The sequence below is a fragment of the Pseudophryne corroboree genome, chromosome 3, assembly GCF_028390025.1.
Source record: "Pseudophryne corroboree isolate aPseCor3 chromosome 3, aPseCor3.hap2, whole genome shotgun sequence".
Lineage (NCBI taxonomy): Eukaryota > Metazoa > Chordata > Amphibia > Anura > Myobatrachidae > Pseudophryne > Pseudophryne corroboree.
The window spans coordinates 385,606,862-385,751,040 of NC_086446.1; the positions used below are offsets into that span (position 1 = coordinate 385,606,862).

The following is a 144,179-nucleotide window of genomic DNA, read 5'->3' on the forward strand; positions in this document are numbered from 1 at the left end:
CCTTTGAAGAGCCCCATCGTCTGTAAGAAGGGGGAAAGCCCTGTAATACAAAGACTCCCTCCAATTGCCCCCAGATAGGAGGGGAAGCCCCTGAGAGAGGCATGACGTTGCCTCATGCAAGTGACTGCAGCTGGAGTAACAGAGTCTGCATTTTGAGAAAGAGACCCCTGGCAGAGAACAAATGGGGGGAGTATTTTTGGCTATTATGTGCCTGCAGTGAGAAGTGTGCAGTGGAGAGCACTCCTGTACAGTGTGACCTCCTGCAGCAGACAAGAGAGTGCTGCCTGATGCCACAGTGGAAGACGAGAGATCTCCTGTGAAGAGACAGACAATGCATGAGAGGGTGAGTGTCTATGTGACGTGTAATGCTGGATCCCTGGTTGATAGCCCCTGGAGTAGTCTTTTCACTGCTGTGTCATATGTGTAAAAATTGTGCTGGAGGGGTTCGTTTGGAGTGGAAATTAAACTATAGTTAACCTTTTGTAACCATCAAGCTTAAACTATACAGCAACTACCATCTGCTGAAAGAAAAATGCTGGAGGAGTTTGGCGAAGTAGAGCTTGTAACCATTACGCTTACTGTGCTGGAGGATATGAAGGAGTGTAAATTTCTTGTTCTTGCATTACAAGATGGTCTGGCGCCAATCATTTCTTTCTTGCACTGCACCTGTTGTCCATGTGTGTCCCATCAAGTACTTTGTGCTAAGCACCCGTGTATTCGGGGGCCCTGTTGGTCATGGACGCCATACCAACTGCGTAGTCGGAGCAAAAGACAGCAGTCGCAAAGGGATGAGACACTATATTCAGGCAGAGGTGTAGCTAGGTTCCATGGAGCCCGGAGCAAGGGTATATTTCGGTGCCCCCTCTCCTGTCTTGGATTGGGTGCATGTTACATGCCTAGGGCGTGCAATAAAAGTATAAGGGCGTGGCTTCATGGGAAAGGGGAGTGGCCACAAAATATTACTAATTCCGATTACACCACACAGTATTGTCCATTATTCACATTACACTACACAGTAGTACCCCTTATACACTTTATGCCCTTATACACGTTACACAACACAGTAAAGCTGCTTATACATGTTATGCCACAGTAGAGCCACTTATACGCATTATACCACAGTAGAGCCTTTTATACACGTCACACCACAGTAGTCGCTTATATACGTTATGCCACAGTAAAGCCGCTTATACATGTTACTCTGCAGCTTCTAATGCAGAGAGGTGCTGGAGCAGCAGCTGGGGCAGAGAGAGAGGTTCCGCAGCATCAATGTAGAGAGAGATGTTGTAGCAGCCAGGTCAGAAAGAGGTGTGGGGCAGAGAGGTGCTGCAGCAGTAGCTGGGACAGAAAGAGGTGCTGGAGCAGCTGGGGGCAGAGAGTGGTGTAGCAGGACAGAAGTAATCCCACTGCACAGCTACAAGCAGACTGTGAAACATATAAAGAGGACGGCAGAGCTCCGGTATGTGCTGGCTGTCCGTGTCTCCTGCTGGCGCCTCTGGCCTGCCCTGTTCCCTACCTAGTATCCGAGTTAAGTCAATGTGCACCCCCTTGCTTCTACTCCTCCACCTCCTCTATGGCTGACAGTCCCTCCAACCATGGTATAGCGGGCGGAGAGAGGGGGGGGACAGCAGCGGCGCGCCCTTTAGCTTTTCCGGCACCCGGAGCTCGCGCTCCACCGGAGCCACCCTTGCTACACCCCTGTATTCAGGTACCACAAGTAAGTGTACCGTATTAGCCGGGGGTGTGGTATGTTAGATAGAATAGGCTTATGACAGTGTCTAGGTCACCCACTATTGGTCCATACAGTGACTGGCTTCACTCGCCATGCTTCGGGCAAGGTGCCTCCCTCCGCTACCGCTGCACTTGGCACAGGTTACTGTTCCCAATTGTAGTCCATGTGGATCGTAAAGTATGAAAAAGTAAAAAAAAATGGAAAAAAATGTGAAAACCGCAAACTCATGTCGACCTTTTGTCATGTCGACCTAGTACATGTTGACCTAGAGTCCCCGTCGACATAGAAACCATGTCGACCTACGTACTGTCGACCAATAGTCGTCGACCTAGGCACTGTCGACCTAAGTCTTGTCGACCTAGAGACCGGATCCCATTAGCCGGAAGGGTTTCACAGGAGCAATGTTAAACTTGTTTTTCTGTGGCCACATACTTGCCTACTCTTCAGGAACTTTTGGGAGGCACCCAGTTTTTAAGGTAGTCACCAGCACCTCCAGAAGAGTGGGCACCCTTCCTGCATCCCTCCCACTTCCTATTTTTAAAAGCAAAATGAGACGTCTGGTCAGCATGTCACTGATATTGTGATTTTTAGTTGAACTCCACTGATCTCCCCAGAATCAGCTACATCTAACAACATTAGGCTGCTGGAGCATATCTATAGTCTATACTAGATATAACGTCAATGGGATTGGTGCAAGGTTAATATCATTTTCATTTGCTCTCCTACCTCCCCCCGATCGCATGCCATCCCTGATGGAATGAGGCCCACCCCACTGAATACAGAGGTGCTGAAAATGACAGCGCGAGCCCTGAGAACGCCCATTGTTAAAGATGAAGCTACTGGCCATGAGGGCACCCCACAGAATAATCCCACTCCTCTGAAAGGGTATCACTGCACCGGCATATCCTGCAGAGCCGGCTGTGGCTGTGCCACATCTACAAAGACCTAAACATCTTTGGTGTCGAAATCAATAATCTCCCAACCATGCTGCTTCTGATTGTTGTTACTCCTCTTTTTATATTGTTTGTGTTCCGCCACTCTTACTTTCATTTTTCTTTTGCTTTGCCCTACATATTGAATGCCACAACGGCATTCTAATAGGTAGATTACGGCTTCGCTGTCGCAGGTTATATGGTCTTTAATCTCATATTTCCTGTTCATTTGATTTGATTGGGTATTCTCTCAATCTCTTCATTGATGGAGGCCTCTTTGTATCCTTTCTGTAGGAATTTGTTTTTAAGTTCTTGGCTTCATTCTTTAAATGTTATGTCTTCTGTGCAATTCTGCCTCAGCCTCCTGAGTTGTCCTCCTGGAGTGTTCTTTAACCATCTTTGGTGGTGGTTACTGTCATAGGATAACATATTATTGCTGTTCACTTTCCTGAAGTGTATTCTAGTTCCGAAGTTGATTTTTTTCAATGAAAATTTCAAGATCAAGGAATACCACTATTTCTTTGCTGTATATTGTTGTGAATTCCAGATTCAAGTTGTTGTGATTCATATGTTTAATAATTTCCTCAAGTGTTTGTTCTGTCCCATTCCATATAAAGAAAATGTCGCCGATATAACGATGCCATCTTATGATATGCTCCTTGTAGATGTTGTTTTGCCAGATGGTCATCTTCCCAGTTTGCAACAAACAAGTTTGCATAACTGGGAGCAAATGACATCCCCATTGCAGTTCCGTGTTGCTGTATGAAGAATTCCCCAATGTTCCAAAAGTAATTATGCTTGAGAAAGAAGTCAAAATTGCTAAGGATGAAAGTAATTTGCTTATTGTCCATGTTTAATTTGGACGAGAGATAGTGTCGGTGGCCTTCATGCCATCATCGTGACTGATGCAAGTGTATAGGGATTTTATGTTACTTGAACAAAGGAAATATGCTTCCTTCCATTCAATGTGTTCAAGAATTTTTCAAAATACTCATGGTATCTTTAAAAAGCTTTTCTGTAATTCTACCATAGTTTGTTCATAAAAGTCTATGTATTTCGAAAGATTTAATGTTATAGATCCAATCCCGGATACTATTGGTCTTCCAGGGGGCTCACTGCAAAGTTATGCAATTTGGGGACATAGTAGAACATCAACGTATTTTTCTATCCTCTATAATTAAAAGAATCAGTTTTCTAGAGCAATAATCCAGAATATCGTTCCATTTTTTTGTGGAAGTCCGTTTCCACTGGTAGAAAAGTAAAATTTATTTGAATGGACCCTTTAAATAAGAACCCAAAATACCAGGAACAAATCCTTGACAAAGCAGCACATAGCTACGAAATGCATTGGGGCCGCAAGACAGCACAGCGGGAAGCAGCATCACACCGTCAGGTCACAACCAGCGATCACCACGCTTGCGGTGTCTGACGTCATCATCATCAGCCGCTGCTGCAGCAGCCGGAGATGTCAAAGCCGCTGAGAGCCGGAACCTGAATGCAAGCCCCAAAGCAAGTGGAATCGGTAAGAAGAGCTCCAAGGACACCACAAGCTAGGGTAAGGTCAGGGTTAGAATTGCTGGGACTATGAGAAATCCATCTGTTGCAGAAAAAATACCTGCACACCCTCTCAAAAAAGATCTCAAAAGAGCCGCAAACATTTGCTTATTATTACCCTTTTAAATGTCTGCTTTTGTTGTGCTTTAAATTTCTTTTTTTACAGCGCTCATTATTTCAATACACGAGTGACACATTATGTGCTAACGACCCATCGTTAAACGATCGCTTGTGTGCCTCACAAAAAATAAAGTCCAAGAAATGCCACTCAAAATCGTACGATGTATATGTACATAAAACAAGGTACGATGTGCATACTATAACAATGGATAATATGGGTTGCACGTATGATCTGAGGATGCTACGTTTGACCAGGGAGACGCGCATCACATCGTAATTGTACCCAAAACATGCACAATGTGCACATGATGCATCGAGATCGTACATTTGTACGATCTACAGCAGTGGTCGGAGAACAGGGGTAAATTACCCAAATGGGGTAAAAATGAAATTCCTGGGGGTAATGGACGGTCATGCTGCCGAGACACAGCCCCATCCAGCACCGCCCGGCTCGCGATGTGACGTGCTGACGTCACACTGCGCTCCCTCCTGCCCGCCCTGCGCTGTGCTCCAGGCCGCCCTGTGCTATGTTCCTGGCTGCGGTGTGACGTGCTGACGTCACACCACGCTCCCTTACGCTCCCTCACGCCTGCCCGTCCTGCGCTGTCCTGTCCTCCCGCCCACGGCCCATCAACCCACACACAGAACTTGAAGTGTTCTGTGGCTGACCGCTGACGGAGTTCCGCAGGATCAGACAGTGGCCCACATAACAGTGGGATATTTCCACTGACATTACTGAGGTGAGGATGTGACCATCTGTCTCCTAAAGGTCGTGTGTCCCCCGTCCGTCCCCCTCCCCCCCCCCCCCCTTCCCCCCTCATCCATCTTTCTTACATTCATTCTGGTGTTTTGGGAAGAAAGTGTTAATTAACCCATTAATTGCCAATAATTAATTGGCAAAAAGAAAAAGAAACAAATATCTATCTATCTATCTATCTATCTATCTATCTATCTATCTTCCCATCTCTAGTTATCAGTCAATCAATCAATCAATCAATCAATCAATCAATCATGTTTTGAATATAAGATTTAGGTTAAAATAAGCTTACCTTACACAGGTGATATATTTTCCTATACTTTACTATCTATCTATCTATCTATCTATCTATCTATCTATCTATCTATCTATCTATCTATCGTAACATAGTAACATAGTAATTGTGGATGAATAGAGGCAAAATGCCCATCGTGTTCAACCTGTATTCTGTATTAAGTTGAGTTGATTATAATGTACCTGCTGAAGTAATGTTTTATGACTAGCTAACAACTATCATGTTACACCCAGATTATCAACGTCAATATTTTAAATGTTATAACCTTGGATATCATTTTCAATCAGAAATGTACCCAATCCATTTTTAAATGCATTTACAGAGTTCGCCATTACCACCTTCCCTGGCAGGGAATTCCAAATTCTTATTGCCCTAACAGTGAAGAACCCTTTCCTCTGTTGCGTACAGAATTTTCTCTCCTCCAGCCTCAGCGAGTGCCCACGTGTCCTAAATAGAGTAACATAGTAATTGAGGTTGAATAGAGGCAAAATGCCCATCGTGTTCAACCTGTATTCTGTATTAAGTTGAGTTGATTATATTGTACCTGCTGAAGTAATGTTTTATGACTAGTTAACAACTATAAATCATGTTATGCCCGGATTATCAACGTCAATATTTTAAATGTTATAACCTTGGATATAATTTTCAATCAGAAATGTATCCAATCCATTTTTAAATAAATTTACAGAGTCCGCCATTACCACCTTCCCTGGTAGGGAATTTCAAATCCTTATTGCCCTAACAGTGAAGAACCCTTTCCTCCATTGCTTACGAAATTTTCTCTCCTCCAGCCTCAGCAAGTGCCCACGTGTCCTAAACAGAGTTCTTTTAATAAATAATTCCTCTGATAACTCTTTGTAATGTCCCTTTACATATTTGAAGAAATGAATAATGTCTCCTCTTAGACGCCCCTTTTCCAGTGTATACCTATTCATCTTAGTAAGCCTTTCCTCGTAATCCAGTCCCTCTAGCCCTTTAATCAATTTAGTAGTTCGCCTTTGAACACGTTCGAGTTCACCGATATCTTTTTTATACAATGGTGCCCAAAACTGAACACAATATTCCAGGTGCGGACGTACCAATGATTTGTACAGCGGCAGGATTATATCCGCGTCCCTTGTCTCAATTCCCCGTTTTATGCACGCTAGCACCTTACTTGCCTTCTTTACTGCGCTTTGACATTGTATACGGCTATTAAGCCTATTATAAATGAGTACCCCCAAATCTTTTTCCAATACTGTTACCCCTAGACTTTCCCCATTTAATATGTAGGATGCAAGTTTGTTTTTAGTCCCGAAATGCATAACCTTGCATTTTTCTATATTGAACCTCATTACCCATTTAGACGACCAGATTTCAAGTTTAGATAAATCATTCTGCAGAGACTCCACATCTATTTCCGAATGAATTACCCTACACAGTTTAGTATCAACTGCAAAGATTGACACTGTGCTTTCCAGGCCTATTTCTAGGTCATTGATAAATATGTTGAACAGAGTGGCCCGAGTACAGACCCTTGTGGAATTTCGCTGACTACTGTTGTCCAGCTTGAGGACTTCCCGTTGACCACTACTCGCTGTACCCTGTTATCCAGCCAGTTACTTATCCATGTACAAACAGTTTTTTTCCTAGGCCAAGCTCCTTTAATTTGATGATCAGTCTCCTGTGAGGCACTGTATCGAAGGCTTTTGCAAAATCTAAGTAGACCACATCCACCGCTTTTCCCTGGTCAAGATTATCGTTCACTTCCTCGTAGAAGCTAATTAAGTTAGTCTGACATGATCTGTCCCTCACAAACCCATGCTGGTTCTTGCTAATAATCCTAGCGGTCTGTAGATACTCCTGTATGCTATCCCTTAGAATTCCTTCCAATATTTTCCCCACTATAGACATCAAACTAACCGGTCTGTAGTTACCGGATGATTTTTGGATCCCTTTTTAAATAATGGCAGTACCTCAGCTATCTATCTATCTATCTATCTATCTATCTATCTATCTATACACCCACCCATCAGCAGATACAGTTGATTAGTGAAAGTTCTATAACAAACAGTGACATCAACAATAAAGCAAAGTGATTCACAAAGGCTGTATACTGTATGATGTTAGATACATAATCAGCCTATGGAGAGGAAAAATGTAAATGTGCCTGCATTTCTCCTATCTCCCAATTGTTTGTTTTTCTATCTGTCTGTTTATTATTTTTTGCCTTACACAGTGAGATTTCATATCAGCAGATAGAGCTAATACTGTATGTAGCAGTTCTATACCAAGCAGGAACAAGAAAGCTGAATGACATCACAAAGGCTGTCTATGATGCCAGTTACATACCAATTGTGGTGATAAATATCAATCACTTCATCGCTGCTATCAATCTTTTTGTCTCATATCAGCAGATACAGTTGATCAGGGACAGTTCTATTGCAAGCAGTAACATTAATAATAAAGCTACAGTAAGTGATATCACATAGGCTGTCAATGATGTTAACTAGACACACAACCATCCTATAGATGTGATAAATCTATCTACAGTATCTTTCTATCTATCTATCTAGGCTCGGACTGGCCCACAGGGGAACAGGGGAAACCACCGGAAGGCCCCATTGCCTGTGGGCCCACCTCCTCTGCCTGTGGGCCCACCTCCTCTTGTGATTAGGTTCCAAACTCTATCCTAGTGTACTTTAATTATACATTATACATATATTACATTATACTGCACAGGACTATGGTGTATTTTCTACAGTTCATTGCTGTTATTAATCTGGTACATTGTCATAAAGTTTAGCCAAGCCTCTGTGATGGTTGGCCACACCTCCACTATTGCCTGGCGACACACTTAAGCATGGGCACCTACCACTGCATTTCCCTGGTAGGCCCTTTATGCCCCAGTCCGACACTGTATCTATCTATCTGTCTCAAATTGTTTGCCATGCATATAACATTTAGGTTGAAATAAGGTTACCTTACATGAAGATTTCATACCAGCAGATGCAGCTGCTAAATGATACAGCTGATATGTGACAGCTCTATGCCAAGCAGTAACAAGAAAGCTGAATGACATCACAAAGCCTGGTTATGATCTTAGCCAGTCACATGATCAACCTACTGTGGTGGTAAATCTAAATTTTCTTATACTTCATCACTGTTATCTTTTTGTCTATTTATAATCTTGCTATCCATGTAACATTGTTTGGAAAAGACCTAGGCGCTAATGTTCATATTCACAAACATGTATATACATAGAAATAGTATTATCTACACATACATAAGACAGCCATGATTCTCATTCGCTGTTGAGCATAAACCTCTGGCGATTTATAGGATATAGCAAAGAAAAAGAGAAAAAAACAACTGTGTTTGAGATTCACGGATGTAGTTATAAATTGAAGATGCCGCAATCTAATTAAAGGTTATACATATATTTATTTTTTATATCCAATAATATGTATCATAAAATCATACAAAAACCTAAACATAATAAGATACTGTGCAAAGTATTGATATTATTATAGAAACAAGCAGCTTATCATGATGCTTAAGGTCCATACACACTTGCCGACAAAATGAGCGACGTCGCTCATTTTCCCCCTCCTTGAGCGACATCTCTCATTTTCCCCCTCCTTGAGCGACGTTGCTCATTTTATCGGCAAGTGTGTATGCCACCAGTGACGACCGATGCGCGGCCCTGCGGGTCGGCAACGATCGTCGCTGTCGGTAGAGCATGCATGCAGGATCTGGACTGTCGTCCAGGACCTGCATGCACGGCTGGCGGCGGTGTGACATCACTGAGCAATATGAGCGGTCATATCACTCAGTGTGTACAGTCGGCCGCCGATCGGCCGGCCCAGGAAGGGGAAACATTAGACGACGTCGCTCACAGAGCGACATCATCTAATGTGTATGGACCTTTAGTATCTGCAACAGTTCCTCCCCAAAAAAGACAATGGGGGTAATTCTGAGTTGATCGCAGCAGCAAGTTTGTTAGCAGTTGGGCAAAACCATGTGCACTGCAGGGGGGGGGGGGGGGGGGAGGGGCAGATATAACATGTGCAGAGAAAGAGTTAAATTTGGTTGGGTTATTTTGTTTCTGTGAACACACCACACCCAAATCTAACTCTCTCTGCACATGTTATATCTGCCTCCCCTGCAGTGCACATGGTTTTGCCCAACTGCTAACAAAGTTCCTGCTGCGATCAACTCAGAATTACACCCAATGTATTAAATGGCTATGAGTCTCTACTAGAAATATATAATAATGCAGGTTAGAAATAACACGAATAACTCCATAAATTCATGGAAATAAAAAAGTCTCTGTCTAGTAATGATTATTCTTGTTACTTTTGATAATACTGCCCAGAAACCCCCTCCTCTTAGCCTGCGGCTCAAATTATGACCACAATAGCAATAGTATATAATATGATTACAACAGCTGCTGTTACAACATGCAATTTAAGGGACAAAAATAACAATAAAGTGGGCGCTAGTGTAAAAAATACAATATATTAAATGTTATATGATACAATTAGTAATAATAAAAAAAGTTAAATAAACCAATTTTCGGCTTCCTTCACAACGTGGACCTGGACATCCAACAATTATAAATATTTACAAAAGGGGTATTAGTGAGGGCGCACAATAAAAAGGTGTATGGGCTGCTGGTTTGACAATCAATATAAATATTGTTGTATTAATTATAAAATATCATTAAAAAAGAACATTCACAAACAACAAGTAGAGCTATAAACACTTTTGTGACACTACAGAAAGCTATATCTATTAGCAGGTTGCTAATTTGCTGGTGATTAGTATGCAAAAAAATTAATATGCATGCACATGCAGTCTGTTAGTAATGCCAATAACAGAGAGTGGACAAAGCGGTGCTGCTGCACATGTCTAGGATAGCAGCTTCTTCTACTAAGTTTGCTGTATGTGGCGATCTGAGAGCTCAATCAGTGTATTGGACCAGAGAGTAGTTGCCAGGAAGAAGAGACAGGTGCCTTAGCATGAGGTGGGAGAATGTGTGTTTAGAAATTGCAGTTCTATCTCCTACTGGTTCTATTATGTTTGTTTGTTTGTTTGTTTGTTTCTTTCTTTGTTTATTATGGAAAATGTATCCTTTTCCTGACCACTTATGTTTATATTCATTAAATATGCTGGGCTGTTAGTGTGTCTTGAGGACTGAGGCTTGGAAAGACTGGCCTTTCTTTGTAAAATTTGTTCTGTTGAGCAATAACAGACATCCACGTGAGCGAAGGTGTGAGAAAACGGGATACGGTCGTTAGGTCGACACAGCTTATGTTGACAGTCATTAGGTTGACCACTGAAGGTCGACATGCATTAGGTCGACAAGGTCAATAGGTTGATATGGTCATTTAGGTTGACATGTACTAGGTTGACAGGTCAAAGGGTCGACATGAGTTTTTCACTTTTTCAGATTTTTTTGATTTTTTCATGCTTAAGGAACCACGTGGACTACGATTGGAACGGTAACCTGCCCGAAGCATTGCAAGCGAAGTGAGCCATGCGAGGGGACACGGTGCACTAAATGGGGTTCCCCATCACTTTACGAAGAAAAAATGACAAAAACAGTCAAAAAACCCATGTCGACCTTTTGACCTGTCGACCTAGTACATGTCGACCTAATGACCATGTCGACCTATTGTCCCTGTCGACCTAATGCATGTCAACCTTCCATAGTCGACCTAATGACTGTCAACCTAAATTGTGTCTATCCAACGACCCGAGAAAACACTACTTAATAATTAAGCAAAGTGAAATCACAAAGGTTTTCTATGATGTTAGGCACATAACCAGCCTATGTAGGTGATAAAAGAAAATGTGCCTGCATTTCTCCTATCTCGTCTATCTATCTATCTATCTATCTATCTATCTATCTATCTATCTATCTATCTATATATATTGATATATATTTTCCTATGCTTTTCTACTGATCTGTCTGTCTGTCTGTCTTTCTGTTTATCTATCCATTAGCAAATACAGCTGATTAGTGACAAAAAGTGTCATCAATAATAAAGCAAAGTGAAATCACAAATTCAATTAAGTGCCGTTTTTTTGACTGGTCTAAAAATGGCACTATTTCTACAGCGTGTATTCAATAGCGGGCTTTTTTACCTATTTTATAATACATTGTCGCACATGCCTTTTCACTTTTTTTGGGGGGGGTCAAATCGGCATGGGCGGACACAGACCCAAAAACAGGCTAAAACGCCCACAAATTTGACAAAACACATGTATCAGCGGCGAATTCGCTGATCCACGTGGTTTTCACCAGTGCTGGATTTTTTGACCAGTCGAAAAATCGGCACGGGCATTGAATAACGGGCGAAAAGTGCAGATTTTCCAACTGTCGGAAAATTTGCCACTAATTGAATACCCCCCAAAGGCTAAATACTGTATGATGTTAGCCAGTCACATCATCAACATACTTAGGTGATATATATTTTCCTATACTTTATTACTAATCTCCCTCTCATTATCTATTATTTTTTGCATATATGATTTATGTGGAAAAAAGTTTTCCTTACACAGTGAGATGTCTTATCACCAGATACAGCTGATTCGGGACAGCTCTATGCCAATCAGTGACAAGAAAGCTGAATGACATCACAAAGGCTGTCTATGATGTTAGCCAGTTACATGGTCAACCCATTGTGGTAATAAATCTAAATTATCTTACACTTCATCACTGCTATCAATCATTTGTCTATCTATATATCAAATATGTATCCATGCAACATTACTTGCATATAACATTTAGGTTAAAATAAGCATACCTTACATCATGAAACATCATATCAGCAGATAAACTTGATCAGGGACAATTCTATAGCTAGCAGTGACATTAATAATAAAGCTAAGTGATATCACAAACGCTGTCTATGAAATAAGGTAGACACATGACCAGGCTATGGAGATGATACATTGAAATTTGCAAGTCTGCTTCTCTCCCTCTCTCAATCTTTCTCTGTCAACCTACTGAGGTGGTATATATTTTCCTATACTACTGATCTATCTATCTATCTATCTATCTATCTATCTATCTATCTATCTATCTATCTATCTATTTAGTTTTCATTATTTGCATAAAAAATGTATGTAAAATTCACAAAGGCTGAATATGATGTTGGACAGTTACATCATCAACCTACTGAGGTGAGATGTATCTGTCTATCATTGTGTCTCTCATTGTTTGCATATAATATTTAAGGTGCCCCATACACTAGACGTCCTGTAAATGATGATTTCTCTGTAACGATTTCCCTTGAACTTCCCCGGCAGCTCCCCAGCAATCCTGGGCAAACAATATAGTACAATACACATACAGGTTGAGTATCCCATATCCAAATATTCCGAAATACGGAATATTCCGAAATACGGACTTTTTAGAGTGAGAGTGAGATAGTGAAACCTTTGTTTTTTGATGACTCAATGTACACACACTTATTTTAAAACACAAGTTATTTAAAATATTGTATTAAATGACCTTCAGGCTGTGTGTATAAGGTGTATATGAAACATAAATGAATTGTGTGAATATAGACACACTTTGTTTAATGCACACATTTGTAAAAAATATTGGCTAAAATGACCTTCAGGCTGTGTGGATAAGGTGTATATGAAACATAAATGCCTTCTGTGCTTAGACTTGGGTCCCATCACCATGATATCTCATTATGGTATGCAATTATTACAAAATACGGAAAAATCCGATATCCAAAATACCTCTGGTCCCAAGCATTTTGGATAAGGGAGACTCAACCTGTAATATATGTCTTTAAGATATATCTTAAAATCTGAGAATGGCTATATCCAAGAGCATGCTGTCGTTGATAATAGCGTCAGGCCTGCCCTGCAGCAGGGCAGATCAGAAGCTCCGACCAATGACCAGCGGGACTACACATTGTGATCGTTATCATTCACAGACACTGAACGTTCTGCACTATTATGAACGATTTGTAGTTCCGATCCGTCGAAAACGGGCAAATCGCTCATGATATCATCTAGTGTATGGGCACCTTTGGGTTGAAATAAGCACCTTACAGGGTGATTTCATACCATCAGATGCAGCTGCTAAATGATACTGCTGATAAGTAACAGCTATTTGCCAAGCAGTAACAAGAAAGCTGATTTACATCGCAAAGACTGTTTGTGATCTTAGCCAGTCACATGTGCAACCTACTGTAGTGGTAAATCTAAATTTTTGTACACTTTATCACTATCTTTTTGTCTATCTATAGAAAAACTATGTATCTATGCAGGGCTGGACTGGGACTATAAATAAACCCTGACATTAAAGTACACAGGCCCACCTCAGCTTCAGCATCTGGCTTCTGGAATAGTCAAATCCCCTTACTATTCCTGGCTCCTCCTAATTCTTAATCTATGATCTTACAAGTATAATTAATATTAGAACAACATACAAGTGTCATTCTCTGTAGTAAAATACACACAACATGTGCCATAGTCAGACATTTGGTATTTGGTTGGATCTTTTAGGTAAAGCTGGAACTTCATTGGTGTAGGTCATGAACAAGGAGAAGGGAAGGAATTTTCCCAATTGACCAATCCATAGCTTAGCAGTTGTAGAGGATTAGATAGTATTCCCTGTAGGAAATATTTAGGGCAGGGGTGCTGAACACAGAGGAGGACACATCTGTGCACACCAAGGAAGAGCCATAACTACACATTTTCGTTCACTGTGTATATAAAGAGCATGGTGCCCCTCCACACTTTTAGTAGTGAGAGCCTTCAGCTCGCCCCAAAAGGGGCATTATCTTGTTGGGGAGGGGTGTGACCACACAGTAGTACTCTCAGTTCAAATTACACTGCACAGTAGTACACTTATTCTCATTATATCTCACAGCAGTGCCCTTTATTCAAGTTATGCCACATAGCAGCAGTGCCCCTTACACCACACTGTGCATGCAGTAGCAGTGCCCCTTATTCAAGTTATGCCACACAGTAGCAGTGCCGCTTACACCACATTATGCCATGCAGTAGCAGTGCCACTTACCCCGCAGTATGCCACACACAGTAGTGCCCATTACACTTTATGCCCCACTGTAGTGCACATGGTTTTGCCCAATTGCTAACAAACTTGCTGCTGCGATCAACTAAGAATTACCCCCATTATTTTAGTCAGTAAAAAAATAATAATATTCTTTTAAAAAATATATTAAATAATACTTGTGGCTCCTAATAGACAAACCAAGTGGATAGATAATCCCTTCTAATATAAATAGATATGCTATTAGCAACAAAAAAAACACACAAAAAACATGTTTTTTAAATTTTTTATTAAATGACTGTCAAAAAGCACTGTTGTCGAATCGACATTCTTCAATTGAATATACTTTTGTCGAAAAGCCGCATTTTTACCATTGCAGACATGTCGAATTTGACAACTGTCGAATTTCAAAAAGTTGAATCTGAAACGGCCGTTTTTTTTGTCGAAAAGTACTGAATTGCATTGTCGAATCTTTTTTTTGTGTCGAAAATGCCCCGTTTTTCTACATTTGCGGCAATTCGACCGCAATTGCATATACCCCGTCTCTAAATAAGTTGGCACTCAGGTATGCAGGGAAGCCTCGTCCAACAAACTGATCAGCTCTAAATCATGGGTCAAGGTGACACCATCGTGTAAGCTAGATGTCAGAGATGCTGTCCAGTGTGTCTAGCGCCAAAACTATACCCATTGAGCAGTGGCGGGAAGGCGTGGTGCTTGAGCGGTATAGAAATTTAATATGCAGTACACTCCCCCCTTTTCTTAGTGGGGTCATTGTATAAATGTATGGATGCTGCTTCTGGGTTTGCTATGCTTCCTATTACCACAACTGGTTAATACATATTAAATTCAGAGACACAAAAACAGTTTTTCCACAGTATTATTTTAAAACAAAAGTATCAATTTGTTATAAACGCATGCTGTATAAAAGGCATAAGTTGACATATAAAAAACTACTTGGTATATTTATCAAATTCTATTAGAAGTCCAATAAAAAGTCAGTAAATACTGTAGATAATGAAATGATGGTGACAGTCTCTCCTTTTAAAAGGCTGTAAATTTAGGAGAGTGTTCTGCAGCTGTTTCTGATGCTGGCTGCAGGTTGTTTGTGCAGCCGTATATAAGAAATTAAACATAGACACTCAGAAGCAAACGCAGGATTTCTAAAAGGGGGTTTCCAAATGTTTGAACGAGGCATGGCAGAGAAATTACGAGTGTGACAAACACATAAGTATTGCTCAAACTCTAACACTTTCCATTCCCTTAAATAATACTTGATTACTGCCTGTGGATTACTATTTGTGCTTCATTGCACTGCAGAGCAGCCAAAATGGTTGACAAGCTTCCAACTGACCTTGATGTTTGGACAAAGTCCTGGCAGTGCGGGACTAAGTTTAAACAATACTGACCATTATTTTCTACTCTCCCTCATCAATAATTTTCGGAACGTGTCCATGTGATCTTTAAGAATTTTCATGTTACGACATCTTTGCACTTTTGTTAAGATATCTGTTTTTATATTCAACGGTATGTCATTGCTAAAGTAAATATTACTCACATAAATAACTAGAAGATATTATTGCAGACGAGTGAACTAGAAAACTGTAAAAGTAAAAAATGCATCATTGAATAAAATGAATAATCACTTGATGACGACAGGCATGCAGTGCTAGTATGTGTGTGGGCTGTGTGTGTGTGTGTGTGTGCGTGTTTGTGTGTAAAATATACTATTATGATTTTATTTTACAGTATAAAGCTATTTTTCTCAAAAATGTCCAAATCATGTGAACTAATAGCTATTTAAACATGATGTACTATAATTTCCTTAGGTATTATTTGCATAAATTGATCATAAAAAAATCAACAATTTTGGTAAAATTTTTGAAAAAAATATATTCAGAGGTTAATAAGTGGTTAATAACAAAGCTAAATGGCTATCTATCTATGAAATAAGTTAGGAGTATACCTTAGCTTACACTGTGAATGCCAAATGAGCAGTTACAGCTGATAAGTATCAGCTCTATATCATGCTGAGTGACATCACTTAGGATCTTATAGGCCCTACACACTGGGCGATATTACTGAAAGATATGAACGATCTCATTCATTAATGAACGAGATACCGTTCATATCTTTCAGTGTGGAGGCAGCACCGATGAACGATGCGCGGCCTCGCTGGTGCCCCGTCGCTTGTGCATGCAGGCCAATATGGACGATCTCGTCCATATTTGCCTGCACTGCTATAGAGCCGGGTGACGGAGGGAGTGAAGAAACTTCACTCCCCCCGTCACTGCCCCCCCCCCACCGCCGCATCGCCCGTCGGCCGTATCCGCTGTCGGGCAGCTCGGTGGATCGCATAGTGTGTAGGGCCCTTAAGATGTTAGCCAGTCACTGAGGTGATAAACCTTAATTTTCCTGCACTTCACCACTGATATCTACAATATCTATATATGAACTAAGCTTACTTTAAACTGTGAGCTGTCATATTTGCAGATACAACTGATTTGTGATAGTTGTACAGTATATTAGATAGTGACTAATTACAAACCTGAGCGACATCACAAAGGCTGCTTTGATGTTTGCATATCATATGATCAACATATACTGAGGTGATATATTGCACCTTTACCTGCATATCACCACTTATATCTACAGGCCCGTACACACGGGGAGATGTGTGCTGAGTGATCTAGCACAGATCATTCAGCATACATCTCTTTCCCTGCTCAGCACACAGCGCAATGTATGCTGAGTGAGGGGGGATGACAGGGGGGACGCTCACTTCACACAGCGGTGGAGTGAGTGATCTACTAGATTGTGCCTGTATGCAGGCCAATCTAGCACTGGCGATAGCGATGCGTGGGGCCACGTATTGCTATCGTTATGGGGCATACATACTGAGAGATCTGTGCTTAATTTCTAAGCAATCTAGTCAGATTGCTTAGAAATTAAGCACGGATCTCTCCAAATGTAGCCCCCCTTACAACATCTATCTATAAAATAAGTTCACCTTACACCATGAGATGTCATATCAGCAGATGCAGCCAAGTGCAGGGCCGGTGACAGCGTGGTCAAAGGGGACACTTGTGACGGACCCCGTGATTCCGAGGGGCCTCAGACCCTCAGGAAACTTGTGAGTCCAGTCGGTGCCCTGTAAAAATAAGACACAACTCATCATAGCCAATTAAATTGGTCTAATAAAACTCATTTGGTAATATTGGGTTAATGGGGTGCAGTCCCGCTGGTGATAGAGATGAGGAAATGTTTATATGAGATAAATTTCCAGCTGGCCAGCTTAGGTATAAACATTTCCTCATCCCTATCACCAGCGGACTGCACCTCATTAACCCAATATTGCCAACTGAGTTTTATTAGGCCAATATAATTGGCTATTATGAGTTGTGTCTTATTTTGAATATGTAATAAATGTACAATATATCTATTTTTGTTACTTCTGTATTGCACTCTCTCTGTTCTATTATCAATTAAGTCCGACTGCCCAGTCTCAGTTAATCCTATTAAAGGCCAAGATAAACATGGACCCATCTGTATATGTTCTATGTAATGTGTTTGTGTGTGTGTGTGTGTGTGTGTGTGTGTGTGTGTGTATATATATATATATATATATATATATACTGTATATCCATGAATAGGTCGCACTCACATCTTTAAGATAGTCATCTGCTGGGGTGTCCTCTCAATACATGTGGTATTAAAACATAAAAAGTAATCATAGAGGGGCACTCTCCAGGATTTATATATGTGAAAAAAACATCATTTATTGTATACTCAACAACATCCAGGTTTGTAGCATCTCTCAAGCGCTTTCGGCCCTAGATGGGCCTTCATCAGGAGCACAAGGGAATAACATCAAATATAATCTGGCGGTTCACTCTCCCAGCAATCCAGCAACAAGACTGGCTCTATTTATACCCAAATAGCATACAAATAGCGCCAAAGTCAAATCTATGAGATCATCAACATGTGACCTCACATGCCCACTTAGCATACCCAGTACACCAACAAACTACTCAATACTGTAACAAGAACTACCAGGTGTCACACTGCAGATCCAAAAACCCACCTAGAGTGTCAAAACATACAGCGGCAAAGCACGATCCCGCTATCATGGGTCGCGTCCGCCCGCACATGTAGCTACCGGTCTCTGGAACGCAAGCATCACATGACCGGAAGCACCCGAAGCTCAGCTGGAACGCATGTAGGAAGTCCTGCGCATCTGTGATACTAATACAGGGCCGGTGCAAGGTTTCTCAGCACCCTAGGCAAATCTTCAGCGCCCCCCCCCCACCCCCACCCCCCATGAGGGGGAGGCAGAGACAGGCCCCAGACATAGAGAGTCAGGGAGAGAGCGACAGTGTCAGGGAGAGAGGGAGAGAGATCCAGTGTCAGGGAGAGAGTGACAGTTTCAGGCAGGGAGGGAGAGACAGTGTCACAGAGTGAGATAGAGTGTCATGGAGACAGAGGGGGTCATTCCGAGTTGATCACTAGATAAAAATGTTCGCAGCGCAGCGATTAAGTGAAAAACCGGCACTTCTGACATGAAGTGGGCGTTTCTGGGTGGCAACTGACCGTTTTCAGGGAGTGTTCGGAAAAACGCAGGCGTGCCAGGAAAAACACAGGCGTGGCTGGGAGAAAGCAGGGAGTGTTTGTGACGTCAAATCCGGAACTGAACAGTCTGAAGTGATCGCAAGCGCTGAGTAGGTCTGCAGCTACTCAGAAAATGCACAATATTTTTTTTGTAGCTGCTCTGAGATGCATTCGTTCGCACTTCTGCTAAGCTGAAAAACACTCCCAGAGGGCGGCGGCATAGCGTTTGCACGGCTGCTAAAAACTGCTAGCGAGTGATCAACTCGGAATGACCCCCAGTGTCAGGAAGAGAGCAAGAGAGAGACAGTGGGGGAGGGGGGGGGGGGGGGCAGTGAGACAATGTTAGGGAGCTAGAGAAAACTGGCAGAGAGGAGCAAGAGAGAAAGTGTCAGGGAAAGACAGAAAGAGAGAGGGAGAGCCAGCAGGAGATACAGTACACTACCTGAGTACAGCACAACACAGTAGGGATGGCCATCGACCATCGATGATTCTGAATCATCGATTATTTATCCTTGATGTTGAATATTTTTGCCATCTATGGCAGAGAACCAGATGGGCTTCCGCCAATGGTATTGCACAGTACAGTATACACAGTATATGGCACACATATACCATATATAGTACAGTGTGTGATATGTATACACCACATAATACACACATAATACGCACAGTACATATAGTATAATGTACACTTACAGTTTGCTGGGTAAGATATATATATATATATATATATATATATATGCTCCTATGGGTGCCCGGCACTACTGCAACTGATAGCAACGTCCCCGAGTGCAGGATACTTTCTGGGATAGATATATATATATATATATAAATAATATCTATCCGAGAAATGTACACACACACACACACACACACACACACACACACACACACACACACACACACACACACACTAAATCCAACAATGTGCTGGGGTGCTTCTTACCATGTTCAGAAGATAAACTCCTCATCTCATTCCAGGTGCATAAGTAATATGAGGGGTGCACTCTCAAGGCTCTCATTAGAATCCAAATCACAGTGAGGACCGAAACGTCAGCAATACTGATTGTATCTATGTCTTAATAAAAGATTTGGATTCTAATGAGAGCCTGGAGAGTGCACCCCTTCATATTACTTATATATATAATACACACAGTATATAACACAGCGGACACACAGCGTAATCACACTGCTGTGTATATAATATACACAGTACAGTATATAAGATATAATGCACACATATAGTGCACTGGGTGATATATACATCCTGTATATAGTATAAGTCAGTGGGACACACGGTCACTGTAGAGATGAGCGGATTCGGATTTAACCCCAGAATTAACGCCAGTTCGGTTTTACCCGGATTTTTCCTATTGGCTATCCAAAACACGTGACATCCGTGAGCCAATAAGATGCCGTTTTGAGAACCGAGTAAATCCGAGTAAAACCGAGTAAAACCGGACCCGCTCATCTCTAGAATCACACTGCAGGCCAGGCTGCAGCACATATATAAATAGAGTCTCACAGTCACAGCTGTAAAGGAGGATACCGACCAGAGGGGAACAGGTCTATGATGGGGGCGGGACTTCGCTGCATTAGGCCCCACCCCCTAAATACCCGCAAATTGGGATCCAGCCTGGGCAGAGCAGGCGGGGCCAGGATATGTCCTCCCCTCCCCTCCCATCCTCCGTGGTTGAAAGCTGCAGCGTTACACAGCTTTCACTGTAGCAGCTTCAGCTCCTCCAGACCTCCACACAAAAAAACATGACTCCGGGTGAGCAGGCGCCATACATCCCTCGCGGTGAGCGCAGTGCAGATCCTGTGAGTCTGTGACATCATTGATTTTGTTGCTTCACTCAGCGCCGCCCTCCAAGTGCCGGCGCCCATAGGCAGTTGCCTAAAGCTGCCTAGTGGTGGCGCCGGCCCTGTACTAATACCATATTACAAATAGGAGAGCTTAATCTCTATGAAAAGCACTATGTCTGGAACAAAATCACAAAGATCATTGGCATTCCCGTGACACTGAGCACCGCTTCCGATATTTATAAAGTACCTGAGAAAGGATTGGAATCTACAGTGGGACACCAAAGGGTATTAGAGCCAGTGAGTGCAAGAAAAACAATCCCCCTATATATATTTTTTAATTGCACAGGTCATTGCTGGTGGTTAGCAGACAAGAGATGGTCTATACTGACCAACCATCAAAAGCGCCATATCAGGATTATTCAATAATAGTTATTCTCTCATTCCACAACCACCAAAGCAATGCCCGATGCACATCTATATATAATTTACATTAAAACAAGCAATATACAAAAAACACAAAACACATAAAGAGTGCATTGGTCACCAACAAAAAGGACACAAAAATACTAATCAGTATCCTCCCTCTGCATGAGGAGGGATTCCTCAAGAACGTATTTAGCGTAAAAACACATTGAGAGGATTGGACTCATTGAGTCCATTAGGGGTCACTGAACCCAGCTTGTATATCCATCTCGCCTCTGATCTCTTGAGAAGGAGTGTCCGATCACCACCTCTTTTGGGGACAGGTACCCAATCGATGATCCTACATTTGAGCGCATATGCTTGGTGCCCTGCATCTAAGAAATGTTGGGCAACGGGCTTATCCGTCCTGCCCAATTGTAGTGCTTGATGAATTGAGCTCCGATGGTTCGCCATTCGCATGCAAAAGGTACAAGTGGTCATCCCTACATAGGGCAGACCACATGGACATAGGAGCATGTAGACTACATGGTCAACCATGATTATGCAACCCATCAGGTCTATAGGTGGCTAACTGGGAACTCGGGCAGTACTAGACGCATGAGAACTTCTAGGCCTTTCAGGAATAGAACTCAGTTTGGTGCAGACTCCCCTTCCTCACATTGAGCTTCCGATTTTGAGTCCTTTGCCTCTCGACCACCTAGTGGTTTTTTAGGGAAGGGCTCCAGGTCACCCGCAAGGGGAGGTCTTGGAGATCAAGGAGACCACATCCAAGGAGAGGTGGCTTCAAGAGGAAGGGGACGCAGTAAAAAGGACTGAATAGCATATTTAATTTGTCTGGCCATGTACTTACAGAGGATGAGACCTCCCTATTGTCGCTTGGGTTGTCGTATGTTCCTAGCTATAGGCACGATGAGTTCAACTTAGCAGTGGAACATTATAAATTCGGTAGAAAGTTGAGGTTAAGAGAGTTATTTTGTGACAAACCCACTGACCTAGGTGAGAGCTCAGCTCATGGTACTCTATTCACCAGACCGGGACTGTTTGACCCTCCTTCACATAATGCCAGCATACGAAGTTTTCTCAGAATGATTTTAAATCTGAGGTACCGAGAGGATCTGGGAATCTGACGTTCGACCAGAGACTTGCTCTAACAGCCTTACGTAATAATGATGACATCGTCATCCGGCCCGCCGATAAAGGCGGTGCCGTGGTGATTCAAAATTTTAAGGATTATGATGATGAAGTCAGATGCCAGCTCTTGGATACCTCTACGTACACTAAATGTGATTATAACCCGATGCCTATTATCAAGAGAAGGGTGGATGCTCTAGTGGATAGATCGGTCAGCTATGGTTGGTTAACTGAACAGGTATCAAACTTTTTGAAGTTTGACTTTCCGATTTGTCCAATGTTGTACACTCTCCCCAAGGTTCACAAAACACTGATTAACCCCCCTGTCAGACCAATTATTTCTGCCAGGGGGTCCCTGTTGCAGCCATTGGCCATGTTTGTTGACAGCTTTCTTCAGGAATTATTACCACATATACCTAGTTATTTGAGAGACACTGGGGACTTTTTGGCTAAAATTTTGTCATTGGGTGATGTCATGGATGGGGTGTTACTGTAACACTCGATGTTTCATCCCTTTATACCATCATTCCCCATGATTTGGGCATAGAAGCGGTGAGGAAATTGATGATCTCCACTGGGGCATCCACTGCTCCTATTGAATGTATTCTTAACTGTTTAGAAATGTTGCTGGTGAATAAACATTTTATGTATCAGGGAGATTATTATATGCAACGCTCGGGCACAGCCATGGGCTCTAATGTAGCCCCGGCTTATGCTGGCATCTTTATGCACGAGTATGAGACAACCAACATTCTGCCTATATATGGTACTAAGATCATCTGTTACAAGCGCTTTATAGACAACATTTTTTTGTTGTGGGATGGTACTGAGCTAGAGTTTAGTTTGATGTTGGATCAGTTAAATCATTTGGACTCTACCGTATGGTTCACGGGACACTCTATTGTGACCACCATCAATTTCCTGGATCTAACAATTTATCGAGATGGTAATAAACTTGGCACGACTTTGTATAGGAAGGAGACAAACCAAAACACGATTCTCCATGCTGCGAGTAATCACCCACCGGCTCTCAAGAATAGTCTGCCAATCTCTCAATTTATGCGTGTCATGAGAAACAACACAGATCCAGACACGACTGAGTCACAAATTTTGGAGATGACAACTCGCTTTTTAGAGAGGGGGTACAAAAGGAGCACTATAAATGCCTGCTTGTTTAAGGCTCGCTCCAAGCTTTTTGAGAAAAAAACACCAAAGGAGCAACGTATGATCTTTGTGACGCAATTTGACACTAAGGCGTCGTGTATTAGAAGTTCACTCAGGAAGCACTGGCTGTTACTACAGTCCGAGCCTAAATTTAAGGACGTCTTTCTTTTACGTCCTAGAGGATGCTGCGGTCCACATTAGTACCACGGGGTATAGACGGGTCCACCAGGAGCCATTGGCACTTTAAGAGTTTGAGAGTGTGGGCTGGCTCCTCCCTCTATGCCCCTCCTACCAGACTCAGTTTAGAAAATGTGCCCGGAGGAGCCGGTGGGAGCGAGACTTAGGCATTTCAGTCACGTCTGGGTGTCATCTGGCCTGGACCCCTGGGTGCAAGATATTGTGTCTCAGGGGTACAGGCTTGAAATTCAAAATCTCCTTCCTCACCGATTTTTCAAATCAGGCTTGCCAGCTCTGCTGGTGGACAGGACTGTTCTGCAAGAAGCTGTCCAGAAGTTGGTGGAGGCACAGGTTATTTTGCCAGTACCACCTGATATGTAAAACAAAGGTTACTATTCGAACCTTTTCGTGGTACCGAAACCGGATGGTTCGGTCAGGCCCATTCTGAACTTAAAATCACTCAACCCCTTTCTGAGGGAGTTCAAGTTCAAAATGGAGTCTCTAAGGGCAGTGATATCAGGTCTGGAGGAGGGGGAATTCCTGGTATCCCTGGATATCAAGGATTTGTACCTCCACATTCCGATTTGGCTGCCGCATCAAGCTTTTCTTCGATTCGCACTGTTGGACTGTCATTTTCAGTTCCAGGCCCTGTCATTCGGCATCTCCACAGCACCAAGGGTATTCACCAAGGTGATGGCGGAAATGATGATTTTCCTCTGCAGACAGGGGGTGAACATAGTTCCATATCTGGACGATCTGCTGATAAAAGCATCGTCCAAGGAGAAGCTTTTTTGGTCCATAGCTCTCACGACCCAGCTTCTCAGGGAACATGGCTGGATCCTGAACCTTCCAAAATCACATTTGGAACCAACCAGGAGGTTGTCCTTTCTGGGAATAATCCTCGACATGGAAGTGCAGAGGGTGTTTCTTCCAGAGAAAAAGCGTTGGTGATACAAACAATGGTCCGGGATGTCCTGAAGCCAACCCGGGTGTCGGTTCATCAGTGCATTCGCCTTCTGGAAAAGATGGTGGCCTCTTACGAGGCCCTGCAGTACGGGAGGTTTCACGCTCAGTCCTTCCAACTGGATCTCCTGGACAAGTGGTCAGGATCCCATCTACACATACACCAGAGAATACGCCTGTCACCAAAGGCCAGGATTTCACTCCTCTGGTGGCTGCAACTGCCTCACCTTCTGGAGGGCCGCAGGTTCGGGATTCAGGACTGGATCCTTCTAACCACAGATGCAAGTCTCTGGGGCTGGGGCGCAGTCACTCAAGGGGAAACCTTCCAAGGAAGGTGGTCAAGTCTGGAAGCCATCCTGCCGATAAACATTCTGGAACTAAGATCCGTCTACAGCGGTCTTCTTCAAGCGGCCCATCTTCTGAGAAATCGGGCCATTCAAGTACAGTCGGACAATGTGACAATGGTGGCTTACATAAACCAACAGGGCGGAACGAAGAGCAGAGCTGCAATGGCAGAGGTAAAAAGAATAACCCTCTGGGCAGAAAAACACGCATTGGCGCTGTCAGCAATCTTCATTCAGGGAGCAGACAACTGGGAAGCAGACTTCCTCAGCAGACACGATCTCCATCCAGGGGAGTGGGGTCTCCATCCAGAGGTGTTCAAGGAGGTAACAGATCTTTGGGGCGTACCCCAGATCGACATGATGGCCTCTCGTCTCAACAAGACGCTTCGGCGGTATTGTTCCAGATCGAGGGACCCACAAGCAGTGTCGGTGGACGCCCCAGTGACTCCATGGGTGTTCCAGTCGGTATACATGTTTCCTCCACTTCCACTCATCCCAAGAGTTCTAAAGCTCATAAGGAGAACAAGGGTTCAAGCGATCCTCATTGCTCCAGACTGGCCAAGAAGGGCTTGGTACGCGTATCTTCTGGATCTACTGCAGGAAGAGCCGAGGCCTCTTCCTCTTCGGACGGACCTGCTGCAGCAGGGGCCGTTCTCCTATCAAGACTTACCATGACTACGTTTGATGGCATGGAGGTTGAACGCTTGATACTAGCTCGAAAGGGCATTCCGAACAAGGTTATTCCTACTCTGATACAGGCTAGGAAAGAAGTAACGTCTAAACATTACCATTGAATTTGGAAAAAATATGTATCATGGTATGAGTTTCAGCTGGGACGGTTTCTCCTCTTCCTACAAGCCAGTGTGGATATAGGCCTGAGGTTGGGATCTGTGAAGGTCCAGGTTTTGGCCCTATTCATTTTCTTCCAGAAACAATTGGCTGCCCTCCCTGAGGTTCATACCTTTTAGAAGGGAGTTCTGCACATCCAACCTCCCTTTGTACCGCCTATGGCGCCTTGGGACCTTAACGTGGTGTTGCAGTTCCTCCAATCGGACTGGTTCGAGCCTCTACAGGAGATCAAATTTCTTACATTGAAGGCCGTCACGTTGTTGGCCTTAGCTTCTGCTATACGTGTGTTGGAGTTGGGTGCTTTGTCCTGTAAAAGCCCATACTTGAGCTTCCACAACGATAGAGCTAAGCTCCGGACACGTCAGCAGTTTCTTCCGAAGGTTGTGTCGGCATTTAATATCAACCAACCTATTGTGGTGCCAGTGGCTACTGACTCCTCCATTTCATCAAAGTCCTTGGATGTTGTACGGGCTCTGAAAATCTATGTGAAGAGGACTACTCGTCACAGAAAATCGGACTCTCTGTTTGTCTTGTATGATCCCAAGAAAATTAAGTGTCCTGCTTCTAAGCAGACGATCTCTTGCTGGATCAGTTTCACTATCCAGCATGCGTATTCTACAGCAGGATTGCCGTGTCCTACGTCTGTCAAGGCCCACTCTACTCGTAAGGTGGGGTCTTCCTGGGCGGCTGCCCGGGGTTCTCTCAGCTTTACAACTTTGCCGAGCTGCAACTTGGTCTGGGTTCGAACACGTTTGCAAAGTTCTACAAGTTCGATACTTTGGCCTCTGATGATCTGAAGTTCAGTCAATCAGTTCTGCAGGAGCCTCCACGCTCTCCCTCCCGTTCTGGGAGCTTTGGTACATCCCCATGGTACTAATGTCGACCCCAGCATCCTCTAGGACAGTGTTTTTCAACCACTGTGCCGTGGTACACAAGTGTGCCCTGAGCAGTCTCCAGGTGTGCCGCCATAGAAGCACAGCCATGCCCGTCAGTGTTTTGCCGCTACTGAGGCCCTGGAACGATCAATACTGGTGGGTTTAGTGGTTGCAGAGCCAGTTCTAATTTTGGGCCCGGGCAGTGTTGAGCTCTTCTGGCTGTCTCAGATGAGACTCAGGCGTTACCTATGGAGAAGCTGCGACATTACATTCTGGGACACGCAACCACACCATGCATCACCATTATATTTGAATGTGCCTTGGTAATATTTAAATCTTGTTCAGTGTGCCGCGAGTTGTAAAAGGTTGAAAATCTCTGCTCTAGGACGTAAGCGAAAATAGGATTTTGGTTACCTACCGGTAAATCCTTTTCTCGTAGTCCGTAGAGGATGCTGGGCGCCCGCCCAGCGCTTCGTTTTCCTGCTATCGTTATTTGGTTCAGTACATCTTCGTTTTAGTTGAGTACTGCATTGTTACTTGGTAAGTAATGTTTCAGCGGTTGCTGAGTTTCAAGCTAAGTTAGCTTGATGTGCCTTGTATGTGTGAGCTGGTACGAATCTCTCCACTATCTGTGTTAAATCCTTCTCTCGAAGATGTCTGTCTCCTCGGGCACAGTTTCTAGACTGAGTCTGGTAGAAGGGGCATAGAGGGAGGAGCCAGCCCACACTCTCAAACTCTTAAAGTGCCAATGGCTCCTGGTGGACCCGTCTATATCCCATGGTACTAATGTGGACCCCAGCATCCTCTACGGACTACGAGAAAAGGATTTACCGGTAGGTAACCAAAATCCTATTTTCATCATCCACCAATGATGGCCTTTAGACGGGGACGCAATTTGTAACAACTGTTAATGCACCAACCTCGACAGGCAACCTGTGGTGATAAGACCGGGCTGAACACACAAAGAAAGGGCTGTGTGAAGTGCTTGGGATGTGTAACCTATCGGTCTATGCTGGTTGGGGATAAATTCCTGCATCCCATGAGTGGGAAACGAATAACTATCCGATACCGGTTACACTGCAGACTGGACTATGTAGTCTACATGCTCCTATGTCCGTGTGGTCTGCCCTATGTAGGGATGACCACTTGTACCTTTCACGTGCGAATGGCTAACCATTGGAGCTCAATTCATCAATTACTACAATTGGGAAGGACGGATAAGCCCATTGCCCAACATTTCTTCGATGCAGGGCACCAAGTATCTGTGCTCAAATGTAGAATCATCGATTGGGTACCTGTCCCCAAAAGAGGTGGTGATCGGACACTCCTTTTCAAGAGATAAGAGGTGAGATGGATATATAAGCTGGGTTCAGTGACCCCTAACGGGCTCAATGAGTCCAATCCTCTCAATGTGTTTTTACGCTAAATACGTTCTTGAGGAATCCCTCCTCATGCAGAGGGAGGATACTGATTAGTATTTTTGTGTCCTATTTGTTGGTGACCAATGCACTCTGTATGTGTTTTGTGTTTTTTGTATATTGCTTGTTTTAATGTCAATTACATATAGATGTGTTATGCACACCAGTGCCTGCAGGAATGTACTGGTGTTTGAACTGTTATACACACCAGTGCCTGCAGGAATGTACTGGTGTCTGAACAGAGAGGGATGCAAAACAAATGAACTCACAGACAGACTGGGAAATATGACATAACGTACACAGAAGGTGATAGGGTAACAAAACCAACACAGAGTGAACAGAGAAGCCCAGAGGCTAAGAAACTGGGTGTCTCCCTAGTATTAGAAATGCTCAGATGGAAAAAGCAAGATGTTGTGTTTTAATACGTAGAGAACCCGAAATGCTGTTGCTAAGGGCAACAGCAAAACCCTAAAGGGTTACCAACGGGTGTAGCAGTAAACTCCTTGGTCAGAGATGGAATAATAGACACAAGGAGAGTCTCCACAATCCTAATTCTCACTTGCAGGGCCCAGGTTCAGCTTACTGCCACTAAACTGACACATGGACGCCCTGCACAGTGAGAGAGGATTATGCAGGCAGGTCTGAAAGTACAGCCACAAACCTGCTGGGTTCACAGAATAGCAAAAGAACCTCAGCAGGCTAAACGACTGACTCCAGTCTTACTGCTAGGTCTGGATTGGCAGAGTGTAGTACCAAATCCCCAGGCCTATTTGCAGTAAGCAACAACAAATACAAAGCTACACAGTACTGGCTAACTTTCAGGAACTGACTAACCAACAAAGATTCAGCAGCATCTGCTTAACCTGAGAAGAGGCCTTATAAAGCAGGTGCTGTCCACGCCCCCCTCAGACCTCACAGACTGTGAGCACAAAAACCAGCAACGGATCCCATGCCTGTAACCACTGCACAGCAAAAGACCTGAACCGGAGTATCAGCTGCGCTCAGGTTACTCCGCTAGCACTTGTCTCCCGGTTGCCATGACGACGTGGCAGCACAGGGCAGGAGACCCTAACAGTACCCCCCCTCTGACGAGGGGTCAAAGAACCCCTACCACCGGGTTTATCGGGGAACTGCGAGAAGAAAGAGCGTATCAGTCTGGGGGCATGAAGATCACAACTGCGCACCCACGACCGCTCCTCCGGGCCATGCCCCTTCCAGTGCACCAAAAATGACAGCCGACCCCGAACCATCTTGGAGTCAAGAATCCTTTCAACAACAAACTCCCTCTGGCCACGTATCAGAAGAGGGGAAGGTCTTCCTCCTGAAGAAGGATTACTAATCGCCCGTTTTAAAAGGGAACAATGAAATGTTTTATTGATACCCAAAGAACGGGGCAGATCTAACTGAAATGCCACCGGATTGATAACCCTGGTGAGCTTATAAGGGCCGATGAACCGGGGGCCTAACTTATGAGATGGCTGTTTCAACTTCAAATTCTTGGTAGACAACCAGACGAAGTCTCCTAATTTGAAGCTGCAGGGTCTTTTCCGCTTATCAAAAACCCTTTTGGTCACTAATGACACAGACACAAGGGCTTTCTTCACTTTCCTCCAAATACCTCTAAGGACCGAAACGACAGAGGAACCACCAGGCGTGGAGTCCAGGGGGTCAAAAGAATTGGCCTTAGGATGATGCCCATACACACAAAGGAAGGGAGAGTTCCCTGTAGCAGAGTGAGCCGCGTTGTTATAGGCAAACTCCGCCATTGACAGATGAGCAACCCAGTCAGTCTGACACTTGGAGACATAACACCTGAGGAACTGCTCCAAGGTCTGGTTCACCCTTTCAGTCTGCCCATTAGACTGCGGATGGTAGCCTGACGACAAGCTGACAGAAATCTGGAGATCGGAACAAAATGCCCTCCAGAATTTGGCCACAAACTGGGATCCGCGGTCAGAGACCACATCAAGTGGCAACCCGTGGAGGCGCACAACATGCAGCATAAATAATTCAGACAGGCGTCTGGCCGATGGCAGCCCAACCAGTGGAACGAAGTGCGCCATCTTCGAAAACCTGTCAACGACAACCCAGATGGCTGTCATCCCAGAGGATTTGGGCAAGTCCACAACAAAATCCATTGAAATGTGGGTCCATGGCTTAGATGGAATAGAGAGTGGATGTAATGGGCCAACAGGAACCCCTCTAGGAGTCTTATTTCGGGCACAGATGTCACATGCCCGAACCCACTGATCCACATCCTTAGCCACCGAGGGCCACCACACCGCCCTAGATAGCAACTCCCGAGTTCTGGCAATACCCGGGTGACCTGCCGACTTCTTGGCATGGAATTCCAGGAACACTCGCTGTCTTAACCTAGGAGGCACAAACAAAAGACCTACCGGAAGGTCTGGAGGAGCCTGCTCCTGTGCTCTAAGGACTAATGACAAGAGGTCCTGGGTAATGCCCACTTTAATACATGATGGGGACACAATGGGCAACGGCTCCTCGGTGGTCTCCTGGATTGGAGCAAAACTCCGCGAGAGCGCATCAGCCTTGATGTTTTTTGACCCAGGGCGATATGTTATCAAAAAATTAAAGCGAGCAAAAAACAAAGCCCATCGTGCCTGCCTGGCATTGAGACGCTTCGCTGACTCTAAATATGCCAAATTCTTATGGTCGGTGAGAATTGAGACCACAAACTTAGCCCCCTCAAGCCAGTGTCTCCACTCCTCGAGTGCATCCTTAATAGCCAACAATTCCCGGTTACCCACGTCATAATTCATCTCGGCAGGCGAAAATTTACGGGAAAAGTAAGCACAGGGATGAAGGCGATTATCAGACACTCCCATCTGAGAGAGCACTGCCCCAATACCCATCTCAGAGGCATCCACCTCCACCACAAAAGGACGCTCTGGATCTGGGTGTCGCAGCACCTTGGCCGAGACAAATGCCCTTTTGAGACGGGCAAAAGCCGCTTTGGCCTCACGAGACCAGTGAGCAACATCCGCCCCTTTCTTAGTGAGTGCCACCAAGGGCGCCACTATAGACGAAAATCCAGCGATAAATCGTCTATAAAAATTTGCAAAGCCCAGGAAACGCTGAAGCGCCTTCAAACTAGTGGGCTGCACCCAATCCAGGACTGCCTGTACCTTGGAACCCTCCATTTGGAAACCTTCTGGGGAGATAATATATCCTAGAAATGCGATTTGCTGAACTTCAAATTCGCACTTCTCCAGCTTCGCCCCAAGCCGGTGGTCTCTAAGTTTCTGGAGGACTAAGCGTACATGCTTCTGATGTTCCTCCAGGGAATGGGAGAAGATTAGGATGTCATCTAAGTATACAACTAAGAATCTATCCAAATATTCCCTGAGCACATCGTTCATGAAATACTGGAAGACTGCCGGGGCATTACAGAGCCCAAAAGGCATCACCAAATATTCATAATGCCCTGAGTGGGTATTAAAGGCAGTCTTCCATTCATCCCCCTCTCTTATTCGGATTAGATTGTACGCACCGCGTAGGTCAATCTTAGAAAAAATGGTGGCAGTACGAAGCTGGTCAAACAAGACCGAAATGAGAGGCAGTGGGTATGAGTTTTTAATTGTGATACGGTTCAATTCCCTGAAGTCGATGCAGGGTCGCAATGAACCGTCCTTTTTACCCACGAAGAAGAACCCCGACCCAACTGGAGACTGTGAAGGTCTGATAAATCCTTTAGCCAAGTTCTCCTGAATGTACTCTGCCATAGCCTGAGTCTCAGGACGTGACAGGGAGTACAACCTGCTCTTGGGAAGCTTAGCATTCGGCAACAAATCAATGGCACAGTCATAGGGGCGATGGGGAGGTAGTACCTCTGCAACTTTTTTGGAGAACACGTCCGCAAAATCTGCATAACACCCTGGCAATCCTGGCAAACTTAGCTGCGAGAGCCTGACTGGAAGGCTCAAGCAACTCCTGAAACAATCAGTACCCCAACTAAGAATCTCCCCAGAGACCCAGTCAAATTGAGGATTGTGGGCCCTTAACCAGGGTAACCCCAACACCAATGGGGCAAAAGTACAGACAGTCACATAAAAGGACAATTTTTCAGAGTGTGTGGCTCCAATAAACAAAGAAATCTGGCTAGTGCAAGAGGTAATTTTACCCTGGGATAATGGTTCCCCGTTTAACCCACAAATCTCAATTTCCGACGCCAAGGGTACTAAGGAAACAGAGTGTTTCAGGGCGAATTGGCGGTCCATAAAAACCCCGTCGGCCCCACTGTCCACAAAGGCCTCAGTCTTGACAGTTTGACCGAGGATCTTCAAGGTCACCGGAATGATAAAAGTCTTCTTGGGAAATTCTGACTTCTGGCCTGACAGGATATTTCCCATCACCCTCAGGCCCTGAAGTTTTCCGGCTTTTCTGGGCATGATACTACCACATGACCCTTATTCCCACAGTACAAACACAACCCCTGCTGTCTCCTCCGCGTCTTCTCACGCGAGGAGAGGCGGGTAGCCCCAATCTGCATAGGCTCCTCGGAAAATTCCTCAGAGTCTGAGGTTCCCTTGGGAAAGAAGGAAACCTCGGTCTCCCTTTCAAGCCTACGCTCTCTCAGCCGTCTATCCACCCGGATGGATAACTGCATGAGCTGATCCAAGCTATCAGGCAAGGGATATTGTACCAGTTGGTCTTTTATCTGGTTAGAAAGACCTCTTCGGTACTGGTGTCTCAGGGCTGGGTCATTCCACTGGGTATCATGGGCCAACCTCCGAAACTCCGTACAGTAAACCTCAACTGGCCTTCGCCCTTGCTTAAGGATCGAAATCTGAGCCTCGGCTGAGGCCGTCTTGTCAGGGTCATCATACAACATGCCCAGTGCCGTAAAAAAAGCATCAACACTTTTAAGCGACGGACAGTCAGGCTGCAACCCATATGCCCAGACCTGTGGGTCTCCTTGTAGCAAGGAAATCACTATGCCCACCCGCTGAATCTCTGACCCAGAAGACTGAGGCCTAAGCTGGAAATATAACTTGCAGCTCTCCTTGAAACAAAAGAACTGCGAGCGATCTCCAGAAAAACGATCCGGAAGATTTACTTTCGGCTCCTTAACCCCTGAAGGTGCTGCTGCTGCGGGAGTTCCGCCAGCGGCCTGGGAGGTGTGCATTTTAATGGACAAATCATTAAATTGACGAGTCAGGACCTGCACCTGATCGACCACCTGTTGCAACGTATTTTGAGGGGTATGTTCCATATTCCCACAAAATTTCAACAGGAGTATTGGGCTGCTGAATATGTTATGCACACCAGTGCCTGCAGGAATGTACTGGTGTTTGAACTGTTATACACACCAGTGCCTGCAGGAATGTACTGGTGTCTGAACAGAGAGGGATGCAAAACAAATGAACTCACAGACAGACTGGGAAATATGACATAACGTACACAGAAGGTGATAGGGTAACAAAACCAACACAGAGTGAACAGAGAAGCCCAGAGGCTAAGAAACTGGGTGTCTCCCTAGTATTAGAAATGCTCAGATGGAAAAAGCAAGATGTTGTGTTTTAATACGTAGAGAACCCGAAATGCTGTTGCTAAGGGCAACAGCAAAACCCTAAAGGGTTACCAACGGGTGTGGCAGTAAACTCCTTGGTCAGAGATGGAATAATAGACACAAGGAGAGTCTCCACAATCCTAATTCTCACTTACAGGGCCCAGGTTCAGCTTACTGCCACTAAACTGACACATGGACGCCCTGCACAGTGAGAGAGGATTATGCAGGCAGGTCTGAAAGTACAGCCACAAACCTGCTGGGTTCACAGAATAGCAAAAGAACCTCAGCAGGCTAAACGACTGACTCCAGTCTTACTGCTAGGTCTGGATTGGCAGAGTGTAGTACCAAATCCCCAGGCCTATTTGCAGTAAGCAACAACAAATACAAAGCTACACAGTACTGGCTAACTTTCAGGAACTGACTAACCAACAAAGATTCAGCAGCATCTGCTTAACCTGAGAAGAGGCCTTATAAAGCAGGTGCTGTCCACGCCCCCCTCAGACCTCACAGACTGTGAGCACAAAAACCAGCACCGGATCCCATGCCTGTAACCACTGCACAGCAAAAGACCTGAACCGGAGTATCAGCTGCGCTCAGGTTACTCCGCTAGCACTTGTCTCCCGGTTGCCATGACGACGTGGCAGCACAGGGCAGGAGACCCTAACAAGATGTGCACCGGGCGTTGCTTTGGTGGTTGTGGAATGAGAGAATAACTATTATTGAATAATTCTGATATGGCGCTTTTGATGGTTGGTCAGTATAGACCATCTCTTGTCTGCTAACCACCAGCAATGACCTGTGCAATTAAAAAATATATATAGGGGGATTGTCTTTCTTGCACTCACTGGCTCTAATACCCTTTGATGTCCCACTGTAGATTCCGATCCTTTCTCAGGTACTTTATAAATATCGGAAGCTGTGCTCAGTGTCAAGGGAATGCCAATGATCTTTGTGATTTTGTTCCATAGTGCTTTTCATAGAGATTAAGCTCTCCTATTGTAATATGGTATTAGTATCACGGATGCGCAGGACTTCCTACATGCGTTCCAGCTGAGCTTCGGGTGCTTCTGGTCATGTGACGCTTGCGTCCCAGAGACCGGTAGTTACATGTGCATGCGGACGCGACCCGTGATAGCAGGATCGCACTTTGCCGCTGTATGTTTTGACACTCTATGTGGGTTTTTGGATCTGCAGTGTGACACCTGGTAGTTTTTGTTACAGTATTGAGTAGTTTGTTGGTGTACTGGGTATGCTAAGTGGGCATGTGTGGTCACATGTTGATGATGTCATAGATTTGACTTTGGCGCCATTTGTATGCTATTTGGGTAAAAATAGAGCCAGTGAGGCAGAGCCAGTCTTGTTGCTGGATTGCTGGGAGAGTGAATCGCCAGTTGATATTTGATGTTATTCCCTTGTGGCTCCTGATGAAGGCCCATCTAGGGCCGAAAGCGCTTGAGAGATGCTACAAACCTGGATGTTGTTGAGTATACAATAAATTATGTTTTTTTCAAATATATAAAGCCTGGAGAGTGCCCCCTCTATGATTACTTTACAGAGGGATGAGAGACACAGGGTGATTGGGGCTGAGAGACACAAGGTGTTGAGGGGGCTGAGAGACCCAGGACAATGGGGAGGGTAAGAGACATGGGGATGGGGAGGCTATCTATCTCTGTAACATTGCTTAGAATATTTAAGTTAAAATAAGCTTACCTTACCTTACCCCCTCCCAACCCCCACGGGCTAATAGTACTAGTGGCCCGCATACTTACAATCGGGATGCCGAGTGTCGGGATTCTGCCATCGGCATTTCGTCTGTTGTCGGACTTCTGGCACCGGCATTCTGGGCGCATGTCAGAATTCTGATGTCAGTATTCCAACTGCCAGCATCCCGACTGTATCCCGTTTTGTCAACTGCTGCTGCTCATCTGTGACTCCTATCCTGATGACTTTGAGGCATCTGCCTTACATAACACACAATTACAATTATGAAGCAGTTTGAGTGAGACACTCTGCAAGTCCCCTTATACTGGAACTAGTGCTGCCAGGTATCTGTTCTTATGTGCATTTTGACGTGTAGGGCCCCGTTAACACGGGTGGAGAGCAAACAAAAAGTTTTCTACTCCCAGCTTCTTCTTATGTGACATTATGATGTCACTTCTGCTAAGGCCTAGGGGTGGTGTACGTCGGCCCAGGATGCACAAGTGCCCTTATACAGCACTGATGGCAGTGTCCACACAGTTTGTACAGTATATGGAAAAATTATTAGAAATATAATGCCCTTAGAGCAACTGTGGAAGAACGTTTTTGGAGATAAACGGCTGTTGACATGGCTCCTGCCCAAACTGCCTGTCTAGGCCTGCATTCATCAGCATACACTTCCAGTAGTTTTGAATGGGAGTTTAGGCTATTGATGGTCTCCTGCAATTTTTCTTAAAAATAATTCCACCTCTGTTGATTCTTCACCATTATCAGATTCTGTAACTGGTTAGATTTTCTACAAGTCTCTTATAGCAGTGGTTTCCAAACTTTTTTGAATCACGGCGCCCTAGAATATCATAATTTTTTTCACGGCACCCCTAGGCCAAAAATTTCATATTGAGAAATTTAGAGAGAAATATTACATTAAGTAGATTGCGTTCATATGTCATCCTTAGGGTCAGTTGTGTGGTGAAGGACAAGATTTTGCTTCTGTTTGGCCACATATTTTATGACTGGCAGCCACCAGCACTGGTTTTGCCTATTATATTGACCATGAATAATTTGAATTGGTCCTGGACCAACAACCCAGGGCACCCCTGCAAGTGTCCCGAGGCACCCCAGGGAGCCACGACACACAGTTTGGGAACCTCTGTCTTATAGTCTTTAATCTTCTTTGCTACATTACCTCAAATATTTCTCTGATGAAGTACACGTGTCATTCTTGTGTAGTCATCTTTGAACGTCACAAAGTATCTGTATCCACTTACTGACCTTACACACACACACACACACACACACACACACACACACACACACACACACACACACACACACACACACACACACTCACACATATCTAAATTTAATATGTTAGATCTGCTTACTGACTTGGGAAATGGCTGATGACTTTTCCCTACTATACAGCTCTCACATACGGGTCTCTCTGTGTTAGTCACTGACATTCCTGTGAGCATCCCATTCTCTAGCTTTTGAACACTACTGTATCCAAGATGACCAATTCTTCTATACCAGAGTTCCAATGACTGTAACTCAGTTGTCATTATCGCGTAACAGTGCTGTGTATCAAGGATGTACAATTGTTGACACTTTGTGCCTGTAGCTATGACTGTCTCTTTTCTATTTCACATAATACATTTTCCTTTAGCAAAATTAACTCTGTGGCCTCTCTAGGTTACTTATGGTTATAAGATTTGTTCTCATTTCTGGTATGTATAGATGTGTCCTAATAGATTGTTGCTGCGTATAGCAGAGTGGCGAGGCAATGCCGCGATGCATTGCAGCATGCAAATCCATTTGCCGATCCACGCTATTGGATCATTCTGACCAGATCGCACGCTGCAGTTTAACGCAGCGGTGCGATCGGGTCAGAACTGCGGCGCCGGCGCATGGCAGATGGCCCATTGACAGGCAGAGGCAGTCGCTGGGCGGCTAAAGCTGCGCTGGTCGGGAGCTACTCTTGTTCTGCGCGCAGGGGGGCGGCACTGACATGCGGGACGCGATAGCCCTGTGCTGGGCGTCCCCCCGCATGTCAGTGTGAATGATCATAGCTGTGCTAAATTTAGCACAGCTACGATCATCTCGGGATGACCCCCTATATTCCGCACACTGCACATGCTTCATAGCTGAGAGCACACATTTCCTGGCGATTTTTAAGTTGGGAGGGCACATTGAGGGCCTATAGGCAGAGTTGTGCATATGCAGAGACCGATCTAATTTCAAGCAGATCTTTTACTCTGGGTATACGGAGGGTGCAAGTATATGCTAATAATGATGACAACTGATAGCATATCCAGCATGTGGGTGAATATATGCATTTAGTTTCATCCACGCATTGTAATTGCAGCTGACTTGCGTGGAACTCTGAATCAGCCCCTATTATGTACAGCTACTAAACTGATAATAATTAAGTTTAAAGATCTACATGGAAAACATGGTGTGTCATTGTAGATTCCGTCAGAGAGTTTCTACCAATTAAAAAAAATGGGAGGTACAGTATATAAAAAGAAAAATAGCATCTTACCTGCAGAAAGGTGATGAGCTTCAGTGAAAGAGCAACTCTGCACTTGTGATATGTGATGCTTGGCCTCCCATAATTTAATTTGTGCATCTCTAAATGAATGTTCACTGATGCTCATAGCACTGTACTGTCTGCAGGAAAGGGAAGGGTGAGAGCGGCAGACAGCAGCAGGACAGTCATAGATGTGCACACATAGGGTCCATACTGTGCCCAAACCCACCCTAATGCCATCACCAAAATAAGTGGTGCCTTTGGCACTTCAATGAAATGATATTGTTGCACCATGATTATTTCCACCCTCGGGGAGCTGAAGACAGAGCAGTGCAATGAGATGTACATGTGCAATATAAAATACACTGTTCACGTCTACTTTGCGTGAAAGGAATAGAGGGCACTACTGCATGGCATAATATGGTTATATGTAAGTGAGGTGATGGTGGGTGGCTTGATGAGGGGATATAATAATATGAAAGGAGATTGGGTGCGGCTTGTTTTTATGGGAAAGGATGAGGGGGCATTAATGGCATTGAAACAGTGCATCCCTAGCTGGCACTGGCGTAGCTAGAGGCTTGGAGGCCCCTGGCAAACTCTCAAGATGGGAGAAAAAAACTCAGTGATTTTCTGGAGTTTAGTGCGCTTTTCTTCCTCTCGTTTCCTTTTTCGTTTCTCACTACCACTTGCGTATTTTTTTAGAGGACATTATCACAGCACTTTAAAAATGTTAGCGATTATACTAGGCACCTACACGAGTAGATGGTAATGTTGAAACTGGCGTTATTCATGAGCATCAGTGACTAGCAGCTGGGTAAGCGGAGGTCAACGCTTTGACAATATCTTCCTGCTCCGCCTCAGCGTCTAGCCTGTAAGCAGAGCCTATATGGTTATAAAGGTGTGGCACTCTTACTGCGTACCCTGTAAACAGAAATTAATTGCCAAAACACGTATTAAAGCTACAGTTTCGTGAGTGATTTCAGGGTGCTCCCTTCACCTTGTGGGCCCCTGGATATTTGCCAGTCTAACCACCCTGTTACCCTACTGCTTGGTGGTGCTAGACAGTCCCATCGATACTCCTTTCAAGATTTACCTGGGTGCACAGCCCATAGAAAATGTGATTGTTCTTCCCCTATGAGGAGAATCTGTAGCTGCCTGATCATCCAGAGGAAGAAGGTAAGTACAGTACCGCCATCACTATCCCCTGCCTAAACTTATGATGGTTTCATGATACAGTCCTCCACTAAACGCTATCAGCAGGATGTAATGCTGGACGAGTCCTGTGGCTGTGCGGGAACGGTTTTTTAAAGGGGCAATCACTTACAAGGCATAGTTTTGCCTTGTAAGTGATTGACCCTTTAACAAAAAAAGTTCACGCACAGCCGCCGGACTCGGAGTTCAGTTGGCATCCCGCACAGCCACCGGACTCTGGCGGCATTACATCCCGCCGTATATTGTATGTGTGTTGTATACTGTATATGTTAAGACTAATATTGGCTATGACTATAAATGTATAAATCTATCAGCATGCCAATTCATGGTATGGGATGATAGATCGACAGTGAAAAGGTCGACAAGCAATAGGTCGACATCAAATGGTCAACATGCATATGGTTGACATGGTCAAAATGTCGACATGACAATGATTGCGAAATGTCGACATGACAATGGTCGACACATGAAAAGGTTGACAGTTTTTTGGAATTTTTTTTTTAAATTTTCAGGACTTTTTCATACTACCCTCCACGTAGACTAAGACTAGGAACAGTAATCTGTGCTGAGCGAAGTGAGGAACCTTGCTCAAAGCATGGCGAGAGAACCAAGCCACGCAAAAAGATACGGCACACTAATTGGAGGTCCACGTGCTGGAAGTGAAATTTTGACACCCAAAAAATTAAAAAAGCCATGTTGACCTTTTCATGTGTAGTCAATTTTCATGTCAACCCAGTTGACCTTTTGACCAGATCGACCTTGTGCGCATTGACCTTTTGACTATTGACCCATAACCCCAATTCATCATCGTTAGCATATATGTGCGCCTGCTCGGTAGCAGGTGTAAAATATAACCAAAAACTGTAGTATACGCTCCCCTGTGCCAGGTACAGACAAGTCTACATTGGTAGATGTGCATAGTTTGTCTTTTTGAGCAAGCACAGCACAAATTAATTCAACTCAGCCCTATACCTAGTAAAGAGATATACAAAATAATTTCACTTAATACCAGTAGATGGTGCTATTGCAATCTTTGTACAGTAAACCAATATTGGCACTATATTAAACAGTATTCATTGTTTCAGCAGATAGATGGAAGAATAATAGATTACAGCTAATAGATCTGCAGGGAGTCATCCAAATTATGATATGCACTTAGTGTCCCCAGCAGGATATCACGTAAGACTGTCAACAGTCATAATGTTGACACCAGGATGTTGACATATTCTGATAGTCGACAGTAAGAATGCAGACATGAATGTTAGAGTGACATAAAATGTCAATATTCATAAATAGTATGGTCAAATGTCGACATAATGTCGACATCAGAAAGTTAACGGTACATTTTAGTGTTATTTTTAGGGTTTGGGCTAGGCTAAAATATGCAAAAAAAGGTATGTCACCATTCTGTTGTCTACAATGGCATGTCAGCATTCTGCTGACATGACCATGTCAACATTTGTTAATGTCTGCATTCTATCCGTCGCCCTAATATTTTGGTGTCGTCATTCTGACGGCCAGTATTCTGAATGTAAACTTTTCATGATACACTCCCCCCCCCCCCAAAAGCTATAATCACCTGATGTTCCTTCCTAGGACATATACGCCATCAAATTACATTGAGATTGGAGGGTACAAAACTGATTCACTTTGAAATGGTTTTTAAAATACATGTCGATATTTGAGGTGCTATTTGTGTTTAGAACAAGCAGCTCAGAAAAGTCAGCAGCTAAAATACAAGCTGTCTTTTAATGAAACAGCACTAATTTACGTTTGTACAGAGATTATGATTAATTTCAGTCCCTGCTAAGTGGATTGGAAACCCCAGCAGTTTTGCAATCTGATTTACTAAAGATAAAACTGCAGAGAAAGCACATTTTAGAATAGAATTGAATATCAAACCACCACTGAATTTTTAGATCATTGAAAAACAGAAAAGAATAGAAACTCTGGATTTATGATGTGGCGATTTTGAAAACCACCATGAAACCGGCAAACCCGCCAAAAGAAATGACTAGCCTTAGACAGGGGTGTTTGCTTAAACACTAAGCAAATTAATAACATTTGACATGCAACAATTGATTGACAGGAATGTCATCCAATTCGGCTATGGAGGATTATGATGTCTCTCACCTATTCTTTAACAAAATTAGTCAAACAAAAAAAACATAAAACCCTCCACAAACACACTACACTCACACATCCAAAAACCACACAAAAGACTTAAAAAAAAAAAAAAAAAAAAAAAAGACTATATGGATAATACACCTCAAATAGACGAATACAGTACAAAAAAGGCTCCTATTTCTGGTCACACCCCCGGCTTCGAATTTGTACCAGATTTTCTCACGACTTTCCCTCTGTGGTGCAGGGCCTGAAACTAAAGGGTCCCAGTAGCAGTGATTGCAGAGGAGGTGGGTACATACCTGGGGAGCCAAAAACAACCAGGGAGGGAAGTGTCTGTGTTCCTAGAGCTGGGCTGAGCTATGTTGCTGCAGCCAATCCGTTCCAAGCACATACAGCAGCTAAATGCTGGGAGTTGAGGCAGAACCATCATGGACCTCTCCTGATCTTCAAGGTTTGGCCCCCTCCTCTTCTCCTGACCTGGGAAAACCTAGCAAGCAGCAGCAGTAGTGCCCTGTACCAGAGTACTCCCCTTAAGTAGCATACAGCACCTCCCATTATAGCACGCTGCGTTGCGTAGCCAAGCAGCACATAGTCATTTTTAGGGGATTTTTTTTGGGGGGATGACCACGTCTACCCCCTGGATTTGGCCTTGCCCCCTCCGTTTCGGGGTCTGTCCCAGCTCAACACGGTCCTGGTGGAAGTGCTCAAAATTTTAAAACAGTGGTTCCATTTATATGGGTAATTTGACTCATACAGAGACATACTTTTCTTTGTGACATACCAATGTTAACATAGTGTAACAAATCAAAATTAAATCTTAGATTTGGTTGAAGACCAAAGTGAATGACAGTTAAATTATTTAATTCACGATAAATAAAGTTCAAATATAATCCTCATAGTACAGCTTCAATGTTTTCTTGACACACCATGGTTTATTGTTTAAGCAGCGATTTGGATCACTGCAGGATGAATGCACTTCTATTTAGTGATAGTATGGAGAGTCACTTAAAATAATCTATACAGTATACAATCTATACAATATACTATACAGATTGGGTTCCACTTTGTGTACCAGCAAACATATTGTTCCGATTTTATAAATTAGCTACCAGAATTAGCTCACCTTTGTGTACTAAGTACCATCATATTTGTGTCAGTGTTGTATCATTAGCTGTGGCTCTACATTGTATGACCAGCAAATGGGGCTGTGGTTGGTACTAGCCAGATGTAGTTGCATTTAAATACTAGTTGGAGTCTTTAATGGTCTTTACGGGTATTATACTTGAGACTATTTTATCGTTTCTGTTTGTACTCATCTCTGCACACTGCTCATTTTCCACCTATATATGTATAGTGGCCCTCATTCCGAGTTGTTCGCTCGCTAGCTGCTTTTAGCAGCATTGCACACGCTAGGCCGCCGCCCTCTGGGAGTGTATCTTAGCTTAGCAGAATAGCGAACGAAAGATTAGCAGAACTGCTACTAAATAATTCCTTGCAGTTTCTGAGTAGCTCCAGACCTACTCACAGATTGCATTCACCTCAGTCCGTTTAGTTTCTGGTTTGACGTCACAAACACACCCTGCGTTCGGCCAGCCACTCCCCCGTTTCTCCAGCGTTTTTACCTGGCACGCCTGCGTTTTTTTAGCACACTCCCTGAAACGGCCAGTTTCCGCCCAGAAATACCCACTTCCTGTCAATCACACCACGATCACTCGAGCGATGAAAAAACGTTGCTCGAGCTTGTGTAAATCTACAAAGTTTTGTGTGAAAGTACTTAGCGCATGCACGCTGCGTACCATGCGCATGCGCATTTTTGCTGTTTTTTTCCTTAATCGCTGCGCTGCGAAAATCGTCAGCAAGCTATCAACTCGGAATGACCACCATTTTTTCTGTTTTGTGTTGTGTTGCTTTTATTTATTTATATTTGTTTAGGAGGGGGGTTACTTTGGTTGTATAGTTTTTCTTTTTCGATAAAATACAAAATCTTAATTTTAAGGAATACCTTTATATACATTAGGTAGAGCCTATAGAAACTATGTCATTAGCTTGTGCCAATATGTATTTATATTTGCAGTATGTTCTCACTCTCCTGACTACCTTTGTACGATTGTACTAATTCCCTTTGGTTCTATATGTTATCATGTTTTGTCAATAAAACACTTTATTTAAAAAAAAAATACTAGTTTCAGTTGTATGTGTTATATTAAATAAGAGTATTGATAAGTATAATATTCCAGGTATAATGTTTTGATTACTTAGGGGGACATTTACTAAGCAGTGATAAGATCGGAAAAGTGATCCAGTGGAGAAGTTGCCCATGGAAACCAATCAGCACTGAAGTAACATCTATAATTTGCATACTATAAAATTATACAGAGCTGCTGATTGGTTGATGGGGCAACTTCTCCACTGGCTCACTTCTCTGCTTTTACCACTGCTTAGTAAATGTCCCCCTAAAAGTAATACAATTGTGTTGTGGAGATTAGGATCCAGTCCCATGTTTTAATTTTGTCCTGTATTTGATTTTATTGTTGGGCCACCCCTGTCTTTTTTATTATCATTATTCTTCTTCTTCTTTTTGTTGACAACTGCATAGTTTGTTTTCCATATGCTGGTATAGGGATGCGACACTCTGCAGTCTCTTGTAATGTAGTACAGAGCATTATTGTTTCCCAGTAGACTCCGATTGTTGTGTGCACGCATACAGTATAAGCAATGGTCACTGAAAGTCTGAAAGGAAAACCAGAAATTTGGCTTTGATTTTGATCCATTCCAGCAGCTAGTCACTTACTGTGGGCTATTTTAAGTACCGGTATTTGTTTTTTTTTCCACACAGCTGCAGTGGGAATTTGGAATTTCAGATTTGGAACAAAAATACAGAATTCATTTTTTTTATGCTTTCTTGTCCTTGAAGTTGACGTGTGGGAAGTTTACCATTTATGTCACAGGCCACTTTCTCACAACCGTGGTGGCTTTAATGATCACAAAAGCAGACATACATAAATATACAAGATTTTACTTACAAAAAAATTCATTATTAACAAAGTGACATGATTGCACACAGGCAAAACAAATATAATAATTATATTATACAATAACAGATACAAGCCTGTGTAGTTCATTGGTAAATATATTTGTCTTTTACAGATGAGGACATAAATTAAGGGGCGAATCCTATTCCATGAGACGGGTACAAGTTTCCCATTGCAGTTGTGTGTAAAACCAGCAACGGCACCCAAACTTTCACCCCTCTCGATCCCTCCTAGTACTGGACTTGCACATTTTTCTGGTGTCGGCGGTACCGTAAGTCTGGCATACAGTCGCACTTACTTGCACACGCAAATACATTGTGGGTAATTGGAGTCCCACATAAGATTGCAAAATAATGAACAACATTATTGGGACAAAAAACTAAGGGGTATATTCAATTGGCTTATCTCCTCTGGCTGCCCGCGGCTGTCCCCCGTCTCCCTGCGGCTCTCCCCCCTCTCCTCCTCTGGGTCCACATCTCAGTCCGACATTTTTTTATGTTGGACTGAGATGGTCGAAAAAGGGGCCCCGTTTTCAACACAAGCACGTGGATCGGCAGCTATACCGCCGATCCACGTGCTTTTCGACAAGTCGAATTTCTCAACTTGTCGAAAATATTGAATAGGTCGGAACCCCTTCCGACCTAAAAAAAGTCGTCAGACAGCAGCTTTCGACGTCAAATGACTATACCCCTAAAAGGTAAAGAGGTTTAGAATACTACTGTACAATGATCAGTTTGTTCTACAATAGCTCTACGTGTATAATATCTGGTCATTAGAACCCTTTAATGCCAGTGTAACGTTGATAAACAATTTAAGATTATTTATAGTATTTAAAGTGAAAGAAACCTGCAGCTAGGTGGACTTTATTTAATTGGAAAGTTAGTATGTTTTATAAGACTTCTGGCAGATTATGGGGGGGTATTCAATTAAGTGCCATTTTTTCGACTGTTCGGCACAGGGTATTCAATTGCGTGCGTTTTTTAATCCATTTTCACCCATGCGGTTTAATTTTTTCTTCTTTGTCGAATCGGCATGGGTGAAAAGTGCGCCAAAAACCTGCGAAAAATGCCCTCAAATTCGCCAAAACACGTATAACAGCGTAGAATTTGCCGAAACGTGTGGTTTTTTGCCAGTGTTGGATTTTTCGACCACTCAAAAAAATGTCATGGGCATTGAATAGGTTGAATGTAAATTCGACCTAAAACCGGGCGAAAAGTGCATATAATCTGTTCTCACATTGCCAACATGCATTGTATTGTATGACGCTTGCAGATGATTTGATTTAAACATAATATATAACTGTTATATCACTGCTGTATGATTTTACACTCTGTAGTTTCTTAAACATGAGTGGTTGTCATTTTTGCAGACACTGAAATATTATGCTGTTGGCAGTCATTGTTATTTACACCTACACATACTGAAGACAGCCACTGTATGAGAGTGAACCAATTCATGAGAATGCAACCCATCAAATTACTAGGAACTTGTGCCAGACCATGGCACTATTTTCTGGTAAATGAATAGGCTGTATTCTCATGAATATTCTTACAAAAAAATGTCTTCCTCTACTGTGTATGGACGCCCTTTATTCCATTCCATGTAGAATTACATTCAAAAAGAAATATTTGTTAACAGAAATTTTAAAATAATCACCTTACAACAGTAACTCACATATGTTGGATGAATTGTGAGTCTCAAATGGGTCAATAAACCATGCAGTGATTCCCAGCTCTGAATGCCCGTCCCCCTGTACAACACGCACTATACTGTCCTGTTTTCCTGCCCTTATTTCCTTTCTCCTGGAATGTTGGGAGGAATTCTGTATATACCATGCAAATGTGGTCAGACGCGATTGAGGGGAACATTTACTAAGCAGTGATAGGAGCGGAGAAGTGAGCCAGTGGAGAAATTTCCCCATCAACCAATCAGCAGCTCTGTATCATTTTATAGTATGCAAATTATAGATGTTACTTCAGTGCTGATTGGTTGCCATGGGCAACTTCTCCACTGGCTGACTTCTCCACTCTTATCACTGCTTAGTAAATGTACCTCTAAGTATCTTGCCTTGTACAATGTTGAGCTCCCCTGTCAGATTAGAGCCATTCACATCCACTGATACCCAGTGAAACCCAGTTCTGGAGCAGAAACTCTAAGCTGTGTGTGTGCACATATACTGTGATAAACTATTGAATTATTTATGGCTTCTAATATAAACACTGACCATAGAACAAAGCTTTGCCCTTTAAAGTGGAATTTTATAATTGCCACATAAAACAAAGAAAGGCTTGTTCTGTGGTTGGCACCTGAAAGTACAATATATTGTTTTAGCACATGCAGTAAATGACATTCTTGGTTACCAATATTGTTACCGTCTGGGCAGGCTTTCCTACTAAAGCATGAATACCTGCATGTTACAGAGACTGTAAATCCTTATGTGTCCTTAAAACATATGAAAGTGAAGGGCAAGATAGGAGATGTATGGTTGGATCCTTAACCAAGAACATGCATAGTCCAGGATGCAGATGTTGGGAACTATGTTTAGGTTTCAGTGTTGTCCACAGGTAGTTACAACAAAATGCTGACATAGTTTTCCATTACATATTAAGATAAATGAAAAATGCATGTGAGGGCCTGCTTTAGCTTCCTTTTACACTTAACACACATGAGAGAGGCCAAATATCAGGCTGCATATCCATAGCTAACAAGCCTGCCTATAGAGTAAAGTATCAGGTATTTTCCACAGGCAACAAGGCAGACAAAAAGCTGTAAAGTCTAGACTAAAAAACAGTCAGTAAAACAACTAGGCCAAGCTTCTTGAAGGGACCCGTATCACTGCTTGACAGATAGACACTTAAAAAGTGTATCTCCAAACGAAGCCATGATGAATTGAAGCCGCTTTGGTTTAACCAGTTTGTTTCTCAAGGTTAACACACAACTTCAGGCTGAATTTCTTTCAGTGCTGCAAACTGATTTCTTACACCTTTGAGCTCAGTCTCTATGGTTTCCCGACACGGACAGTGCACAGTGTAGGAGGCCAACAACACAAGTTCTTCTGTAGCCTCTGAGGTCTCTAAATCGCTTTCCTTCTCATCAAATGTCTTGTCCTGCAGCGGCTCAGGCTCTTGGTATGTGGATAGCCATGCATGCTTAAGACACTGATCAGCGTGAGCACGCTTCCTGCACAGAGAGGTTTAGTAAGATTAATGATGTATCTCTACATGTATTCTAAATTACACTTCAAAATTAACCATCATCAAGTTAAAGTGCTAATATTAAGTTATGCAGTACAGGACTTTCATTCAGTGGTTTCCACTATAAATGTTTCTAAAGTAAAAAATAAACCTTTACACATTTTTAAGTTTATCCATTGCCAAATAGCTTTTACCCAGAGCAGAAACCAGTAATGCTGGCCACACACAGGACCAATCTGCTCCTCCACTCTAGCACCGAGTGTTAAGTCCACTTTCCTTTTTACTGAATTACTGTCAGCTTACGCTGGGGCCTGTTAGTGTGGTAAGAATGATGACCTCACACAATAATTTTTACTTAATGAGCCACCTGATGTCATAGTCAGTGTGGCCATCTTTATTGGCTGTGCTTTAACCGGTTTGTTGACACAGATGTAGCCACGCTCATCGTTGCCGCAATGCGTACACACTGGTATACGTACTGCGGCGAGCTGCAGGGTACATCGTGCTGACACTAGTTACAGCCGGCGTTCACTCCACGGAAGTCTATGGCATGCGCGTGCATATACACACGGGCGTCCTAGATGCAGGCACGCTAGTTTCACCATCTGTGCTGCAATGATGGATGAGCGTGGCTACATTTGTATATTGCGAATACTATACTGCTAACCTCTCTTTTGTACAATTATATATGTGAGAAGTGCCTTCAGTTGGCAACAGCTGGTCTTATGGCATGCTCTCTAGTTGCATGCCAGTAGGTGTTATGATCTGCTAAATATGAAATGTCTCCAAATAGACATATCCATAAGTGAAAGTTATCTCCTATCAGACCAACCTTTGAACTTCTTACCTGGGGTTCTTAATGAGCAGAGACTTGATGAAGTCCACAGCCTGATCGGAGATTCCCTCAAACTCTTCCTGGGAGTACTGAATGTCCACTTGAGAGATGTTCAGGAATGTCTCTTGCTTAGTGTCTCCCAAGAATGGTGACACTCCAGTAAGCATGACGTATGTCAGCACACCGATACTCCTGTGGCACAAAACCCATAAAGTCAGTTAAAATAATCTTAAGCCAACAAGCTGCTCTGTTCATACAAGCTACAGCAGTATAATACAGCCATTAAAACTGAGGATCTGAAAATGAGTAATAAGCACATTGTGTTATTCATTTACTAAATAGATATTACTGCAGATTCAAAAGAGAAGAAAAAAAAGTCAATTTCTGATGCATAGAACTACACTGAATTTTACATTTTTTTTATTTTTCGGGATAAAATAATTCCGTATTTCTGAACATTCTTAATAATTTGCTGATGAGAATAAGGCAAAATAAAATCATAGAGTACTAGTGTGAAAAGAAAAGAAAGATCGTGTTTTAAAAAACTTGTTGTCCAGTGTATTTAATTGGTGCACCAATATTTGTATATGTTGTACCCTGCTTATATTCAGCTATATTGGACCAATCTATATACTGCTATTAATCGTAACTTCCTTAGCTGTACAAGTGTTGTAAAAACGTGCTTTAGTATTCCTCCTTTGGTTAGTCCTCAGGAAACAATCCTTATCAGGAGTAATTAGCATGCTAAATAATACTGCAATATTTCCATTGTCCCTTGAAAACTATGGGTCTGATGTATTAAGCAGTGAAGAAAGTGGAGAATTTGCCCCTAGCAAACCAATCAGTTTCTACCTATCCTTTTATAGAATGCACTTGATAAATGTTACCTTAAAGCTGAAGGGTTGCTATGGGCAATTTCACTGTTTAAACTGCTTTATACATCAACCCTTATGTCTCCTGATTCTGATATACATGTAGTGATATTGCTGGTCTAGTTCACAGATATTACATTAAAGATGACTTTTACTGTACACTTACCACATGTCTGTCGCAGTGCTTATTGGTTCATAGTTGAGTACCTCAGGAGCTAAAGTTAATAGAAGGAATTATAGATGATTTTGAAATGTGTAACATAAAGTTGAATTAAGGTAACACATAAAAGCTGTCAATATTTCATTTATCACATTTATTAGGGCTCCCATGTTAAGCGCACACAGATCAGACACTGAAGGAAATGACTCATGCATTGACATCATTAATGAAATTAACTGATTTATATGGTTCAAACAGGTAAACAGTTTATATACCACACTTCTTCATGAAGAGTGCATGGGCCATTTCCCAATACACATGTCTGTACGAATGAATGGAACTTAAGCCAGTCAGGAGCAAAGCAACAATTAGCAAATCTGCACGGAAACACCATGTTGCACTGCAGGGGGGCACATATAAAATGATCGGAGAGATTGATATTTGGTAGGGGCATGTCCAAGTTTAATTCTACATTTCAACATGAAAAAAAAGCTGTCCAGTATTTGTGGGCTATATGCAAAAGCAGCCAGTAGTTTCTCTGCAGGAAAAAAAAAATGAATTTTCACCCTTTGCATTGCAAGATGTTTTGACCAGGAGCAAATCTGCTGTTTCGCTTTGCTCCCAGCTACATAAAAAATGATCCATTTAAATAAGACATTGCAAATATGAAATCAATATTGCCCCTAAAGGTCTCAGATGACACAACTGATAGCAAAATCAGTGTCCCATATGGAAATGTCACTTGGTCGGAAGTAACCTGAAGACACTAGAACTAATGCTGGCTAGGCCATTTGCAACGGTTTTACGCTTACCTACATACTCTGGTGTCCCCAGGATTTCTCGCACCTCCTTAATGCTGTCCACCTGCCTGGACAGACCAAAGTCTACTATACGGATTTCGCCCAGTGGATTACTACTCGTGAGCAGGATATTCTGTGGCTGTAACAGAAATGATTCCAGGATAAGGAAAAAGAGAATCAAATGTGTAAAGACAGACATACGGCATACAGTAGAGCAGATACTCCATTCCTATCAGCACATTATCAACAAGCCCAGAGAAAATGTCTATAGCCGGCCAATAAGGTACAGTAACTAGCTTCCTTTGTCCATCAGTCATACTCAAGTTAAAACAAACAGGCCCCCATGTAATGTTTCTACACTAGCAAAAACCTTCACCTTTAAGTCTAGATGAACTACATTATTCCGGTGCAGGTACAAAACCCCATGCAGGATTTGTTGGATGAGCCGAATAACATCCTTTTCTGTGAAAGCTTCATCTTGATCTGCCACACACTGATTGAAGATTTCTCCACCAGCCGCACTAGAAGAGAAAAAAAATAGGAGTAAAATAACCATATGTAACTTTATTACATAGGTCACCAGGTGATGATGACCACATGTTCTAATTATCACCTTGTACAGGCTGAGGCATCCTGTAGCTGTCCAGCTGTTGTGAAACGACAGTCCTAGAATACCCCGCTACCTCAATCGAGGCACGCTGGGGCCTGCAGTTACACAGCAGTTGGACAACCACAGGGTGCTTTTCACTGGAGTAATATAAATTTATAAAAAGAAAAACACTTTCTAAAAACAGAGTATAATAATACAGCTCTGCCTGTTTATAAAACGGTTAACCAAATTTACATTTACACTATTTTGCCACATTTAATTTGCATAAAACATAAAAATGAAACAAATAACAGAAAAGGTTTTTCGTGGTTATTTTTTGTGGTTGGGAATTGATGTAATATACTGTATATGCTTATAAACCAGATGTAACAAGGCTTGTGAGGAACAAACTGAACTAATGTTAAGGTTACATCATTGTTACGGGAGCAGTTTGTATTTAATGTTAAGCACAGGCTGATTATCGCTTTCTTGAAAACATATAGCCTTTGGCTACTGATACAGGTTGTACACCCTTTTAAATGACAGTATAAACAAATTGTCATTGGGGTGGGTGAGTACAGAACAATCTGTGTCTTTGCAATTCTTAACCAACACAAATATACAAGTTCAATCTTGTCACTCGATTTTGCCATGGGCTGTAATATGTAGTGAACAGTTCTGTGTCATCTGGCAAGTTTATAAACTGCATACTAATCTCTCCATCAATTTATGGAATAATAAATGCATATGAGATGCTAGCCCTGGGCTGTAAACTGTCCCAGGCCTTCCTCTTTCAAACTCAGAGCTGCAGTTCTAACATTAATAAATGATAAAGTGAGCGTGGGGTGAGCAGTTTGCTGTATAAGGAACATGAAGGGATATTGCTGTTCATTGCAAAATTTTGGGAGTTAAGCCAGATAAAAATCTCATGTTCCAGATATAATCTCATGTTTTTCTATGTGACTTATTCTGTTCTGCTTTATACCCTACGTCTCTACCATCACTGTTTGTCCAGGATCCAAATGACACCACATGCCCCGTTTTAGCCCCCTGTTTAAAGAATGTACATAATTAGTAATGAATAAAAAAAAAATCTAGTGTCACCCTGCCCTGTGTACGGCAATGGAAGAGTTTATGTTTTCTCCCCCAGAATCCCAGAAATTACTTTCTGCAGCTGGAGATTATCCCTCATCATTTAACAGATCGGGGGGCGTGCAGGATGCCGGCCAAACGCGGATGTTACTTTTAAAGGGGCAGTTATTTATAAGGCTAAACCATACCTCGTACATGATTCTCCCTTTAAAAAACATCAAAGTTCCACTGGCATTCCCGTACGCCTTGGACTTCATTACATCCCGCCCGTGGCCTTTGGTAAACATTCAATATATATATATATATATATATATATATATATAAAAGGTCCAGCACTCAATATACAGGAATGAATTACCCTGGTGTCCAAATCCAACACGGTGTATTCGCCAGACATAGAAAAATATATGGGACGGCACTCAAGAGGTTTTTTTTAAAGTTGCTAAATATTGTATTAAGTAATGCAGCAAAATATTACATTATCTGTCAACGTTTCGGTGCCAGCATGCACCGTCGTCAGGACATGTAACTGCTCAAAGTGAAAAAAAAGGATAACACACACATGTATGCGTAATCTTTTTTTCACTTTGAGCAGTCACATGTCCTGACGACGGTGCATGCTGGCACCGAAACGTTGACAGATAATGTAATATTTTGCTGCATTACTTATTACTCAATACAATATTTAGCAAAAACCTCTGAGTGCCGTTATATATATATATATATATATATATAATATGTCCCACTGGGTCAATAAATACCCCCCACCTAAGTCTAATTGAGTTACATCTCCCTTTGTGGATTCATTCTCTCTGTGAGCATATGGATTTTGATTCAAAGTATTTTAATGAGCAACTCTGCTTAGAAAATGACATACAGTATATCATAACAAATAATTTGACTGCAGTAATAAATTACAAAGATTTTAACACACTGACAAGCTAACAAACATTAAAAAGACTATAGGATAAATGGAAGTATAAAGTATTTTCATACTTTCCCACAGTCCTGCCAAATATTGCATTACTTCTTTACATCAAGGTCTAGTGGTATTTTATAGACATACACCTACTATGGGGTGTATTCAATAAGTGTTGGAAGCTGCCGTCTTGTCGGAAAGATGGCAGCTTTCGACAGGTTTAGGTCGGAAAAGGGCTCCGACATATTCAATAGGGGCCGTTTTTCCTGACAAGTCGGGAATTCCCGACATGTCGGGAATTCCCGACATGTCGGAATCCCAAAAAGTTGGGATTGCCATTGTCGGGACCGGGACAAACTTGTCGGGTTTGGCCCGGCATTGAATACTGACCTGTCAGATCCTTTCCATCGGAAAGGATCCAACAGGTAGTGAATACACCCCTCTAACCAACTGTAGACTCTCATTAAAACAAATGGGACCAATTCAATTGTTTTGGGAGTCTAAAAATTCCATCTAAACGGGACTGTTTAGACACCCAAACAATTGTCACTACTCAATATTTTGGGCGCACATGCATATCGCGCATGCCGCGCCCAAACAGACCGGGTTTAGCCGCCTATAACGGCTACAGCCATCTAAACTCCCTGCTTTGGGCGTCCAAACGGGAAAAGTGCAGTTTTTACACATTTGTTCTCACACCTCAGAAGGCTGAGAGAAAAATGTGTCCTTCACGGCTGCTGAGTGCCTGAACGGCAGTACAATTGAATTGCTGGATTTTTTTACAATTTTTATTGAATTCAAGAGTACATGTAACAGAGAAAAAGCAAGACAGTAAGTACATCTGCTTTTCCCAAAAAAATATAACAAATAATTTACATATTTACCAAAAAGGAACAGAAAAAATATTAGCAGAAGTGTACATAGAAAAACATCCAAAACAAAAACACTATTATGTAAAAAGTGACCTATGAGCCAATTGAAAACAATAAAGATATCTGAAACTAATCAAATCAGCAGACTCGTATCATTCTTTAAAGGATTATGTGTTCCGAGTAATATCTGTGAATTTTCTTTAATGTATTAAGGGGATGAAGTGGTGGGGAAGAGGAGGGAGAATAGATAGGGAGACTGCCACATAAGCCTGTGTCTTACATTGCTCTGCGGTCTGTTGTGAGTGAAGTGATCGCTAAAGTGATCTTTTCACTTCTCCTCGGTGCACTATTGCTGACCATGAACGCCCGAATGAGTGCACGGGAAGAATCCCATAGGCTACAATGGCTAAATTCATATGGAGATGGCAAAACGAGCATTCCAGAGCATGGTAAGTCCGGCAAATAAGCAGCCCCTATAAGTTCTATGGGGGCTGCTTTTGAAATAAAAAAACTTCTTTGATATTTGCTACGGTCTCCTGTAGATACATTCGGGGGATGCTTAGTATTTGTGAGAACCCCACGAAAATGGATGTTTTCAGGGGATATTCTGCAAATATTAACTGATGAACAGGCCCCACATTGACTTGTATTTCCAGCAGAAAAAGATGGGTTACGCAGACCATCACTCAATTGAAGACTATAGAGCCTTTAACTGTGTATGTCACTGTTATTAGCGTTCCTTAGTCCCAAGGAGAAAATTACATTTGTTAATGTACAATATGACTGTAATTTTAGCTATACAGCTTTCACTTTATCAGGCTTTCCCCAGATAGGGTGTATGGTTAAAGTAAGTAACATTGTGATCACGGAGAGGGGTGTCTCGTAGTTTACAAAAAGGGTTTTGTTTTGTGAATGTGGAGAACAGTGACCGCAGGGCTCTCAGTAGTGTGACTGCTTTAGTATTCACTGCTCCCTCTGTAAGGTTACTGATCAACTAGAATTTTCCACTCAGTCACAAATGTCAAACAAAGGCCTCAATACACCTAGCCTACTGCAATATACCTGGAGGGAAACTTCACATGCCTGTGACACCATGGTACATTAAAATTATTGAACGGTGCAGCAAATACACCTCACAATTTTCTTCAAAGCCTCTGAACTTTTAGAAGTGGGCCTTTGTAGTATTCTTTTTTTTTTTTTGCCTGTAACTTTTCTTCCAGTATTCTTCACACAACAAAGGGCCGAATTCAGACATGATCGTAGCAGCAAATTTGTTAGCAGATGGGCAAAACCATGTGCACTGCAGGTGTGGCAGATATAACAGGTGCCCTCCTGCACTGCACATGGTTTTGCCCATCTGCTAACACATTTGCTGCTACGATCAGGTCTGAATTAGTCCCATAGTACAGATGAGCTGCAGATTCAGGACCCTGAGTTCTGTAGAATTAACTTTGCTACTGGTGTATGGGTCTACATATTAAACGGTGAAAAGTCCCTTCTTTAACAAAAGCCTATCTATCAAGGGGTTAATACCGATGATAGAACTGCATCATAAATAGTATTAAAAGATATATTGTTTTTCCATAATCAGAAGTACATTTTTCTATTTTCTGCCCCCCACTGGAACTGAAAGCACACATGAGAAAATCTCTACTTGCTTGGTCACATATGCGCATAACCCCTGAGATTAGCACGGTGAAGCCACAACTCCAGGTCGGTACCTTTCGCTGCAAAAAACTGTGGTAGAAAACTGTTATTGTTGCGTACTGATGAATATGTTACGTGGTTATTTTTACTTGGTTTACAGTAGAGATGAGCGGGTTCAGATTTACTTGGTTCTAAAACGCCAGAATTAACGCCAGTTCTGTTTTATCCGGATTTTTCTTATTGGCTATCCAAAACACATGACATCCGTGAGCCAATAAGATGCCGTTTTGAGATCTGAGTAAATCGGAGTAAAACCAAACCCGCTCATCTCTAGTTTACAGTTGACCCAAGGAAAATCTGTAACATATCATGCAGTCTAAAATATTATTTCTTTCTTTTTTTTTGGTAAACTGCCAAATATTTTACTCAAAAGGATTACATTTAACCTTGCCCTTCAGGCTGAATTACTTCCTCAGCTTTACTTGCAAAACCCCAGACAGTCTTGTAGTGGAAAAGTTTGTTTATACAGGATATTTGTTTCCTTTTGAGTTACAAAGGCTTTTTAAATAAAACTCCTCTAGCTGTTTTATGTTTTATATTAGTGCATAAATGCATAAATATATCTATCTTTACTATGGCTACAAGTGCAATGAAATTGCTTATTGCACATTTCCCACAAAAGTAACTTATGTGGGATGAGATGTAAATAGTAATTTGCTTATGCAGTCTTTCAAGTGAAAGACCCTGAAACTGCAAGAAATTAATCTGCTTCCTGGCTGCGATAAGATGCATTTATGAGAATTTATTGTCTCAGCGCATTCCATGTTCAGGGGCCTGCAAGTCCCATTTACTATATACACAAACGAGCTCAGAAGACCAAGGCCCACTGACAAATAAATGATTAAAAACATAATTTCCTCACAGTCCCTCTCATCTGTACCACCAGATGCTTTTCATACGTCATGGAAAAAATAATCAAATAATAAACTAGAAATACTCTTTGTAGGTAATCTGCAGTACAATTTACACAGCACCTGGTTTTCCATTTAAAACATCAAGTCAACTGTGCAAGTTACACTAAATATCTACTTTGTGGTTTGTAAAAGGAATTTTATAATACTATTTACCTATAAGTCTAGGTTTTTGTTTCCTGATTGTGTCATTTTTACTGCCTTATCCTTGGCTATACTTTTATTTTTATTGTATACCCTTTTTCAACATGTTTATTGCCAGGTAAATATCAAAGCATGCTACAATGTTATATGGTATCTTGGTCAATTCTGTAGAATGATGCTTCTCAAGAGCACATCAGAACAAACCACATGGATCTATCAGTTAACTGAATACAGGTTGAGTATCCCATATCCAAATATTCCGTAATACAGAATTTTTTGAGTGAGAGTGAGATAGTGAAACCTTTGTTTTCTGATGGCTCAATGTACACAAACTTTGTTTAATGCACAAAGTTATTAAAAATATTGTATTAAATGACCTTCAGGCTGTGTGTATAAGGTGTATATGAAATATAAATGAATTGTGTGAATGTACACACACACACTTTGTTTAATGCACAAATATCTAAAAAATATTGTATTAAATGACCTTCAGGCTGTGTGTATAAGGTGTATATGAAACATAAATGAATTGTGTGAATGTACACACACACACACACACACACACACACACACACACACACACACACACACACACACACTTTGTTTAATGCACAAAGTTATTAAAAATATTGTATTAAATGACCTTCAGGCTGTGTGTATAAAGTGTATATGAAACATAAATGCATTCTGTGCTTAGACTTGGGTCCCATCGCCATAACATACATCTTTGCTATATCCCGCCATGTATGGCTTGTTTTTGCATGCCATAGACTCAGAGATTTAGCCATACCTTGTGATTTTTCTTAACTTGCTTCTTTAATATGTTACTTTATACATATTCTATTATGGCAAACAATTTTTTTTAAATCCATCCACTCACTGCTCGTGAAAAACAGCTTAGCCATGTTTTGCATGTTGCGCCAAATTTAACAAAATAGCAAAGGTGTAAGTGGACACATCTGTATCTCATTATGGTATGCAATTTAAAAATAAAGAAAAATTAATTTTGGATAAGGGATACTCAACCTGCGTGTGTGTATGTATATATATATATATATATATATATATATATATGGAGAAGAGGTAATGCACTGTGGTAACAAGAACAAAAATTACACCTACCTACTACATGGGGTAAAATTAGGGGATTCTGTACTGGAAAAGGACTTGGGTGTCCTCATAGATAGCAAGCTAAGCAGTAGTACCCAAAGTAGGACTGCAGCAAAGAAGGCTAATAAGATATTAGCATGCATAAAACGGGGTATTGATGCTAGGGACGAGAGTATTATACTCCCGTTATATAAATCACTAGTGAGGCCACACCTTGAATACTGTGTACAATTCTGGGCACCGTACTACAAAAAGGATATCCTGGAGCTTGAAAAGGTACAGAGGAGGGCGACCAAACTAATTAACGGCATGGAGACGATGGAATACAAGGAAAGGCTTGAAAGACTAGGCATGTTTACATTGGAAAAGCGGAGACTAAGGGGTATATGCAATTGCGGTCGAATTCCCGAAATTGTCGAATTTCGGGACTTTTTCGCCCAAAAAAAAATAATCGTCAATGCAATTCAGTACTTTCCGTCCAAAAAACGGACTTTCAAAATTCGACTTTTTGAAATTCGACTTTTGTCAAATTCGACTTTTCTGTAATGATACAAGTGCTGCAATTCGACCAAAGTATATTCAATTGAAGTTTGGAAATTCGACAACAGTGCTTTTAGACAGTAAATTCGACATTTTCAATCCGCCACACTTTGGTGGGTGAAACTAATAAAAAAATGTTAAAACATGTTTTTTTTTGTGTTTTTTTTTATTGATAATAGCATATCTATTTATATTAGAAGAGATTAGGTACTTGGTTTGTCTTTTTTGGAGGCACAAGTATTATTTATATATTTTTTAAAATAATATATATATTTTTTATTTTATTTTTTAGATGGAATGGTAAAATTCAGAAAAAAAATGGCGTGGGGTCCCCCCTCCAAAGCATAACCAGCCTCGGGCTCTTCGAGCTGGTCCTGGTTCTAAAAATGCGGGGGGGGAAATTGACAGGGGATCCCCCGTATTTTTAAAACCAGCACCTGGCTCTGCGCCTGGTGCAAAAAATACGGGGGACAAAAAGAGTAGGGGTCCCCCGTATTTTATACACCAGCATCGGGCTCCACTAGCTGGACAGATAATGCCACAGCCGGGGGTCACTTTTATACAGTGCCTTGCGGCCGTGGCATTAAATATCCAACTAGTCACCCCTGGCTGGGGTCCCCTGGGGGAGTGGGGACCCCTTCAATCAAGGGGTCCCCCCCCCAGCCACCCAAGGGCCAGGGGTGAAGCCCGAGGCTGTCCCCCCCATCCAAGGGCTGCGGATGGGAGGCTGATAGCCTTGTCAAAATTGAAAGAATATTGTTTTTTCCAGTAGTACTACAAGTCCCAGCAAGCCTCCCCCGCAAGCTGGTACTTGGAGAACCACAAGTACCAGCATGCGGGAGAAAAACGGGCCCGCTGGTACCTGTAGTACTACTGGGAAAAAAATACCCAAATAAAAACAGGAGACACACACCGTGACAAGTACAACTTTATTACACACTGCCGACACACACATACTTACCTATGTTGACACGAAGCAGTCGGTCCTCTTCTCCAAGTAGAATCCACGGGTACCTGAAAATAAAAGATAATTATACTCACCTCAATCCAGTGTCCAGATATAAATCCTCGTACTTGGCAAAACAAATAAACGAACACCCGTACCATGCCGGACTGAAAGGGGTCCCATGTTGACACATGAGACCCCTTTCCACGAATGCTGTCACAGAAGTGTCTCTTCAGCCAATCAGCGAGTGCAACGTCCTTGCACTCTGCTGATTGGCTATGTGTGCGTCTGACCTCAGACAGCGCATCGCAAAGCCTCTCCATTATATTTAATGGTGGGAACTTTGCGTCAGCGGTGAGGTCACCCGCGGTCAGCCGCTGACCGCGGGTAACCCCACCGCTACCCGCAAAGTTCCCACCATTGAAAGTAATGGAGAGGCTTTGCGATGCGCTGTCTGAGGTCACACGCGCACAGCCAATCAGGTGAGCGCCACGGAAGTAGCGCTTCCTGATTGGCTGAAGGGACCTCAGTGACAGGAGTCACGTGGTGTCCCGGCATTCGGGGAAAGGGGTCTGATGTGTAAACATGGGACCCCTTTCAGTCCGGCATGGTACGGGTGTTCGTTTTCTTTTTTTAACAAGTACGTGGATTATCTCCCGGACACTGGATTGAGGTGAGTCTAATTTTTTTCACAGGTACCCCGGATCGTCGGAGACTGTGGCAGTCGGCGGGTCAACATAGGTAAGTATGTGTGTGTCGGCAGTGTGTAATAAAGTTGTACTTGTCACGGTGTGTGTCTCCTGTTTTTATTTGGGTATTTTTTTTCCAGTAGAACTACAGGTACCAGCGGGACCGTTTTCTCCCGCATGCTGGTACTTGTGGTTCTCCAAGTACCAGCTTGCGGGGGAGGCTTGCTGGGACTTGTAGTACTACTGGAAAAAACAATATTCTTTCAATTTTGACAAGGCTACCAGCCTCCCATCCGCAGCCCTTGGATGGGGGGGACAGCCTCGGGCTTCACCCCTGGCCCTTGGGTGGCTGGGGGGGGGGGAGACCCCTTGATTGAAGGGGTCCCCACTCCCCCAGGGTACCCCGTCCAGGAGTGACTAGTTGGATATTTAATGCCACGGCCGCAGGGCGCTGTATAAAAGTGACCCCCGGCTGTGGCATTATCTGTCCAGCTAGTGGAGCCCGATGCTGGTGTATAAAATACGGGGGACCCCTACTCTTTTTGTCCCCCGTATTTTATGCACCAGGCGCAGAGCCCGGTGCTGGTTTTAAAAATACGGGGGATCCCTGTCAATTTCCCCCCCGGATTTTTAGAACCAGGACCAGCTCGAAGAGCCCGAGGCTGGTTATGCTTTGGAGGGGGACCCCACGCCATTTTTTTTCGTGTTTTTCCCGTTTTTCCCCCGTTTTTTAAAATCGCGGCAAAATCCGGCAAATCGTCCGTTTTTCGCCCGCGGGACTGTCGAATCCGTTTTCCATTGAATATGGTGAATTTCGGCAACCACTAGCCGAAATTGGACGGTCGAATTGTGTCGAATTAAAAAACGGCGATAATTTGCCGCGATTCGCCGCTAATTGCATATACCCCTAAGAGGGGATATGATCAACATCTACAAATATATAAGGGGACAATACACAGAGCTTGCGCGGGACCTGTTTTTGGTTAGATCAACACAGAGGACTCGTGGACACTCGCTCAGGTTAGAGGAGAGGAGATTCCGCACAATACGGCGTAAAGGCTTTTTCACGGTAAGGACAATACGTGTTTGGAATTCCCTGCCCGAGGGAGTTGTAATGGCGGAATCTGTCAACACCTTTAAGAATGGGTTAGATAAATTCCTAATGGATAAGGATATCCAGGGGTATGGTGCATAGTCATGCATTATAGTTACTATAAATAGGGATAAAATGCAACGGCTGACAGCAGCATCAGTCAGAAATTTTAGTCAAATCATCATGCATAGGAGACCACAAATAGGTTGAACTCGATGCACAATTGTCTTTTTTCAACCTCAGATACTATGTTACTATGTTACTAGATGGCGGCACTCACAGTACTTGATTTAAGACGGTAATATCAAGGCAACTAGGCCTATCATTGATCACTGATAGGCCTAGTTGCCGTGATATTACCGTCTTAAATCAAGTCGAGTGCCGCCATCTCTTCTCCATGTACATATTCCACTTCAAGTGGTAAGGAGGGCACCTAGGCAATTGCTCATTTGGTTGACGGAGTGCCAGCCAATGCAGAGACTTTATATATAAAGGTATTCAAATAATGGATTGGGTACAAAATCCCGGCAGTTGGTATCCAGACAGTCAGAATACCGAAGGTAAGATCTTGACAGAATAGAACCCCGACGGATCGCAGTATATATTTTACTTTACCCCTAATCCTAACCTCCCCCTTCCCCTGCATGCTAAACCTAACTGCCCCCCGCCATGTGGCTTACCCTACCCTCACCTACCCCTGCAGCCTAACCCTATACCCAAGGCCAGTACTTCCTTCGGGATCCATTCAGATTCTGACCATCGGGATCCTGCTGTCAGTATTCTGAACGTTTGGATTGTACCGTCTGTTCCACCTCCGCCACTGTGAGTAGGCAACAGAGACACTACGGGATCTATTTACTAAGCCTTGGATGGAGATAAAGTCGACGGAAATAAAGTACCAACCAATCGGCTCCTAACTGACATGCCACAGGCTATTTGAAAAATGGCAGTTAAGAGCTGATTGGCTGGTACTTTATCTCCAACCGCTTATCTCCTTCCGAGGCTTAGATAATAAAACCCTTAGGTGGGTATTTTTTAAAGCAGAAAGAAATAAAATTGTGAGAGATAAAGTACTAGCTAATTAGCTTCTACAGTACCTTACATTTTACAGGCTGTGTTTGAAAAATGACAGAAGCTATTTGGTTGTAACTTTATCTCTCACAGTTTTACCTTTCTCCAAGCTTTGATAAATACCTTCTTAAACCTAATTTCTTGCTGGCAGGTAGAAATCACTGTTGTGATAAAAATGGGGTCAGATGTGTTGATATTTTCTATAAACGTAGTGACACATATGCTTTACAGATATACTTTTATGATCTCCATATAAGGTGCTTAAAATAATTTCATAGACAATGTCTGTGAACTGGCAGGATGTGGTTACCTGTGTACAGATATACATATGTAGGGTTCCCAGAAAGAAGCAATGACAATTTCCTATAGATGTGTTCTGAGGTTGCCTGCAATATGTAGTGACGGCAGTCTGTACACATTGTCTTAATGCACCTGTCTGGATCTCAGGGATAGTTTCCATGAAAGGGATCACATAAAATGTGTGTTGACTCCAATATAAATGGTATTATTTACTATAACTGCTCAGAGGTGAAAATATGCGCTTAAATCATACTAATTGGACTTCCATTGTCCAGCCTGCTCTGGGTAAATAAGCACTGGTGGATGGGGGGACCTTTGAGTTATGTTAGTAAATAATCCTCAAAACATGCAATAACTTGCAAATGTTATAGGTAAAGTTAATCTGAGACAGAAATTATATTACCCAGTGTCCTCTGCCAGAAACAAACATAATTGACCAGGATCAACCTGACACTTACTATTCCATAACAAGGATGATTTCACTATTCGTCTCATAGACCTCATGCAGGTCCACAACATAGGGAGAGTACCGGGCCATTTCCAGGATGGCAATCTCGTTGATGATGTCACTGCGACAGTCTTCCCCCTTTCTGCGTTTTCTCAGAAATTTTGCTGCATATTCTTTTCCAGTCAGTAATTCCACACATTTCTTCACCACTGCAAACTTCCCCCTAGGAAAAAAGGCAATAAATAAACTCATTTTATGTTTGAATTGTATGCTCTTTGTAATTAACTTTTTGTTCTTACAAAGACTTATGCATATCTACTTTGAATTATTGCTATAAAATAATACATTGATCTATACGTGCAAATCTACTCAGCTTCCATGCTAACAAAGCCAACAAAGGTAGTTTTATACTATGAAAAGCAAACATGGAAATTGTGAGTTGTTCAAGCAGTTACCATTTACATCATTTACGTAACGGTTTCTAAAACATACTGCACTAGGCATCTGGACACATTGGAGGCAGTTGCTTTGTGAGATGACCCAATATGTAGGAAAATTAAGTCCGTTCATTAGAAAGCAATGGGCCTCAATTTTGTACCTATTCTAAGCAGTCTGAGGGTTTCTTCCTTAACTTTTAATAGGATGCAACTTGCAATTACTAATTAATTTGGCCATTACTGAGGCTATACCAAGTAGTATTTTAGGAGAAAAGCTGAAAAATGTAATTAGATTAAAGTGGTGATTCTAACGTGGTAGAAGGTCAGATTTTGTTATGAAGTTACACTTTTTCACTGTGTGCTTCATGAGATTTAACATCTCTCCATAAAACTATCTAGACTGTGAGGAGTATCTTGGAGCACTGGTACAAAGGAAAGACATTCACTTGTACTGTTCGTATATTAGCCCCAGTGAGACCACGAGGTTACATTTTTATGTTGGCTCAGCCTCAGCGACTTCACTGTTACCTAATGATTCAGTCAGGTGTATTGCCATGTATACTGGTCCATTCATGATATAGCTGTCCACTGTGTGTACAGTAGGTGACAGCATCACTTAATGGGGCAGATGTATTAACCTGGAGAAGGCATAAGGAAGTGATAAACCAGTGATATGTGCAAGGTGATAAAGGCACCAGCCAATCAGCTCCAATATGTAAATTAACAGTTAAGATCTGATTGGCTGGTGCCTTTATCACCTTGCACATATCACTGGTTTATCACTTCCTTATGCCTTCTCCAGGTTATTACATCTGCCCCAATGTTCTTAAATGATGTTCTATCAAAGATTTAACCAATTTCCCATTTAACATGAGGTCAACTGACATCTGCAGCCAGAATGGATGTTACGAGCTCCTATTATAATAACATTGGTTATTTTAGTACAGTACATTAATCTTCAAGGTTAAAGTACCACTGGAATCCATTATAGGGTGATTCCATGAAAACAGGGACAAAGTACTAAAAAATTTAAAATTACAAATTATTTGTTATTTCAGTTTATTCTGAGGCACAAGATGTTAAAGTAAGTGGCAGCACTAATTTTTTTTAACAAAAACACTTTTTTTCCACTAGATTAGCTGCTTCCATATATCCATGTGTTTCTCAGGCTAGTTGGATATGATTCTTTCACTTTCATTTAGAAGCAATTTTTTTAAAATTTTAACATGTTAGCAGTAAAGCAAAAGCTATGTTGTATTCATTTATATTTTATGTTTAGGAATAATTGAAAACCACATCCCAATACCTTTTTGATTTTGCATAATATTAGGTTTCTTAAGCCTACTGTTAGCATGTAACCTGAGTTACCAAAACATGGAATTTTTTTTTTATAAGGGTAAATAATAATACTGCTAGTTTATAATTGTTTTTGTATACATTTGTCATGCATGTTACTCAACTCTATAAAAAAGAAAAAATTTAATTCACATTTAAGTCATGAAAAATGCAATTAAATTCTGTAACCTGAGTTACCATGTAACCTGTTACCTTGTGTAACCTGAGTTACAAGACAAGCTATTCATTTTATTACCAGTTTTTTAATGCAATATATTTGGAATTTTTTTAGTGTAACATACATATGAATTAACAGGATTAGTATCAACTCTAAAAAAAAGAATTAAGCTATCTTTGTCTGTTTTGTATAAGAATTATACCCCTTTTCCACTACTGAGCACGGGTCGCAGCCGGGAGCTTGACACGGGTGCTACCCGGCTGCGGACCATGCTCAGCCCCATTTCCCACTGCGCTCACCAACCCGGCATATTGCCAGGTTGGTGACGCTGCTAGTGATGCGGCAGGGGCGGCGCTGGGAGATCACATGATCTCCCAGCGCCGCCCTGCCATACAGTGTAAACGGGAGCCGTGTCGCATCGACACGGCTTCCGTTTAGACTACAACCCTACCCGGATCATTCCCTTGTCCTACCCAGGTAGGTACCCGGGTAGGATTCACGGGTCACTTGATCTGGGTTTTTGCGGGGGGACCCTTTTCCGCTAGCAAAAAACACGGGTAAATGTGTACCCCCGTGCATTTACCCGTGTTTTTTGAGCTAGTGGAAAAGGGGTATTACTGTAAGATGGCACTAACACCAGCGGGAAAAAATGAGGAGGAGGAGACAGACATTGAAGGATGAAGGAAAATATGATGAGTACAAAGCAGCTCATAGGCTTGCCGGAAAAAAGAGCAGTCAGAAAAGAAAAGATGCATTAAAAATGCTTCCAGCAAGGAAAAGAGAAGCTATTTTGAAAATAATTAGGGGAAAGAACAAAAACAGAATCAAGGTGGCAAAACACAGGCAGCCAAAAACTGAAAACAGAGCAACTCCTTCTGAAAGAAATGCGGAAATGCATTTGAAGACATTTGATAATGCACCTTCTTTTCCTGGAATTTCTAAAGTCCATTGCCTGCGTTTAGAAGAGTTTGAACCCAAAGGCTACATGTTAACAAAACATGCTAAGTCTGTGAACAAGAGGTCCAGGAATAACTTTTACAAGGAAGTTTACAGGCCTTCTCCATCAGAAGATGAAGCTCAAGTTCATGAACCAAATAGGCCCAGGATTGAAAATGATGTTTTACGCTCTCCATCAAACTTAACAAGAACATACGTTCCAGTATGTTCTTAAGTTTGATGGAGAGCGTAAAACATCATATCGATATGTTGCTGTCTGCCAGAGTGAATTGGAAGATGATGGTGAGGTTAAGATCATGTGCCTGAATCTGGTTGGCAAAAGTGGCATGCGTTTTAAAGTGGATGATTCTGATGTATCATATGTGTCATATGATCATATCCTGTATCTTTTACCAACTCCAAGGCTAGTAATGCAAGGAAATAGAATGGTGTATGATTCTGATACTGAAATTGAGGTGTATCAAAAGACCTAGGACCCAGAGAATGCACATTTTTGCCTCATGTAACCTGGGTTACCATACTCTAACCTGAGTTACCAAGATTTTTTTTTATAAATAATTCATTTCTTATCATAAACATGTGTAATATGTTATATCATCATCTATGATTTAGTGGCTTTTTCATAAATAAATTGTAGCAACTTCACACCTCAATAAGAGCAGAAATATTACATTATGTGATCTTAAAAAAAAGCTGTGTCTTTTTAGTGTAACCTGAGTTACCACACAAAAACAATCTGTATTAATTTATGTGCAATTATTTTTCATTGTTTGAACATTTGGAAATAAAGAAGAATGTATTATTAGTAGGCTAATCATTATTTAGTACTCCCAAGCATAGTTTATGTGGTAACAATATTGAGTTACCATGGAATCACCCTATACAGTTTTCACATAATCAGAGCGGAAGTCAGATTGTCTTCAGTCAAGCGTACGCACAGTGCCAGATTAAGGTCCTCATGGGCCTGGAGCTGTAATTTATGAAGGGCCTATTGTGCGCCGCTGCAGGGGGTGTGACCAGCGTGGTGAGGGTGTGACTACCGATATGGGGGTGTGGTGTGGCTAGCACCATGGAGGGCATAGCTACCCACCTACCTAACTATGGTTTATTTTTATGCTGCGAGCTAACGTACTGGTATATACGGTATTTGGATTGTGGGAGGAAACCCACGCCAGTATGGGGAGAATATACAAACTCCACGCAGTTAGGGACACGGTGGGAATCAAACCCATGACTTTAGTGCTGTAAGGCAGCAAAGCTATCCATCACACCATCCGTAGACCTGTTAGTGGTGGCTGTCCAATCCACATGGAAATTTTTCCCCCAGAACATTTACAAAATACTATCCTATGACTAAACTCATTAATGAGCATGTACTGCTATGGTTTTTCTAATATGCATTTTCAGTTTCTTTTAACATGCCACTACCATGTAAAAAAAAAAATATGCATTAACGAATATGGTAAAAACCAGGATACAAAAAACAAAACAAAAACAGACAGAATACAATTTGAAGTTTCCAATTAGCTTCATTAGTCACACCCGCTCCCCGCACACACTACACTACCCCTAACCCTGCACCCGCTCCCCGTACACACTATACTACCCCTAATCCTGCACCCGCTCCCCGTACACGCTACACTACCCCTAACCCTGCACCCGCTCCCCGTACACACTACACTACCCCTAATCCTGCACCCGCTCCCCGTACACACTATACTACCTCTAACCCTGCACCAGCTCCCCGTACACACTACACTACCCCTAATCCTGCACCCGCTCCCCGCACAAACTACACTACCCCTAACCCTGCACCCGCTCCCCGTACACACTATACTACCCCTAACCCTGCACCCGCTCCCCGTACACGCTACACTACCCCTAACCCTGCACCCGCTCCCCGTACACACTACACTACCCCTAATCCTGCACCCGCTCCCCGTACACGCTACACTACCCCTAACCCTGCACCCGCTCCCCGTACACACTACACTACCCCTAATCCTGCACCCGCTCCCCGTACACACTATACTACCCCTAACCCTGCACCAGCTCCCCGTACACACTACACTACCCCTAATCCTGCACCCGCTCCCCGTACACACTATACTACCCCTAACCCTGCACCCGCTCCCCGCACACACTACACTACCCCTAACCCTGCACCCGCTCCCCGTACACACTATACTACCCCTAACCCTGCACCCGCTCCCCGTACACACCATACTACCCCTAACCCTGCACCCGCACCCCGTACACACTACACTACCCCTAATCCTGCACCCGCTCCCCGTACACACTATACTACCCCTAACCCTGCACCCGCTCCCCGTACACACTACACTACCCCTAATCCTGCACCCGCTCCCCGTACACACTACACTACCCCTAACCCTGCATCCGCTCCCCGTACACACTATACTACCCCTAACCCTGCACCCGCTCCCCGCAGAGCCGGCCTTAGGTATAGGCAAACTAGGCAAATGCCTAGGGCATTTGGTATGCTTAGGGGCACCAGCAGCTTCTGCTGATTAAAATGATATGCGGCATGCCTATATTCTGTGTGTGACTGCGGCTGTATCTGCATGCGAAATGTTACATTGCAGTGTATTCCTGGAAATCACTGTAATGTAACATTTCGTATGCAAATACAGCCGCAGTCGCACACAGAATATAGGCATGCCACATACCATTTTTATCTGCAGAACTTGCTTGTGCATCCTAGCCACATAGTGATGCAAATAAGATGCATTTTCATAAACAAAAGGCGCCCGACGTTAGCAGAGCTGCCAGCTGACTCATGCCAGGCATCTCCTTCAGAACTAGCGGCAGTGCTAGGGGGCACCAGCCAAAATCTTGCCTAGGGCATCATATTCGTTAGGGCCGGCTCTGGCTCCCCGTACACACTATACTACCGCTAACCCTGCACCCGCTCCCCGTACACATTACACTACCCCTAACTCTGCATCCGCTGCCCGTACACACTACACTACCCATAATCCTGCTCCCGCTCCCCGTACACACGACACTACCCCTAACCCTGCACCCGATCCCCGTACACACTACACTACCCCTAACCCTGCACCTGCTCTCCGTACACACTACACTACCCCTAATCCTGCACCAGCTCCCCGTACACACTACACTACCCCTAATCCTGCACCAGCTCCCCGTACACACTACCCCTAACTCTGCACCCGCTACCCGTACACACTACACTACCCCTAACCCTGCACCTGCGCCCCGTACACACTACACCACTCCCTACCCTGCACCTGCTCCCCACACACACTACCCCTAACCCTGCTGGGGGCGTATTAATGAGCAATGGGGGCATGGTCACCTATGTAATCTGTGAAGGGTGGGTCAGGGTGACAAGGCCGCTAGCAGGATGGTGGCTGTGTCACTAATATACTGAGCACAGTCAGTACCTCACTCCTGCTGCCGCCGCCCCCCGCCACTTGCTGTACAGTGCACAGAGCCATAGCAAACAGTCCCCTCGTGTGATATGGCCGCCTATGCACAGCAGCGTACAGCCGTATCACAGATTGCGTATCTTTTAATTGTGTCCTACAGGGCTTCCGTAGCCCTGTAGGACACACAGTAAGAGAGCCCACATGGCTGCCGCCGCGCACACTGGACCACCTGTGCCCTTTTGCAATGGAGTAGACTGCGTCCCGTGGCGATAGCACAGCCCAGGGGGCACCTGGCACTCTACCCCCCTGGCCAGCCCGCCACTGGACTGGACTGAGGGTTGTAGATGGGAGGGTACTGGGATGGGTGCAGTGGGCTGTTTGGGGAGGGAAGGCAGGGAGACACTGGGATGGGGATCAGTAATGGTGGGGACACTGAGCTGGAGAAGGGGCAGACACTGGATGGGTACACTGACCTGCTGCACCTGCGCATTCACGTTCACAACAGCCTCTTGAGCAGCTCTTCCTGCATCATCTGCCATACAGTGTGGGACGGATACAGTGTGGGACCGATACAGTGCGGGACCGATACAGTGTGGGACGGATACAGTGCGGGAGGGATACAGTGCGGGTGGGATACAGTGTGGGACGGATACAGTGCGGGAGGGATACAGTGCGGGTGGGATACAGTGTGGGACGGATACAGTGCGGGTGGGATACAGTATGGGATGGATACAGTGCGGGAGGGATACAGTTCGGGTGGGATACAATGTGGGATGGATACAGTGTGGGATGGATACAGTGCAGGTGGGATACAGTGCGGGCAGGACACAGTGTGGGTGGGATACAGTGCGGGTCAGATACAGATGCTGTGTGGGACAAAGGGAAGCAAGCTCTCCCCCGACGCACACCTGATTTAAATTGTAGAGCGTTATGCTGTGCGTTGGTGGGCAGAGAGGGGAGGACGTTGGTCTCAGGCAGCGATTGGATGAGATCGCTGCCAGCGGTGAGAGACTGACTGCACAGCACGTCCTGCAGGGTACACTCATTTTTAAAAAGAGGGTCAAAAACTGCCTATCACTGAATCTCTGATATCACATGCTTGTCTCCTTTTCTAATCTCTCACAGTATCTTTCTTTAATTTTCTAACACAACTTAATCACCTACCTGTCTATCTCAGGTGCATTACTGTTCCTCAACTGCACTCATTCCTTACATTCCACCTTTCACTTTCCCTCCCGTGTTAATTCTCTCTCTCTCTTACCTTTTCCTGCCTCTGCTCAGTATAGTAGTGTGTGACATGGATCATGGCAGCAGTGTCGAGTCTGGGCCACGCCCCCTGCACGATGTCATGTAGTGGGCGGAGCTTGCAGTATCAGGAAGTGCTGCACAGCCCACTGACTGAGCCCAGCCACCGAGCAACAGCAGAGGCTGCAGCATCAGGGATACTGGCTGCGCGGGGTGCTGTTACTATACGCTGCCTGATCGGGGTTGAGCTCCGATCACGGCAGCCGGACCAGTGGAGGGGTAAGTGCAGGCCTCTGTGGGGACAACGCTATGCAGCCAGTGTTTTTTTTACTGTTAACACTGGCTGCATTGCAGGAGATCCTGTGGGCCTATTTTCAATGGGGGGCCTGGAGCTGCAGCTCCATCCGCCCCATTGTTAATCCGGCCCTGCGTACGCATACCACACACATCTGTTAATACATCTTTCTGAGTCAGCTTTTTTCTAGACTTTTACATTTGCCACTTAATGCAAAAAGTAAACCTTTACCCAGTGACACAGTCCATGGTAGTATTAAAGTGCTACTCACATCAAACAGTGTATAGATTTTATTTAAACAAGTTGTAGGATAGCTAAAGTTTTTAGCTCTTTTGTGGATCACTTGTGTGTTGTAACGTTAGTGGCGTAAGCAGTGCTTTTCATGATGGTACGCAGTGCTGGCACTTTTTTTTTGGTTTTAATTCTAACTAGTTCCAGAAACAGGAAGAATCAGTGAAACCTGCATTAGGGGTGGACATTGAAGATTGATCTTTTGGAGAAAACTGGTCTTTTTATACGATACATTGCAAATGGTGTATCGATAGATGATTGGTCCAAAATCACAATGGTGGCGCTGATGTTCTTACCTTCCTGTCCAGCGTCTCCACTGTAACTATTATATGCATAACCTTTTTTTTCTTTTTTTGTCAACTATGCAAGCATGACATTTCCTCTTTTTTTTAATACACTTTTAAGTGTAATAAATACAAAGAAGCCAATCCTGTCTCAAAACAAAATGCAGGACCTTGGCCATACCGATTCTACACACTTTTCCAGGGTGTGGTAGCTACTATTAATCTTGGATCAACTTGTAATTTACGAGGAGTGTCAGAACTTTTTTTCACAGAACATAAGCACTGGGTTTAAGTAACAGAGCATCACATATTACATCATGAATTTGCCAGTACTTGAGAGCAATTAACCTTGTGGTATGAAGCATTTCACACTAAGACGCTCCCATGTGACAAGAAAGGAAAGTTTCCCATACAAATTAAGTAGTACCAGTTGTTACCATGATACCACTTAATTACATATCAACAAGAAAAAACAATAATCCCCCAATCTAAATTATTATTCTCATTGTTGTTTTCTAAGGTACCACAGTGTTTCACTGCACTGATAGTGGGTACAACAGGATACACATCAATGAGGGACATACAAGGTAGACGCAATACGTGCAGACAGTAAAAGAGGGTAGAAAGGACACTGTACATAAGAGGGCTTACATTCTATGTGATAGAAGGGACAGCTGTGGCTCAGAGTGGAGATTGGGACAGGTGTGAGGGTGCATTAGTATGGGCAGTATAGGTAGGAGTAGGGTAAGCACCAACAGCGGTTACTACCTTTCTCCTGTGGAGGGGCTGCCTCCACAGGAGCCCCTCCCCTAAGCTGCAGTCCATCCCCTAGCCATTACGAATGCGCAAAAAAGAATGGTAAACAAAACCTCACACAATCAAGCATTGAGCATGAAAAAAACAGCTCTGGCTAGTGTTTGCATCAACTGCAGCCCCTAGAATCCAAACAGGGATGCTATAATAAAAGCTGAAGAGGCTTGGCAGTCCCAGGGGGAGAAAAGACCTATCTAAAGTGTGATTACCAGGAAGTGCCAATTCATGTAGTGGGGAACTGAAGGCTCACAGGAGAGTGGTGGTATTTATTGAAAGTGGGGGTGAGACTGGGGGGTTGGGCTAGCCACTAGGTAAAATCCACCACTGATAAGCCACAATAAGAGATGACTACTATTGACTGTAAGAGAGGTAGTGCTTCTGGGAAGAAAGATGTAACACTATGCTGTAGATATGTTTAGCTTTAGGTAGTGTTGGGACATCCCATTGCATCTGACTTGGGAGACTGAGGACTTGCCACAGACTCTAAGGGACCAGTTCAAAATGTAGGAAGTGAACCAGGAAAGAGCTGTGTTACAAATGCTAATGAATTGAACAGTGTGCATTAGAAGAGTGGGGAATGTAACACAAACCTACAGGAGGATGAGTATGGAGAAGCAGAGGCGATTTAGACCTCATGGGGCCCTAAGCAAGGCACCGATTTGGGGTCCCCCTTCCTCATACTATTCATAATACTATATCCTGTTACCTCTGCCCTTGGCTGTGCCTCCCTTCCCTTGCACGTCAATGAGGTGGAAGCAGCAGCAGCAGCGGAGGTCCTACCTGTACTCCTGTAGTGGGGGCAGATTCCAGTGCATCTTCTGCTGCTGGCAGAGGATGTAGATGAGCAGAATCGGTGTGAGCCTCATAGCAACGGCATCCACAAGGAAATCAGGCCACGCCGTTAGCAGCAAACTATGATCAGTAGTGCTAGTTAGTGACTGTGAGCAGGGAGAAAGTGGGACCCGGAGGCTTACCGAAGCGGAGGGACTCTACGCATCCACCCTGATTCATGACCATGTCAGTCAGGGGTGGGGCGGGTACTCCATTCTGTCTGAGCCTCCCACCAGTCCCCCGTCATGGTGGCTCTGAATTAAACCCTGTCAGTGGGCCCCCTGCGAGCTGCCAGGCCCTAAGCGGACACCGATGTTGCCTAGCTGTAAATCCACTACTGTGGAGAAGTAACCTTTAGACTTTGCTGTAAACAGTAAGAGTGGAATGTTGGGGGCAGAAGCAGGGTTGCAAAGTCACTAATGCAGTGAGAGGAAAGAATGAAAGAATGAGAGACAGGCGGGTTGTACGCAATTTGCTCAAGTAGTTTGTAGTTACAGGGGAAGAGAGAAATGGTGCGGTAGTTGGATACATAAGAAGGGCAGATTGATGGTTTCTTCAGGACTGTGAGTTAAGCACATGTGTAAAATAGTATGGAAATGTGTCAGCGGAGACGATACGAGACAAAATGGAAGGTATAGTGTACATAAAAAATGTCAGTAACAACTTACTTTTACCACTTAATTAGCTCAGAAATTGTCGGGTTTGTTTATGAGTGAATTAGGTGAAGAACATGAATTTAACCCTATCCAAAATGATTTTAGTGGAAAAATAAATAAAAATCTTTTTTACATTCCCCCTCCCCCCCCTTAAACATCGGAACATTGGTCGGGAAGATCGGTAACAATGGAACATCGGTAACATTGCAATGTTCCTTTTTACACCTCAGACAGCTACCAGGTATACAGGGGGGTGCTGGGGGTGGCTTGGGTTTTGGTTTCCAGTTTTCCAGCAACTGCTATTGTCTGCAGCCACTGGAGGGGAAGGGGGGGTACTGCCGTGCTGACCGGTCAGCAGTGATCAGCAGCACAGCAAACACTGGGGGAGGGTGTAGGGAGGCAGAGGGACCTTCCGGTCCCTCTGAGAGCAAAAGCGGAGGGAAGTTTCCCTTCCCTGCCACTGCTAACACTCTCTATCTGACTGGTCGCATCCTGTGCGACCAGGTCAGATAAAGCACTTGCTGGTATGGTCGCATCTGATGTGACCATGCCAGGCAAGTGGTTAAAAAAGAATCAACACTAAATTTATAAAGCACGATCAGTATAAAGTGCAATTAACCAGCTTGATTAATACAAAATCACAATTACAGTAGTGATAGGACAAGATACTGTATTCAGTCTTCTAACACATCTGTCAAATTATGTAAGTTCAACACTTACATGACTGAAAAGCAATAAAAAAAAATCACCAATACCTTCATAAACCTTCCAATCCAATTCCACTGAGGAGTCCACACATATCCTCACATATTTTCTCCTTCTACACTTTCCCATCCCCATGACCCCAGGCCAAAATTACTGTGTATCCATACGATACAGCCCAACAAGAACCTTTGCAATCTGGTGAACTTTTATGCAATAGATAACACGTATCCTTGTGTATCAATACCTATTTCCCTCTAGCTTGTAAGCTTGCGAGCAGGTCCTTCCTACCTCTATGTCTGTTGGTTATTACACATGGTGCAATGTAACCTTATGATTTTGACTATATAGTCAAAATCGTAAGGAAAGTTAGTGCAAATCGCACTGTGTGTACACAGCTTGCGATATCGATACACGCTCCCGCGGGGTCAGTATCGCAAGAAAAGATAGACTGTGCAGACAAGTCAATGTTGACTACATTGTGTACAATCTAGTGCATAAATTGGCACTTAGTCATAATCTCACATAGTCAAAATCTCAAGTAAAGATAGTCAGTGTCTGTGGTTCAGGGCTCCGGGGAGTTCAGGGGAAATCACAAAGTCAAAATCGGAGATAGTCAATATCTCACCATGTGTATACACCCTATAGCGCAACGGAATTTGCTGTGCTATATAAGAAACTTAATAAATAAATAAATAACACAGACATCACTGACATTCCAAATAAATACAATAATAATACAGTATAAAGGTATGCATACATTATCACAATAACATAAAAACTAGTGTTATAATGAATTAAAATTCTTTTAACTGAGTTCTGGCTGTGTTTATAAAAACATTACCTATAATTATACTTACAGGATATTTAGAAAATGTGTTTTTTTTTTCTGTGCCATTGTATTTTACTTAAGGCTGAAGAATTTTAAAATAATAGCATATTTGGGCTATTGCTATAATTGTGATATATTCTTGTATTTATTTTTTGTGACAAATATAGAGAATATATTTTGAGTGTTTTTTTTAATACTTTTTTTATTATTTAACTTTTACTAATTAAGCTTTTTTTGTGGTTTTGTTATACTTTTTATACATGTCTTTTTGGCCTACTTCCCAATTTAGGGGGTAATTCAGACCTGATCGCTCACTAGTGTTTTTTTTGTAGTCCTGCGTTCGCATAGTCACCGCCCACCGGGGAGTGTATTTTAGTTGTGCAAGTGTGCGATCGCATGTGCAGCCGAGTGGTAAAAAACAAAAACAAAAAAACTTTGTGCAGTTTCTGAGTTGCCCAGAACGTACTAAACTTCAGCCTGTCAGGGGCCGGAACTGACATCAGACACCCGCCCTGCAAACGCTTGGACACGCCTGCATTTTTCCAACCACTCCCTAAAAATGGTCAGTTCCCACCCACAAACGCCTTCTTCCTGTCAATCTCCTTGCGACGTCGTGGCACTCTCCTGATTGGCTGTGAGCGTCTGAGCTGTCAGGCGGCGCATAGCGCATAGGCGCTCCATTATATTCAATGGTGGGAACTTTGCGGTCAGCGGTTGACTGCGAGTAACCTCAACCGCTGACGCAAAGTTCCCACCATTGGCTACAATGGAGCGCCTATGTGCTACATTGTATCTCGAGTGCGCCGCCTGACAGCTCAGACGCGCACAGCCAATCAGGAGAGTGCCACGACGTGGCGCTCCCTGATTGGCTGAAGGGACCCTCTTTGACAGCAGTCACGGGGGGTCCCGTCAGTTGGGGAAAGGGGTCCCATGTGTAAACATGGGACCCCTTTCAGTGCGTGGATCGGGTTTTGCGTATTATTATTTTGCCAAGTACGTGGATTACAAGCAGAAGAGGACAGATGCTACACAGGATTTTTGTGAGTATAATTTTATTTACAGGTAACCCGTGGATTCTACTGGTGAAGAGGACCGACTCTTCGTGTCAACATAGGTAAGTATGTGTGTGTCGGTGTGCATGTATGTAATAAAGTTATACTATCAAGGTGTGTGTGTACTGTTTTTATTTGGGTATTTTTTTTTTGCAGTAGAACTACAGGTACCAGCGGGCCCGTTTCCCCCCGCATGCTGGTACTTGTGGTTCTCCAAGTACCAGCTTGCGGGGGAGGCTTGCTGGGACTTGTAGTTCTGCTACAAAAAACAATATTCTTTATTTTGACACTTGGCTATCAGCCTCCCATCCGCCGCCCTTGGATGGGGGGGGACAGCCTAGGGCTTCACCCCTGGCCCTTGGGTGGCTGGAGGGGGGTGACCCTTTGATTTAAGGGGTCCCCACTCCTCAAGGGTACCCCGGCCAGGGGTGACTAGTTGGGGATTTAATGCCACGGCCACAGAGACCGATATAAAAGTGTCCCCCGGCTGTGGCATTATCTCTCCAGCTAGTGGAGCCCGGTGCTGGTGTGAAAAATATGGGGGACCCCTACGTCTTTTGTCCCCCGTATTTTTTGCACCGGGACCGGACGCAGAGCCCGGTGCTGGTTGTTAAAATACGGGGGATCCCCTGTAATTCCCCCCCCCCCGTATTTTTACAACCAGGACCGTCTCAAAGAGCCCGAGGCTGGTTATGCTTAGGAGGGGGGACCACACGCATTTTTTTTCTGGGTTTTTTAAACACTTTTGTGCCGTCCATGAAGTCGAATCCAGGACGCACACTATCGTCAATTGGTCCGTTTTTCGACAGCGGGACTGTCAAATCCGTTTTTTATTGAATATGTCGAATTCGGGTCCCGGCGGGAGGGTGTCTGACTGTCGAATTGTGTCGAATTAAAAAACGGTCGAATTCCAGCCGGAATATGACCGCAATTGCACATACCCCCATATTTTATAAAGTGGGGCACTTCTTGATCCTGGCAGTAATCAAGTTAGACCTCCTTACAATCAGTTACATTATAATTCCAGTTTAATCATAATATACACCATTATTTAGGTACAGTAGTAACTCTTTATAGATAATAAGAACAATCCTGGTAATCTGAAAAAAGTTTTGTGCAATTGCCTTCCGTGCTCTTTTCTTAACAACAAGCCAGGATAGAGTGTGGGTGAAATGCATATAAAGGCAACACATGTACAGTACAGTCATACCCCTTTCACACTAGCACAAATTTCCCGGGTTATTGCACGTGAACGTGCATCAACCCGGGATTTTGTTTAGTCTGAAAGGGACCTAAAGCAATATCCCGGGTCGAGTGTCCCAGCATTTCATCCCAGGTCCCGACCTGGGTTGAAGCCAGAATCGACCCGGGATGCGTGCAGTGTGGAAGGGTAAGCCGGGTCAAGGCGACCCGGCACGTTCTTTGCACAGGAGGAGGCGGCGCTTGGAGATTGTCATCTCCAAGCACCGCCTCCTGTAGCGTCGGTGGTGACGTCACAAACCCGACAATATGGCGTGTTGGCCTGCAAGTCTGAAAGGGGTCTTAAGCCGAGTCGCTCCTGGGAAGCACCTGTGTACACATTCCCAGGTGTGACTCAGCTATGTAAGCCTGAAAGGGGTATCAGTGATAGCTGCCATCTAACACGTACAGACTCTTGCTCAAGTGATTTTGGCCTTCCATAAACCTACAAAATAATCATTGGTAAATCAAAGTACAGCCTGTGTGAACTCTGATTATAAAAACAATGGAGGTCATTCCGAGTCGTTCGCTAGGAAAATTTCTTCGCATCGCAGCGTTTTTCCGCTTAGTGCGCATGCGCAATGTCCGCACTGCGACTGCGCCAAGTAAATTTGCTATGAAGTTTGGATTTTTACTCACGGCTTTTTCTTCGCTCAGGCGATCTTAGTGTGATTGACAGGAATGGGTGTTACTGGGCGGAAACAGGCCGTTTTATGGGCGTGTGGGAAAAAACGCTACCGTTTCCAGAAAAAACGCAGGAGTGGCCGGAGAAACGGGGGAGTGTCTGGGCGAACGCTGGGTGTGTTTGTGACGTCAAACCAGGAACGACAAGCACTGAAATGATCGCAGATGCCGAGTAAGTCTGGAGCTACTCAGAAACTGCTACGAGGTGTGTAATCGCAATATTGCGAATACTTCATTCGCAATTTTAAGATGCTAAGATTCACTCCCAGTAGGCGGCGGCTTAGCGTGTGCAATACTGCTAAAATCGCCTTGCGAGCGAACAACTCGGAATGAGGGCCAATATGTAATGATCAACAGTCGGTTACCATAAGGACTGGCTCCATGTGATCTGAATAGACTCGGCAGCAGGGAAGGAAAAGTCACATGGGGGGAAGCTGGTACTTGTGCAAGTTTAACTTATACCCCTTTCACATTGCACAAATAACCTGGTATCGACACGTGTCGAAACGGGTCAGTGTGCGATGTGAAAGCACTTTGGCCGAATTAGCGGGTCGCCTGACCCGGTAATTCAACCCGGTAAAAAAGAAGGGTTATTACCGGGTTGAATACCGTGTCAGGCGCAGTGTGAATGGGAGCCGTTTCAATGCGACACGGCTCCCATTCACAGCATAGGGAGAGGCGGCGCAGGAGATGAGCTTATCTCCCAGCACCGCCTCCACCCCCGCTGCTGCTGTGCCCCCCCCCCCCCGCGCTGCTATGGCAACCGACCCGGTATATTGCCGGGTCGGAAAGCCAGCAAAGCAGAGCAAATGCCGGATTCCACCCGGAAAGGACACGTTTCTCTTACCGGGTAGGATCCGGCATGCGATCTGAAAGCGGTATAAGTTTCTCAGTGGTAAAATAAGAACCAAAACTAATAGTGTGCTTCCTGTTGTATGTACCTTAGTTGTTTGGCCTGCAAACTCCTGGCTTGGACAAAATGGATTTCATCCAGGTTTCACAACAATAACCAACAAGAACACCACCATAAGAAGGTTTCACAAGAACTGGGAGCCAAATAGAAAACAAAGGAATCAGTAATAAAGAGATCAGTAAATTGTAGGTGATCAGAGTTCATCTGTTTGTCTTACTCCACACAAAGTTTTTTGTTTATTTGCCCCCTTTCAATAATGTGGTTTGAGCTTGTGTTAACTGGGCGGTGTGATCCTTTAAAAAGGTGTGACACATGGTATTAGCAATAATAGAGGATGCTCACGAATAATGGTGTTAAAATACCTCTTTATCTGTGACTGAGACAAATACCAGTTTAAACTTGATAAACTGCAATGAACTGTATAACTTAATTTTCCCTTATCACTCCCTATTCCCATCTCACGTCTTATCACATGCTTATCAACCCCCTGATTAAGGTTTCCACAGCAGGCTACCAGTAGTTTCAAAACAGAAATACTTTTACTATCGAGTGTGGGCACATTTCTTTTCTGTACTTTACCATTAGTTCCCTAGTAAAAACTTCAGTAAAGTTTATTAATGTCAATGACATACTGAAAGACAAAGCCAGTCCATCTTCCAACTGTCAGTCTTACTTACCCATTACTATAAACATGGTGTCCTTATCCACACAGATCTTAAGGGTCAACTGTCGGGCTGGTAAGTGGGCGGGATCCCGACGTCGGCATGGTGACCGCCAAGATCCCGAGCGCCAGTCACATGACTGGATCCCGGTTTTATAATATCTAAACTTCACAATGAGCAAAGTTAAAAGCTCTAGCCCCAGATAAAGTAAGGGAGATTCTATGTAATTTTATTAAATAAGCAAATAGGAATGTGGGGAAACAGAAGCTGCTTCAGTAGCCAGGACTCTGCATTTCCAATGTCAAAAGGCCAATCTAGAAACAGATCATCATCATACAAGCAGATAGTAAAGAAAAAGTGTTATATATCAGAATGGAGCTATGGCATGTATGAGTGAAATGTTTGATTTTTTACCATGTTGCTAAGATGAAAGAATGAAGATTGATCATGGCTGACACTTGATATTAAAGAGCAGTGCCACAATCTACAACACAACCACCAAGATTTGACACATGTTCAGAGATTTGCTACTTTGAAACCCCCAGCATAAGCCTACGCTACAGGTGAAACTCAGAAAAAGGCGAGTTATGGTAGACTTACCATGATTAACTCTTTCTGCGAGGTACATTGAGTTCCACAAGGAAACATTGGGGTGTAGAGTGGATCTTGATCCAGAGGCACCAACAGACTAAAGCTTTAGGCTGTCCCAGGATGCATTGGGACCTCCTCTATAACCCCACCTCCAGGCACTGTGAGCTCAGTTTCGTTAACCAGTCCAATGCAGGAGCAGGCAAGAGAGAAGGCAGATGTTAGTCACATAGAACCACATTCTCCCAATGTACCTCGCAGAAAGATTTAACCATGGTAAGTCTACAATAACTCTCCTTTTCTGCAACAGGGTACATTGTGTTCCACAGGGAAATAGCAGGGATGTCCTAAAGCAGTTCCTCAAGGGAGGAGACGCGCCTTAGCGGGTATGAGAACCCAGCGTCCAAAGGAAGCATCCTTGGAGGCGAAAGTATCAAAGGCATAGAACCTAATTAATGTGTTCCCTGAGTACCACGTAGCCGCCTTGGACAATTGTTCTGCGGACACGCCATGGCGGGCTGTCCAAGAAGGTCCAACAGGCCGAGTAGAAAGGGCTTTAATAGCAGCAGGAGCTGGGAGACTAGCCTGCGCATAAGCTTGTGCAATCACCATTCTTATCCATCTGGCCAAGGTTTGCTTATTTGCAGGCCAGCCACGTTTGTGGAAATCAAACAGGACAAAAAGAGTATCTGACCTCCCGATAGAGGCAGTCCTCTCCACATATATACGGAGAGCCCGTACCACATCCAAAGACCACTCTTTGGAGGATAAATCAGAAGAGATAAAGGCCGACACCACAATCTCTTGGTTAAGGTGAAAAGATGACACCACCTTAGGTAAATAACCTGGGTGAGTTCTAAGGACTGCTCGGTCACGATGAATTATCAGAAAGGGTGGACGACAGGACAAAGCGCCTAAGTCCGACACCCCAGAGAAATAACCAGTAAAAACAAGACCTTGGCCGTGAGCCATTTAAGGTCCACCAACTCAAGAGGTTAAAATAGAGACTCTTGCAAGGCATTCAGGACAACAGACAGATCCCATGGAGCCACAGGAGGGACATAGGTAGGCTGAATCCGTAAGACACCCTGATTGAATGTATGAACATCAGGTATAGACGCAAACTATCTCTGAAACCAAACCGACAAGGCAGATATGTTACGGTTCTGCTCTGTATGTATCGACATGCCGCATTACCACCCCTGTGTGGTGTTTATGAATCCCTAAACGTTGCTTGCCCAAGCAGGGCAGTACGGATGGTGTAATGGTTAGCATTACTGCCTCACAGCACTGAGGTCATGGGTTCAATTCCCACCATGGCTTTATTTGTGCGGAGTTTGTATATTCTCCCCGTACTTGTGTGGGTTTCCTCCGGGTTCTCTGGTTTCCTCCCACAATCCAAAAATATACCGGTAGGTCATTTGGATCCTAACAAAAATTAACACTAGTATGAAAGTGTGCGCGTGTACATGTGGTAGATTGTAAGCTCCACTGGGGCAGGGACCGATGTGAATGGCCAAATATTCTCTGTAAAGCGCTGCGGAATATATATATATAAATAACTGGTAATAATATTATTATTATATGTTTCTGTTTATATGCTGCAATACAAATAAAAACAAGGTCATGCTTTGAAAACTGTCAGAGTGTAGCTGTAGACTTTTCATTTTAGAAAGACGTAAGATTTTTTAAGTTTGAGAGACTGACAGTGGATTTATTGTAAAACAACCTTCCTTAGTCTGAGCTTTGGCAGAACGGCTCCAATGATACTCGGCAGTCAATAGCCTGGACGATATTTTGGTAACGGTTTTCATATGAAAAGGTTGATCATCCATAATATCTTGCATTGAAAAAATGCATCATTGCTGCATTCGCACTGTACAGGGTTATATAATTTTTTAGAAGTGGCTTTGTTTAATTTCTCCATATGTAGATAATGAACATTGATTTAACGTTAATGTTTGTAGGCATAATAATAATAATAATAATAATTTTATTTATATAGCGCTCTTTCTCCAATAGGACCCAAGGCGCTTAACAGATACATAGCATAATATAGTACAGAAAATAATGAAGTACATGAAGCATGCTATTTACTGTTGCAAATTCCCCCTTCCTTGAGAGATACATAGTAATACTACATAAGAGTTGAATGAGCACAGTTTCAAACATTTTTCCATAAAGGACTGAAACATTTACACATCATTTTGTACATAGGCCTAATACAAAACAGAAAAATATTTTATGCTAATTCAGCTTCTGCGTTATCAGTACTATTTGTTTAAAGTGAAAGCAGTGAAATTATAATGATTTATTACGTTTAGAAAAGTCAGATATGGCAATTTACTCTCAGCTATTATAATTATAGAAAGACGGAAAGTTGGATTAGATTACTGTAGGTATAACTTATTTTTTTCCTGACTCAATGCTGTACTTGAAATCGTCCACTTTAAAATGATTGTCTGAGTTACCTGGCTGCATATCAGGTGCTATATATTTACAGATAACTTGCCTATGTTCAGGCACACCACAGACTGACTCCACGCTAAGAGCAATAGACCTTATCTGTAAGTGGAGCCAGCTGTATTGCAGAGCATTTGCTGTAATATTTAATTCCATTAGGAAACAAGTACAGGTGCTAAAGAGGAGCAAAAGGCTTTAACCATTATATAATCATATTGTTATCGCCATAATCATATTAGTGTGGTAAAAAGGTACATGGATTGCCTAGAACATAAAACAAAAGCTTGCAATCAATTCTAAACATAGGGAGCCAGTAATAATTTTGATGATGCAAAAAAATTGTCATAGCCAGCTACTTGCACTGAGCCGACTTTCTCATTTGGCTTCGAAAGCTTAACAATGTAATATTGAAGCTGATATATGGTAATATTGCAGCTGATATATGGTAGATGGCCCCATATAACATATTTTACCAAAAGCAACTGTGATCTACATTAATGACACACTCATAATTGTAAGAATCATTGGCCCTCATTCCGAGTTGTACGCGCGCTAGCAGATTTTAGCAGCATTGCACACGCTAGGCCGCCGCCCTCTGGGAGTGTATCTTAGCTTAGCAGAATTGCGAACGAAAGATTAGCAGAATTGTGAATAGAAAATTCTTAGCAGTTTCTGAGTAGCTCGAGACTTACTCCTACACTGCGATCAGCTCAGCCCGTTTCGTTCCTGGTTTGACGTCACAAACACGCGCACCTGCGTTTGGCCAGCCACTCCCCCGTTTCTTCAGACACTCCCGCGTTTTATCCTGGCACGCCTGCGTTTTTCCGCACACTCCCAGAAAACACTCAGTTTCCGCCCAGAAACACCCACTTCCTGTCAATCACACTCCGATCACTTCAACGATGAAAATTCTTAGTTCGGGCGTGAGCAAATCTACTAAGTTTTGTGCTAAAATACTTAGCGCATGCGCACTGCGTACCATGCGCATGCGCATTTTTACCTTAATCGCTCCGTTGCGAAAATCGGCAACGAGCGAACAACTCGGAATGACCCCCATTATCAGGTATGGTGGAAAATGCAGTCGGTCGGATGCTGCCAATAACCCCTATCTACTTGTGTGTGCGGTTATTGTGTGTGTGGTCATCTTCTGACTGCAGTAACAGGATGCAATGGAACTAGAATACTCGCACCACTTATCTAGATCACAGTGGGCCCAGATAGTGCAGTTGCTTGTTTTCACTTGAGAATTTGTTTCAGGCACAGAACGGTTCACCCACTGTATTTAGTTGATTTAGACTGTAAGCTCTCAAGGGCAGGGACCTATCCACCTTTTGTTACCAATGTGCCTCCTTTGTCAACCTCATCTGTACTTGTTCTGTTGTTTGTTTTGTTTTTTACTATTTTTAGTTGTGTTTGACAAACACAGAAAAAAGGATCAGGAATACCTGTAACAAATACAGTAACTGTACTTGTTCTCTTTTTATGTGCGTCTGCAATTGTATTTTATATGATTTGACCGGCGCTGCTGACTTTTGAGGTGCCTTGCCAGTAACAACGATAAGGCCGTTTATTCAAATTATGTAGAATAAGCATCCAGAAGTGTATAGTCATATTATTGCTCCAACCAAACAAATCCCAATTCCAACGTCTTCAGTTCAGATTTTACATGTTAATATTTTATTTATGACTGTTACAGAATACACTGTAATTAAATTTTTTCCTCTTAAGGTGCATACACATGGTGCGATTTGTGCTTACGAGTTTGACTATACAGTCAAAATCGTAAGAAAAGTTAAAATCGCACAGTATTTATACAGCTTGCAATACCGATGCGCGGCTCCGCGAGGTCGGTATTGCAAGTAAAAAAAGACTGTGCAGGCATGGCATTACCCCAGATGCCCTTAGGCAATTATTGTTCAGGTGACAAACAATTATTTTACTTTGCTTTTGCATTGCCTGCACCAGCTCACTGGTACACAATGCATTTCCTCAGTTTTACTGTTTATAAGGGAGTAAAACAACTGTTTGTTTGAAAATGGCAGCTAACTAAACAAGTTATCCTTATAGGTTAACAGCCATCTGCAGACTAACAGATGGGTGTAAAATACTTGACAGAATTGCAGGGAATGCTAACAAGTGCTAATGTTTTCCACCTGTGCCCTGTAGGTGCCCACTCCAAGACCTTTATCTTCAAGGTCAGATACACAGGAATGTAGAAAAGCACATTCGTCTGAAACTTTTTATACCTATCCCCTAGAGGTAGGAATTCTTGCGTACTTCTACTACAGCAGTTGAACCATGTATTTCATGAGACTCTCAAGACATTACAGCCATGTTAATAGTATTATACTTTGTGCAGAGAAAGTAACAGTCTTCAGCTATTTCCCTGATGTATGATCAGAGCCGGCCATAGCTATAGGCAAACTAGGCAATTGCCTAGGGCATTTGATATGCCCAGGGGCATCAGCAGCTTCTGCTGATTAAAATGATATGCGGCATGCCTATATTCTGTGTGTAGCATTTCATATGCAGATACAGCCACAGTCTCACACAGTATAAAGGCATGCTGTATATCATTTTAATCAGCAGAAGCTGCTTGTGAATCCTAGCCACATAACAATGCAAATAAGATGCATTTTAATTAAAACATTTGCCCAACGTTAGCACTGAGGCAAGATTTATGAGGACACATCTGTATCCAAGCAGAGGCAGAGGTCACAGTGTTAGCGGCAGTGTGAGTGCTGTGTGCATGTGAGTGGGTTGGTTGTGCAGTAGTGTTCGGAATATGTGTAAGGAGCATTATGTGTGTCATGTAAAAATGCATTAATAATGTGCAACATATGTATAAGGGGCACTATGTGTGTCATTATGTGTATAAGGGCATTAATAATGTGTGGCATACTGTATGTGTAACAGGGTACTAATGTATGTGTAATTATGTGTATAGGGGCACTAACAATGTGCAGCAAATGTGTAGGGGGCACTATGTGTGTCATTATGTGTATTAGGGCATTAATAATGTGCGGCATATGTGTAAGGGACATTATGTGTAAAAGGGCATTAATAAAGGTTGTCATAATGTGTAAGCACATTATGTTTAGAAGGACATTAATAATGTGTCTCATGTGTTAGGGGCATTACTGTGTGGAATTATGTGTTTAAGGTGCTCTTCTATGTGGTGTTGCGTAAAGAAAGGGCACTACTGTGTCGTCTAATGTGAATAAAGAGCAATAGGGTGTAGTGTAATGTGAATAAGGAGCAATTCAGTGTGATGTAATGTGAATAAGGGGCTCTACTGTGAGGAGTAACGTTTATAAGGTAAAGTGATACTACTGTGGGATGTAATATGAATTATGGAAACTATTGCATGATCAAATGTGAATAAAGTGCAGTACTGTGTGGCGTATTTGGAATTGGGGTTACTATTGTGTGGCCATGCCCCTTGCCAGCAAAAACACACCCCTTTTTGGGCTGTGCGCCAAATGTGCGAACTGTTCCTATTTAAAATATAGGGGGTACAAACACCAAAATAAGGACTGCTATGGCTGAGGGGTGATGGTTCTGGGAAAGAAGTGCAAGGTCAGAGGCAGAACCAGCAGTGGTGCTAGGGGGCACTAGCCAAAATCTTGCCTAGGGCATCATATTGGTTAGGGCCGGCTCTGTGTATGATAAACAAACATTCAATGCTGACTGAGGGGACAAAACAGCATGGATAGTCTTCATAAAATGGTCACTTTTTACAAATTAACTATAGTTCATTATAAAGTAGCAGAGCAACCAATTTGTTTGTTGGGAGGCTTGCCGCCTAGCAACAGCTGGGTGGGTAGGTGTGTAAGCCTCCTGACTTTGCTGGAGAAGGAAAAGGTGAAACTTTCACTTACCTTCTCCCACAGTTGGGAGAGGCATCCGGGACCACTGCAGCGGTTCGCTGGACTGCTTCTAGGGGACTCCAGACCTACTTCAGGAACTGACACAATGTATGTGTATAGCCAGGAGCGGTTCTTGGTGCGGGCAAGCAGTGCCGGCGCCTGGGGTGCTGCGGCCTGGGGGGCCGGCCACAGTCACCCTGCAGGCACCGCTGCCTACCCGCACCCCGCTCCCTGGCTGCAGCAGACGCCGTGAGCTGTGTGGGCGTCTGCTGCAGCCGGCTCCAGTGACAGACACTAGAGGTCATTATTGACCTCTAGTGTTTGTGCGGCGCTGCTATGGGAGAGACGTCATGACGTCTCTCCCATAGAGAGGAGCCGCGGGAGGCCAGACGGAGCAGCAGCAGCAGCGGTCGGGAAGCAGGAGCGGGGCAGTGGTAAGTATTGGTTGTTATTTTGTGTGTGTGTGTTTGTAAGTGGCTACTAAGGGGCACATCGACAGGGGGCACAGCAACAGGGGGCACAACTACTGGGGGCACAGCGACAGGGGGCACAATTACTGGGGACAAAGCAACAGGGGGCACAACTACTGGAGACAAAGCAACAGGGGCACAACTACTGGGGGCATAGCTATAGGGGGCACAACTACTGGGGGCACAGCGACAGGGGGCACAACTACTGGGAGCAAAGCAACAGGGGGCACAGCGACGGGGCACAACTACTGGGGCAAATCTACTGGGGGCATAGCTATAGGGGGCACAACTACTGGGGGCATAGCTACAGGGTGCAAATCTACTGGGGGCAAATCAACTGGAGGGCACAACTACTTGGGGCAAATATATGGGGGCAAATCAACTGGGGGCACAACTACTTGGGGCAAATCTGGGGGCACAGCTACTGGGGGCATAACTGTGGCCATGTCCCTCCCCTATGAAGCCACACCCCTATTTTTTACGCCTCCGGCGCGCACTAACTGTTTTGCCGCGGGGGGGCGCCAGTGGAAACTTTCGCACTGGGCGCCACAAGGGGTAGAACCGGCTCTGTGTATAGAGACACTGCTCGGTTGTTGACCAAGTCTAATCTCTCGGCTACTTCCATGGACTTGATAAACGCATCAATAAGATCCGGAATGAGATCTAGTTACCAGTCTACAGAGGTGTCCTCATACACTATTGCTTCAATCGCTTCATACATCTCTTTAGCGTGGCAGGTCCCGTGCAAATGTGAGTCTTAGGGGGACATTTACTAAGCAGTGACAAGAGCGGAGATGTGAGCCAGTGGAGAACTTGCCCCATCAACCAATCAGCAGCTCTGTATAATTTTATAGTATGCAAATTACAGATGTTACTTCAGTGCTGATTGGTTGTCATGGGCAACTTCTCCACTGGCTCACTTCTCCGCTCTTATCACTGCTTAGTAAATGCCCCCCTTAGTCATAATACAATGCGACTAAACCACTTTACGAGACTGCCTCAGTTTGCCTCCACCTTCCATCATTCCCAGACAATTATTATAGTTAGACTATCAACCTTTGCGCAGTTTCTTCCCACTATTTTTTGTCATTGTATTTATGAATACTACTAGTACATCTGTTCATTCAGCATCCATTTACTTATGCTAGAGGTATGTTTGGTAACTAAACCTCTTCACTTTCACTCTGTTTAGGATTGGCATCTGTAAGCTTCTGTAAAATGTGGCTTGGCATGCACGTCTGTGTCCGTGATGTGCATGCATGCATCAGGCATGCATCAGTGGGAGCCATGGGGTTCACTTCTTCTGCTGTGGGAGAAGGTAAGCGAAAGATTCTTTCACTTTTTCCTTCTCCAGCGACATCACAAGGCGCACCTACCCACAAGCTGTTGCTAGGTGGCAATCCTACTGACCTACTCCCTAGAACAAAGGGCATTTGCAGGTCATAAATTACTGCAAACTAATGTATCACAGCTCTCAAATATAAAAAAAAATGATGTAAAATAAAGTTTTCTCACAATGTTAAATGCTTGTCACTTTTGATGTACAGTTGAAGACCTGTGGCCGCACTTACATTTGGGTTGGGTGTAGGATACATGGAGAACGCAGGTAAATAGGACAAGCAGGGCCTTCCTACCTCTATGACTGTTTGTTATTACCCAGTTTTGTTATATCATTGTTATTTCCAAATGTAAAGCGCAATGGAATTTGCTGCACTATATAAGAAACTGTTAATAATAAATAATAATAAATAAAAATATAACCACACTCCCAGGTGCAGACTGAATAGGTTTCATTATCATTTCTGTTTGCATGCTATTACTAGTTACTTAAATAGGATTTAGGTAAGCAGCCTAATGGTCAACAACAAGGGGCTTGCTGCACTCGCAACCCCCCCGGCGCCGAGATCCCAGCACCGGTATGCTGACCAGCGGTCTCCTGAGCATACCACACCGATTACAGTATGTATGTGTGTATATAGTGCTAACAGAGTAGCTCCAGCCGGACAAAAGCCTTTTTCGGTAGCATTTTTTTTTACATAGAGTGGTCTGACAGCAAACAGCTTATTTCTTCTATCTAGGAAACCAGACTATCTGCTTTTGTTCCCATGCAGGGGCCAGTCTGCCTTAGTATTGGCCAGGTGTCTTATCTATGGCTCACAGGAGGTTAGGAGGTCAAAACTGAGCTGATTTTACTGACTGCAGAAAGCCATGTTTGCCTCACTCCTGCACATGAGATTAGAAGCATTTTAATGTGCAATTTACCTGCTGACCAAAGAAAAGACTTTGCCCTCAAATTCACTAAATGGATTAGCAGCAAGTATATCTTATTTGATGTCAATATATGGGGATAAACATAAACTAATGTCTTTCTCATTGGCTTCAAAGTAACCTGACACAACTAAGATTATAAAACAAGGACATACTTCAACAATGACACAGAACAGTCCAGGTACACAACATGCCTTTTTTGGTCAAACTATGGCCCTCATTCCGAGTTGGTCGGTCGCAAGGCGAATTTAGCAGAGTTGCTCACGCTAAGCCGCCGCCTACTGGGAGTGAATCTTAGCTTCTTAAAATTGCGACCGATGTATTCGCAATATTGCTATTACAAACTACTTCGCAGTTTCAGAGTAGCTCCAGACTTACTCTGCCTGTGCGATCAGTTCAGTGCTTGTCGTTCCTGGTTGACGTCACAAACACACCCAGCGTTCGCCCAGGCACTCCCACCGTTTCTCCAGCCACTCCTGCGTTTTTTCCGGAAACGGTAGCGTTTTCAGCCACACGCCCCTAAAACGCCGTGTTTCCGCCCAGTAACACCCATTTCCTGTCAATCACATTACGATCGCCGGAGCGAAGAAAAAGCCGTGAGTAAAAATACTTTATTCATAGTAAAGTTACTTGGCGCAGTCGCAGTGCGAACTTTGCGCATGCGTACTAAGCGGATTTTCACTGCGATGCGATGAAAAAGAACGAGCGAACAACTCGGAATGATGGCCTATGTCATCAAGTGTTTAACAGATTTGGGTATTTTTTTTCCAGTAGAACTACAGGTACCAGCGGGCCCATTTTTCTCCAGCATGCTGGTACTTGTGGTTCTCCAAGTACCAGCTTGCGGGGAGGCTTGCTGGGACTTGTAGTACTACTGGAAAAAAAAACAATATTCTTTCATTTTTCAAAAGGCTATCAGCCCCCCATCCGCAGCCCTTGGATGGGGGGGACAGCCTCGGGCTTCACCCCTGGCCCTTGGGTGGCTGGAGGGGGGGGGGGACCCCCTTGATTGAAGGGGTCCCCACTCCTCCAGGGTACCCCGGCCAGGAGTGACTAGTTGCATATTTAATGCCACGTCCGCAGGGCACTGTATAAAAGTGACCCCCGGCTGTGGCATTATCTACCCAGCTAGTGGAGCCCGATGCTGGTGTAAAAAATACGGGGGACCCCTACTCTTTTTGTCCCCCGTATTTTTTGCACCAGCACCAGGCGCAGAGCCCGGTGCTGGTTTTAAAGATACGGGGGATCCCCTGTCAGTTTTTCCCCCTGATTTTTAGAACCAGGACCGGCTCGAAGAGCCCGAGGCTGGTTATGCTTAGGAGGGGGGACCCCGCGCAATTTTTTTCCGGGTTTTTTAACGTTTTTTTAACATTTTTTAAAATCTAATCAAAATCCGTCAAATCGGCCGTTTTTCGACAGCGGGACTGTCGAATCCGTTTTTTATTGAATATGTAGAATTCCAGCACCCACCTGCCGGAATTCGACGGTCGAATTGTGTCGAATTAAAAAACGGGCGAAAAATTGCCGCGATTCGCCGGCAATTGCATATACCCCTATTTGTTTTTGGCTGTTTGAATGGGACTGAATTTATTTTAATGCAATGTAATGATCGAGTGGCATTTACTTATGTACCAACACTTACCTTTAATGCAAACTTGGGGGAAATATGCTGTATATTGTTAGGAAAACATAAACCAAGGGAATCCGGTTAGGATCCCGGATGTCGAAATACCAACAACGGAATCCTGACACTGCTCGGAATGCCGGTACCGGTTACCTTCAGGCTGCAGTAAGGGAGGTTTAGGGGGAGGGGGGAGCATGCTTACCCTACCCCTGTCGGGATTCTAAACTTTGGGATGCCGTGGTCGGTATCGCCACTTCAACCCGGGCTATTGCCATATTAACCTGGGTCGCGGCTCAGAGTGAAAGGGTCCCCAAATAAAGTCAGACCCGGGATTTTGGTGTGAAAGGGGTATTGTAAAATGCATGTATACAATAACGAAGCTGTTGAATGTACCATGATCCTGTTGTATAAATGAATGGAACTTCTCCTAGCTGTTATTCTGAGAAACACACTCATTGCCCATTTATTTATTTATTACTAGTTATTTATATAGTGCACACATATTCCGCAGCATTTTACAGAGAATATTTTGGCCATTCACATCAGTCCCTGCCCCAGTGGAGCTTATACTCTATATTCCCTGCCACCTGTGTACACACACACACATTCACACTAGGGTTAATTTTGTATGGAGCTAATTAACCTATGAGTATATTTTTGGATTGTCGGGTGATACTGAGGCATCCATGACTAGTGTTTGTATTTATTACAAAATAGGTAGGAACTGTGGCCTTATTCAGAGATGGCCGCTAAGCAGTAGTGGCTGCAAAATGATGCTAATGATGCAGCAGATGGGCAGTCTACTGAGATACCCCCAGCTCTAATCCGCCGTGGTGCACACAAAGGCACACCATTGAGTGGCCATCGACTGTACCATCCGACTGTCGGCAGTTAGCCACTGAACTGCGTCTTCTAACACAGGCACACCCCAACACACCCGACGACTTAAGCCAGCTCAACCCCCGCCTAACATTGTATATAGATGCTAAATGTCACCACTAATCAGCATGTAGCTTTTATCTAGGCTAAGACAATGACAAGAGGCTGGTTTGTTGCTATGGTTTAGTGCAAATGTTCCACCTAAATGCAATACTGATAAAGGAGCCCTATGTGTCTATGATGGTTGAGGGAATGAGGATAAAACTATTTTAGAGCCCTGGACATGCATTTAGGAATTCAGTAATGTTGGGGAAGGATGCATAATTCAGACAAAAGAGAAGTTCGAAAACAAGAGGTCCATTGTTAGAAACTGGAAGGAGGTGAGCCAGGGGGACAGTCCAGACTTCTGCTACAAATAGGGTGGGATTCCTAGAATTCCATCCCGGCAGAGGTGGTGAAACCAAGAAAATGCCTCAGATTTAAGGGTTGGCTTGTGCCCGAATCTGAGCCAAGAATCTAACAGTAAATTTTATAACGCATGAAATGTCAGGTTATTTACACAGAAGCAGCTTTCATAGTTTGCTGCCTACCAATTAAATGTAGCTTTCACCTGCTGAGGTTTTGTTCTGGAACGCTGTGGTCTACAGAGACATTCCCACCTTTGTTTTTACACATGAACTACAGTTACATAAGAGTTATCAGTTCCAGATTTCTTCAGGTTCTACCCTTCTTGACAGATTTACGTATGTATGATGTAAGATCTGCTGCTGACACTTGTCAGATTAGTAGTTTTAAAACCACAATAATTAAACTATGATTTATAGAATTGCTTCTTGAAATTTATATGATACTGATTAGCTTTATCCAGATCTCCGAAAATATTTAACATTAATCTAAACCAGACAAAAATCTTTTGAGGTTATAGAAAAATGTATGGTTAGAATTCGGAGCCTGTTGGATTATTCATAAAAGTATTCATCATGAGCAGATGATTGGTAGTTTAGCAAATCAAATTACTTAGGTGCTTATGTATTAAAATTCAACTTAATGCAGTAAAAAGTGTAAAAAAAATATTAGCAACACTTATCATCGCAATCGAAACTCCGCTGCCAATACAGAATTAATGCAGAGCTCTGGCCTGGTTGATGCACGGAACTGCAAGCCTGGTTTGAGCTTCCACTTCCGCTGCCAATACCACAATAAAATAAATAAATAAAGGCACTTTATTATAAATCCAGGTACAAGTTGAACAACAGAAGATGTGTAACGTTACAAAAGAACATTTACACAGCGAATCTGCATTAATATAAAAGAATGATTGTAATATGCTCTTACTCCGTATGATATTAATTTTATATTTATTGATAGAGAGCAAATTCCATATTATCTATTTTAGTATCAATGTGATTGTGTAAGCTGCATTATATGTAATCATGTACTGGTCTATCTGAAAAACATAATTGGAATTGTAGTTGAAATGTCACCTATATCAGAGGTTTCTTAAACGTGGTCCTCAAGACACCCTTAATGATCCAGGTTTTAAAGATACAGTATCCATGGCTCAGCACAGATGCTTAAATGAAATTGACTAAGGTACTAATTAAGTCACCTGTGGCCACACATGGATATCCGTAGCACCGGGACTGCCTTGAGAACTGCATTTGGGAACTTCTGACCTATACAGTATATGCATGCAAGCTATTCCTGGAACCTGAGATGCATATTACCGCACTGAAATGTGGGGATTAGCCTGCATAATTACAGTAAACACATAAGTACACTCTGACAGCTGTTTTTTGCACGCTTGACAGACCAAAGCCAGAAAATTAAGCATTTGTGATCATTGTGTTTTGACAATGCTTCAATATAGGGATAAATTATCCCTATCTGACACCCATCCTACAGTAGATGCATTTTTCTAACAAACACCAGAAGGCATACACATGTCAGTGGATATGTTTGAGCACCCTTGGAAGTCAGTATAACACCCTAATCAGTTCATGCATGGGTAGATTGCTCCTACAGTGAGAATTTAAATAGTTTTCTGTTTGAAATGTAAATGTACATGAAGCAATAAGAAATGCTGCTCATTATGTGGGATCATCACTACAGTATCTTACCAGTGTATATACAATGGGTGCATAGTGAGTGGGGCCGCTGACTATGTATGGCATCTGCACCATATACTCCAAAAACACCCACAAATTCGCCAAAACACGTGGATCGCAGCTAATTTCGCCAATCTACGTGGTTTTCGCTCCGTGACGGTTTCTTCCTCCAGTCAAAAAAATGGCACGGGCATTGAATAAGTCAAATGTAAATTTGACCTATAAACAGCCGAAAAAAGTGATGTTTTTTCGCCTGGGATGAAAGAACTGGCACTAAATGAATACGACCCATAGTTGTTAACGAAGTGACCTGGAATATGCCGGGTCACTTCAGGCTGCAGTGCTGACTCCCTAATGCTCCCACTCTGTCCCCAAGCCACTACTCTGCACCCCCCTTCCCCTGCTCGGTCCTCACCCCTGCCACTGCATAACATCATCAGAAAGGTAAGTGAACATGAATTTCTACTTAATATCACTATATAATTCAGGGACGTGCGGTGAGCTAAATGGCTCAGAAGGCACTGACTAGTACCAGAGCCAAATTTACACACAATGGGGGTCATTCCGAGTTGTTCGCTCGTTATTTTTTTCTCGCAACGGAGCGATTAGTCGCTAATGCGCATGCGCAATGTCCGCAGTGCGACTGCGCCAAGTAAATTTGCTATGCAGTTAGGTATTTTACTAACGGCATTACGAGGTTTTTTCTTCGTTCTGGTGATCGTAATGTGATTGACAGGAAGTGGGTGTTTCTGGGCGGAAACTGGCCGTTTTATGGGTGTGTGTGAAAAAACGCTACCGTTTCTAGGAAAAACGCGGGAGTGGCTGGAGAAACGGAGGAGTGTCTGGGCGAACGCTGGGTGTGTTTGTGACGTCAAACCAGGAACGAAACTGACTGAACTGATCGCAGATGCCGAGTAAGTCTGGAGCTACTCAGAAACTGCTAAGAAGTGTCTATTCGCAATTCTGCTAATCTTTCGTTCGCAATTTTGATAAGCTAAGATTCACTCCCAGTAGGCGGCGGCTTAGCGTGTGCAATGCTGCTAAAAGCAGCTTGCGAGCGAACAACTCGGAATGACCCCCAATATATGAGCCCAAAGTGATCATGTGGGCATTATACACAGGTGCAGCAGTATAAACTCCTGGAAATTTGGGGAGTTTTGAACAGAGATGAGCAGTAAAGATAGGCAGGGGGGCACTGCCTCACCTGTCATAGAGTTTTTTACTCCAGAGTTTTGACTATAAAAAATATTAGAATAATACAAAGAAGATATTTGTAATAGATTATTTGTATTTTTAATATACTTTATATAGTCAAAACTCTGGTTTATATGCTAATATGACAGGAAAGGGTCTGCCTCACCCCACCACACGTCACTGCTATATGTTGCATTAAAATGATGTAATATTTAGTGATAAATAAATAATAACAGAATTCCATGAACAGACCCCTTTAGTCTGTTCTACAGTACCATTAGACATGGGGGTAAATTTACTAAGATGGGAGTTCTATTTAAGATGGGATGTTGCCCATAGCAACCAATCAGCTTCTACTTCTCATTTATCTAGCACCTTCTAGAAGATAATACCTGGAATCTGATTGGTTGCTATGGGCAACATCACATCTTAAATAGAACTCCCATCTTAGTAAATTTACCCCATGGTATAAGGAATAGTTTAAACTAGAGATGAGCGGGTTCGGTTCCTCGGAATCCGAACCCCCCCGAACTTCACCCATTTTACACGGGTCCGAGGCAGACTCGGATCTTCCCGCCTTGCTCGGTTAACCCGAGCGCGCCCGAATGTCATCATCCCGCTGTCGGATTCTCGCGAGATTCGTATTCTATATAAGGAGCTGCGCGTCGCCGCCATTTTCACTCGTGCATTGGAGATGAAAGGGAGAGGACGTGTGCAGCGTTCTCTCAGTTGTGTTCAGTGTGCTGCAAATATCTGTGCTCAGTGTGCTGCAAATATCTGTGCTCAGTGTGCTTGCAAATATCTGTGCTCAGTGTGCTTGCAAATATCTACGTACTCTGCCTGAAAAACGTTCCATATCTGTGCTGCATCGTAGTATATAGTAGGAGGACAGTGCAGAATTTTGCTGACCAGTGACCACCAGTATTATATCAGTACGGTACAGTAGTCCACTGCTCTACCTACCTCTGTGTCATCAAGTATACTATCCATCAATACCTGTGGTGCATTTTAGTTGTTGTGCGCAGTAGTAGGACAGTACATAATTTTGCTGACCACCAGTATATAATATATAGCAGTACGGTACAGTAGTCCACTGTTCTACCTACCTCTGTGTCGTCAAGTATACTATCCATCCATACCTGTGGTGCATTTTAGTTGTTGTGCGCAGTAGTAGGAGGACAGTGCATAATTTTGCTGACCACCAGTATATAATATATAGCAGTACGGTACAGTAGTCCACTGCTCTACCTACCTCTGTGTCGTCAAGTATACTATCCATCCATACCTGTGGTGCATTTTAGTTGTTGTGCGCAGTAGTAGGAGGACAGTGCATAATTTTGCTGACCACCAGTATATAATATATAGCAGTACGGTACAGTAGTCCACTGCTCTACCTACCTCTGTGTCGTCAAGTATACTATCCATCCATACCTGTGGTGCATTTTAGTTGTTGTGCGCAGTAGTAGGAGGACAGTGCATGATTTTGCTGACCACCAGTATATAATATATTGCTATTGATATATTACTGGCATATAATTCCAAACATTAGAAAAAGGAGAACAAAAATGTGGAGGGTAAAATAGGGAAAGATCAAGATCCACTTCCACCTCGTGCTGAAGCTGCTGCCACTAGTCATGGCCGAGACGATAAAATGCCATCAACGTCGTCTGCCAAGGCCGATGCCCAATGTCATAGTAGAGAGCATGTAAAATCCAAAAAACAAAAGTTCAGTAAAATGACCCAAAAATCTAAAAAGCGTCTGAGGAGAAACGTAAACTTGCCAATATGCCATTTACGACACGGAGTGGCAAGGAACGGTTGAGGCCCTCTCCTATGTTCCTCATGACTAGTGGGTCAGCTTCACATGAGGATGGAAGCACTCATCCTCCCACTAGAAAAATGAAAAGACTTAAGCTGGCAAAAGCACAGCAAAGAACTGTGCGTTCTTCTAAATCACATATCCCCAAGGAGAGTCCAATTGTGTCGGTTGCGATGCCTGACCTTCCCAACACTGGACGGGAAGAGGTGGCGCCTTCCACCATTTGCACGCCCTCTGCAAGTGCTGGAAGGAGCACCCGCAGTCCAGTCAAATTGAAGATGTCACTGTTGAAGAATACCAGGATGAGGATAGGGGTGTTGCTAGCGCTGAGGAGGAAATTGACAAGGAGGATTCTGATGGTGAGGTGGTTTGTTTAAGTCAGGCACCCGGGGAGACACCTGTTGTCCGTGGGACGAATATGGCCATTGACATGCCTGGTCAAATTACAAAAAAAAATCACCTCGTCGGTGTGGAATTATTTTAACAGAAATGCGGACAACATTTGTCAAGCCGTATGTTGCCTTTGTCAAGCTGTAATAAGTAGGGGTAAGGACGTTAACCACCTAGGAACATCCTCCCTTATACGTCACCTGGAGCGCATTCATCAGAAGTCATTGACAAGTTCAAAAACTTTGGGTGACAGCGGAAGCAGTCCACTGACAACTAAATCCCTTCCTCTTGTACCCAATGTCCTTCAATCCAGATCACCAACTCCCTCAGTGTCAATTTCCTCTTTAGACAGGAACGCCAATAGTCCTGCTGGCCTTGTCACTGTCAAGTCTGACGAGTCCTCTCCTGCCGGGGATTCCTCCGATGCATCCTTGAGTGTAACGCCTACTGCTGCTGGCGCTGCTGTTGTTGCTGCTGGGAGTCGATCGTCATCCCAGAGGGGAAGTCGGAAGACCACTTGTACTACTTCCAGTAAGCAATTGACTGTCCAACAGTCCTTTGCAAGGAAGATTAAATATCACAGAAGTCATCCTGCTGCAAAGCGGATAACTCAGGCCTTGGCAGCCTGGGCGGTGTTAAACGTGTTTCCGGTATCCACCGTTAATTCACAGGAAACTAGAGATTTGCTTGAGGTACTGTGTCCCCGGTACCAAATACCATCTAGGTTCCATTTCTCTAGGCAGGCGATACCGAGAATGTACACAGACCTCAGAAAAAGAGTCACCAGTGTCCTAAAAAATGCAGTTGTACCCAATGTCCAATTAACCACGGACATGTGGACAAGTGGAGCAGGGCAGACTAAGGACTATATGACTGTGACAGCCCACTGGGTAGATGTATTGCCTCCCGCAGCAAGAACAGCAGCGGCGGCACCAGTAGCAGCATCTCGCAAACGCCAACTCATTCCTAGGCAGGCTACGCTTTGTATCACCGCTTTTCAGAAGAGGCACACAGCTGACAACCTCTTACGGAAACTGAGGAACATCATCGCAGAATGGCTTACCCCAATTGGACTCTCCTGGGATTTGTGACATCGGACAACGCCACCAATATTGTGCGTGCATTACATGTGGGCAAATTCCAGCACGTCCCATGTTTTGCACATACATTGAATTTGGTGGTGCAGAATTATTTAAAAAACGACAGGGGCGTGCAAGAGATGCTGTCGGTGGCCCGAAGAATTGCGGGCCACTTTCGGCATTCAGCCACCGCGTGCCGAAGACTGGAGCACCAGCAAACACTCCTGAACCTGCCCCGCCATCATCTGAAGCAAGAGGTGGTAATGAGGTGGAATTCAACCCTCTATATGCTTCAGAGGATGGAGGAGCAGCAAAAGGCCATTCAAGCCTATACAGCTACCTACGATATAGGCAAAGGAGGGGGAATGCACCTGACTCAAGCGCAGTGGAGAATGATTTCAACGTTGTGCAAGGTTCTGCAACCCTTTGAACTTGCCACACGTGAAGTCAGTTCAGACACTGCCAGCCTGAGTCAGGTCATTCCCCTCATCAGGCTTTTGCAGAAGAAGCTGGAGAGATTGAAGGAGGAGCTAAAACAGAGCGATTCCGCTAGGCATGTGGGACTTGTGGATGGAGCCCTTAATTTGCTTAACCAGGATTCACGGGTGGTCAATCTGTTGAAATCAGAGCACTACATTTTGGCCACCGTGCTCGATCCTAGATTTAAAACCTACGTTGGATCTCTTTCCGGCAGACACAAGTCTGCAGAGGTTCAAAGACCTGCTGGTGAGAAAATTGTCAAGTCAAGCGGAACGTGACCCGTCAACAGCTCCTCCTTCACATTCTCCCGCAACTGGGGCTGCGAGGAAAAGGCTAAGAATTCCGAGCCCACCCGCTGGCGGTGATGCAGGGCAGTCTGGAGCGAGTGCTGACATCTGGTCCGGACTGAAGGACCTGCCAACGATTACTGACATGTCGTCTACTGTCACTGCATATGATTCTGTCACCATTGAAAGAATGGTGGAGGATTATATGAGTGACCGCATCCAAGTAGGCACGTCAGACAGTCCGTACATATACTGGCAGGAAAAAGAGGCAATTTGGAGGCCCTTGCACAAACTGGCTTTATTTTAACTAAGTTGCCCCCCCTCAAGTGTGTACTCCGAAAGAGTGTTTAGTGCAGCCGCTCACCTTGTCAGCAATCGGCGTACGAGGTTACTTCCAGAAAATGTGGAGAAGATGATGTTCATCAAAATGAATTAAAATCAATTCCTCCATGGAGACATTCACCAGCAATTGCCTCCAGAAAGTACACAGGGACCTGAGATGGTGGATTCCAGTGGGGACGAATTAATAATCTGTGAGGAGGGGGATGTACACAGTGAAAGGGGTGAGGAATCGGACGATGAGGAGGAAGTAGACATCTTGCCTCTGTAGAGCCAGTTTGTGCAAGGAGAGATTGATTGCTTCTTTTTTGGTGGGGGCCCAAACCAACCAGTCATTTCAGTCACAGTTGTGTGGCAGACCCTGTCGCTGAAATGATGGGTTTGTTAAAGTGTGCATGTCCTGTTTATACAACATGGGTGGGTGGGAGGGCCCAAGGACAATTCCATCTTGCACCTCTTTTTTTCTTTAATTTATCTTTGCATCGTGTGCTGTTTGGGGACTATTTTTTAAATCTGCCATCCTGTCTGACACTGCAGTGCCACTCCTAGATGGGCCAGTTGTTTGTGTCGGCCACTTGGGTCGCTTAGCTTAACCATCCAGCGACCTTGGTGCACCTCTTTTTTCCTTTGATCATGTGCTGTTTGGGGACTATTTTTTAAATCTGCCATCCTGTCTGACACTGCAGTGCCACTCCTAGATGGGCCAGTTGTTTGTGTCGGCCACTTGGGTCGCTTAGCTTAACCATCCAGCGACCTTGGTGCACCTCTTTTTTTCTTTGCATCATGTGCTGTTTGGGGACTATTTTTTAAATCTGCCATCCTGTCTGACACTGCAGTGCCACTCCTAGATGGGCCAGGTGTTTGTGTCAGCCACTTGGGTCGCTTAGCTTAGTCACACAGCGACCTTGGTGCACCTCTTTTTTTCTTTGCATCATGTGCTGTTTGGGGACTATTTTTTGAAGTGCCATCCTGTCTGACACTGCAGTGCCACTCCTAGATGGGCCAGGTGCACCCTGTGCAAAAAACATTTGCACAGGGTGCCTTCAAAACAGATTTTCTCTAACGGCTTGTGAATAATCATGGTGTGCACTCTGTGATGATAGTCACCATGCCTGTTTTTCAGTCTTTGATGCAGGGCTACGAGACAGGTTGTGTATACAGATGTTCCAATTTCTTGATAAGGTGGATACTTTTCTAGGTCATGAAAGGTTTAACCTGCATATATCTGACCCCCACCATCCTCCTGTTCTGATAATGACAGACACAGGAGGACCCCAGCCTCTTTTATCTATCTGTTTCCCACTCTCGCAGATTTTTAAAGTGCTTGAAAACAATCATCAGTGAATTCTGAATGTGTGTTATTAGCAAAATGACCTTTGACACCCAGGAACCAACACAAGTAAAGCCTTATGCTTGTTAACTATAGACATTAGCATACTGTTATCCTGCTTAATGATATAAAGTCAAAGTCAAGCTTAATAAAATCAAGCAAATACAACACGGTTAAATGACCCAGAATCCTCTTGCATAGGGTGATCATTAGTGGGATACTGATGAAACTAATAATGCAATACAGGTTGAGTCTCCCTTATCCAAAATGCTTGGGACCAGAAGTATTTTGGATATCGGATTTTTCCGTATTTTGGAATAATTACATACCATAATGAGATATCATGGCAATGGGACCTAAGTCTAAGCACATAATGCATTTATGTTTCATATTCACCTTATACATACAGCCTGTAGGTAATTTTACCCAATATTTTCAATAACTTTGTGTATTAAACAAAGTGTGTGTACATTCACACAATTCATTTATGTTTCATATACACCTTATACACACAGCCTGAAGGTCATTTAATACAATATTTTTAATAACTTTGTGTATTAAACAAAGTTTGTGTACATTGAGCCATGAGAAAACAAAGTTTTCATTATCTCAGTCTCACAAAAAAAATTCCGTATTTCGGAATATTCCATATTTCGGAATATTTGGAAATGGGATACTCAACCTGTAAATACATTTAATTCACTAGTAGAAAGTAACATTGCTACAGTTGCACTATTATCACTTATTCCCAGTGAATTGTTATAAAATTAATATTGGTTTAATCCACCAAAATGTTACCCCCATTGAGTGGAAACGATGGGTTCAAATTAAGACAAATGTAATAGATTATTAAGATAAACTTGTGCTAACAAATGTGCCCACTACCCCTGACCTAAGACCCTGCCATTTATACATTGTTTACCATCAGCCAAAATGAATCAGTTTTGTTTCTGGAATTTCCTTTTGGCGCAAAATTAGCAAAGTTTTTAAATAGATTTTGCCTCAAAAGGAAATACGTGTTGGTGGAAAACATGGTCAGAGTTTCACATGCTGTTCACGATCGCATGAGACAAATCCTACGAGTGTAAAGGGTACAATTCATCTCAGAGGGGGCAGGCAATTTGTGGGCTGCACCAATAGCCAATATATTCACCAAGAACGATAACAAACACTGATTTTTAACAATACAGGCAAGATCAGGGGTTCTTAGCTGGGGGTACCCGTACCACTTGGGGGTATGGGAACCAAATAACGGGCATGTGGAACTCGATCACTAAAAATTATTTTTTTTAAAGTCTGCAACTCCTTGCTTTTCCCCGCATGGAATTTTTCTGGTAGTATTTTTCTGGTAGTAATAGCGTCTCTACGCATTCCAATTATTAACACGGGCCTTTCATTCACATGGCCTGCTGTTCAGTTACCTTCAGCATTAGACAAGACATGGGTGTGTTATGCTCCTTGGAAAAGTAAGTTGATGTGCGTGTTTGAACCTGAAATTGAAGTGGAGATATTATGGGCAATTCAATTAGCTGCAGTAATTTACGATGCATGGATTGGTAGTTGTATGATCCTCTGTTATGTGGGTGGGGGACGCGTGTGAAATAACTATGCTATGCACCCCTGTCATTATCAGCCCTCCTATCTTTAAGATAGCGCGCCAATGTGCAGGGCAGTGTATGAACCGTTCCGACAACTGCAGCTATCAACTTCGACAGCTGCAACTGTTGTTGCCCAGCACACAGCACTGTCCCTGCTGCTGGGGGATTTGACCGGCACATGCGCAGTAAGCATGCAAGCACCCATCAGTAGGGTAGAAGACTCGTTATGGGGAGAAATGGTATCAGCGCAAGTTATTCAAATTTTAGAACCCAGTGCTGGGATGGAGCCTAAAAGAAGCCATTTATCCTATACTTTTATGCATTATCAGTCATTAACTGTAGATAAGCACATTAATATGAAATAGGCGTTAACAAAACTCTTCATATTTTCATCAGAGGCTGCCTGTAACACAGTGGTCAGGAAACAGGGATAAATTACCACAAATGGGGTAAAAATGAAATTCCTGGGGGTAATGGATGGTCGCGCTGCTGAGACACAGCCCCGTCCAGCACCGGCCGGCTTGCGATGTGACGTGCTGACGTCACACCGCGCTCCCTCCTGACCGCCCTGCGCTCCTGGCCACCCTGTACTCTGTTCCTTGCCGCGGTGTGACTTGCTGACATCACACCGCGCTCCCACACGCCCGCCTGTCCTGCGCTGTCCTGTCCTCTCGCCCACAGCCCGCCAACCCACACACAGAACTTGAAGTGTTCTGTGGCTGACCACTGACGGAGTTCCGCAGGATCAGACAGTGGCCCACATAACAGTGGGAAATTCCCACAGACATTACTGAGGTGAGGATGTGACCGGTAGCGGATCTTGCCACGGGCAAGCAGGACTTTTTCCCGGGGCGCTGCCTTCCGGAGGGAGCCGGCGCCATCCGGAGGGCGCCGCACCATGGCAAGATCCGCTGCTGCTGTGGTGCCCCCCGCTGCCGCTGCCCGCTGTCCTGTGAAGGGAAACTAGACGCTACGCGTCTAGTTTCCCTTCGTGGGCTGCCCGCTGTGAAGGGAAACTAGACGCTACGCGTCTAGTTTCCCTTCCTGGAGAGGACCTTAACTGTAATGATGTGCGGTGCGCGTTGACGTCATCGCGCACCGCACAGCAAAGGTCCTCTCCACGAAGGGAACTAGACGCTTAGCGTCTAGTTTTCCTTCGTGGAGAGGCCCTTTGCTGTGCGCGATGACGTCATCGCGCACCGCAAATCCCAGTACAGGGGGCGTAACTGACCACGCCACCTGTATGAAGCCACGCCCCCTAATGCCGCCCGGGGCGCAAGAAGCCCCGGAACCGGCCCTGGATGTGACCATCTGTATCATAAAAGTCGTGTGCCCCTCCCCCTTCCCCTCTCATCCATCTTTCTTACATTCATTCTGGTGTTTTAGGGAGAAAGTGTTAACTAACCCATTCAATGCCAAAATATAATAGGCGAAAATAATAAAAAAACTGTAAAAAGAAATATATACATATATATATATATATATATATATATATAGAATTGAAGACCTCGGCGCTCGGGTGCAATTTATGTGGTAATAGTGCACAGTAAAAAAGTATTATATATTAAAACGTAGTAAATATAATAAAAATTTTTTTAAAAAAAAAGGATACGTGAGGTAAAAAATCCCTATTTCATATAAAAGCACTTCTCATTAGATTATTAGAGCGGCAGCTTGTAATACATATAAATATGCTTGGCATGCATATAGAATTTGTTACAGGAATTGGAAGAACAAGCGCCCAAGAGTGAAATTATTAGGGTTAGGGAAAATGAAGGTATAACAAAATATATGATAAGAATCGATTAAAAAACTTATCTGGCAGGTAGAGACTTGACTCAAGTAGTGGTCTTTTTGAGGATTAAGAACATGCGGATAAAACAGAAAAAACTAACATAGTGTGTACCGTTTATGTTGCATATTATGTTACTGTTTAGTTTCACAGGCCTTATTAGGGAACTTAGCTTATTCCCACAAAGCAACAATTTGTAGCCTGAGTAGTATACGGTTTAAAAATACAAACAGGTTTTTAATAACATAATCACATAAAAACACACATGAAAATAGCTGTATAACATGCGTACAGGATAAAAATTAAATCAGGCTTATCTGTCCATGAAATGATTAAAATGCATGCGTACAGGATTTAAAATAGTTTTAGGCTTATCTGTCCATCAAGAGGGGGTGTCTGCAGGTACTCCCAACAGTCCTGTTGCTGACGGACGAAACGCGTTGGGAGTACCTGCAGACACCCCCTCTTGATGGACAGATAAGCCTAAAACTATTTTAAATCCTGTACGCATGCATTTTAATCATTTCATGGACAGATAAGCCTGATTTAATTTTTATCCTGTACGCATGTTATACAGCTATTTTCATGTGTGTTTTTATGTGATTATGTTATTAAAAACCTGTTTGTATTTTTAAACCGTATACTACTCAGGCTACAAATTGTTGCTTTGTGGGAATAAGCTAAGTTCCCTAATAAGGCCTGTGAAACTAAACAGTAACATAATATGCAACATAAACGGTACACACTATGTTAGTTTTTTCTGTTTTATCCGCATGTTCTTAATCCTCAAAAAGACCACTACTTGAGTCAAGTCTCTACCTGCCAGATAAGTTTTTTAATCGATTCTTATCATATATTTTGTTATACCTTCATTTTCCCTAACCCTAATAATTTCACTCTTGGGCGCTTGTTCTTCCAATTCCTGTAATATATATATATATATATATATATACAGGTTGAGTATCCCTTTCCGTATTTTGGAATAATTGCATACCATAATGAGATATCATGGTGATGGGAGCCAAGTCTAAGCACAGAATGCATTTATGTTACATAAACACCTTATACACACAGCCTGAAGGTCATTTTAGCCAATATTTTCTATAACTTTATACATTAAACAAAGTGTGTCTACATTCACACAATTCATTTATGTTTCATGTATACCTTATACACACAGCCTGAAGGTCAATTAATACAATATTTTAATAACTTTGTGTAATAAACAAAGTTTGTGTACATTGAGGGGTACATTTACTAAGCAGTGATAAGAGTGGAGAAGTGAGCCAGTGGAGATATTTCCCCATCAACCAATCAGCAGCTCTGTATCATTTTATAGTATGCAAATTATAGATGTTACTTCAGTGCTGATTGGTTGCCATGGGCAATTTCTCCACTGGCTCACTTCTCCGCTCTTATCACTGCTTAGTAAATGTACCCCTGAGTCATCAGAAAACAAAGGTTTCACTATCTCACTCTCACTCAAAAAAGTCCGTATTTCGGAATATTTGGATATGGGATACTCAACCTGTACTGTGTATATATATATATATATATATATACATATATACACACACACACACACACACACACACACACACACACACACACACACACACACACACACAGTATCTCGGAAATGCCATATAAACAGTGATAGCTAGTATATATATGCACAATAATATATGATTTCCTTCCTTTCAAATCAAGGGGGTAACGTCAGCGTATCTAAATATATTTTGTGGTCAAAGGTAAAAAAGATCCCTGACCCCTGCTGTAACACTTCGCATGTGTAATGTAAGCTCTTCAGGCCACAGACAGATTAATGCTGTGTTTAAAATGTTGGAATGTGGCACAGCCTATAACTCATCTGTAAATGCCCACTGGATTGTATTGGTAAAAGTGCAATGCATCAAAAGTGCATGAAAAACACAATAAAAACAAACAAACAAATAACTTAGACATATCTAAAGCGCATTTTAGTTTACACAACCATTTTTTCCAAAGCATGTGTGAACAATCCCTAAAAATCCCTGAGTAGGTTGGCAGAAATAGTTATTTCTCTTTAAAGAAGACCTAGAGACCCCCTTCCCCCATAAAAAAACAAGTTAAACAAGGAAAAAAGGGCCCCAGGCAAAGTACTGTAGGCCTGTCATAGTACTTCTGTCAGTATAGGATTCTACATCTCCATAGGGAGAATAAGAGCAGACACATTACAGTGCGACTGACGGACAGAAATGTACTGTGCACACAGCTAAATGAGTGTTTACCAGCTCAAATTAGCTTTATGCTTTAGTATCATACATTTAAAAAGTTCACTACTGTAAGGTACACCCATCGCAGTACAGTCCTGCGGAGTTCCAAGCCACTTTGGGGCAAATGGCATTCAGAAGTAGCAGCTGTATGCAACATTCTACAAACATACGATAAGACTGTAAATTGACAAAAAGTAAGAATAAAGAGGCAACATTCTGTCCTAGCAGTACACTTCATAAATGCTGGATCATGTATACAAAAGGGAGAAATCCAATTGCGGATGGGACACTTATACCGCTTTCACATCGCAATGCCGGGTCCCACTCGGGAATTGGAAACTGGTCCTTCTCGGGTGGGTCCCGGCATTGGACGCTGCAACCGCCATCCCAACCTGGCAATATGCGGGTTGCCATCCGGGGGCGGGGACGGAGTCCAAAATTCGGCGCAAGGTAAGCAAGGTTTTTTACCTCACTAAACTTCACTCCCAATTGAATTCCACCCATAGTATTAAGTTCTGGAAGTTGCATATTACCGAACTACAGTTTACAGCATATATAATAAACATTGATTTTTAACAATACATGCAAGATCGGGGGTTCTTATCTGGGGGAATCCATACCATAGGACTTTCATTCATGTGGCTTGCTGTTTAGTTGCCTTGGGCATTAGTATGTTATGCTAATACTCCTTGCAAAGGTAAGTTGGTGTGCATGCTTGAACCTGAAGTGAAGATATTTTTTTTTTGGGGGGGGGGGGGGGGGGCAATTCAATTAGCCGAGGTAATTTACCATGGGGTAACTGGCCCCCTGGGGCCATCCAACTAGCCCTAAAGTGTTGCCACCAATTCAATTGATTATCACGCCCGATCTACTTCCTAAAGTGACGAGAGATCACAAAGACGATATTCAATCAATCGCGAAAAGTGATGTTTGGGCCCCCCAAACAGGTCAATTTTCATGCATTTCAGCTCGCCACCCTCAGGGGGTACGAGCTGAAATGCAGACGCCAGCAGCCATTGCGTCCAAACGGAGCTACAATTGAATAGCTCAGTTTGGCTGCCATCTAGTGGCTACCAGCGGATAAGATTTGAATTCCACCCTATGAGTTTTCGCCCGAAAACAGATCATTTTTTTCAGGGGCAAAAACTGAATTGCCAGGGAAGAAAAATGTGAAAAGGTCCAAGTCCAAGCTATTGAAGTCATACTGGTACCTAACAGGACTAGTGATAGCAATGAGGATTTTGATAGTGTGGTGAAAGGGGGTATGGAGACATATTGAGCACTCCACTGGGGATCTGTAAGCGTAAGAAGGTTAAATACCCCTGTGCTAGATGTTCTCATAAAAGTTACAGGTCATAGTAAAGAATAGGAAGATGGGAAACTTTAGTTTACAGCCCAGCAAGGTCCTTGTATTGCCTCAGTAGAGTTTGTTTCTCAGTAATATCACAAGTTATAGTAAATTCATAGGCTTCATTCTTATGAGTCTTATTTAGTTAACTCCACAAAGAGAATACCCACCATGTGAAGGACTGCTTGGGATACTGATATAGGACCAGGATTGACATCTAAGGGACAAGTTACACTGTATTAAATTTAAATCCAGGTTTTCTTGTCAATCAGTACGACTATAAGGGGCCGATTCAATTGTTTTCACCCAGGGGGTGAGAAACTGAGAAATTCAATTGTTGCTCCATTTAGACACCCAGTCGCTCCTGGGGTGACATTTCTCTCACAGCCTCCTGAGGTGCGAGAAGAAATGTGCGCTGTCGCCACTTGGGCGTCCAAATTTTACCCATTTTACATGGCTAAATCATGTCTGTTTGGGTGCGACATGGGTGATACGCATGGGCACCCAAATACAATTGAATCCTGACAATTGTTTGGCAGTCTAAACAGTCCCATTTACACTTGAAAAATAGACATCCAAAACAATTCTAACGCCCCCCTAAATATCTACAGTGCTACTTACACATGTACCAAAGCCTTAGAGGAAGAAGAGGGATAATTTTATAATAGTAAACAAGAAGACTGGCCACATAATCATCGTTTGACCTGGACAAGCTGCTTGGAATTCCAATCCATCCACTCACAGGTCTGATATAAACAGATCAGGTTAAGTTACTCCTGTAAATGTATAGCTAAAACTCTAAAGAACACTATCAGAGCACCTGACCACGCTCAGATCCCGTGCTAGCATTCCCAGACGGCCTGTCACATTCTTTCATTGTGTGGCATACTAATAAATTCAGTGTGGCTCCAGCAAAACCGCAGGGACCTCGAAAGAGGAAGTCCACTTCTGATTTTCTGAGTAAGGTTGCAACTACGAAACAACTAATACACTGAACATACTATAACCACGGGTGTGGTTCATCAAATCGACAGTATCTAGGTCGACAATGTTTAGGTCGACCACTATAGGTCGACAGTCACTAGGTCGACATGGATGGAAGGTCGACAGGGTTTCTAGGTCGACATGTGCTAGGTCGACAGGTCTAAAGGTCGACATGAGGATTTATTTATTTTTGGTGTCGTTTTCTTCGTAGAGTGACCGGGATCCCAAATTAGTGCACAGTGTCCCCTCGCATGGCTCGCTTCGCTCGCCATGCTTTGGGCATGGTGCCTTCGCACCGCTACCGCTTCGCTCGGCACAGATTACCGTTCCAATCGTAGTCCACGTGGATCGTTAAGTATGAAAAAATAAAAAAAAATGTGAAAAACTCATGTCGACCTTTAGACCTGTCGACCTAGCACCTGTCGACCTAGAAACCCTGTCGACCTTCCATCCATGTCGACCTAGTGACTGTCGACCTATAATGGTCGACCTAAACATTGTCGACCTAGATACTGTTGATCTTCAGACTGGATCCCATAACCACTATGAGCATTTTTAGAGTAAAGGATCTGTTGTATCTCCTTTTCTGCTAAGGACAAATAGAACCTAACACATAACCTGCAGCAGATTGTCAGAACTACACAGGTTACTTATGCTGCATTCAGACTGCAAATGCCGGATCCTACCCGGTAAGACAAACGTGTACTTACCGGGTGGGATCCGGCATTTGCACTCCGCTGCTGGCTTTCCGACCCGGCAATATACCGGGTCGGTTGCCATAACAACGGAGCGCGCAGCAGCAGCAGGGGCGGGGGTGGAGGCGGCGTCGGGAGATGAGCTCATCTCCAGCGCCGCCTCTCCCTATCTTGTGAATGGGAACCGTGTCGCATCGACACGGCTCCCATTCACACCGCACCTGACCCGGTAATCAAACCGGGTAAAACCCTTCTTTTTTACCAGGTTGATTTACCGGGTCAGGCGACCCGCTAAATCGGCCAGTGTGCTTTCACATCGCACACTGACCCGGTTCGACACGGCAATATGCCGTGTCGGTACCGGGTTATTTGTGCGATGTGAAAGGGGTATAAGACATTAGACTCCTTACCTAACTAGAATACTCAGGAACAAACAGCCACAAAATTGCTGCTATGCTTTTATTGACATTAGTAAGTCCCACAATGTTTTGAATCTGCTGCTAAAGGGTCATTATGTTGGGAGGCTGCACAATGCTTGTAAATCAGTCTTTTCAAATACAAAGTAATTACTTACTGATGTGCTCTTGTTACAGAACAAATTAAAGGTTTTCTCCCATTCAAACAGATGGAAGTCCTATAAGTGTGGCTAAAAGGTTTTAAATGTTACTTCAAGTGGCTATTCCATTATCTCCCCACCATATCTACAGGATTTATGTACTGAGTGTCACCAACACTCCACCTGCTGGTCGCTGCTCATTTATACGTTACAGAACACAAGGGGCCGGATTAAAATGTGATCTCCCACTCCCGGTCGCGATAGCGCCCGCCAGCGGTATTCTAATGTTACTGCCGACGGGTGCGACAAGATAATTTCAGCTTGCTACCCCCGGAGGCAGAAAGCTGAAATGTGTGTAAAGAGACCCGTTTGGGCCTTTTCACGATCGTGCCCATTAGTTTAGTCGGGTTTAGGTGCTTTGCGTGCCTAAACCTGACTGTCATGGGCGATATAGGGGCGATAACGTGGGACATTTGAATATCGCCCCTCTATCTCCCGTCACTGTAGACGGGAGATAGGGGGCGCGTTAAGATTTGAATCCCCCCCCCCCCCCCCCCCCCCCGGGTGTCTAATACCCCTTTCACACATGCAACTGTGTCCCGGGTTTTAGCACGTGAACAAGCATCAACACTGAATTTCTGCATGTGTGCAAGGAAACAACCCGGGACTAAGTACTGGGTCCACAACTCTGCTCCCGACCCGGGTCACGTAGCTGAGAACTGGCAATTTGCAGGCTGCTAGACCCAGCAAATTCTCGGGTCACATGTCTGAAAGTGGCAAAAAAATGTATCTTATGCCGCTTTCAGATACGTGACCAGGGAATTTTGTCTACCAAGCTGGCAAATTCCCAGGTCTCAGATCCATGACCATGGTTGGGAGCAGGGATTGTTTCCTTTCACACATGCAGAAATCCCGGCTCATTTACATACATAAACCCGGGATATAGCTGCATGTGTGAAAGGAGTATTAAGGGCCCTACACACTGGTTGATACCAGTGAAAGATATGAGCAGCCCCGCGCTCGTTCATCGCTGGTGCCGGCTTGTTTAAACATGCAGGCCAATATAGACAATCTAGTCCATATTAGCATGCATTGCTATGGAGCCAGGTGACTTCTTCACTCCCACCGTCACCGGGTTGCCCGTCTGCCGTATCGGCCGTCGGGCAGCTCCGCAGCGGGTCGCTAGGTGTGTAGGGCCCTTAACACAACATGTGCTACAAAATATTTAAGGTATTGAACTCAAATCGCTACTCTGATATGACAGGATGGGGACAAGCTGAAATTATCTTGCTATTGAAAAAAAAAAAAAAAGTCTTTAGAATCCTCAAATAATGACAGCAAATACTGATTTCAGATATGGATTATTAGTCAGAGTACGTAATAAACAGTGCTACATACATAAAGAATAACAAGAAGGCAATGCAATTTATTATGTAATGATAAAGATAGGCTAGGCTATAACCTTCCTTGACACAGCTCATTTGAAGTTTTCAGTAAACCAGAAAAACTGCTCTGTAGTCACCACACAGTTAAGTAGTCTCATAAATATCAGCATGTTATTTAAGACAGAAGCAAATACCAGCAAGAGAAAGTTTCTATTTTTTACGTCAATTTTATTTTATGAGCTTAGTTCTCTTGAAACTTGGTCATGTAAAACATATTGGCCCCAGTTCCGTAAATAAAAGCTTGGATTTGAATAAAGTTACTGTCTACATGAGTACTAGCATAGTGGTGTGAAGCACACCTGATCTCAGTAATTAACCCATGCTGCTTATTGTTTCCGCACAAAGTACTTCAAACAAGCTGGTTATGCACTACTGGTCACAGCACAAATGTTCTCCCAGCAGAGCAATCCAAATTAGAGGATTAGTAGGAATGGCACTTGTAGTGCAAGAGCGCAGGCTGCAACATATGTCTCTTGTGATGAAATAATGTTCAATCACTATTTTTATTAGTCAAATCTACTGACTAAGTGAGGTAATGATAGCTTTAATGGTTTGCTTTGCTTACATCACAGCTGCCATCTGGTACAGGATGTGGCCCGCAAAGGTTCTTCTGGGCATAGTGGGGCTGCTGGAGTGAGTGCTGGACATCTACTTTGAGGGCCTAAAGCTAGCCATACATCAGGGCAATGGCCCTCATTCCGAGTTGATCGCTCTCTAGCTGCTTTTAGCAGCAGTGCAAACGCTAAGCCGCCGCCCTCTGGGAGTGTATCTTAGCTTAGCAGAAGTGCGACCGAAAGGTTAGCAGAATAGTGTTGAATTTTTTTCAAGCAGTTTAAGAGTAGCTGCAAACCTACTCCTTCCTTGCGATCACTTCAGACTGTTTGATTCCTAGTTTGACGTCACAAACACGTCCTGCGTTTGGCCAGCCACTCCCCCGTTTCCCCAGGCACGCCTGTGTTTTTACTTGACACGCCTGCGTTTTTTAGCACACTCCCGGAAAACGGCCAGTTACCACCCAGAAACACCCACTTCCAGTCAATCACTCACCGAACAACAGTGCGACTGAAAAGCGTCACTAGACCTTGTGTGAAAGTACGTCGCGCGTGCGCACTGCGCACCATACGCATGCGCAGAAGTGCCGATTTTTAGCCTGATCGCTGCGCTGCGAACAACGGCAGCTAGCGATCAACTCGGAATGACCCCCATATCGTTCCAACCAGCCAACTAGTTGGCTGGTTGGAACGATAATCTGGCAGTGTGTGGGAGCAAACGATGATCAGCCGTTTGCTCCCACACGCTAAAAAACGGCCAGAAACGGTTGGTCCAACTAGTTGGGAAAATCAAACCTGTTATATTAAGCATCTTCACCAATACAGCAGAACTGTCTGAAAAATTTTACAATTATAACCTTCTAATAATAAATTATAGTGCAAGCTTTCCTACAAAGCAGAATAACATTCTAATGTGTTTTGGTTTGTACGTTAGAAGTATAATTTAGCTATACCCCTTTCACACCTAAATCTCAGACCTCAGTTTTAAGCCGTGTTGATACACGTTTAGACCCTTTCACACCGACACAAGGACTTGGGACTTAGGTCTGATATTGCCAGTGTTGGCGTGAATAGGATCGACCTGGGCTTAAGTTACACTGGCATTAGACGAGACCCAGATAGAGTACCTGGGTCTGTCTGGGGTAGGTGGTATTCATGTGACCGCCGGTCAGCTGACCGACAGTCACATGACCTCCTCCACCAGCCCGACGGCTCACTATCCCGATGGTCGGCATGCCGACCAACAGGGACTATTTCCACTTGTGGGTGTCCACGACACCCATAGAGTGGGAATAGAACCCGTGGCAACCGCAGGTCGCCACCGAGCCCGCAAGGGGCTTGCTGCACTCGCCCCTCTTTGCCGGGATCCCGGCGTCGGTATGCTGCCGGGATCCCGGCGTCGGTAAGCTGTCCGTCAGCAGTACTACACCCGTCTGGGGTTGACCCCTTCACACCAACACAATAAGGACGATTACAGCTATTGGGGGCTATCCAATTAGCCGCTGTAAATAACTGTCACTAATGGATCCCCTGGGGCACTTATCGGGGATTAGAAACAGCCCTTAGGACACCCGCTTTTTGTCGATAACACATTGGCCTGGGAACTTATCCCGGATCCCACGCGTTATTGCTCGAAAACGGGTCCTTTTTCAGCCGGAAAATACCAGCTATAAGTGTATAGCCCGATAATGACCATTGGAAGGGCCGGCTCTATCATTAGGCAGCTGCCTAGGGCACTAGGATTTGGGGAGGGAGCCACTGAGTCTGCCTATCACAAAATGAAGGATGTTTCTTAAAGAAACATCTTGTACTTAATGCAAGTGGTGGCTGTGGAACTTATGAGGAATAATTTCATCTGAAGGGCTGGTAAGTTTGTATTAGTGGGGATTGGGGGCAGTAGGCTGAAGTTGCGCCTAGGGTACCGAGAAGCCTTGCACCGGCCCTGACCATCATGATTTCGATACTAGCCCGTTCAGTAGCTGATAATTGGATACTCCCCTATGTTTGATAATATCTGTTTGGCTCTGATACACACTATAAATAAACACTATAAACTCTGCACTGCAGAGAAAGAAGGTGGTACTGTTTTCTACATTGTTTGAAATGATGAAATATCACATAAGTGAGAATGTTTTACATAATGACAGGGTTTAGCTACACAAGTCTCAATCATGGACATTCTAGGTTACAATAGTATTATTACAAGAATCTGCACAGAGGGATACCAGAATATACATCTATTTTGACTGCAATTCCAAAAGAATGCATGGGAAGAAAGCATCACTATTATCTTAACCCATATGAACAAAGGGTATAATTGGGCAGAGTACTTAAGTAAACAGGTTACAATGATTGTTAATGATCTGTTGGGAAACACACAGTGGGTATTGGATACCTTTCAAACAGGTCTATAGAACCACAGTATGTGGCAGAGTATGCTGCTCGTTATTGCTCTACTAGCTGAAATGCTGGCACCAGCAGCCATAACGCCCAAACGGAGCAACAATTGAATAGCTCCGTTGGGTGGCATCTGCTGGCTGCCGGCGAAAAAAACATTTGAATTCCCCCCATAGAGTTTGACAACAGATAATAACCTATTGGATCATCTAGTCTGCCCTTTAAATGAAAGGACTACTGTAATAGCCAGATATACGTACAGAACGGCATATTGTGCCGAATATAGTTACCCCCATTGGTCATGATAGAAACTTTCAAATATACCAAGGGTTTTAACAAAGTACAGGAGGGAAACATTCTTCAAAAAAAAGTATTAGAGCTTGAGAGGACATGCACTGAAACTGGAGGAAGGCAGGTCCAGGAGAAATTTACGAAAACAAAATACTTCACAGAAAGGGTAGTGGATAAGTGGAATAGCCTCCCATCAGAAGTGGTAGAAGCTAAGACAGTACAGCAGTGCAAACATGCTTGGGCTATGCATATGAATATCTGTACAAAGAACTAAAGATCTTGTAAAGCGCAACGGAATTTGCTGCGCTATATAAGAAACTGTTAATAAATAAAATAGGGTTGAGATTACCTAAAAGTTAAAAAAGGGGCAGACTAGCTGGGCCAAGTGGTTTTTATCTGCCGTAAAATGTTCTGTTTCTATGGGTGCTTAGAATGTCACTGCATGAAATAACGTCTGTGGCTGCAGGTCATGCTGGTACTTGTAGTTTCACAGCTGGTGGAAAATCACTTGTCATTCCCATGATACTTTATATAATAATAATAATAATAATAATAATAATAATAATAACACTAAAATAATCATAAATGAAACCAAACTTGCATTCTAGACAAGTACATTCTTATCACGTATATTGAACAGTTATGTCACATTATGTGTAAAATTCCTTTAAAGCCCAAATGTAGCTGTCTCCTCTCTTACCTGCCCAGTTCCTTTCCCACTATGCTGTAGTTGTCGTTGAATGGGTTTGTCCTGAGCAGAGTCTGCGTGTGGGTGACCAGGATACCTTTATCCATCATTCCAACAGCAGAGTTCCAAAATGCTCTCTTTTAATGCAGAATTACAGAAGTTTTGTAATAAAAGTGAAGTATCTGGAATTCTGCAGACAAATGCTAAAAAAAAAAAAAAAAAACACCAGAAAAATAAAAGTTTTAACGACGTCCTTTACAAAAATAAAACAAAGGCTCTATGCAAAAAGTTGCCACTGATAAATATAATGTCCGAAAAGCAGCATATTATCTATAGAAAGGAGTCCTTAGATAGTCCTTGTGGCAGTGTGCCCTTAGTAGTCCTTGTAGCAGTGTGCTCTTACTTCTTGTGGCAGTGTGCTCACAGCCTGCTCCTACGAGTAAGTAGCACAGATAGTGTCAGAGCCAGAAGCATTATGAAGATCTCAGCACGTAGTGTTGTATGATTTCCTGTGCTGGTTGTGGCTTGCTAAATCTGAATAGCGTTTCCTTTCCCACAGCTGCTGGTTCTGCATAGAGCGTCTCAGGCTGCAAAGACTTGTGTTTTGTGTGTATGAGTGTAGAGCAGACAGAGATCACATCTGTCTGCAGTGTCTGGGCTGAGCTAGGGCACAGGCCGTGCGGCAGCCAATCACACAGCAGAGTACAGCGCTCCTAGTGGCGAGTTTGATTATTTCAGCCACTTGTTTGGAATGCACACACGCGTGTAAACCAGACATTTCCGTATTATCAGCTGAAGTACAAGCTATATGGTACTGCAGTTCCACAAGCTGCCTATTTGTAGATTAGACTCATAAAATGCAATTATTTACTATGAGAATTAGCGGAACCAGTGCCAGAATGTAATTAAAAGGAAATATAGGGATGTCTGAGTGGAGGTTTTCCATTAGGGCCGGAGCGTATTAAGAGAGTAGCGGGCCTGTGTGCAGTCTTTGTCTGGGCACCCTTCTCCTCTTGCCATCACTAGTAGTAGACTGTGCCAGAGTCTACTGCGCACATCTCTGGGAGAATGGCGCGGCGACAATTTTCCCATTATGCATATGCAAAACGGTGCTGCACTATTTTTACAGTGATTTGTGCAGCACTGTTGCTTCCGACATAGGACTCTGAAAACGCAAGTGTTGAAGAAATGGGTACAGGGTGTGGTGCGAGCCCCGCTGGACCCAGGGGCCCGTGTCTTAGGGGTACATTTACTAAAGGTCGATTTTCATCAATTTGGAATCAATGAAAATCAACCATTAGTAAATGTACCCCTTAGGGGTATATTCAATAACTGTCGGAAGCTGCCTTCTTGTCGGAAAGACGACAGCTTCCGACAGTTTTAGGTCGGAAGGAGTTCCGGCCTATTCATTACGGCCCTATTTTTTCCGACAAGTTGGGAAACCTGACTTGTCGGAATGCACGCTGATTTGCGGCTTCAGCCGCCGATCAGCGTGCACTTTCTGAAGCAGGGCCAAACCCAACAGGTTTTAGACCTGTTTCCGACAATCTCAATCCGACTTTAAAAAAAGTCGGATTGAGATAAGGGAGCTGAGAGCAGGAGAGGGGGGAAGCAGCGGGGAGAGCAGGAACCCAGCGGCAGCGTCCACCTGGCTCCATCAAGCGAGGTCCCGCTTGCTGGAGCCGGGTGGACGCTGCCATGAGCCTCCAGTTATGATGCTGCAGCCGCTGCTCCCCCCGTCTCCTCCTCTCCTCCCCCTGTCCGCTCCGTCTCCTCCGCTGCCCTCCCCTCTGCTCCCCCCACACCGCCGCAGACATCTCCCCCCCCCCCACGGCGCCGCAGACATCTCACCCCCCCCTGGCGCAGCTAACAGCTCCCCCGATGCCGTTGTCAGCGCAGCCTCTGACAGCAGCAGCAGGTCAAGAAACCGGGAACGGTCTAATCCGACAGTCGGATTTGGCTGCTCTTTGAATAGGGGTTGTCGGGTCCATTCCGACAACTGCATGTCGGAATGGTCCCGACTCTTATTGAATATACCCCTTAGTCTAGTAAAGATAATAATAGGATTGTTTAGGCAATAGTCCAGATCCCAAGTCTTTGTTCAATCCCAGTGGTGAAATAGGTGTTTTTTTGTTTTTTTATTTCTTTACAATTATTTACTCTCCCAGACTCTCTAGAGTGTCTGGGAGGCGCATGATTCTCTGATGGTTATGGATGGCCATCGGTGGCTGTCCATTGATGGTTACCATCGATACCACTATCAGTGATTAAACCATCTATGGCGAACCATCCATGGTTTGCACTAGATGGCCACCGCTAAAATGTGCTGGATAGTCCGTGGGGCAATAAATAAAAAAAACGGGAGTGGGGCGTAGTGGGTGTCAGGGGCGGAGCTATGCTCCGTGTCCCTGCACCTTGAAAAAATAAAAAATATTCGTTTAGACTGTGCCAGTGCCATTGATGGAGGGAAACCAAGCATTCAACACTGGCCATAAACCATCGATGATTTGATCGATGGCCATCCCTACTGATGGCTCTCCTGGAAGAGTGCAGTATGGATGGTGTTATGGTTGGCATTACTGCCTCACAGCACTAAGGTCATGGGTTCGATTCCCACCATGGCTCTACCTGTGTGGAGTTTGTATATTCTCCCTGTACTTGCGTGGGTTTCCTCCGGGTAGTCCAATTTCCTCCCACAATCCAAAAATATACTGGTAGGTCAGTTGGATCCAAAACAAAAATTAACCCTAGTATGAATGTGTGTGCGTGTACATGTGATAGGGAATATAGATTGTAAGCTCCACTGGGGCAGGGACCGACGTGAATAGCCAAATATTCTCTGTAAAGCGCTGCGGAATATGTGTGCGCTATATAAATAACATAATAATAATAATAATAATAATAAAGAGTGAGCAAGTCTCCCAGAGGCCACCCACCTGCCACGTGCCACCCATAATCCCCCACTTCTGAGTGAGGTGGGCACCCCAGTCTGGCAATAATGAAATGTATGCATTATTGCCCTCTGCTTGACAACGCTGGCAATCACAACACTGTATAGTGGGGGATGGGGCATCAACACAACTTCCCCACTGACCTGTCTGCCCCTCTGGCAAGTCAGCGACTATGGCACACACATTCTGCAGTGTTTCCTGATAATTTTAAGATATTCACAACAGTCCCTGCTCCAGTGGAGCTTACAATCCATATTAAATACCATATGTACACAAACACATATATAAACTATGATTCATTTTCTTTGGCAGAATCCTGTTAACTTACAAGTATGTTTTTGGATTGTTGAGAATATTGGGGTCCTCAGAGGAAACCCATGCAAACAAGGGAGAACATACAATCTCCACACATATAGGGCCTGAGTAAGAATTGAAACTAAAACCTCAGTGCTGTGAGGCAGTAATGCTATCCACCATGCCAACTGTGCTGCATCATGGCCTTACATATACTGTAGATACAGGGTTATTGGCAGTGATGTGCAGTGAGGTCAATAGCTGGGGAGGCACTGACTACTAATGACTCCCTAATCGCATGTATTTGTTGGGTAAACATCTACAGGGTAGGATTACCCAGGTGCCAGTGTCCAGCAAGGGAACCTACTATATCCTTCCCCCATCTCTCTGCCTTCTCCACCTGGCACACTCTGTCACTACGGATCAATTGAGCTTACCCGCTAATGTGCCGGCGAACTGTGGGGCCCTTGTGCTGTGCACCTTTCCTTATGTGGCTGTTGTGTGGTTGCGGTACAACTGGGAGGACTAATCCTCCATCTCTCGATCGTCTTTCATCCTATCCTTATCCTATCTGTACTATTGCTTTGAGCTCCACTGGTGCTGCTCTCTCCCTTGCTTTGGGTATCCAGCTCTTTTGGTGTCCTAGCTGTTCAGCCACCTGACCATACCTGACGGTGCCTGAGCTGACCAAATCAACTGGGGGGATGGACACATGAGGCTGTGCACCAATCAGAAAAGTCAATATGGCGGGCAGGGTATTGAGGGGTACATTTACTAAGCAGTGATAAGAGCAGAGAAGTGAGCAAGTGGAGATATTTCCCCATTAACCAATCAGCATCTTTGCATCATTTTATTGTATGCAAATTATAGATGTTACTTCAGTGCTGATTGGTTGATGGGGAAATATCTCCACTGGCTCACTTCTCTGCTCTTATCACTGCTTAGTAAATGTACCTGAGTGAGGGATGGTGGCTCACTGTCACGGACCTGGTGTAATGGTAAAGCCAACACTGTTGAGAGTGAGGCAGATGTACTAGCTGCCTCCGTTGCTGCTTTGTTCATTGCAGTTATTGCAGTGCACTGAATGCAGTAGTATTATTGACCGAGGCGCTGTGCTCCAGCCTCCAGGGAGTTTCTAATTATCAGGGGGGAGTCTGAGCTTGTTGCTGCATTACCAATCGTCTGTCCCTGTATGTGCAGCGGAGTGCTGCAAATTTTGACTATAAAGAGTATTAGAAACAAATCATTTTTATAGTACAAATTGTATTATAAATATCTTCATTGTAGTATTCTAATTTAAAATAATACAAAAATATATATATTACACGTATCAATAGGTCTTCCTTCTCTGACCGCGTCAGTGGATATTGGAGTTGTGTATAGCATCATAATTGGGATGAGGGATTTGTTGTCTGTTGTAATATAATGTTAAGTTTAACAGAGGTCTAGAATGAAATCGCTTTTCTGCCATCATTACCTGCAGCTGGTTTTCTGACTCCAATATGTTGTAGTGCTAGAGAGAAACTTTCCAAGAGTGAAGGGTTCTAGTGATTCTGCAATGTTGTGGGGAACAATGTCCTTACGGGGTTATGCTGCAGTCATTCCACTACATAACAAAGGCATTGCTAATTGCTACTTAATGGTACTGACTCACTGTATACAACAAAGTTATGTGTACTATTCTTCAATAGGTCTCTAAAAATGGACAAACTTTTTCATTCTTTAAAATAATAGTATAATAGTGAATGACTGAGAATAAAAAAGAATGTGAAGTGGGTCCCAATCCGTAAGCAACACTTGGGCCAATGGTGGTCTAGAGTTATTCTGTACAGAAACCTGCACCAGCGTCCTAGGCATATACAGATGTAGGCTGATACTAATTACCTGCTCCTCGCATAGTAGTTTTCATCTTTAATTTTTTTTTCTGGGCAAGTGTGGCTATGACTCCATGATTTGGCTACACCTTCCCATCACCCAGTCATGTCATTGCTCTCTACGTCCCTACCAGGTATTCATTGTACACGACAGAATTATGTGTCCTGAACTTCAAAACTCAGGATTACTTATTGGTAAATTTTAGTATCTTCTGTCACGCTCGTCGTAAGTTGGGTTTCCGACAACCGAGTTTTGGCTGAATGTAATTCCTCCTCATGGGGTGGAAGCCAAACTAAGTGTTAATGTTGGCCGGAGGGCGTAAAGAAAAGGAGGACTTCGTAGGAAGATAACTGTAGTTTTAATGAATAATCAGGCTGTACACGAATATTGGAGAAATTGAAGAAACTGGAAGAATAAGAGTCTATGGCTACATGACTTGAAGAGTGAAGCTGAAGAATTCCGGTAAAGAAGAACTGAAGACTGTGTTTTATGATTAAAAGATGAGGCTGTAGTACTTGGACTTTGAAGAAATTAAGACGTGGTTTGTGATTTAAAGACGAGGCTGAAGAACTTGGACTTTGAAGAAATGAAGACTGTGGTTTGTGATTGAAAGACGAGGCTGAAGAACTTGGACTTTGAAGAAATGAAGACGTCTGCGGGAACCACCGTTAGCACCTGGAGCTCCTCTACAACCTGGGACCTCGTGAGCGCTTCCACGAGTGGCAACAGACTTAGACAGCAGAACTGCAGCAGCGTTTAGGTAATCGATAGATGAGAGCAACCAGGACCAGGGAACCAGAAGTAACCTGGGAGCACGGAGCTGGAGAACCTTTCACAAGGAGGTAACTTGAAGCAATGGCACTCTCCCTCTGAGCCAGCCCCCTTTTGTAAGGGGAGAACATGCAGGATTGGCTGGACACAGATTGGGAACTTCATTGGTAATACTCTGGTCTCCAACATGGCTGTCCACAGCACAGGAGACATACTTAGCTGTTAGCACACAGCTTTAGCCAGCTTCTGTCTCTGACACACTATACTGTGTTACCACTAGAGGACCATACCGCAGCGATCCCCGCCGCAGTGCCCGGCTCTCCAGACCCTCGGCCCCCAGCCCTTGGCAGCTGCACATCCGTCCAGAAGGACTCGCCGCCAGCAGCTCACTGCTGCCGCAGCCATGCCAACCAGCGGAACGGTAACCCGCGGCAGCACCCGCCGGAGGTAAGGCTCCGGAGCCTGACATCTTCATTCTCAGAGAGTAATGTTAGATATTTTATTGTAGATACAAAGACCTTGACAAAGCTGTGACACACAGCGAAACGCGTTGTTGGAGGAGCTGGGCACTACCAAAATGACATTCATCTGGAGACAAGCCTAGAAGTCCATTTAAGGAATCGATCTTGCAAATTGGACATTTGCTAATTGACCTGAGCTTTCTAGGACTATTTGGAGTCCATAATCAAGCTGCAAGAGGTCTCAATATCTAATACAAGTTGGTAAATACTACCTTTCGCAAACCTGCACTTTCTGTGGCTATACTCATTAGATGAATTGGATCCATAAGTCCTAGCTCATACTTTATTTTAATGCAATAATACATTTATATGCAGGGCTTTTGATATGCCCATTTTTTCTTGATATGTGTTTTTAATATGTTGCAACATTTGATGATGTCGATTGTATGTTAATAAACCCAAATCTGTTTAAAGATATCTTTAGCGCTAATCACATTCATTTCTGTATTTTATGGTAGATACAACCCTGAAAGTCAGGCAACAGTGACACCATTATCTTATTCTTTATTATAAATAGCCTATTTTATATTACTATGGGCAACATCCCATCTTAAACAGATCTCTCATCATAGTACATTTACCCCAACATCTTCATCTAATGGGGTGAATGCTGACATAATTTAGAGACAAAAAGTGGCTGCTGCATCTCTGTCTCTTCTCTTTGTATACAGCAAAGGGACCTGGGCTGTGTCTATTCACCATGCTAGCCTGTGTACAGCCATGACAGATTCTCCAGATTCCTCTGTGTTTTCCATGGAAATTGCAGGAAACAATTAGCAAACAAACGGGACCCCGTGGTCAGGGTAGTTGGTTATAAGAGGACCCTGGAGACAATGGAGCCATTTTACCGACTACATGTCCTTCAATTAACTCATTAGCTCTGTACTTAGCTCCACAGGTGAGGTTGAAGTGTATGACTGGAGTAGGCACTTACAAGCTAACTAATTACACATCTATGACATTATTTATCTCAAAAGTCACAAATAATGAGACATTCACTTACAGAAGTTATTATACCATTATTTTATTATGTAACTACATTTTTCAATTTATTTATGTGTGTTCAGTAAAGATAATAGACATGTGTTAATCTGGGTACAAACCATGTAACTGGTGATGCCGATCTGATAAATGCCCCAATCCGATGGTGTGGTTATCGGATAGTTTCCTTTTATCTCTTGAATGGAATCAGGTATGCAGCTAGGGTTGCCACCTCATGCATCATCGATTCCTGGAGATCCGCCCCCCAATCCCAAACCCCCTACCAGAGGCGGATTGGCCATAGGGTTCACAGGGAAGATTCCCGGTGGGCCGACGCACCCGCGGGGCCGGTTTTGTTTGAGGACATATGTTCCTATTAATAGACATAATGAATAAGATGCAAAATAATTTGCATATATGAAAATTACTTTGCCACCTAGCCTGTGATTGCAGATGATCTAGTGTATGCTCTGTCTGCCTGCTTGGCAGACATATAAGATTGAGTGAATAGTGACTGGGATACGGTTGGTGTATTAAGCAAGAAAATATATCTTTCAAAATAATTATATAGTTTACTAAATTCTATAGTTGTATCATATAATGTGCTCATAATATTTAATTTTATTTCCTTTTAACTTCCCCCTTGATGCTGGACATGCCCACTATCTGGAAAGTCTTGGGGGGAGGGTGCTGCTGCCATGGCCCATGGGTAGGCCTTACACCTCTGGTGCTGCCCATGTGGGGCCACTAGTGCAAATTTTTCCAGGGCCGCTTTTTGTTCCCAATCCGCCCCTGCCCCCTACCCCTTCCCGCGGCACCAAGCAATATTCATGTAAATAAAATTATGTATCATATTTACAGTATAAAATATTTTACGTACAAACCATCTAAATTAAACAGAGTATCTGTATAAATAGGAATATAATAGTCGAAACTTGGATAAAATACCGGCATTTGGTGCCTTAAAACTAGATTGTGTGAAAGAGTGAAGAACCATGGAAGTGTAATGGTACCCATACACTTATGAGATAATCGGTGCTATCCTTCGATTTCGACCACATCTGTGAGAGAAATCGGGGGATTGTATGCACATTTTAGGTACCTTTCGACGCGATGCACGGGCACGCCGGTCGAATATCGCGTCTCAAGATATTATGTGCTGCACTTAATATTTGTCGCATCGCAGTGCGATCGCATGTGGTTTTAAACCCACATGAGATATATCGCACTGCGATGTGCGATGGGCACCCGCCGGGAGCGGCCAGAGGGCACTCCCACTCGGCGGTGATGTGCCCATCACGTGATTACCATGCGATCTTTTGCATGATCACATGGTAATCACTTTGGCAGTTCAGGTGCGCCGGTGCGATGCCCCGCGATGTCACGTCGCGGGGCATCGCACAAGTGTATGGGCAACATAAGTGTTGCACACAACCTAATCAATATCACGCTTCAACAGATCAAACAGACAAATGCACTACTAAAAGGTGTCTGTTAGTGATTAAAAAATATACATATATCTATATATAACTTGAGCCTCTATTTGTTTCATGCATGCTCATTATATTATAAATATACAGTTGCAAGAAAAGGTATGTGAACAGTTTGGAATTTCCTGGATTTGTGCATAAATTGGTCATAAAATGTGTTCTGATCTTGATCTAAATCACAACAATGGACAAACACAGTCTGCTGAAACTAATACCACAGGGAAACCAGCATGGACTGCACAGTGACACAGGCATAATTCTAAGTAAGTCCTATTTATTTGTGTATAGTGTCAGAAAATTTGGGGTTGTCATTTGGACGTGGGGTCCCCCATGCTGTTCTGGCTGGGCTGTCTCAGGACATCACTATTTAAATACACAGTCACTTTTTATATAATGTTTGTCTATTATTTATGTATGCCCATTTTTTCACATACTCTCTACCTTTAAACTCATAGTAAGGACCTACACTTTATATCACTTTACTATCACTATTTTTTAGTGTGATACCCGGGGGGGGGGGGGGGGGGAGGGGGTCCTTTGCTGGATCATGTTTCGGGGTTCCCTGCATTCCAGATGTTGGCCTCATAGTGTTAGACCTGCTCAACAAGAGGTGACCTGAACGATGGGTGGGCAGGCCGATATCATTGGCCAGCAATATACCAACAACCTCTTATGACATATTATATTTTATTATACTATAATGAGCGTTTAGTGCATCTGCACCCCCTTTGTCTGTGTATACTACTTTATTCTCAGCAGCATAGCACCTTTCATTACTGGAGGGTGTGCAATTTAGAACCATTTCCCGAAACTAATACCACACAAACAATGATATGTTCTCATGTAATTATTGAACACACCATGTAAACATTCACAGTGCAGGGTGGACAAAGTATGTGAACCCCTAGGCTAATGACTTCTCCAAGAGCTAATCTGAGTAAGGAGTCAGCCAACCTGGAGTCCAATCAATGAGACGAGATTGGAGGTGTTGGTTAAAGCTGCCCTGCCCTATTAAAAACACACGCCAGTTTTGAGTTTGCAATTCTCAAGAAGCATTGCCTGATGTGAACCATGCCTCGCAGAAAAGAGCTCTCAGAAGACCTACGATTAAGAATTGTTGACTTGCATAAAGCTGGAAAGGGTTACAAAAGTATCTCTAAAAGCCTTGATGGAGAAAGTTCAGCACTGTTGCTACTCTCCCTAGGAGTGGGCGTCCTGTAAAGATGACCGCAAGAGCACAGCGCAGAATTCTCAATGAGGTGAAGAAGAATCCTAGAGTGTCAGCTATAGACTTACAGAAATCCCTGGCACATGCTAACATCTCTGTTGACGAATCAACCGTACGTAAAACACTGAACAAGAATGGAGTTCATGGGAGGATACCACTGAGGAAGCCACTGCTGTCCTAAAAAAAAACATTGCTGCACGTTTGAAGTTTGCAAAAGAGCACCTGAATGTTCCACAGCACTACTGTCAAAATATTTTGTGGACAGATGAAACCAAAGTTGAGTTGTTTGGAAGGAAAAAAGGCACATCACACCAACATCAAAACCTCATCCCAACTGTGAAGTATGGTGGAGGGGGCATCATGGTTTGGGGCTGCTTTGCTGCCTCAGGGCCTGGACAGATTGCTATCATAGACACAAAAATGAATTCCAAAGTTTATCAAGACATTTTGCAGGAGAACTTAAGGCCATCTGTCCACCAATTGAAGCTCAACAGAAGATGGGTGATGCAACAGGGCAGCGACCCAAAGCACAGAAGAAGATAAACAATAGAATGGCTTCAACAGAAGAAAATATGCCTTCTAGAGTGGCCCAGTCAGAGTCCTGACCTCAACCCGATTGAGATGCTGTGGCATGACCTCAAGAGAGCAATTAACACCAGACAACCCAAGAATATTGCTGAACTGAAACAGTTTTGTAAAGAGGAATGGTCCAAAATTCCTCCTGACCGTTGTGCAGGTCTGATATGCAACTATAGGAAACGTTTGGTTGAGGTTATACTGCTGCCAAAGGAGGGTCAACCAGTTATTAAATCCAAGGGTTCACATACTTTGTCCGCCCTGCACTGTGAATGTTTACAACGTGTGTTCAATAAAAACATGAGAACATATAATTGTTTGTGTGGTATTAGTTTCAGCAGACTGTGTTTGTCTATTGTGACTTAAGGTGTGTACACACGGTAAGATATTTTCTTCCGATTCTGACTATATAGTCAGAATCGGAAGAAAAGATAGTGCAGATCGCAAGGTGACAGTCACCTTGCGATCCCGATCCGATGCCGATGCGCGGCCCCGCGCGGTCGGCATCGGCAGAAAAAATAGGCTGTGCAGGCAAGTCAATCCTGGCTATCTCTATAGAAGAGATAGTCAGGATTGACATCGCACATAGCCAGCATCGCAAGCACACTCATTATGTGCTTGCGATACTGGCTAAGTGCCGACCCGGCCCCCTGTCGCACGGTGAGAATCGGATAAGTCCGAATCTCACCGTGTGTATGCACCCTTAGATGAAGATCAGAACACATTTTATGACCAATTTATGCACAAATCCAGAAAATTCCACAGTGTTCACATACTTTATCTTGCAACTGTATGTGTGACATGCCTGTCAGCTCTCGTTGCTCTTCTCACATGAGCCGGAGCGGCATTACTTCTCCACCGCAGCCCAGGGAAACGCTGAGGAAGAGCTGCCGATGGCAGTGTCATGGCAGCTTCGGCTCAGTCTGCAGTCCGCAGGCGCAGCCCAGGGAAACACTGAGAAAGCTGCCGATGGCAGCTTCACGGCATCTTCAGCTCAGTCTGGGCTGAACACAGTCTCGTGAGAGTTGATGTCATCATCACGCGAGACAGTCACTGTAGTTCACTGAGTTCCTCGGCTGCCAAGGAGCACTACTGGTGCTCCCAGGGTCCCCTTATTCCTAGAGAATCCAGGAATCCGGGTGAAGGGAAACGCCTCCTGGAGGGTTGCCACCAAATCCTGGAGAACCCTATGTGCAGCTCATAAAATGCAACCTCCCAATCCAACAGTTTGCAGGAGCGTTTGAAGCCTTTATCCTGCGTGGCTTCTACATAAGCACCTATACAATCGGGCCGATCAAACCAGGGCCGTCTTAACAGCAGTGTAGGCCCCTGGGCAAAGCAATGCACTGGGGCCCCTACCCAGGGCCGGTGCAAGGTTTCTTGGCACCCTAGGCAAAATTTCTGCCTACTGCCCCACAACATCATCAGTTACTCGCTTTACCAGTCACTAAAGTGAAAGTTCATAGGCGGCGACTTAAACATTTCCCAACCATCTGACTACATTGAGTGCAACACGGATGTATCGCTCAAAGACGTCCTTAATTATATGATAGCTACACTCAGTGGCACCCCCTTCCCAGATCCTGGCACCCTACGCAGCTGCTTATCTCTTTCTATTTCATTCGTCTTTCATACATACAAACATACATACATATCCATACACTGCCTCTCTCATATATACATTCATACTCTCTCATTCCTTCACATCTCTCTACTTTTTCTGTCTTTCTTGTTCTCGCTCTCTTTTAAATATATACTATCTCCCTTTATTTCTGCCACACACACATCTCTCTTTCTATTTCATTCTGTCTCTCATACATATATACATACATATATATATATATATACATACATTGCCTACGTACGTACATTCAGTGACTCTCATACATACACTGACTCTCTCATACATACATACATGCATTCAGTGACTCATACATACATACAGTACACTGACTCTCTCATACATACATACACTGATTCTCTCATACATACACACACTGACTCTCTCGTTCGTACGTACGTACATTCAGTGACTCTCTCATACATACACTACCTCTCATACATACATACATACATTATATAGATACACTGCCTCTCATACATACATACATACATACATACATACATACACTGACTCTCTCATACATACACACACTGACTCTCTCGTACGTACGTACGTACGTACGTACGTACGTACATTCAGTGACTCTCTCATACATACACTGCCTCTCATACATACATACATTATATACATACACTGCCTCTCATACATACATACATACATACACTGACTCTCACATACATACATACATACATACATACACTGACTCTCTCATACATACACACACTGACTCTCTCGTACATACATTCAGTGACTCTCTCATTCATACATACATACATACACTGACTCTCTCATACATACACACACTGACTCTCTCGTACGTACATTCAGTGACTCTCTCATACATACACTGCCTCTCATACATACATACATACATACATTATATACATACACTGCCTCTCATATATACATACATACATACACTGACTCTCACATACATACATACATACATACATACATACATACACTGACTCTCTCATACATACACACACTGACTCTCTCGTACATACATTCAGTGACTCTCTCATTCATACATACATACATACATACATACATACACTGACTCTCTCATACATACACACACTGACTCTCTCGTACATACATTCAGTGAATCTCTCATACATACACTGCCTCTCTCATAAATACATACATACATACATACATACACTGCCTCTCTCATACATACATACATACATACATACATACATACATACACTGCCTCTCTCATACATACATACATACATACATACATACACTGCCTCTCTCATACATACATACATACACTGCCTCTCTCATACATACATACATACATACATACATACACTGACTCTCTCATGCATACATACATACATACATACACTGCCTCCAAATATACATCCATACACTGCCGCCATGCATACATCTGTACACTCATATATACATCCATACATACACACACGGCCTCCATACATACATACATACATACACTGCCTCCATACATACATGCATACACTGCCTCCATACATACATGCATACACTGCCTCCATACATACATACATACATACATACATACATACATACACTGCCTCCATACATACATACATACATACATACATACACTGCCTCCATACATACATACATACATACACTGCCTCCATACATACATACATACATACATACACTGCCTCCATACATACATACATACATACATACATACATACACTGCCTCCATACATAAACACAGGGTTGATATCAGGTGACCGGCAGTTGGGAGACCGCCGGTCACCATACAGACGCCGGGATCCTGTCTGTCAGATGGCCGGGGGGGGGGGGAGCATTCATACACTGTCTCCATACACTGCCACCGTACATATATAAACATACACTGCCTCTATACATCCATGCACTGCCTCCATACATACATATATACATCCTAACACTGCCTCCATACATACATATATACAGTACATATATACATCCATACACTGCCTCCATACATATATACAGTACATCCATACAGTACATATATACATCCATACACTGCCTCCATACATAGCATACACACATATATACATCCATACACTGCATCCATACATACATCCATACACTGCCTCCATACATACACACATATATACAGCCATACACTGCATCCATACATACACTGCCTCCATACATATGTATGGAGGTAGTGTATCCATACACGTACGCAGGCAGAGTACATACATATATACATCCATACACTACCTCCATACATACAGACATATATACAATACATCCGTACGTACATACATACACTGCCTCCATGCATACATCCATACATACACTGCCTCCGTACGTACATACATACACCCATACACTGCCTCCATACATCCATACATATATACATACACTGCCTCCATACATACATCCATACACTGCCTCCATACATCCATACATATATACATCCATACACTGCCTCCATACGTATATATATATATATATATATATATATACACATACATACATACATACATACATACATACACTGCCTCCATACGTACATCCATACACTGCCTCCATACATCCATCCATACACTGCCTCCGTACGTACGTACGTACGTACGTACGTACGTACGTACATACACTGCCTCCATACATCCATACACTGCCTCCATACATACATCCATACATATATACATACATACACTGTCTCCATACATAAATCCATATACATAATGGCTCCATACATACTGTTCATAAATCCAATCCTTCCCCACCAACCGAGCACACTTTAGCCACTACCACTTCCCCAGGGTGTGACTCTAGGCATCCACTACTCCGGGTGCCCCACCATCACTTCAAAGGGGCGGAAACTTACCGCTGGCCAGGATGCTGTGGAGGGGTTACTGCTCCCGCTGCTGCCACCATTTTCCGGCTCATGGTGCCGCCCGGTTAGCGCTGCTGCTAGCGGGGAGACACGGCTGCTGCTGCCGGCTCCATAGTGCACAGCAGCTGATGAGGGACGGCTGTTGCTGGTGAGGGGCGGGCGGCTGCTGCTGGAGGAGAGGCACTGCCACTGCTGCTGCTGCTGCCGCCGGCTCCGAGTCCATAGTGCGCTGCAGATGGCGCGGGGCGGGCGGTTGCTTCTGTCGAGAGGCGGGCGGCTTCTGCCTCTGATTAAATTTTTTAAAACAAATCGGTGCTGTGGGTTGCGGGGAAAGTGGCGGCCACTCATTCCTAGTTGTGCTGCTAAGTGCCGCCCTCCAGCGGCCGGCGCTCTAGGCAGCTGCCTAAAGCTGCCTAATGGTAGCGCCGGCCCTGCCCCTACCCATCCTCTAGCGGTAGGGGTGGGGGTGGTATCAGCTGCAGCTTAGATGTCCTGCAGGTCGTAGGAGGTTGCTATCTTCTGCTCAGCATGTAGGACCTGGAGCAGTAATTTCTGCTAATTACTCCTTTACTGCACAAATGGTGATAGATGGGACGGGAGCGAGAACACTAAACTGTAGAAAGGGGCATTGGGCTGAATGAAGGGGACCCGGTACATGACTTCCAGGGTGGTAGGGGGTGTTTAATAAGCAGGGGAGGGGTGGATAGTGGAGTGAGCTTAATATTCATCATTTTTACGGGTGGGAGGGCAGCTTGCTAGACTGCAGATATCTCCAGTTCGTGGAAATAGATTTTTTTAAGCTTTCAATGACAAACTAGAGAGTCCCACCTTTCTGGAGATACTGGGGACTTGGGGATCAGAGTCCAGGAGCCAGAGCAATCTACAGATAAAAATATAAAACTGCATACCAGGCGTGTGGAGCTGGAACAGGGACCAGCTGCTGGAAGGCTGATCTCTCTGGTTCTGGGCACAGTAGAGACAAGCTGCCAGTGTTTATCAGAAGGGGAGAGTCCCAGCTTTTGGCGTATATCCTCAGAAAAACTCTAAGTCAGACAGAATCCGAGATATCTGGCTGGGAAGAGCAATTAACAGGCTCGGATGGGGACCACCGCTTTGAAGTCGGATATCTCCGATTCCCCAGGGCCGATTTTCAAAAATCTGATACCCCTGGAAAAAGGGACCACTCAGCTATCAACCTAGGGCCCTTATACTCCTGGGGCCCTTGGGCAACTGCTGATTGAGCCCATACAAAAAGATAGCCCTGGATAAAACAACTATTGGCTAATCTGCCCAATAACTGTATATTGGGTACCCCTCTTTGCAGTACACAGATAAGGGGGGGTGGGGGGGCAATTCAGACTTGATCGCTGCTGTGCATTTTCGCACATCGGGCGATCAGGTCCAAACTGCGCGTGCATATGCTCCGCAATGCGCAGGCGCGTTGCACGGGTACAAAGCGGATCGCCGCTCAGCGATGGGTTTGTGCAACGGATCCGTTCGCACGGGCGATCGCAAGGAGATTGCCAGGAAGAAGGCGTTTGTGGGTGTCAATTGACCGTTTTCAGGGAGTGTGTGGAAAAACGCAGGCGCGTCGATACATTTGCAGGGAGGGCTCCTGACGTCAATTCCGGCCCTGGACAGGCTTATGTGATGGCAGCGGCTGAGTAAGTTCTGGGCTGCGCAGAGACTGCACAAAATCTGTATGTACAGCTCTGCTACACATGCACTCCCACTGTAGGCGGCGACTATCTGATCGCAGCAGTGCAAAAATCGCTTGCTAGCGATCAGGCTAAGTTACCCCCAGAATCCTAAATTGTAAATTTATCAAAGTTAGCTTTTGTCTACACACAATTGGGGTACTTTTCGAAGGGTCCGGTATGAGATACTGGCAGCGGCATCCCATCTGCCGGAATACCGGCAGCGAGTCCCATTGCAGGCTCACTGCTGGTCCGGTGACAAGCTTCGCTCGCCACGGGTTCTATTTCCACTCGGTTGGTGGTGTGGACCCACCAATTGAGTGGAACTTAGGAGCAGGTGTCGGTATGCAGGCCATCGGCAAAATGCCAGCTGTTGGGATTCCGGCGTCGGTCTGCTGACCGCCGGCATTTTGACTGGATCCCCTTTTTGAAGCCATGCAGCAATAGTATAATATCATTATAAAACCAAAAAATTCCCTAGCGCTTGTATAGTCAACTATCCTGCTCGTTTTATCATATATAATATAAATAAAAATTGTTAACACTAAGCTGCTCCCAAATGGTACTACTGAAATACCAGCTGTGGATTGAAAATGCAAAATAGATATACGTATATCAGGAAGCGCTATAGTGTTAAAGTAAAAAATATTTTATTACTTCTCTCATAAGTGTCTCCAATAGTATCCAGCCGCACCAAGACCCTTAATTGCAATGTTCTTTATATTTAAGGGTATAAGGTGCTTATATAAACCATAAGGTTTTGATGGACAGTGAGTGTCCCGTTTAACACATGTCTCCTTAGAGATGGGTTTAATTGAGCTCCTAAAGGAGCTCAATTAAACCCATCTAAAGTTGTCTCCACGGCCTTTATAATAAGGACAGCCGATTACGGACAGCACACAGCCACTACTGCTACGTGAGTTTACTGCAGAGATCTCACGGCGAGTGCGAGAAATACAAGTCCGGTAAGACTGACCCGTTGATTTACACTGCAAACAACTGGACATTGTCAGCTTTGTTCGAACTGGGGTGTAGCATAGCGCCTGACATTACCGTTACGGCGCCCTCCCTCAGCCCGTTCACACAGCGATCACATAACGTCAATTAACGGAGGAGTCACTGCATGTTGGTTTGCTTGCCACTGAAATCCTTACGCTGCTGTTTGACTGACAATAAAGATCTAAGGAGACATGTGTTAAACGGGACACTCACTGTCCATCAAAACCTTATGGTTTATATAAGCACCTTATACCCTTAAATATAAAGAACATTGCAATTAAGGGTCTTGGTGCGGCTGGATACTATTGGAGACACTTATGAGAGAAGCAATTATATAGCTATATGAATTATATGTCTATCTTATTGAATTGTTTTTAGATTATTGTGTAATAAAATATTTTTTACTTTAACACTATAGCGCTTCCTGATATACGTATATCTATTTTGCATTAATATCATTATACCATCACATACCAGGATTTACGGGTTATGTGCTCAGGTATGCAGGATTTATGTATTAAGCCAATGATATGCATGATCTGAAGTAAATAATTAAATTAACTTAAAATGGTGCAGATTACGTTTATTTTTAGAGGCACCTGATTTTATTGGAAAATGTAATTATCAGTTAGGAAAAAGGTAGTAATATAGAATTCGTACCCCTTTTCCACAGCCACTAAAACCCTGGTTATTGCAGTGTCAATCCAGATCACTGCTCAGTGGAAACTGTTCCCAGAAAAAAATCCAAAGTCAAGTGACCCCTCATTTCTTACTAGGTCTCGAGCAGGATTTTACATGAGAATGACCCGGTAATGCTGCAGTGGAAACAGGTCCTACCTGGCTTTTCTGACCCTTGTAACCAGCTGCTGATTGGAGATTCCTGGGCGCTGGATGGTGATGTCATCATCCGGAGACACGGAGATAAGACACAGCCACGCTGATGCAGCCATGCCATGCTGATTACATTTTTTTTAATGACACCCATAGGTTTTGCAGGGCTGACCCAGGTTCAGTGTAAATGGGGCTGACCCGGGAAAAAATGGGGTCAAGGTTGCAGTCGAAATGGGGTCACAGCCAGGTCTAACCTGGCTGAGAGCAGTGTCCGAAATACCAGGTTGGACCCAGGATTTTGATAGAAAAGGGGTAAGCAGGGGGTTGTAATAGTGCCGAACTTGTACATTATTATACAGTGCACAGCTACGTAATTTTCAAGTATCTCACACTTAAAGAAACCCAACTGATCGGCCTGATAATTGTAATTAGCCGATAAATGGCTTAATATACTCCTACAATGGTTAGTTCAGGTTGCATCATAGGAGCTGTTTAAAAATGTAGATGCCCGACCTCCCGATACCCTTGAGAACGTACACACTGAGCTAAATATAGGCCCACGGGAGCTCAAGGCACACTCACCCAGGGTTACCGCCTGTAAGTCCAGCTGTCCAAAATGGAGGCTGCCAGATTCACCACTAGAAAGACCAATGCAGCAGGGTCAGGAAGCCTGGCGTGAAGTCAGGGTGAGAAGTGTAGGTCCCGGGTCTTCATTGGTGCACCGATACCCAGAGCAGAAGGGAGAATTGGACATCAGTGCAAGCCACCTGCCGTACAACAGCACCTCCTGGGCGGGATGTACTAAAGTGAAAATGCGGTAAAATCTGTTTTAGGGGGTTTTACCGCATTCTCATATGTACTAACCCCCGTCCGCAACGTTTTCGTGGCTGAGGGTATCGCCATCAAAAGATGGCGATACCCTATCGAAGCCTATGGGCTTCTTACCGCCGCTGAGCTGTGGAGCAGTGGGTCTGTGACTTTGGGAGCGTCAGAGCAGCGGGGGTTGCGGGGCCAGGTGTCGCCGTCAGCAGGATGTGTGGGGTGCGGGCACAGCTGCCGAGTCCTCCCCCTCTCCCCCACCCCCGGTATCTGTCATCTGCCGGTCTCATGCTTACCTTGTCTGCTGCCCTCGTCTGTGCCATCTCCTGACCCCGCCGGGCACCCTCTCCCCTCTGCTATATTGCTATTAACGCTGCCCGGCTGCAGGGAGGAGGCGCCTGGGACAGCCGGAGACTCCAGGGAGGTGACGGAGATCCCCCGCATACCTCCCTCACAGGTATCGCGGGGGGCCTCCGTCACCATGTTAGTACATATGCGATCAACATCACTGCGGTAGGTGGTGAGGAGCGGCAATGTATTTTAATACATCCCGCCCCCAGTGCGGAGAGAGGAACCTCTGACTTGGGTCAGAATAATAAGCCAAGCTTCAGGAGGTGCCGGAGAGACAGCTAAGATCCAGCAGGGAGATGGAAACAGCTAGAAGGAGCTGGACCAGAGAAGCACACCATGCGTGGAGAGATGGCTGTCAAATTTCCAGAGCGGGTCAGAAGCAAGAGATCGGGCAGGTCGGGTGTGGGGAAGGCGACAGAAGGCCTGGTGAGTGCTGGGTGGCGGCAGAGGCTGCTGCGCAGCGCCCGGAACCTTATGGCAGCCTCAGATGGGTCATCTTGGCAACTCTAATCTCTGAGGCACGGTCCTCAAGAAACACTGGTACCCAAGTGGAGTCTTGTACTGTGCTGCAGCACATCTGGGTGCAGGAGAGCAGTGGGCCCTGCAGGCATCCCAGGCTCCATAGCAGCTGCATCCCCTGCGCCTATGGTAGTTACGCAACTGCTAATTGGATAATCGCTCCGAGGATCGGATCGTTTACCTGATTTGCAGAGAGATCTCCACAGTGTGTACCCAGCATAACAGTGATGTGTGAATTTCTAGTCCAATATTAAGAGCTTAAAAAGTCTAAATGTATCATGTGAAAGTCAACATGGCAAAATAATGATTTTTTAAGGCTACCATAATACTTGTTTTGAACTTTGCAATACATAAAATCTTTGCGATATGCATAATAATTATAAATAAAAGAGAAACATAGAAACGATAAAAGTGAATCCTGTTCTTATATATAGATGCTGGTTACCAGGCCGTCAAAACGCTTGAATCCCAACAGCCGGCATTTTGCCGATGGCCGGCATACCGACACCTGCTCCTAAGTTCCACTCGGTTGGTGTTCCGGCAGGCGCCATCTAGTGGCTGCTGACGCGCACAACACTTGAATTCCCCCCATAGAGGTGAGGAGCAACGTTAGCCTTTTATTATATAGGATTGTATAAATCTACTTTATTTCAAAATACCTGCAGTATGCTTAAAAATATATAATGTGATGCCTACTGCCTACACAAACACTACTGATGTTACGTAGGGGCCTATTTATCAATATTTGCTGGATGTCCCCTGTAAAAAAATAGTTTAAGGTGTGGTGCCAGCAAATATAAGGATGTACTATGGGGGGATAAAAGCAGATATCTCTAATATCTGCCACAGTCCGTCCATTTCCGGCCACACAGCAGCACTCATAGGTTTCTATTGCTAAAGAAGGCGTTCGCCTATAGCAGCCTATGGGCTACTGTATTTTTTTTTTTTGTGGGGGGGTCCTGAAATAGGAAGTAGAGTGATAGCGAGTCAATTGTTTTCCCCCACTGCTAACACTAGGGTGTGCAAAACAGAGGAATTAAATTGTTGCACCGTTTAGACACCTATTAGCCGCAGGGGAGACACTTCTTCTTGCAGCCTCCTGAGGTGTTAGAAGAAATGTGTGCAAAGTCCTTTGTTTTGACACCCTAACCACTTCTTTAGACCTGTTTGGCCATGGTGCTTTTAGGTGTGTCAAAACTAATGGACACCCGAATGGAGAAACAATTTAATTTCTCTGTCGGGTGCCTATTCGTGGAGACGCCCAGCAGGGGAACACAATCAATTAAATCACCTCCAGAGAGGGCAACATTAAATGAGGTCCCAGAATCCCTGGAAGTATTTCAACCTGTTACTCCATGAGGGTAAGCACCTCAGTGGACCTCACTGAGCTACTGCAAAACTACAAACACCGAGATTGACTCCAAACATCCTGAAGTCTAATTCATATCAGAGGTGGTACTAAAGCCCAGAGATAAGCTCTAATGATTATCTCAGCCAAGGCTAAAGGGTAGATAATCACAAGCAGTTTATTAAAGCCATCAATCATTCATTGCTTTGACCGATAGTTTTAAATTGGAGAAAGCAATAAATTCTAAACAAGTCTAGTTTACCATTTTGTTATATTGCCATTTTAAACTCACTGGTCAAAGCCTATGAGCGATGGCTTTGACAACACGCTCCTTAGCAAATCTATCGCTAAGTGGTGCTAGTGCCGACTCCGCTGGCAGTTGGCTCTATGTAGAGATGGGGGCAACAACCATTCTCTATAACTGTAACTAAGATAAAGTGTCCAGACTGACCTTCACATAAAGATAAGTAGTCAGCATGGATTGATTAAGTGGTTCGGTTCTAGCTTACACGCTAAAGGACTTATTTGTAAAATACTGCAAAACAATTGCTAGAAATGTATGTTCATACTGTATACTATACTCTTTTTTATATATGCCCTTAAATAAGGGCTACTGTATGTTGCCCAAATCATTATCGTTACTATTAAGACCCTCTTAAGATCCTGCTTGTTCTTGTGATGACTTCTGTCCATGCATTGATGTGTTCCTGTGACCAATAGATTGATCCATCCATCAAACATCCATCAAAATGAATAAAGCGCTGCCAGCCACAACTGGGGAAAGTCAATGAGTAACTGTCTTGGCAAAGTGGCGCCAGTAGAAGTAGTCAATGAAGACTAGTGTAACCCAGGGCCAGATTAACAATGGGGCGGATGGAGCTCCAGCTCCAGGCCAAAGATAAAAATAGGCCCAACATAATAGCAGCATGATGAGCACTAGCCACCAACTGGCCTCATGGTCAGCCATAAATCATAACTATCAAGATTGAATTTCTATTTTTCTCGCAAAATGATACAATTTTTTTAGTTTTACATATTTAGGGAGACATTGTAGCTGATAGCGTAGGGGATGTACACACCCACATGGCTCTGGCCACACCCACACAGCACTGATCAAACCTCATCCATTTCTTAAAATAGGCCCTTGAATATTTTCAGCCCCAGGCCCATGTGGCCCTTAATCTGGCCCTGGTGTAACCTCAAAAAGCATGGTGGAGACATATAGCAAAGTAAGGCAGTCCCATAGCAGCAATGGTTTCAGTGCAAGTGATAAAGAATGAAAGCAGAGGGAAGTCCAAGATGTTTGTGTGAGTAAGGGAGGGAGGGATGACTATAAGTCCTCTATCTCCCTCACCCTCGCACCTATGGAACTGCAAGGCGTTCTCAGGCAAGGTGCTACCACTAAAGTTATTGTCTGATTGCTGGTGTGATAAAAGAATAACCCCTTACACTGCAGGAAACTAAGGAAGTTTAGGGATACGGAAGATATCCCAAATCCTGACTTTAATTTAGGAGCACCCACACTTGATAAATGGGAATACCCCTTTTCAAATGAGGCCATTTCCAGTCATTGTCTGTTGATTACCAGATAATATCAGCCTGCAATATGGAAAGCATTAAATTTTCCATAGATAGCAAGTCACTAAATGTGCCTTACCACCCCCATACTGGCACCTGGACACTGAAAGCTGGGTACACACCTAAATATTTATCCGTCCAATTTGACTGGTAGTTACAAATATCTGGTAATGTATAGGAGCAAATAACAATCAACCGTTTGCTCTCAAATGCTGGAAAGCAGACAATGGTCGTTCAGACAAATTGGTTAAATCCTTTTGTCCGTATCCAGTGTTTGACAGCAAATGTTTAATTGTAATTTGTTCCCAAACTTCCCATACATTACCAGATTTTTGTTTACATCAGCCAGATTTGGCAGATAAATCTTTAGGTGTGTACTCATCTTAAGGGTACCTTAGTTTAAAATAGAGGAGTCCCCTCTTTGAAACAGTATGCCCCCTTATTAGTTACTGACAACCAACACTACAATAAACATACAATTTTCCTCAAAGTACCCCACCCCAATAAAAAAAAAAAAAAATCATATCAACAGGGTTCCTCTCATCTAATGCAGCAGATTTTCTAGTTCTTAAAATGGCAAAAATAGTTAAGTAACTTTTAACCTAGAACAAATTATGTTGTAATGTAGGGGGTGTAATTTTGTTTATTTATTTTATTGCATGCAGGGTAAATACTGGCTGCTTTTGCATGCAGCATGCACATCCTGGACAGCTGTATTTTTACTCTGCAGTTTAGATTTTAATTTAGAGACACTCCTCTAACATCTACATCTGCCCCACCTGCAGTGCAAGATATCTCAAGGTGCAACGTTATTTGCTTTGTTTTTGTCTTGCTTTGCTGCCAACTCAGAATCATCCCCTGTATGCGTTTAGTTTAAAACTAGAAAAAAATAAAAAAGTATTATTGTTTTCAACTGCCCTCTGCAGTAATTGAATTAAGTGGCAGATTTCCTTACGAAAGGTAATGGCAGCAAATGAAGAATGTAAAAATAAATGTTATACCTTTCCTACAATACATTGGATCACTATTTATAGTTAACAGTGGACATTGGCCCTCATTCCGAGTTGTTCGCTCGCAAGGCGATTTTAGCAGAGTTACACACGCTAAGCCGCCGCCTACTGGGAGTGAATCTTAGCTTCTTAAAATTGCGAACGATGTATTCGCAATATTGCGATTACAAACTACTTAGCAGTTTCAGAGTAGCTTCAGACTTACTCGGCATCTGCGATCAGTTCACTACTTGTCGTTCCTGGTTTGACGTCACAAACACACCCAGCGTTCGCCCAGACACTCCTCCGTTTCTCCAGCCACTTCCGCGTTTTTTCCGGAAACGGTAGCGTTTTTATCCACACGCCCATAAAACGCCGTGTTTCCGCCCAGTAACACCCATTTCCTGTCAATCACACTACGGTCGCCGGAGCGAAGAAAAAGCCGTGAGTAAAAAAACTATCTTCATAGCAAAATTACTTGGCGCAGTCGCAGTGCGAACATTGCGCATGCGTACTAAGCAGAAAAACGCTGCGATGCGAAGAAAATTACCGAGCGAACGACTCGGAATGAGGGCCATTATACATGTGATTGATCCAGTGAATTTTTTCAATTGTCATTTTTGGATCATGAAGATGTGTGTTTTCCCCTATGAAGAAAAATTTGCCTTCTCTCAACCAACACAATTGGAATTTATAAAATGGACCTGTGCTAGACCACACAAATTTTTCAATCTTACTATGGGATCTATTCATAAAGCAGCAAAAATTACTACAGATGAGTGAGTCCGGTTTTCAGAAAATCAAACCCACCCAAATTTCCCACCTGACTTGGATCACAAAACGAGGTAAAACATCACCAGCATCGGATCTCATGTGTTTTGAATTGCATATAAAAGTCCCTCCCTCGTGTTCGGGTGCCATTTCACACTGGAGATCTGACTGGAAGGTAGTGTAGGCAGACAGGGCTCTTAGTGAAAGCAAGTTTAGTTAGCAGCAGCTAAAAACTACTGCACAGTCACACAGTGTCCCTTAAAGTCTGTAAATAAGGCAGGGATACTGTGTCTATGTGGACTAAGGGCCCGTACACACGGTGAGATTCGGGCTATGCCCGATTCTCACTATGCGACAGGAGCTAGGTCGGCACATAGTCAGTATCGCAAGCACATAATGAGTGTGCTTGCGATACTGACTACGTGCGATTTTGGCTAAGTGTCAATTTTGACTATCTCTTCTATAGAGATAGTCAAAATTGACTTGCCTACACAGGCTATCTATTTTTGCAATGCCGACCGCGCGGGACCGCGCATCGGCATCTAAAAGGGATCGCAAGGTGACTTTCACCTTGCGATCTGCACTAACTTTTCTTACGATTTTGACTATATAGTCAGAATCGTAAGAAAAAATCTCACCGTGTGTACACACCTTTAGGGAGGTAGCATTGTGTGTTCAAGGCTCAAATAGGGGCAGTGGGCAGTTTGTCTGTGTCACACCGTCTGTAAGAAAACGCCATTAGGAGGATGGAGCAAATTGTAACATAGTAACATAGTATCTAAGGTTGAAAAAGACAATTTGTCCATCGAGTGCAACTTATTTGTGATCTCCTATGCAGTATTGTTTTTGGACTAATTTTGTCTGATGCTGATGTCAGCCGTTGTGTTTTATTCCTCTTATTTTAATAACTATAGTAATTAAAATAGACTACGCACCATAACCCTGGATATCCTTATCCATTAGGAATTTATCTAACCCATTCTTAAAGGTGTTGACTGAGTCCGCCATTACAGCTCCCTCAGGCAGGGAATTTCAAACACGTATTGTCCTTACTGTGAAAAAAACTTTTAGCCGCTTTGTACGGAATCTCCTCTCCTCTAACCTAAGCGAGTGTCCACATGTCCTCTGTGCTGATCTTACCAAAAACAGGTCCCACGCAAGCTCTGTGTATTGTCCCCTTATATATTTGTAGATGTTGATCATGTTCCCTCTTAGTCTCCTCTTTTCCAGTGTAAACATGCCTAGCCTTGCAAGCCTTTCTTCGTATTCCAGCGTCTCCATGCCCTTACTTAGTTTGGTCGCCCACCTCTGAACCTTTTCTAGCTCCAGGATATCCTTTTTGTAGTATGGTGCCCAAAATTGTACACAGTATTCAAGATGTAGCCTCACTAGTGATTTATATAATGGGAGTATAACACTCTCATCCCTTGCATCAATTCCATGTTTTATGCATGCTAATATCTTATTAGCCTTCTTTGCTGCAATCCTACTTTGGGTACTGCTACTTAGTTTGCTATCTATGTGAACACCTAAGTCTTTTTCCAGTACAGAATCCCCTAATATTACCCCATTTAGTATATAGGTGTTATTTTTGTTCTTGCTACCATAGTGCATTACCTTGCACTTGTCTGTATTGAAGCTCATTCTCCGTTTTGCTGGACCATGCTTCTAGTTTAACTAAGTCGTTCTGAAGAGACTCAGCATCCCCCTCCGTATTTATAACTCTACACAATTTGGTATCATCTGCAACAGGGACGTGCAGTCAGGGGAGGCAGGGGAGGCAGTGCCTCCCCTGTCATTAATGATTAAAATATTATAAAGAAGATACTTATGACACATATTCTGTGTCATGAGTATCTGCTTTATATTATCCTAATCGTACCTCCTGTCTAAAATGTGTTTGGGAGGCACCGATCGTGGTGCCTCCCTGTCAGATAGGGAAAGGTATGGAGAGCGGGGGGAGGGCACGGGCGGGGCCTAGCAATGGGCATTAAAAGCCCGTTGAAATAACATGGGAAAGCGGCACCATTAGAGGTGCCGCTTTCACACAGGGACGTGCATTCAACCTATGAAAGCACGTCCCCTGTCAGTCAGGCCACAGTGATTGGCCAGCGGATCCGTCACTGGATCCGCTGTCAATCACTGTTTTGGGCGCGGCGGAGGTGTTGGCGGCGGAGGTGCAGGTGTCGGCGGAGGTGCTGGCGGCGGAGGTGCGGGTGTCGGCGGAGGTACTGGTGGCGATAGGCGGCGGAGGTGTGGGCGACGGAGGTGCAGGCGGCCGGGCGCGGGCGGCAGTGCAGAGTTTGGGCAGCGGAGCGGTACCAATTTCAAAAATGGCGCCATAGCGTCATTTTTTAAATTCAAGATGGCCGCCGCAAGCCAATCACGGCTCGCAGCGTCATCGCCCCGCCCTCTCCGACTGACTTATATAAGTCAGCGCGAGGGAGCGGCTGTCAGTTCGACGGCGGAGGAGGAGCGGAGAAGAGCTCCTGAAGGCAGAAGACGTCGGAAGTCCTGGATGGGCGGCGGCTATGCAAAAGAGCTTAGCAGCCGCCGCCCACCAGGTGAAGATGCTGGAAGCCCTGGGGAAGGCGGCGGCCATGCAAAAGAGCTTAAAGGCCGCCGCCTCCCAGGTGAAGACGCCGGAGGAAGTCGTTGGAAGCCCTGGGGAGGTGGCGCCCCCCCAGGTGAAGACGCCGGAAGCCCTGGGGAGGCGGCGGCCATGCAAAAGAGCTTAAAGGCCGCCGCCCCCAGGTGAAGACCCTGTCAAATAAACTATTTTTTTTTTAAAGAGACTGGTGTTTTTATTTTAATATTTTATTTACAGGTGGAGAACAGGTGCCAGCAGGCCATTTATGTTCGGGCATGCTGGCACTTGTGGTTCTCCATGTGCCAGCATGCTGGGACAGGCTTGCTGGGACCTGTTGGCCACCTGTAAAGAACAATATTACTGTTCTTTACAGGTGGACCACAGGTGCCAGGGGCCATTTATGTCCGGGCATGCTGGCACTTGTGGTTCTCCAAGTGCCGGCATGCTGGGGCAGGCTTGCTGGGACCTGTAGGGCACCTGTCAAGAACAATATTAACAATGAACCCCGCACCCACCGCCACCAGGGGTGCGGGGCATAGCACTGGGCTATCAGCCCAGTGCTGGTTGTTGCTCGGGAGAGGGACCCCATTTTCATTTTTTGGGGTCCCCACTTCCGAGGAATTCCAGCCCTTGGCTGACTGGTTTGGGGGGGCAGATTAATGTTATGGCAGGGGAACCCCATACCGAGTGTCTCCCCTGCTATGGCATTACCCCCCCCCTGGCTGGTTCTGCCCGGTGCTGGTTTCACGAATGTGGGGGTGGGGCTACACTTTTTTTTTTTTACCCCACTCTATGGGGTGGGGTGGCGGTTGGTTGGCTGCTTGTGCCTCCCCAGCCACCGACCTCACCGCACGTCACTGATCTGCAAATATTAACGCCATGCTCTCTAGACCTACTGTTAGGTCGTTAATGAAAATGTTGAACAATAGTGGTCCAAGTACAGACCCTTGTGGCACACCACTTAGCACTTCAGCCCAATTTGAAAATGATCCATTAACCACAACTCGCTGCTCCCTATTATCTAACCAATTTCTGACCCAAGTGCATATTGTGCTCCCTAGCCCTATTTCTTGTAGCTTATAGATAAGTTGCATGTTTGGTACTGTGTTGAAAGCTTTGGCAAAGTCGATAAGCTAAGTCTGTAGCTTATAGATAAGTCTACAGTGTGACTGTACACTGTGTACTCTTTAAAAGAAAAGTTATTTGGACAGTGAGCTACTGTTTGTGGTCACTGGTCACTTGTTTAAAACTAGAATTTTTAAAAAAACTTGTGTATGTTCAGAACTTCAAACAAGCAGGCAGTGATACTGTGTTTAAAATGGTCAATA

General features: G+C 43.8%; 1 protein-coding gene across 1 annotated transcript; it reads right to left on the reverse strand.

Moving 5' to 3' along the window:
- Window positions 1–44,273: 44,273 nt before the first annotated feature.
- On the reverse strand, window positions 44,274–115,860 carry LOC135055676 (serine/threonine-protein kinase 17A-like). Its single transcript, XM_063960020.1, has 7 exons — window positions 115,219–115,860; window positions 62,608–62,820; window positions 50,543–50,687; window positions 50,179–50,305; window positions 49,373–49,421; window positions 48,347–48,526; window positions 44,274–47,485 (listed from the first exon to the last, which is right to left on the reverse strand). The coding sequence occupies exons 1-7, from the start codon at window positions 115,314–115,316 to the stop codon at window positions 47,233–47,235; spliced, it is 1,065 nt and encodes a 354-aa protein (XP_063816090.1). The 5' UTR covers window positions 115,317–115,860; the 3' UTR covers window positions 44,274–47,232.
- Window positions 115,861–144,179: the final 28,319 nt, after the last annotated feature.

Bases quoted from the DNA above. Each gene is read 5' to 3' on its own strand.
- LOC135055676 (XM_063960020.1), bottom strand. From the start codon at position 115,316: ATGATGGATAAAGGTATCCTGGTCACCCACACGCAGACTCTGCTCAGG. The intron at 62,821-115,218 runs GTAAGAGAGGAG...CTTTTTTCCTAG, and splicing joins GTGGGAAAGGAACTGGGCAG to GGGGAAGTTTGCAGTGGTGA. The intron at 50,688-62,607 runs GTAAGTGTCAGG...TTTCTCTTCTAG, and splicing joins ATCATCCTTGTTATGGAATA to TGCGGCTGGTGGAGAAATCT.